This window comes from Photinus pyralis, unplaced genomic scaffold, assembly GCF_008802855.1.
Source record: "Photinus pyralis isolate 1611_PpyrPB1 unplaced genomic scaffold, Ppyr1.3 Ppyr1.4_LG7, whole genome shotgun sequence".
Lineage (NCBI taxonomy): Eukaryota > Metazoa > Arthropoda > Insecta > Coleoptera > Lampyridae > Photinus > Photinus pyralis.
Window position 1 is genome coordinate 30440097 of NW_022170738.1, and position 140211 is coordinate 30580307.

The 140211-nt window shown below is 36.8% G+C and overlaps 16 protein-coding genes, 1 long non-coding RNA gene and 1 other non-coding gene across 22 annotated transcripts; 13 read left to right on the top strand and 5 right to left on the bottom strand.

Annotated features, from left to right (window-relative positions):
- The first annotated feature begins 3847 nt into the window (after window positions 1–3847).
- LOC116175944 (endoplasmin) lies at window positions 3848–10796 on the top strand. Its single transcript, XM_031494326.1, has 5 exons — window positions 3848–4021; window positions 4074–4163; window positions 4747–5340; window positions 8963–9210; window positions 9263–10796. Exons 1-5 carry the CDS (start codon window positions 3976–3978, stop codon window positions 10634–10636), a joined length of 2352 nt encoding a protein of 783 aa, XP_031350186.1. The 5' UTR covers window positions 3848–3975; the 3' UTR covers window positions 10637–10796.
- On the bottom strand, window positions 4068–4714 carry LOC116175945. The gene is made up of 3 exons (XM_031494328.1): window positions 4533–4714; window positions 4349–4487; window positions 4068–4292 (listed from the first exon to the last, which is right to left on the bottom strand). Exons 1-3 carry the CDS (start codon window positions 4666–4668, stop codon window positions 4172–4174), a joined length of 396 nt encoding a protein of 131 aa, XP_031350188.1. The 5' UTR covers window positions 4669–4714; the 3' UTR covers window positions 4068–4171.
- A 4459-nt stretch (window positions 10797–15255) lies between the features above and the next one.
- LOC116177489 (ATP-binding cassette sub-family D member 3) lies at window positions 15256–23591 on the top strand. Its single transcript, XM_031496475.1, has 3 exons — window positions 15256–15568; window positions 15633–15869; window positions 21141–23591. Exons 1-3 carry the CDS (start codon window positions 15450–15452, stop codon window positions 22753–22755), a joined length of 1971 nt encoding a protein of 656 aa, XP_031352335.1. The 5' UTR covers window positions 15256–15449; the 3' UTR covers window positions 22756–23591.
- Window positions 23592–25818: 2227 nt separating this feature from the next.
- LOC116177488 (ATP-binding cassette sub-family D member 3-like) lies at window positions 25819–32446 on the top strand. Its single transcript, XM_031496474.1, has 4 exons — window positions 25819–26015; window positions 26079–26294; window positions 26346–26591; window positions 30742–32446. Exons 2-4 carry the CDS (start codon window positions 26179–26181, stop codon window positions 32354–32356), a joined length of 1977 nt encoding a protein of 658 aa, XP_031352334.1. The 5' UTR covers window positions 25819–26015; window positions 26079–26178; the 3' UTR covers window positions 32357–32446.
- A 3439-nt stretch (window positions 32447–35885) lies between these two features.
- On the bottom strand, window positions 35886–37445 carry LOC116175952. The gene is made up of 2 exons (XM_031494340.1): window positions 37169–37445; window positions 35886–36947 (listed from the first exon to the last, which is right to left on the bottom strand). Exon 2 carries the CDS (start codon window positions 36914–36916, stop codon window positions 36578–36580), a length of 339 nt encoding a protein of 112 aa, XP_031350200.1. The 5' UTR covers window positions 36917–36947; window positions 37169–37445; the 3' UTR covers window positions 35886–36577.
- Window positions 37446–37743: 298 nt separating this feature from the next.
- On the top strand, window positions 37744–39425 carry LOC116175951 (calreticulin). Its single transcript, XM_031494338.1, has 3 exons — window positions 37744–37957; window positions 38010–39115; window positions 39172–39425. The coding sequence occupies exons 1-3, from the start codon at window positions 37870–37872 to the stop codon at window positions 39193–39195; spliced, it is 1218 nt and encodes a 405-aa protein (XP_031350198.1). The 5' UTR covers window positions 37744–37869; the 3' UTR covers window positions 39196–39425.
- Window positions 39426–40266: 841 nt separating this feature from the next.
- Window positions 40267–40385, top strand: LOC116177539. The gene has a single exon (XR_004146693.1). It is a non-coding gene; the product is annotated as a 5S ribosomal RNA (ribosomal RNA).
- Window positions 40386–42702: 2317 nt separating this feature from the next.
- Window positions 42703–45134, top strand: LOC116177281 (calreticulin-like). Its single transcript, XM_031496214.1, has 3 exons — window positions 42703–43727; window positions 43782–44896; window positions 44949–45134. The coding sequence occupies exons 1-3, from the start codon at window positions 43640–43642 to the stop codon at window positions 44970–44972; spliced, it is 1227 nt and encodes a 408-aa protein (XP_031352074.1). The 5' UTR covers window positions 42703–43639; the 3' UTR covers window positions 44973–45134.
- An 847-nt stretch (window positions 45135–45981) lies between these two features.
- On the top strand, window positions 45982–57292 carry LOC116175425 (vesicle-fusing ATPase 1-like). The gene is made up of 15 exons (XM_031493543.1): window positions 45982–46137; window positions 46188–46276; window positions 46323–46547; window positions 46598–46743; window positions 46791–46929; window positions 46977–47119; window positions 50305–50504; window positions 50554–50719; window positions 50767–50936; window positions 54858–55046; window positions 55098–55230; window positions 55279–55436; window positions 55486–55670; window positions 55717–55875; window positions 55929–57292. Exons 1-15 carry the CDS (start codon window positions 46135–46137, stop codon window positions 56059–56061), a joined length of 2238 nt encoding a protein of 745 aa, XP_031349403.1. The 5' UTR covers window positions 45982–46134; the 3' UTR covers window positions 56062–57292.
- A 1418-nt stretch (window positions 57293–58710) lies between these two features.
- On the bottom strand, window positions 58711–67138 carry LOC116175426 (saccharopine dehydrogenase-like oxidoreductase). Of its 4 annotated transcripts, XM_031493544.1 has the most exons (8): window positions 66958–67138; window positions 66857–66922; window positions 62818–62998; window positions 62448–62765; window positions 62121–62304; window positions 59977–60223; window positions 59672–59925; window positions 58711–59618 (listed from the first exon to the last, which is right to left on the bottom strand). In XM_031493544.1, the coding sequence occupies exons 3-8, from the start codon at window positions 62990–62992 to the stop codon at window positions 59513–59515; spliced, it is 1284 nt and encodes a 427-aa protein (XP_031349404.1). In that variant the 5' UTR covers window positions 62993–62998; window positions 66857–66922; window positions 66958–67138; the 3' UTR covers window positions 58711–59512. The 4 variants fall into 4 exon arrangements, with proteins under 4 accessions (XP_031349404.1, XP_031349405.1, XP_031349406.1 ...); XM_031493545.1 differs by lacking the exon at window positions 66958–67138 and having other exon boundaries at window positions 66853–66922; XM_031493546.1 differs by lacking the exons at window positions 66857–66922; window positions 66958–67138 and adding an exon at window positions 65653–65795.
- Window positions 67139–72252: 5114 nt separating this feature from the next.
- Window positions 72253–76900, top strand: LOC116177509 (chromodomain-helicase-DNA-binding protein 4). Its single transcript, XM_031496496.1, has 5 exons — window positions 72253–73686; window positions 73842–74085; window positions 74134–74246; window positions 74294–74492; window positions 76244–76900. Exons 1-5 carry the CDS (start codon window positions 72955–72957, stop codon window positions 76684–76686), a joined length of 1731 nt encoding a protein of 576 aa, XP_031352356.1. The 5' UTR covers window positions 72253–72954; the 3' UTR covers window positions 76687–76900.
- A 908-nt stretch (window positions 76901–77808) lies between these two features.
- Window positions 77809–82284, top strand: LOC116177508 (phospholipase A-2-activating protein). Its single transcript, XM_031496495.1, has 12 exons — window positions 77809–78024; window positions 78076–78269; window positions 78315–78548; window positions 78599–78743; window positions 78789–78956; window positions 79123–79257; window positions 79905–80094; window positions 80144–80284; window positions 80459–80615; window positions 80657–80917; window positions 81606–81877; window positions 81930–82284. The coding sequence occupies exons 1-12, from the start codon at window positions 77891–77893 to the stop codon at window positions 82239–82241; spliced, it is 2343 nt and encodes a 780-aa protein (XP_031352355.1). The 5' UTR covers window positions 77809–77890; the 3' UTR covers window positions 82242–82284.
- LOC116177510 (NADH dehydrogenase [ubiquinone] 1 beta subcomplex subunit 7) lies at window positions 82220–82848 on the bottom strand. The gene is made up of 3 exons (XM_031496497.1): window positions 82646–82848; window positions 82430–82598; window positions 82220–82378 (listed from the first exon to the last, which is right to left on the bottom strand). Exons 1-3 carry the CDS (start codon window positions 82776–82778, stop codon window positions 82303–82305), a joined length of 378 nt encoding a protein of 125 aa, XP_031352357.1. The 5' UTR covers window positions 82779–82848; the 3' UTR covers window positions 82220–82302.
- A 108-nt stretch (window positions 82849–82956) lies between these two features.
- LOC116177507 (nuclear pore complex protein Nup160 homolog) lies at window positions 82957–95753 on the top strand. Its single transcript, XM_031496493.1, has 23 exons — window positions 82957–83367; window positions 83417–83519; window positions 83570–83777; window positions 83822–83939; window positions 85386–85572; window positions 85643–85994; window positions 86048–86308; window positions 86357–86505; window positions 86557–86774; window positions 86818–86984; window positions 87033–87229; window positions 89704–89883; window positions 89937–90155; window positions 90210–90328; window positions 90382–90551; window positions 92934–93029; window positions 93079–93382; window positions 93431–93624; window positions 93675–93813; window positions 94850–95032; window positions 95085–95251; window positions 95297–95536; window positions 95587–95753. The coding sequence occupies exons 1-23, from the start codon at window positions 83298–83300 to the stop codon at window positions 95710–95712; spliced, it is 4167 nt and encodes a 1388-aa protein (XP_031352353.1). The 5' UTR covers window positions 82957–83297; the 3' UTR covers window positions 95713–95753.
- Window positions 95754–101961: 6208 nt separating this feature from the next.
- On the top strand, window positions 101962–102805 carry LOC116177130. The gene is made up of 2 exons (XR_004146611.1): window positions 101962–102639; window positions 102691–102805. It is a non-coding gene; the product is annotated as an uncharacterized LOC116177130 (long non-coding RNA).
- An 11716-nt stretch (window positions 102806–114521) lies between these two features.
- On the top strand, window positions 114522–121211 carry LOC116176478 (leukocyte elastase inhibitor-like). Its single transcript, XM_031495069.1, has 2 exons — window positions 114522–114900; window positions 119637–121211. Exon 2 carries the CDS (start codon window positions 119645–119647, stop codon window positions 121037–121039), a length of 1395 nt encoding a protein of 464 aa, XP_031350929.1. The 5' UTR covers window positions 114522–114900; window positions 119637–119644; the 3' UTR covers window positions 121040–121211.
- A 4084-nt stretch (window positions 121212–125295) lies between these two features.
- LOC116176166 (protein sneaky) lies at window positions 125296–127407 on the top strand. The gene has a single exon (XM_031494644.1). It carries the CDS (start codon window positions 125296–125298, stop codon window positions 127405–127407), a length of 2112 nt encoding a protein of 703 aa, XP_031350504.1.
- A 15-nt stretch (window positions 127408–127422) lies between these two features.
- LOC116177465 lies at window positions 127423–137987 on the bottom strand. Of its 2 annotated transcripts, none has more exons than XM_031496450.1 (7): window positions 137854–137987; window positions 137656–137804; window positions 137401–137611; window positions 137156–137354; window positions 136834–137108; window positions 130996–133171; window positions 127423–127595 (listed from the first exon to the last, which is right to left on the bottom strand). In XM_031496450.1, exons 1-7 carry the CDS (start codon window positions 137862–137864, stop codon window positions 127443–127445), a joined length of 3174 nt encoding a protein of 1057 aa, XP_031352310.1. In that variant the 5' UTR covers window positions 137865–137987; the 3' UTR covers window positions 127423–127442. The 2 variants fall into 2 exon arrangements, with proteins under 2 accessions (XP_031352310.1, XP_031352312.1); XM_031496452.1 differs by having other exon boundaries at window positions 137656–137791; window positions 137854–137986.
- Between the last annotated feature and the right edge of the window lie 2224 nt (window positions 137988–140211).

The window sequence follows — 140211 nt, forward strand, 5'->3', positions numbered from 1 at the left end:
AAAACTGAATAATTTCTAAACAAAAGATAACACTGAATATAACAGCATTAGGACAACACATAATTCAGTACATTGATGTCTTCTTGGGATAATAGCCATGATTTAATCTTATTACAAAAAGCGGTAATATGGGAGGATTTTATATCACTGGGCAGTTGATTGAAATACTTAGGTCCTATATATTGAAGCGATTGTCTAAAAATGATTTATTTACTTTTGGCAGCCTGAAAATGCGCTGCTCTCTGCCTCTTGTTACGTATAGGAGGTCAGTGGTACCAATATTCCCGCTTCTTGCATAAAATATTCTCAAGACCTTATGTACATACAGATGTTGTATGAGCAGTATTCGTAACTGAGTGAACAATTGAAAAGAGCTTTCTCGTTTACTTCGATGAAGCATCACTCGTATGAGATAATTTTGAGTCGTTCTTAATTTTTCAATAAAAGTTTTGAAAGCTCCGCCCCAAGCCGTATTGTAGCCTTGAATCAATTAAAGCAAAATATATATGGCTCTCATCAGGTCGGCGGAACAGAAATTTCGTAAAAAGTAAAAAATTCTTACGGATGACTTCAACTTTTTGTGTAACGTATTTATGTGTTTTTCCCAGTTAATATATTTTCGTCTAGAATTACTCCTAGATATTTGAAATTATCGACTTTGTCGATTTTTTGGCAACTGCAGTTAAACTGTAGACAATTAAAAACGTGATACTTTAAATCAGAATCAAAAGCAAAACTATTCATTATACTAAAGTTAATGTATTTTGTTTTATTAACATTCACTTCCATTTTGTTTACGTGGCACCATGCACTTAATAATCTTAAATCTTCATTAGCTTCTGCTTGTATATCGTTGGATCTCTTTTGTGAATAAAAAAGCGCTATGTCATCTGCAAAAGCACTTACGCGCCCAGCGAACGGCAGTTTCAGTAAATCGTTAATGAATATTAAGAATAAGAGTGCCGACAACACAGATCCTTGAGGGACCCCAGATTTTACACAAAGAGGTGAACTATAGTAATGTTGGATCCTGACTTTTTGTAATCGATGGGTGAGAAAACTACGAAACCAGTTTAGAACTACTCCTCTAACTCCAATAGCTTCTAACTTTGATAGTAGAATGACATGATCCACTAGGTCAAATGCCTTTTTAAAATGCATGAACAGACCTGTTATTTTTTTACTAGCATTTAGGCCGTTATGAATCAATTCGGTAACAATGGACAAGGCATCTTCAGTGGACATTCCTGATCTGAACCCAAATTGCCACGGGCTTAAGAAATTAAGCAGTGTAGAGGTCTGCCAGGAATACTTAAACCAAGGTTTTCGTATCCTGCGTCGTTGTTGGCCTGACTTTGCACCCTGATAAGGTAACGATTCACCTCTTCAGCTATCTTACTCGGTTCTGTTATCACCTCTCCGTTTTACAGTTCAATTTTTTCGACATTTTTATTTACTGAGCTATTGATTATAGGGTATTAATGATTTTCCAATACTGGGAAGGATCTCCGTTACAACTATTTATTTTATTTGCTAGATGCTCGTTCTTTGCTGCGTCCAGCTCACTTCTCAAGTTTATACAGTAGTTTTTATAATATAAGTTGAAATTGCAGTCGTACGGACGCTTTTTGGCTATATTATAAAGCTTCCTCCTTTTTTTAAGTTTTTTTAACAGATTAAAATTCAACCAAGGGGTAACAGATTAGCTTTAGTTAATTTTTTGGGTAATATTGCTGTGCAATTTACAATCATTGGTTTCTGAATTTAGTAGATCTATAATTTTGCAAAACAGACGTTTATATTTTGTGTTGCATAGTATTCCGCCCCAATCAGTAATTTAGCAGATTCGTTTTTAGATTAGGCGTAAATTCACACTTAACTTTTACTTAAGTTGCTATTTTCTTATCCATTTCTTCTTAGAATTTTGAATGATAATTTAATTTTAACCAAAAACACAGTGGTCGGTAAGAACAATATCAAAATTGCAGTCCATTTATGTTAGTGTGCCTTACAAAAATATGGTCAACAGTGTTTTGGAGTTAACAGCGATTCTTGTAGGATTTTAATTAGCGACATTAAACTAATTTATTGCCTAAAGATTTTTATAGTTATGGACATAGTTCTTATAGATAATAGATCAAGATTTATATCTCCAATTATAACTATGGCATTGACAAGATTCGGTAATATATTGCCTAGTTTCAATTGACAAAATTACCTTCCGTATCTTTGTGAAGCCTGTTAAGAGAACAAACAAATTGAAATACATGTTCTGATATTTAATGTTTAGGAGTAACGCATCTGCCGTTTCCATTTTTATATTTCACTTGGGCTGATATCTACATTATGTAGCGGCGTAACATAACAACTCGTCCTCCAGCCCTATAAGTTATCATTACAACAACTAAAGATATTATATGGCCAGGTAATTTTATAGCAAATTTAGTTCATACGCTCATAACCTGCAATTTCCACAGAGTAACAATAATGTACGTGGATTCTATTCAATACTCTTGCAATTCGTCGGAGACAAAATTTTGAAAATTTCTCCTAAACTACGAATATTAGCATAAATTAAATTAAGAGAATTAATTTGTACCACTAAATTGATAAAACAACATTTAAGTTTGTTCATATTGGCTTAAAACGATAAGTAATCCATTACAATGTCATTAGTAATCCACCTACCCCGGTCTTAACTGTATGTATAATCTCCCAGAAGCCCCGGTGTATAAATCCAATTTTGTTATTTTCCTAGGGAGAGCCATTAAAATTTTCCTTTTCTGGTAGACATTTCTACACGGTTTCTAGGAGGGTATGGAATGCTCATTTGTGTTATGCTGTTTGACATTGCATATATAGCCCTGACTCCTTGATGCTACAGTTGCTTTCGGCAATATGTAATTAAATCTCACATTCTCCTGGGGGGCATTCCTCTTGTGCTGGGTGATATTCCAGACCCCCGGTGCTATGTTCTCTCCCAAATGAGTTTCAAAATCAGCTTTATTATGATTAATTTCTGCAGAAATATATAAAAATTTTGGTTTCTACTATCGTAGTACCTAGGGGTATGGAATATCCCCCAGCACAAGAGGAATTAATTATCTTCTCCAGGATGTCAGTTTCTTTCGTGAATACCTAATCAAATCTCACGATTTCCCACTAGACCCCCCGGCGCTACGCCGGAGGGCAGGGACCAAATTTCAAACGGTGCCTAACATCGTATAGGGTGGTGTCAGGATTTGTAAATGAACCAATCGCAGGGTTTTCTTTGCCAGGTCGGTGATCGAAGACGGGAAGTAGGTATCCAAAAGTTGCCGGGATCGTTTAATGACGGGGTCTGGCGGCTCTTTCGAATTTTCGATATATAAAAGTAAATCAATAAAAAAATACATGACGAATGTCTCACGCTTCCGTAGCTCTGACGTACCTCCAACTTTTTAGGATCCTAAGCTGTAATTTATAGATAATCCGCCCCTGTTGCCTGTTCTAGACAATAAACCTATGCTAAACAACACCCTTATAGATTTGCCAAGGAATGCCGGTAGGTAAGATAATTAAATTATTTGTATACCTGCCTCAACTTACATTAACATAGGTAAATATCGAGTGTGGCCATGAGACACACAACAAGCATTGTTATCAGTAGATAATTTAAGACCAAGGTCATAATAACGCTAATTATTCAAGAAAGTATACCATGGTACTCAGTGCATGGTACGAAATTGAATGTTTAAATTCCCCGGCAATTTTATGACAGTAGAACTACACGTGAGTTGGACCAATCAGAATTAGCCATTTGTATATGCTATGTGTTGGTGTTTTCTAATTGGTTACCGGCATTACATATTAGACATATTACGGAATTTACGCGTTTCACTTTTTCAATTCGTCCGAGTAAAACGTGTTAACATTTTCAGTATTTTCTATGAAATAATTGTAGAATTGTATGGTGTGCTTTAGGTGTAATTGAAAATGAAGCAGCTTGCGTTTATTGTGATAGCGTTATTTGTACTTATAGGTAAGTTTCTGGTTTTCGTCCTGTCAGTGCAGATTTCAATGAGATCTTTTAGGAAATGTACGTGCCGATGACCCCACGGTCGCCGGAACAGCTGAAAAAATTGATATTGATCTTGGAGCTAGTCGAGATGGTTCCCGAACAGGTCAGTTTCTATTCTCTTATTTTAGCGTAGTTCATTAAGTGCTCTTTTACTAATTGATGGGTGTTTTTTGTAAACTTGATTTGCTTGTGTAAGTTTCGATCGTACCCTCCGAAGTCGTACCAACCATATCTATACAACACTTATATATTTATGTCATGCACTCAACAAGATTAATAATACTCCACCTCTGATTTTCAGTTATGGGTACATTGTACTTCTGTTTCGGTCCATTACTCGTTAATATGTCTATGCATTTCCTCAAGTCACATTCCTTATACGCAAATGGATAAGTTTTCGAATAAAATTTTGAACTGACCACTGAAACTGTCAGCTAAATAAGTGAGATTTAGTCATTTTTATTAATCGCACCTCGATTTGGGTAATTGCCAGTTGAGAAACCGATCTTCTGCTTGACAGGAAAGTACAACTTAAAGGCTGGCAATTTCTTCGGCGGTGTGCTCACTTCAGTTTTCGATGAGCTCGGATTATTCGAACTCATTTTCATTTATTTACATCAAGTTTTATCAATATTTTTTATTATTTGGGTGCGTGTCAATATGAATTGATTTTATTTCCTTTATAGACGATGAGGTCGTGAAAAGAGAAGAGGAGGCCATTAAATTGGATGGCCTTAATGTCGCCCAGCTCCGGGAGCTACGAGAACGCGCCGAGAAATTCACATTCCAAGCTGAGGTTAATCGAATGATGAAACTTATCATAAATTCGCTTTATCGAAACAAAGAGATCTTCCTGAGAGAATTAATTTCGAACGCCTCCGACGCTTTGGATAAAATCCGTTTGCTCTCGCTAACCGATAAGAGTGCTCTAGATGCGACGGCGGAATTAAATATACGAATAAAGGCGGACAAAGAGGCGGGCATGCTGCATATTACGGATACCGGTATAGGAATGACTCGTCAGGATTTAGTGAATAATTTGGGAACGATTGCCAAGTCTGGTACGGCTGAGTTTCTTAATAAAATGCAGGATGCGAGTGCCGCTCAAGATTTAAACGACATGATCGGTCAGTTTGGGGTCGGTTTCTATTCTGCTTTCCTAGTTGCCGATAGAGTAATTGTGACAACAAAGCATAACGATGACAAGCAATACATTTGGGAATCTGATGCTTCAAGTTTCAGTATCGTCGAAGATCCTAGGGGAAACACCCTTCCTAGAGGTATGTATACTTCTTTAACTACGAATTCAACGGTTTTATCTGCTGTCTTTTTTTTATGGAACTAGATATAGGACCTATCACCACATTTTTATTAGCAGTTGCTGATTTATATTGTTTTATCATTGTGTAATTTTGGTTAATTGTTAGGAGAATGTACTTAGGGTTGTTGTGTAAGGCGAAATAGAAAAGAAATTTCATACGGCTCAAAAAAGTGATATACGGGGTGTCAATTTTAAAACTTGCAGTCGGCCATATTTTTCAAACTAAAGAAGATATTGAAAATCGCGCAATACCGTTTCGGAGGTATCGAGGGGAACCAGAATGGCGTTATGAGTGACAATCCCCCACCCAGAGACTTGCTATAACTAGACCGCGCGTAACATAGATTTTACTGTAAACGCCTGTTGTCAAGATAGGATAGGCAACCAACTGTTCATCGCGGGGCAGACGTACGTTCTGCAGCTTGCTTTAGCCATGTTTATTCTAAATTTTAGTAGCAAAAAAGGTAACATATTTACTGTTAACTGTTTTAATCGAATTTATTGGTATTTTTTTTTAACTAAATTGGTATATAACTGCCTTACTCTAGTCCGAATTTGATTTATATGTGTATTTTGGTGGTGAACACGTATGGGAAAATATACTCTTAAAACTAAAGATGTAAGTAGTAAGATATGATTATTTAGCGGATTTTGATTCAATATATGCCTATCCAAAAACCCAAATGGGCTGTAACTGTTATTTATTTTTCTTAGACTGCTGATAACCATTTTGTTTACAACGCGGTGTGGTGTGGATTGAATGAAAAACCTGAACACATTTTCAGCAATTTGGCAAATTTTTAATGCATCGCTTGATACGTGCAACAATCCTCCACGATTTTTTCTAGTTAAAAGCTTTGAATGACTCTCTGATGCGAATATCGCATCTGCACATATGGAACATTTAACAGACTTAGCTATTTTTCTTGTAACAAAACCTGAAATATACTTAGTACCAGTAAGTACTTAGTTACGTCTATACCTAATAGGCAAATAGGTACTGCCGTTATCTGGTAAAGGATGTCGAATAATAGTTCTACGTTATTTTAAGTGAATGGGAAAGTCGAAAACGCTCGGTATTGCATTATTGTTTAACACCTTCGTAGGTACCTTTCTAAAATCGGCTTCATTCCCCGCAAATGCACTATGGTGGGAGTAAATTTTTCTCTTCGAATGGCTCTGATCCATTGGCCCTTTAAACTTTTATCCGTTGGAAATCTGCATATTATTTAAAATTCTATCTACAGAGTACATGTTGATACGCACGAGTTAACCTAAGTTTATTGGTTTATTCTCAACAGAAATTTATCTGTTCACTAATTCGAGCTAATCACGAGAATAATTAAAGAACGGAACATCTAAAATAACAGCTTATTTCATTATATTGCACATCATCTCTGCGATTTTTGCCCCGCGGTGCATTGTGTGTTGCATACTGTGTCGACAACACCTTAGATACGTTAAGCGCAGTCTAGTTATAGCAAGTCTCTGCCCCACCCCACCCCTTATTCCCCCCCAGCCCCCCCTCTTCAAAAATCCTAAATGGTAACCCCATACTTGTGACACATCGTTGGAAAGCTACTGAAAAATCGTTTCCAGTGGTACCAATAAAGGCAGTATTCATTCAGACAATTTAACAAAAAGTTAATAATTAACCAAAAAAAAACTAAATGTTGACATTGAGGGATTTATGGCAAATTGGCGAAGAACTTCAACCTGAGCTGCTTCATTAAGCAATCTTGGTTGCTTTCTTTTTTTTATTGATAACAGATCCCGTTTCTTCGAATTTAGCGACCAAATCTTGAACATAGGCATGGCTTAATTTTTATTTTTTTTTTGTTCATTATTACATTTTTGTTAAATTGTCTTAATGAATATTGACTTTATTGGTACCACTGGAAAGCATTTTTGAGTAGCTTTCCAACGATGTGTCACAAGTATAGGGTTGCCATTTAGGATTTTTGAAGAGGGGGGGTGGGGAGTTGTCACTCATAACGCCATTATGGTTCCCCTCGATACCTCCGAAACGGTTTTGCGCGATTTTCAAAATCTTCTTTAGTTTGGAAAATATGGGCGACTGCAAGCTTTAAAATTGACGCCCTGTATATTGATAGTTTCTTTTTTAGACAATCTTATAGTGTAGGTTGGTAAAAATGCTTTTATTTGACGTTCGTGTTTTCAGCTTTGAACGCATTTTCATTTTGTTTGCATTCATAGAGTAACTTACCATAAAAATTTCAATCAAATTGCTCCACAAATAAGGAAATTGAGTATTGCGCAGGTGCGGTACAATTTTGAGCACGCCCCTTCACCACCTCGCCTTGCTCGGATTTGTAATAGTCCATAACTTGGCTTCGCCTGCCGCTATTCATTGTTCTGCATTTTTGAAAGAAATAATCTAAAATGATTAATGTTTTTCTTTGTCGGATGGTAACATCACTATGAGATCTGAAAGAAAGACAATTTCTCAGTTTCAATCTTTGAATTGGCAATTTTTGAATTTGTAAGGAATATTTTTGTTTTTTGGAAATTCACCGATACAAAGTGACTTTTTTTAAAACTTAGATTCAAATCGTCTCTGGGTGTGCGTTTGATGTGGCACGATTGATTATTCTAGTCAAACTGTCTCCAATTTCCGATCATTTAAAAATCATTTTTTGTTAATATCAATGTTTGAGGCCCCAAACTTTTGCACTCACTTACTTTCGTACTTTCACGTCGATTTTAGCAAAAAACAGAATTACTACATTTTTCATGAAAATTTTTGAAGAAATCGACGTTTTCATATTGATTCTGATTTAACGTACCTGCGACTGTACTGTCTGAATGGTAAGCATATATAACAAATGTAATCGTTTAATAACAAAAAGTTCAAAGAATTTCACCAGTAAATCCCCATTTGGCCCCCATTTCGATTAATTTTTTAATTTTCACTTTGGCATCGTATTGCGTAGACGCTTTTGAATTGTTTATAGTGAAATTATTAATTTTTTTATAAAGGTATGCAAAACTCTAAAACTAAACTTGACTCATCAATTTTTTATAAAGAGATTTTGTTATTTTTGCAATTTCCCTGGCTAAATGTATAAAATGGCATTGAAAAAGCGACGATTATTGATGGTTTTTTTTCCTTTCAAGCCATTTCGATTTTGTTTGTATTTTAATATAAATAGGAAAGTTGTGCGCATACGCAGTGATTTTTTACGCGTGCACTTTGTTTGATTTTATTAGAGGGACCTACCATAAAAATTTGGATTAAATTTTTCCATAAATAGAAAAGCTGCGTTTTGCGCAGGCGCAGGATTTTTTGCGCATAAAATCTAGTTTTAGAAAAAACTCGCCATCACTCACTGTATACCTTATAATACAATATACTATTTTTTAAGTGCAAATGTGAAATGTAGGTTTTGTGCATTTGCTGTGCGGTTTTTAGAGGACGGAGCTTCTGGTATTATGCGGGTTCTGCTAAAACCCTGATTTTATATTAAGAGACACAATTTAGACAAACGAATCTTTTAAATAATATAATTCGATAATGTTTAGTAATAGAAATCGATGTTTGATATTGAAATGTATTCCAGGTACGACTGTAAGCCTTGAATTAAAACCAGAGTCAAAGGACTTCTTGGAACATGACACAGTCAAAACCCTCATCAAGAAGTACTCTCAGTTTATTAATTTCCCCATATATTTATGGACCAGTCATACAACTAAGGTGGATGAACCAATTGAAGACGAAGAAAAAGCTGATGAACAGGTTGATGAAATCACAGAAGATGAAGCCGCTGTTGAGGATGAAAAGGAGGAGGAGAAGCCAAAAACCAAACAGGTATGTGCCTACAGCATTCCATGATAGCTATTATTTACTCAATTCATAATAGGTTGAGAAAACTGTGTGGGACTGGGAGCTTTTAAATGACAGTAAACCAATTTGGACAAGAAAACCCGCCGAAGTAGAAGAGAAGGAGTACAACGAATTTTATACATCTCTCACAAAGGACACCAAGGAACCACTCGCGAAAGTGCACTTTGTGGCCGAAGGCGAGGTCACTTTCAAATCCTTGCTTTACGTACCCTCTAGTCAGCCATCTGAAAGCTTTAATAAATACGGCACAAAGACCGACAATATTAAGTTATACGTAAGACGAGTATTTATCACAGACGAATTCAACGATATGATGCCATCATACTTGAGCTTTATCCAGGGGATCGTCGACTCTGACGACCTACCTCTTAATGTCTCGCGTGAAACTTTACAACAGCACAAGCTGATCAAGGTCATTAAAAAGAAGCTTATTCGCAAAGTATTGGATATGTTAAAGAAGGTTCCCGAAGAGGAGTATGAGAAGTTCTGGAAAGAATACTCGACCAACATTAAGTTAGGAATAATCGAAGATCCCAGCAACCGCACTCGCTTGGCCAAACTATTGAGATTCTTCTCGTCAAACGGCGAAGATATGACCTCGTTATCGAACTATATGAAACGCATGAAGCCGAAGCAAGAACGAATTTATTACATGTGCGGAACAAGCAAGGACGAAGTAAGAAATTCTCCATTTGTCGAAAGACTTCTACGTAAAGGCTACGAGGTGCTGTATTTAGTAGAAGCGGTTGACGAATATGCAATCACCGCCATTCCCGACTTTGAAGGAAAGAAGTTCCAAAATGTCGCCAAGGAGGGCTTCTCCCTGACTGATGCCGAAGGTACCAAAAAACAATACGAGCAGCTGAAGACATCCTTCGAGCCCCTCACGAAGTGGTTGGGAGACAACGCACTTAAAGATCAAATCGCCAGAGCTACCGTATCGGAAAGACTGAGTGACTCACCCTGCGCCTTAGTTGCGGGAATTTTCGGTTGGACCGGTAACATGGAGAGACTTGCGACGTCGAACGCCCACCAAAAGTCGGACGACGTGCAACGTGCGCATTATCTGAACCAGAAGAAGACGTTGGAAATTAATCCCAGGCATCCTGTAATGAAGGAGCTGTTGAGGCGCGTCAATGACGATCCCAACGATCCAACCGCAAAAGACATGGCCGTGATGTTATTCAGAACGGCCACCCTTAGATCGGGTTACATGCTTCGGGATACTGTCGATTTTGCCAAATCGATCGAAGGTATGATGCGTAAAACGCTGGGAGTGTCGCCTGATGAACAGATAGAAGAAGAAGAAGATTTACCTGAAGATGGTATTCCAGATGAGGAAGCAGAAGCGCAGGACGTAGATGCAGAAGAAGAACATGATGAATTGTGAGGAGGACAGTGATGACTTTAATAAGACTGGACTTTTTTTGTACAATGTAATTTAGTAAATTAAATAAAATAATTGTTAATTGTTCCCCTGGTGAATATTTACATGAATTATTTGCGCATGTGAAACTTCTCCGTAAATTATACGACAGATAATAAATTTAGTAGTGGTTTTATTAATGCATGCTTCATAGAATTGAATGGAATCAAACTGAATATGTGAAGTGGTCACATGTACCATTCGAGTATTAAAAACTGCACGATGAGTCGTGACATTTATTAGAAGTTCTCTTTCCCCTCTGTGGGTAAATTACATATATATATATTCTCTTATAGGTATATACATATGGTAAATTAGCACCCCAAACATTCACTTGTGAATACTCGCTGTAACGATGGGGATGGGAGTCTTTCAAAATTCGCTTGCAGGTCTTTAGGCCAGAAGAACATGTTACATTGGCGGCGACCTCAGTGGTCACGTAGGGGCAAACAGAGATAGCTATGAGTAAGTTCACTGCGGCCTTGGATCAGGAGTGCCCAACGACGATGGTAAACACTTTCTTCAAGAAAAAGCCGTGACACTTTGTGATGATTCAATGCAAAGGTCATCCCATCAACTAGATTACACCTGAACACCGCCTCTATATCATGGACGTCTGGCTTGACATCGGCCAGCAGCAACGACTTCGCAGAACGGCGGAGAAAATCAAATGGTGGTGGCATTGATATAATTAATGGTGGCGATTACCGGAACCACAGATATATGCAAAGAACATACCTATATAACGGGCGATCAAAAATGAGTTGCTGTCGAGTCGCCTTTGGATGTTCAATTTAAATACGAATTCCCATGTAAACAAAAATTCCAAAGGTGACTCGACAGCAACTGGTATTTGATCGCATTGTATATCCGTACCAAAACATAGTGACCCGTTCGTGAATGCACTGCAGCACGTAGACATAGGCCTTAGCAAACCGGCGTCTGGCACTTGGAACGACGTCATCAGTAAAACGTACAGTCAACCGTTTTATGCCTTTGTTGTATCCGGTAGAGCAGCATCAGCTAATTTTTTTTAAATTTCTATTTTGCCTTTCTTTTTGAGTGGGCGGGGTTTCAGCCAAGGCTGCTCTACCACCCCATACATTTACAAATATCCATGCCAGAACCAGGGACCCTTATTAGCACCACAATCCAGCTTCAACTGAACTGCGGCACCCGGGCCCTTTTTGTATTTCGCGTCAGAGACTGCGTAAAGACTCTAAAAAGCAAACATGGCGATAACGCTTTGATCAAAGTGGAAAGACGACATTTTTGGCCATTTTCTTGGTATATCGCCATCAAAAATGAAATCGAACGTTTGTATGTCGTATTCCCTTGCTCGTGCCTGCTCGTTATTCATGTGAAATGCACCAAAAGTTATCTGAAAAATATTAGGGCCGCTGCTGGTGTGTAGCTTTTTGCTTGGTTGAACTAGTAGCCCAATCTTCAAACTGTTTGAAATTATGGACTCTCGATCGATCTCGATCTCAGATAATTTTTTTTCCGGCCTCAAAAAAAGGCAGTACTTTTAAGTTATTCAAATATTTGAGAACAATTTAGAAATGTTTAGGGAAAGTTTTCATTGTCACAAAATCAAATATAAAAATCCGATACATCTGAATACCGAACTTGATAGTCTACGTAACTTAAAAACAATAGGGACCTTTCTTATTAACTTAAAACCATGTGTACCAATTTTCAAAGCGATCGCACGTTTCTAAACAAGTTATCATGCACCCGGACAAACGGATGGTCAAAAATGGATCTGTTCCAAAATCGCTAGGATTAATTTCAGAAAGGCGTACGTATCGTGTGCACTACGTACGTACGATCGCTTTGAAAACTGGTACACATATTCTTAAGGATATAACTGGTATAAGAAAGGTCCTGGTAGGTACCTCCTATATAATAATATAATAATAATAATACGCTTTTACTCCCCTTAAATTTGTATATAACAATAGAAATATAAAAAAAGCTGACCCCATACAAAGTATAACTTGATTTTTTAAGTAGTATTCAGCCTTTTATCTAGTATACTATTTTAAATTTTTAATGTATTTGAGTGACAAGTATTTGAATACTTTTTACTGTATTCGAATACTTTTCAAAGTATTCGAATACTTTTTATAGCATTCGAATACCTTTGATAGTATTAGAATACTTTTGAAAGTATTCGAATACATTCTAAAGTATTTGAATACTTATTTTTTTAAGTATTTGAATGCTTTTCAATGTATCTGACTATCTGTATCTAGTATTCGCTTGTGCTGGACGTAAAAGTATTTAGTATTCAAATATCTTTGATTTGTGTAAAGTATTTACTATTTTAGTATTCAAATACTTTTTGAAAGTATTCTGCCCAGCTCTGAGTAGTATAGTGGTACAGACGGACAAAGAGCGGACAATATAGCGTTCATTTTCCTTTTGGATTTTCCATAAGATTTTCTCAAGCAGAAAAGATTCTCAGAAACTTGCGAAAAAATTAGAGAGTTCGATTCGTGCATGATTTCGCAGTGCTTTAAATCATTTGAAGCAGAAAATTCTCAGGACCATTTTTGTGGCAAAAATGTGGAACGTAACAATCTTGTATCACGCGTGATCCCGAGAAATATGGCTGGGTTATGCGAAAGAAATTTTGGAAACTCATATACATTGTGTAGATGATATTTTGAAAGGGAATGGTTCCAGTTCCGAGAGCTGAGTAACTGATGATGTAAGTAGAATAGGTATGACTAGACTACTCTCCCAACAGTTCAGATTACGATTCTAATTCAGTGTTTGAGATAATAATAAATGTTATGGGCTAATGGATCTATATAATTACAGTCTGCTACGTGTGTTAATAAAATCTTTGTTAATTATAAATGTATAAGACTCGGAATTATTTCTTTCAGCGACGACACTTTCTCTTTTTGATTTTCTTGGCATATTTTCGCTAATTTTTCAAGAATATTTTGTTCTTGATTTTTCTATGTAACAGAAATTTTCCATCCGGAATTCATGTAAGGGATTTTCTCGATGATTTCCTAGTCTTGGAAATGAATCGGAAACACCGATGCAAAAACAGGAAATGAGTATCTCACGAGAAACTTGAAGCGCGCTTGATCTGTACCCGAGTTCGGCGCGCGCGCCATTATTCAAACGGTGGTGCCAAGAACTTCCGGAAACCTGAGAGTCGGCACCGTTGGTTTTTCGAATTCGTCTACTCCTCGTCGACAAATTTTATATAGCACTTTTTCGTCCGGCAGAAAAAGGTCGATTACTAAATTTTACAACCCCTTTTGTCGACGCGGTGCCAAGGGTTGCGAGAAACATATGCCACCCGGCACCATGACTTTTTATACATGTATTCATACGAATGCAAGCTTTTTTTGTGTTTTTTGACCGTCCGGGATGAACGGTAGATTTCGAGCAACAAAAAGACACACTTTATTAATTTGCAAATGCCCCCGGCAAGAGGTTTGCGCTGGCACCGCCATCAGTTGGTAAGAATTCCTTCAAAAGAAATTACAATCGTTCGGACGTACTAACTGATGGGCTCTTAGACTATTAGGGCAACCCGGATAACAATTGTTTGAAGTGACAGCGTCAGCATGGAGGCGTCGAAGGAGGAGTGTTGTGCGTTTCTTGACAGCTGAAGAGGCGAAGCCGATCGAGATGAATCGCAGAATGGTTGATGCTGTGTATGATGACACCATTTCCACGTTTTTGGAGCCATGAAGAAGCACTTGAATGTCCTCGGATGCGGAGATGCAGGACGGAGCCTTTACGCTCAAGGGAATTTTGGGAGCGAAACATTCTTGGCCTTGTACAGGAGAATTTACCGCGGGTCTGGTACTGATGGTTTCATTCAACCTTAGTGTTCGCGGGCTTTCAGGTACGTATGTAGCTTTCCTTCTCCAGTCTGTTATTTCTTCTCCTTTATATCTTTCCCCCCGCCTCACTTTAATGTTTGCTTGGCATTTTCTTTTTCTTCTTATGTTGTGTTGTGGTACTTTATTCCCTGTAATTTTTTTCTTCAATTTTTGATCATACATTGATTTTCTGTGTTTCCAGCACATTGCACTCTTTTGTACGTTTTATATCTTCCTTTATTCTCCTATTCTCCTTCTTCTCATACAAACTTTCTGTTAACTCTAATTCACCGCTCGCCTTTTTGGTACTTTTTTATGCTGATCTTGTTCTTCTGTTATAAATTCTGCAATTTCCTTCCTTTGAGCGGTCCTTATATACCATTGCAGCTCTCCATATCCGTTGTAAGCCCGTACCATTGCCATTATTTCGTCCAGTTTGTCCTCCTTGATTCCCTTCTCCTTATGGTCCGGGGATTGCTTTTGCCGAACATTACAGGTCCTACTTACCTAAGATTCCGGAGGATTACACCACAGATTTAAACACTCCCGAATTCTTGCAATTCTGATTTTCGGGAGCCGGACCTGTCTTTCCATTAATTCCATGAATTATTACTAAGTGCGGTAACAATCGGCAGGTCCAAACGAGGTTCAGTCCCTGTTCGCCAATAATTGGCCAGTAAGGTGTGTTGCCTACACACAAGTAGCACATTCGTACAACGTGCACAACACGCGATTGTCAGTTGTCAGTAGCTGTCAGTGAGTGAGCACGTCACAACCAACTAGATACAAGTTCAAGTTGCCTAATCGGTGCTTCTGTACTTTCTGTAATATTCGTACGTTTCCTCCTTCCTCGATCGGTTTGTTGCCGTGTCATTGTGTAATTGACCGTTCTTTTAAAATAATGCTCGCTTAAATAAACAATGGCACCTAATTTAAGTAAATATTTAACTAAACAAAATGCGTATGCCTCCGCAGGAATTGCGGCAGCATTGTGGTATCTTTCCTATCTACAAAAATCGAAAATAAAAAAGACTGGAAGGTAATTGAATTAATTGTAGTCAAGTATGTTTTAGCAATTAACGAGTCACAATTTTCATGTGCAGACATGCAAGAAAGAAAGTAGACGAAGAAATTAAGTATATGATCACAGAAAAGAAGGAACCGACGACGAAGGCTCATGTCGATCGACAGTTCTTTTGCCAATTGTCACAACTTTTAAAGATCGTCATTCCAGGATGGACGTCATGCGAGGCCGGTTTATTGTTTCTTGTTGCCGGCAGTCTCATATGCAGGTCTCTCTGCGATTTATGGATGATCAGTCATAGCACGAAGATTGAAAGGTATAGTTTTTGTTTTCAGCTTACTAGGAAGCTTGATTATGGCACTAGTAGTACCAACCCCCCTTGTACATTTATGGCCACTTGATAAAAAAACACAATTTTAGTCTTGTACACATACTCGACTGGTTGAAGGTTTACTTTTTTATTGCCGGATCAGTTTCCAAATATCATTGGCATTAAGAATACGTATTCAGACGGTGTAAACAATGGAACCTTGAATATTTATTGCTCTAATGAGATATAAAAATATTAATGGGATCGGTGGTCAAGCGTTGGGTCAAAGTAAATACTACATTATAGTGGTATGATTTCACATCTTGTCCCTTTGAGACAATTCCATTTATTCAAAATATTACCTAAAATAAATATAGTGCAAAAAATGCCACCCTCTAAAGCTGCAGCCTCTAGGCACGTGCCTAGTGTGCCTATATGTAAATCCGCCAATGTAAATAAAGATATTTTTTTCATCCATGTCAACTTAGTGTTGCCATACTTAGATCCAGATTTCTCCCAACAGGCCCATTTTTAGTGGATATTCTAGTCTATTGTAAGGGCTGTGATTGTTCGATTTTGTCTACAGGACCTATAAGCTACTTTTAAATGCACATAAAAGTATAGACTTTTCCTGTTTAAAAATTTTTCCTTTAGATAACAATCTGTCTATTGCAACTAGTGTATCAAATGTTTTGTATCTTTGTTTACAGCGCCCTCAAGCCACCCGTGCTCCTAAAAGAAATAAAAAAATTTCAATTGTTTTAAGGTTTTTTTAATTTTACTCACTAGTAAAAGGAAAACTGGTAAGGTTTCTACAAAGATTTCTCAGTTTCCTAACTGGTTTTTCAGGTTTCTGGTAAGATTCTCCATCTGAGCATTTTTCCTTATCGATTCTTTCAAAATATATATTTTTAAAAAATTTCTCAAGTTTTACAAAAAACACTCCCAGAAAATGTTTCTAGGGACATTCTTAAATGGGTCTCCACGACGATTTCTAGTAGAAGTCCCAAAAAGTGTACAAGAAAGGTTCCAAAAAGAAAAGGTTTCTAAAAGATTTTCAAGGATTTTTAGGCGTCAAGTAAAATTCTAGGATGTCCTAACGCAAATAGGATTGCAGCTTTTGTGTACTGATTACAATTCTGAAAAAAAATTTAGATTCAATTATAAGTTACAAAAAAAGTGCGAGCTAAAAAATTATGGCATAATAATATTCAAAACGACTGTTGCGGACATATGGATAGCCACAATAAAGAGAATTTATTTTTATTTTTTTTAACAATGAAAGATAATCTATAAACGAATAAAGAGTACCAAAGAAAATGAACTACCTATTAAATTAATTATTAAAATAATTAAGTCTTCTGAAAGTCGCTACCCATGTGTCACTAGTCGCCATCTTGACTTTCAGAATTCCCCATTTAACCTAATTTCCTCGCTAGTTTCCACCTTCAGTAATAAGAAAGTTACCAATACCCATGCCACCCCTTTTTTCTTTTTTTGAGGAATTACAGTTGATCTCATTTGTTTGTGTGCTTTTACTGTTTATGTATTTTGGAGGTTTGAGTGATGGTGATGATTATGTAGTATTATTCTTTATTGTGTCTACCATAAAGTTGAGATTTTGCTTCTAAGTGAAATGCAAACAAAGATTATCTACAACAACACTTGCATTAGTCAAATCTGCTATTACGATAACAGGAAGCTCAATAAACATAGATTAAATCACTTTCATTATGTAAACCAGTTAAGTGAAAGAAAAGAACAGTAAACTATTCGCATTGTTTACTGGCTCAAATTAATCTTGCACTGATTAATGAATGTCAAGAACTGGTATACAGAATTGTTGGAAATAAATGATCTCTATTGATTTTCATATGACTATGCACGTTATTAGAGTTACAGTTTAACGATACTAAATTACACTAATTAACGTCTGGTTACCTTGACTTATCTTCCCTGTATTATTTAGGTACAATAATCAAGCTATTGCATGGTAAACGTTAACGTTCTTAGTTTAGCCAGCTCGCGTTGGATTGTTTAATTTTTGACATTTCCATTTGGAATTTTGCAAATTGCCTCCACATCTGTGGTTCCTATCACCTTATTTACTTGTTTCAAACGGTGTAGAAATTTTCTTAGGTTTGCGATTAAGAATTCTCAGGATCCTTTGATTTTATAAGCGCTATTTAACGACTTTTTTGAATTAAAAATTTCAACCAATCACAGAATTTTTATTACAAGAACTTGAATTATATCATAGAGAATGCACACAAGAAATTGTACAAGAAAATGCATATTATTTTCTACCGAAAAAAACATCATGTACAGTGGGATACCTTCCTAACTTTGCTCTATAAAATTGTTTTGCTCCTGTTTTTATGACACCACGGTAAACTAAAATTCGGTATTTAATGCAATACAATATCATGGGCATACTATTTTTGGCTGTTAAGTGTTAATCGAGGTGTTAATACATTGTGGAATAATATAATAATATAAATTCCATTACATATTATTAAAGAGAACAGTTTTTTGGGATATAACAGCATAAAAGGTGTACGGTTTTAGAACATGTAATAAAAAATAGTGGTTATTATTTAAAAAAATATGCCCCCCTTGACCATGCACAAGTACGCCACTGACAACAAAACAAACCAATGAGTTTGTAATTTTGTATACTAAGGTATACTTTAAAGTAGTTATACTTTAAAGTATACCTTACCCACCTGTACAGCAGTGAAACGCCCACTGGAACTGTCGACTCATATTACAACAGGAACTATTTGCAGTGTCTAGGTAATGGCCATTAATTCCGTGTCTACTCTATGTACGTTCCCAATCAAAAGAGAATACTGTTGTTGTTTGGGGCGCAGATATTTTAAGGAATAGACCTCGGAATAGACTAGAACCAAGAGAGTCCCTCTCTGCATTTAGTATTATCTTATCAGGATGACGACCTCTTGTCATGATACCTTCACTTAGCATGATTTTGAAATGATGAAAGCTAATTGAGAGTGCAATTTCAATGTACTTTCTAATCACAGAATATTCTATTCTTGTTTGTTGATTCCATTTAAATAATTAATGAAATCCAATTGATTACGACAATAAAAATGTAATAAACTCGATCATTTATTGTATTTATTTTTATCAAATCTTGACCGCTATTGTGTGTAGGGTTCTGTAATGATTTTAATTATTATAAGCAATGTATGACCTTCGGATGAAAAATAACACAATTTATTGATAGTAAATGAATGATTAGTTATCATCACAGACAGATTCAGAACTGTGTTAACTTGCTTCAATAGGCCGCGTGACGCTGCGGTGATCATTACGGGTCATGTTTAGATTATGTTTCTATGTAGTATAAATCCAGGGTAGATATTTTTAGTTAGATTAGAGTGACTTTTGTATTGATAAGCTAAGCTCCGCTTAAATTTGTCGGTGCAAACGGGCATTAATCTTGCGAATGTTTCAAAATATGTTTGCGGATATGTAAATTGCGACATCTAAATTTTTTTTATATTTTATTTATTGTCCCTCTCTACATTCCTAACTTATGGGTTATTGGCGCCGAGATGGCGAGAGAGTTCAAGATTGAATGCATCAATCGCTTTCAATTCCACAATGAGCAGGTAGATACCCCACATTTCTGACCCCTCGAATATTATTCCAGACTGGAACGTTGCTGTGCAATCTTCTAGAAAAATGATATAGGTCGTGTACACTTTTAAAATCGCCTATTTCAAATTCTTATCTTTAGTCTCTTTTAGATTTTGCAACGTTATTCTATAATTAATTATGACCTTCTAAGCACATTTAACTACCAGTAAGCGTGTTCAGAAACCTGTTGAAAGATGTTTTTTTTCTTTTTCAGTCCAAATCTTTCTTACATATTTTAATAGAACTTGACATTCTGAATACAATGACACCTGTCCAACTATTGATCTTAAAATACGTAAATTTTAATCTAGTGGGCAATGGCTGTGGTAAAACGGCCAGATTTTAGTCGAGGAGGCTTGTAAAAATCGATTTGACTTTCGTTTGTTTTAAAAACTTTATTGACTTGATGGTGCCTTGATATCGTTCTAGAAAATTCGCTACCGTCTTCTAGCCGTAACGACTCTCATAGAGCCCAAGACGTCTTCAAAACTGGATTGTGTCTAGATACCTTGTACCTTACATTTTCCAGTTTTTCACTAAACGCAAATCAATAAAAACATGCCTCGTAGTTTATACTTATGATAGCTTGAATATGCAGGGTGTTAATTAATGTCATGCAGAGGGTCATAGTACTCGTCAAATAAGAAAAAAGTGCAACTATATGCATGGTGTAAACGGCGCTGTTTTCGTTATACAGGGTGCAATTTTTTTTTCTCGTATTTTGCGTGTTCTCTCTTATGTGATAATTGTTTCAAATTTGATATATCAATTGTTTTTTAGAATCTCTACAATAAAGTATCACAATAGTTAGTCGCAGTATACAGGGCGTTACATTTTTTTTGCTACCCTGTATAACGAAAACGGCGCCCTTTAGATCATGCATATATTTACATTTTTTATCTTATTCTGACGAGATCACCCCCTGAAATCTCTACATGACGTTAATTAACACCCTGTATAAACAATAAGCAGTCCTCATGACCATATTTTAAATTTTGGTTTTCCAATTGAAGTTTCTGTGTCCAAAATATATTTTTTAAACTTTCACATTTCATTTTCGAACCGCGAGTTATCTCTTTATTCGTTTTTCAATCTCAACATGTTGAAACTTTTGAACTACAAGCTGAAATTTAGAACTACTACGGTTCTAAAGTTATATATTTGCGCATCCTGATTCTACATTAAAATATATCACATTTCCAAATTATGTACTTTAAAAAAAATTAAATACAGGGTGTTGCGCTTGAAAAAGCGCTTGCGAGCGACGCTGCAAATTATATTTCATTGCATTTACTAGCAAATATGAATGATGGTCACCATGAAATTACTAACACTACGATTAATTCTAGTATTACATTTAATATAGCAATTTTAAGTGAGGTTCCTCATTAGAACTAGAGCCGCGACTTTACAGTAAAAGTTACTTTCAGGTATATATTTGGTGATTTGCAGGAGTAACAGCGACTTCCCTGTTTTAATAACTTAAGTAACATTAATAGTCATTGGGTAGTTCCCAAAAGTTATAGGTGCAAGTGAACTATATACATTTTATTTGAACTATTATTAACAACTTTTTCAGTCTCCGCTCTAAACTTTGGTTTTATTTTCCAGTTCAATCATTGCAATGGACAGGAATCTCTTCAAACGGCGATTACTACAATTTTTAACTGCAATGCCCATTATATCGATAGTAAATAACGTGTTAAAATATTCTATAGGAGATTTGAAAATACGATTACGAACGAACATGACCCGTCACCTATATGACGATTATCTTAAGAAGTTTACTTACTACCGAATGACAAATTTGGATAACAGAATAGCGAACGCCGATCAGCTACTAACGACCGACATCGATAAATTCTGCGAGTCTGCGGCCGAACTCTATTGTAACGTGGCGAAACCGTGTCTCGACATTGGGATCTACGTTTACAGATTAACCAAAAGTATCGGGTCTAGTACGCCTGCGATTATGTTGGGATACCTATTTGTGTCTGGCGTTTTACTGACATACTTACGAAGACCGACAGGTCGACTGACCGTGACCGAACAAAAATTGGAAGGCGAATTTCGGCACATCAACGCGAGGATTATAACGCATTCGGAGGAGATTGCGTTTTATCAAGGGAACATCAGGGAGAAGGCAACCCTTATCTCCAGTTTTAATAAGTTAGTCAATCACTTGCGGAAATTCCTAAGGTTTCGTGTTCTGATGGGAATTACTGATAATATTATCGCCAAGTACATCGCTACCGCAGTCGGGTTTTGGGCAGTTTCAAAACCGTTCATGGCCCGCGTCGACGGTATAGGTAACGCGACACATGGCGAAAGGTCACGTTTATACTATACATATGGACGCATGCTTCTAAAGCTGGCAGAGGCAATTGGCCGTTTGGTTTTAGCCGGCCGCGAGTTGACCAGGCTGGCTGGGTTCACGGCACGTGTCACCCAACTGCGACACGTTCTGTCTGAATTAAATGACGGTAAATACCAACGAACTATGCTAGCGGGTGCGGAAAATTTAAGCGTGAACGGTGGCAGATTAATATTCAGGGATAAAATAATTAAGTTTGATAAGGTTCCTGTTGTAACTCCCAACGGCGATGTGCTAATAAAGGAATTATCGGTCGAGATACATTCTGGGATGAATGTACTTGTATGTGGGCCAAATGGGGCTGGTAAAAGTTCCCTGTTTCGCATTTTGGGCGAACTGTGGCCCCTCTTCGGCGGCGAACTTGTAAAACCGCCTCGCGGGAAACTGTTTTATATACCTCAAAAACCGTACATGACTCTCGGTTGTTTACGTGATCAAATTACGTATCCTCATTCGGGAGCCGAGGCAATTCGGCGCGGCTCTACTGACGCGAACTTGGAGCAGCATTTGCGCAGGGTACAGTTGGAGTATCTGTTGGAGAGGGAGGGCGGATTGGACGCGGTCGCTGATTGGTTGGATGTTTTAAGTGGGGGTGAAAAGCAGAGAATTGCTATGGCAAGACTCTTCTATCATGCACCTCAATTCGCGATTTTAGACGAATGTACCAGCGCAGTTTCTGTAGATGTGGAGGGGAGCATGTATAGGTACTGCCGAGACGTTGGGATCACATTGCTGACAGTTTCTCACAGAAAGTCCCTCTGGCAACATCACGAATACGTCTTGTACCTTGATGGGCGTGGAGGGTATAGCTTTCAACCAATAGAAGATGGCGCTGAACAGTTCGGCTCATAAGTATTAAATCCTATATTTAAATACCTTGCCTTCCCTTTGGGTATCTTATTTTTGTACGAATGTAGTTATAAATTCAAAATTTGTAGCTTAATTGATACCAATGATTGTTAAATGTATTTAATATATAATATATTTCTTAATTTCTGAAACTGCCATTTCTAATCATAAAAGTGTATCGTATCACTATCAACGATTTCTGAGAAACAAAGTGCCCTTTTGATTTAGAAGATCAATTATTTTGAAACCAAAACGGCATAAATTATTATATAGGATACATAATCATTATTTGATTGTTACAATTTATCTGATTCATTTAGTTTTGATCGCCCATCAACATAGTATAAACATCAATGGGTACAGGGTAAGAGTAGGTAACTATTTCGCAACGCTCTTGTTCCATTCATCATTTTCCTTTGATTGGTAATGGATTGCTTACTATTTTAAGATCAATGTCAATTCGAATTTATTTCTGCGACCGCAAACACAATAAACTAAATTGCATTACAAAGCTACCTTCTTTTTTTTCTTAGTTATCATACCGCCAACTGGCAAAACCAGAAACTAAGACAAGTTTTTGTCCATTAAAGAAACTGTTTCGTGCAATTTGTAATGGAAAGGGATCTCGTATGACGTGAGTGATATTATTTTTTAGTATTGCTAAGGGCTCGTGCTTAAAATGTGTAACTGAAACGTTAGGGAATGTGTACATTATGTTAGAAATAAATTTGTGGCCAATGTGCTCGATTCAATATTAAATTGTTAATTTATTGGCGGATGTATAGTTGGTAAGGCACGTTTGGATTTGGGTATGTTAAATAAACATTTTTGGTCAGAAACTTTTTTAACCTTCCTTTAATTTTGTTTTCCGTATCCATTGTATGCAGAGTAGGTTGTGCTGAAAATGAACAGAATTGGACAGTCATTGTAAATTGTGAGGAGGAATAACATTTTTTTTACGTTCTTTGGATGTTAGTGGAATATGTGAGTATCTTTGCTATATGAATACAATCGGAAAAATAGCACATTGTCCAGGGTTTTAAGTGTAGGGAATAATACAGTTTTCAGTTGCATTTAATTTTAATATTTCCCACTTATATTTAGGTAATTATAGTTGAGAATTAATTATCCTTGTTCACCTTCAAAAAAATGAACTTCAATGAGCTGATTATACCAGTTTATTTTTTATGTACATTTTATCTTCACTATTTTCTTGTGTATATAGACTTGTAAAGCTGACCATATAACATATACGATAAAGTACAGAGGTGAGATAATAACGTACATGTTCTGCACTATAAAAACAGAACCTACTCAACATTGGGAGGAGGAGTAGTGTAAAACAAGTCGTGTAGTATACTTTAATGCGCTGTATATTTACATTTGTGTAATAAGTTGATGAATATATGCGCACACATGCCAACAGTTGTAAATTTGTGACATAAAACGCTCCAATTTGCAGTTTGAACTACGTATGCAGATGTTCATAAATAATCGAGAGGGTCAAGAGCTGTAGACTTTAGAATTGTCAAGTAATTTTAATTTATGCTTTGTGACAAAAAAATCTGCTAAGCCTATTAATAAAGGGTAAGCATTTTTTATAAGTTATTAGTGAAAATAACTTATTGACAATGCTTCACGGTCACTTAAATCCTATGTCTCTGACGCTCCTTCACCCCATCCACTACTACAACCGATTTACTCTTCACATACATAGTCTATGTATATCTCACATTGTCTTATTTATCCCTTCACGCCTTTTTGGGATTTTTCCACAACTCTGCAGTCTATTTTTTACCCCCCCCCCCCCCCAAAACCCTCAAAAAGCATGATTCACACTTTTCCTCATCTCATACTTTTACATCGCTCTCCACCTCCATTCAACTACTTCACATTTTTTTCACATCTCCTTTTGATATAAGTAGGTACCTTTTTTCCGTCTTATTAACGCCTGCTTCTTCACCTCTTTTTTTGGACTTCCTTACCATTCTTTTACATCTTCTGCATGATGCATCCTACCCCATCGTTATATCTGCGAGTAGGTACCCTTGGAACTACACACTGACCAGGGACGAAATATTTAGTCGGCGCTATAATTCCAAACATTTCATAGAACGGTTAATTGCTTATTCGAAAAGGATTCATCGTGCAAGTGATAGATCGAGAGTCACCCAGGACCGTATCTCTGATATAGGTACAACCGTCGCCCGTGTTGTGAGACGCAACAGTTTTAGCAGGGTCAGTGAAGCGAATTTTCTAGATCAATATCGATAACAGATTAATCACCGGCCATAGGAAATGAAAGCGGTTGCAACTGATTCTATGTAATATATGACATGCTGGTTTGAGATTTCTTTAGAAGGTTTATTATTTGCTATGTAAATTAAATGGTGTTTAGGCTCAGTCTTAACATCGATGTCTAAGTGATAAATAATAAAATTCACGCTCGTGTTTAAGTGCTTTAGTGGTGACAGCAAGTACCTAAGTTAGTGGTTCTCTATCTTTTAGATACTGCGATCCCCTGTTTAGGTATCTTGCCGACCTCTCTATGAATTATGTTTTTATTAAATACATAATAAAAACGACTACAATTGCTGTAATTTTAAAAATATTAGCTTAGGCAAATAGTAAATTCACTAAATTTTACGGTTATCGTTTTATAAAAATACTTAAGTACCTACTCCGATTTAGTCTCGTAGGATTTAGTTATGCTTCTTTTAGCTTTTAGTTATGGTTCTTTGTAAATAACTGTAGTAATAATTGTAATAATAATAATAATTGAAATAACCTTGAAACTTGTTTTTATTTTTTTTCTGTATTTCGCGCGACCCTTTTGGACACGTTGCAACCTCCAGAGGTAGTTTATCGTTTTATTATTATTTATTTTATATAAATCAATCGCATAGGTAATTAAATTTATATTGATGATTCTACTCTCCGATTGTGTTGTAACATCCTGTATATTACTTAATAATTTTTCTTTTTGTTTTGGTTTTATGTTCGTAGATCATACGGGGTAAATTAAATCGATTTTATTGAACTTAGTACAATAGAAAACTGTCCCTTTTTGTGGTACAATTATGCATTTAATTAGGATAATGATTCAAAAACTGCCTAAATTACAGAGGCTACTCCTATTGGCTATAGACCATTTGATTGAACCAATAAAAAAGCACTTTATGCAAAAACAATTTATTTATAATCAACAGGTTTTGAAAACATGGAAGTAGAATTAAGTTTTAATTTAACCTCTACTGGACTGGGTATGTGCTAAGTCACTGCTATCTTTGTAAGTACAAGTTTCATTACAGTCTCTCACTTTACAGATTCGCACGTTATCTTGGTTTCGTAAGTGAACATTGTTGAAACGTTGATAGCATTATCTCCTTATTCAAATGTAGCTGCCTTACTTAAGGAACACAAGTGATGGCTCCAAATTTAAGCAAGTACTTAACAAGAAATAATGCCCTGGCTGCCAGTAGCATAGCGATAACATTATGGTTAGTCTACAAACAAAATCATGCAACGAAAGCGAAAGCAAGGTCAGTATCAGCTTAACGTGCGGAACACTGTCATAAACATCGATCTCACAGCAACAAGTCGGTAGCGAAACGGGAGAAGGAAGAGATTCAGTATATGATCTCGGAGAAAGGTACACCGAGAAAAAAAAGAGCCCAAGTCGATGCACTTTTCTTCCACCACCTTTGGCAGCTATTAAAAATTGGAGTTCCAGGAGTATTTACAGTCGAAGTTGGTTACATGATATTAGTCGCGCTGAGTCTAGTCGGCAGAACGGGCTGTGATCTATGGATGATTCATAGTTTATCAAAAATTGAACAGTAAGTAAATTTCAATTATTGTCGATCACATATAAGCTACACCTATCATTTGCGTGTGTGTGTGTCTGTGATGTTTGGTGTAATGCCACGTTCACATGCTTGCCAAACCTATATACAAACCATCACAAATTCAAATGTGGAGATTGTGTGACTTGGTTTGTAGCAAGGTTTGTAGTTTGTAGCTGATCCGATCAAGTATCGGTTTTTTGTCACAAATAAAAAGGAATTTGCCATAAGCACTTGCGACACGTCCACACGTTTGAGTCAGTCTCGTCTGTGCACTGATGGCGAATAGACGTATATTACGTTCTTGTGTGAAAAATGAGTGACTGGTCAAGGGAAGACAAGCCCAGAACAAGAGAGGGATAATAAATAAATAAAGACATCTTAAACTTCCTAGAATGTTACCTTGTATTTGATATATGACTATACTCTATTCATTTTTAAGAAGGTAGCGGTAGAAATCATAGAGGGAGCTTTGACCTTCACTGTGATTGGCTAAAACAGGAGTCCATAATATTTTTCAAATATGGTACCCTTTTATATTATTCTTCAAACACAGCGCCATCTGCTACCTTCTTATAATGAATCCATATAATTATAATAACTATACCTATAATAAAGGTCAAAATACCTACAAAAAACCAAAACATTAAGTGAAATGCAACAAAAAAAACTATTTTCTATTTTTATTTCTTATTTGTACAGCATATTAAAAAAAAACAGAAAAAGTATAAGTAAGTACTGCTTACAAAAAATCAAAATGCAATGTATTTTCTTTCTCTCAACGCGGACTTTTGTTTATTATGATATTCTTGTCTTTCGATCTCTGTATTTGTAGCATTTTCTTTCTCAATTTCACTATTTTTCCTGTAACTGGTTCTTTATAGGAGTGTCAGTAATCGCAAATTCTTTTTTTTTTTTGTTTTGTGGTCTCTTATATTTTTGAAAACCCTGTATATTACTGTGTGCAAACGACAGTGACATGACAAACGGTCAGTAATCCAACCACAAAACACCTATGTCTTGCTAGCTGAATTTAATAAAGTCGCCAAAACAAACATGAAACTCCTAAAATCCAGGGCCGCAATTTGGGTTCAAACCTTAGACCATATAGTACATGGACTGCTAATTGTAACTAAAATATGGTCAAGGACATCGCCTGGGTATGTGAGTTTCAGGGTAAACGAGTCTGCCCGAAGTTGTCTGATGAGACACGATTTGAGACTGTCAACCTATAAATTAACAAACGTCAATTAATTAATCGCCTAGATATCCCAAAAAAAGCAAACTTATTCTTATTTGTGGACGTATAGCAAATAATGAAGAGCATTTAAAGCTTCCCTACTACGCGGTTACTATAAAGCTGCTCTTTAAGCGATCCTAGTGGTGTTTACACGACTTTAGTTTACCCTGAGATTCACATACCCACGACTACAGTGCCCTCTATACGTGACCATCCATTTTGTATTGAAAGCATAGGGCGAATAGCAGTCCATGTACTATATGGTCTAAGGTTCAAACTAATACAAAGTTTTGTATTGAAACAAAACACAAACTCATAATTACACAAACTGACTGTCTTGAGTACTTGCGAAAATCGAAAATTCGTGAGCATGGTTCCAACAAATGGGTCCCACTCCACTCAATGGCCCGAGCACGGCGGCGGCCGCGGCCCCGACTTCACACACACGACCCGGGCGAAATATATGTGGTTATATAAATACTGCCCCCCCCCCCCACTACGAGATGAGCTAAGATCAGAACCGTCTAATCACACTAAAGTTCTTTACCCTTTTAATAGTCACGGTCCCCTGGCAATGAAGCAGCTATAGCTAACCTTTAATACTCACCTTTACAGCTCAAGGTCGTATTTCGAATCAGCCCTGCCAGACGGGCAGTAATTTGTCATTTTCACACGGAACTCCACAACATATAAACGTTGCAATTAATTAAAAAAACATGACTTAAGAAAACCCCCCATAGTACATGACATGTTGGGTACGTTCCACTTAACGCCCGTAACGATCACGACCGCGAACGCAGTTTTGTCGTTCCACTAGCTTAGAGGCGTTGTGGGCGAAACCTTAAGTGGAACGCTTTTGAGTACGGTGTGACGTCACGCGTGAGTGAACAGTTTTCCAACATGGACGCCGTTGAGGAGATCGTAATGCGTAAAGGATACAAAGTGGGGTGGATTATGAATTCAAAAGTCACATTAAGTTAGTAAATATTTTTTTTCACTACTAGCGTCTGATGACATGATTATTAACCTTTTTTCCACTTGTAAAGTAGGCTTTCTCGGCATTTGTTCAAAGTGGTTAATAATGTGGACATTATTAACTAGTAGTCAATAATGAGAACTGTCACGCTGTCACTTTTAGAAAACACAACCCGAAATTTCGCTCAAGAAACGTTTAGGCAAGTTCTCTAAAATGAATAATTGCCACCATTCGCCATTTCCAGACAAATTACATACCTAAAATTATCACATTTTGAAAAAATATGAACGAAATTACTCTTTGAAAATATCTCAATGACAGAACAAAATACGGCCTGTTTGACTTGTTCTTCAACGTACTTGATTAACATGTTAAATTAAGAAACAAACAATTCTGTCCAACCGTTCACTTTCTTATCAATATAATATGTTAATTTAGAGGACTTCAAGTACTAGTAGTGAAAAAAAAAGTATATATACCACGGTAGAGAAGTCTATTATTGCCTTCGCACCTTACACCCCTCGGCGCAAGCGCCTCGAGATGTAATCTTGGTGCTCAGGCAATAATACTGTACTTCTCTACCTTGATATATAATGTACTATTTTATTTTCAGTACCAAATTGACACATACTTCTTTGCTTTACACAAGATATTGCTTCTTGTTAATAAAATATTGAAGACGACTTTTGAATTTCTATCATAAATGCTGCGGCCATACTTAATACGATGATAATGAACACTTCTCCCCAGAATTTCTTGTGGGAATGCTGCTTCGAAAACAATTTCTCTTCTTCATTCAAAACTAACGTGCATTCTCATTTTCATCAATCGTTGCATTACCATTTATACGAGTCTCATTCGCATTCCCTGGTAAAGCACTTTGCAGCAAACTAGTTGCAAATCTAAGATCTACAATAAAGAAAATTGTGTTAAAGCAGAATTTTGCTTAACAAATAACTTTAACATTCATGAATCAGCATATATACTTACCAGTTTGTGCATGTAGACCATCCATAGTAACCACAAGGTTACGTTCTGAAACACGTAATTATATTTTCTCCATAGCGAAAACGAAAAATTTGTAACGCATGCGTGTTCAAACAATCAGTTTCTGACAGTCAAATGTCTCTAGAAATGTCTCCTGTCAAGAATGTAAGGTTATAAAATTAGAACGTCCCCGCTGACCCAGGTACGATAGGCGAGCGCCGTGGGCTCGTTGCGGTCGCTAGTAATGACGTCATATCTGACGTCGCGATCGCGACCATAACGACTGTGGTCGTTATGTGGAACGGCTGCTGGGTGTCGTGGTCGTTGCGGACGTTAAGTGGAACGTACCCGTTATGGCATGTACAGTGACAGTCGCAGTAATGTCATGTACTTACTCTGGATTGTTTTTTAAGTCGTGTTTCTTTATTAATTGCAACGTGCAACGGCAGCCATTTTGTGGCAAACTTTCACATTATTTACTTATGGCATTACAGTGACAGTAACAGTAATAAGTAAATAATTTGAAAGTTTGCCACACAATGGCTGCCGCGTACCATGTGATTCAGCAACCAATCAAAAATGAGACTCCCCTTGTCGCTACTGTCTTGTATAGAGTCACTGTAGGCTGCCGCGTACCATGTGATTCAGCAACCAATCAAAAATGAGACTCCCCTTGTCGCTACTGTCTTGTATAGAGTCACTGTAGGTGACAATGCCATGGTGGACCGTCTTACAGGGTTACGTTTAACTTCTACAACTGTATTTTTCCAGTGGTAGATGTATTTAATGTAAAGTTTGTACCGAAATCAATTATATAGTGGCACTTTTTCATTAAATATGAGTGTAGCATCATTTTCTAGAAGAGAAAGCTTTTCGCATCCACAACTCACAACACATTTAATTTTTAACTTCACCAAAAAAATAATAACTTCTGCTTTTAGTGCCATCGTGTGCATGGATAAAAGTCGATTTATGACCACACTGGCCGAATATGCAGTTTATCTTCCAGTGATATCAGTGATTAACAACATGCTAAAGTTTACAGTTGGAGAACTGAAGATTCGACTGAGGGCAAATGTAACGCGTCGATTATACGACGATTATCTCAGAAAATTCACTTACTATCACATGTCTAATTTAGACAATCGAGTAGCTAACGCAGATCAGCTATTAACAACCGATATTGACAAATTTTGCGAGAGTGTAGCCGAGTTATACTGCAACACGTCAAAACCGATACTTGACATCCTCCTGTATATTTTTAAACTTAATACAAATATGGGATTCGGTACCATCGGACTGATGTGCGGGTATTTAATATTCGCCGGCGTTTTTTTGACTTATCTAAGAAAACCAGTCAGTTATTTTACGTCAAATGAGCAAAAATTAGAGGGCGAATTTAGGCACGTAAACGCACGAATTATCACATATTCGGAAGAAATCGCGTTTTATCATGGCAACGAAAAGGAGAAGTTAACCGTGCTCACCAGCTTCAACAAATTAATGGGGCACATTAGGAAATTTCTTCGGTTTCAAATTGTGATGGGATTTGTCGAGAACATAGTTGCAAAATACTTCGCAATCAGCGTTGGATTTCTTTCAATGTCCATACCATTCATGTCCGACCGTGAAGATCTACGTAGATTGCACGTTGCTGATAGATCGAAGTTTTATTACGAAAACGGTACAATGATCGTGCGACTCGGTCAGGCGATCGGACGTCTTATTCTGGCGGGACGCGAGTTGTCAAAATTGGCTGGTTATACCAGTCGCGTTACCGAACTGAGGAAAGTAATTAACGACTTGAATGAGGGCAAGTATCAGAGGGATATGGTGCCTGGTTCGGAATCGTTAAAACCGTACAGTGGGCACATCATCTTCCAAAATAACACAATTAAATTCGATCAAGTACCGGTGGTGACTCCAAACGGCGATATTCTCATAAAAGAGCTGTCTGTGGAGATAAAGTCTGGTATGAACGTGTTAGTGTGCGGTCCGAACGGCGCGGGTAAAAGTTCCGTGTTTCGGATTCTAGGAGAGCTTTGGCCCCTTTTCGGCGGCACATTGACGAAACCACCCAGAGGCAAACTATTTTACATCCCTCAAAAGCCCTACATGACGTTGGGTTCGTTGCGTGATCAAATTACGTATCCCCACTGTGGAAGTGAGGCACTTAGGCGTGGAGTGACTGACGAGCAGCTTGAAAATCACTTAAAAATGGTGCAGCTGGAGTACTTGGTCGACAGAGAAGGTGGACTCGATGCTGTTGCTGATTGGTTGGAAATCTTAAGTGGGGGAGAAAAGCAAAGAATCGCAATGGCCAGGCTATTCTATCATGCTCCAGAATTTGCCATTTTAGACGAATGTACGAGTGCAGTTTCCTTGGACGTCGAGGAGAGCATGTACAGTTATTGTAAAGAAGTTGGAATTACGCTACTTACAGTGTCACATAGAAAATCTCTTTGGCAACATCACGAGTATGCATTGTACTTGGACGGTCGTGGTGGTTATAGCTTTAAGCCCATTGAAGAGTATTCGGAGCAATTTGGTTCTTAGGGTGTTGTCTAGTCAGTGGAATTTGGTGAATGACATTTGTGAAAAAATTCATGTTCGCCTTTTAATATATTAAAGATAGATTTTCAATTGTTTGGAATTTCTTGATCCAGGGCAACACTTGATGACGATTTGCTTAAAACATGGATCATTATTTAATGCTATTTAGATTTTCAATGGAGGATACAAAAGCTTCACTCTAAATTAAGTGAACTCCAAGGAAGGTTTAGAGTTCGAGGGCGCGTGATCCACTTAATGAAATATGACGACAAGCCTACTACGTTCTGTTTCACAAATAATTATGTGAATATAGGTAGATGGAAGGATTAAACAAAGTACACAAATAAAACAAGAAGTGATAATGTAATATCGGCGCATCCACACATACGAGGTGTCAATTTTAAAACTTGCAGTCGGCCATGTTTTCCAAACTAAAGAAGATATTGAAAATCACGCAAAACCGTTTCGGGGTATCAAGGGGGAACCAGAATGACGTTATGAGTGACAACCCCTTAACCCCCCCCCCAGCCCCCCCTCTTCCAAAATCCTAAATGGCAACCCCATACTTGTGACACATCGTTGGAAAGCTACTGAAAAAGGCTTTCCAGTGGTACCAATAAAGCCAATATTCATTAAGACAATTTAACAAAAATTTAATAAGTAACAAAAAAAAACTAAATGTTGACATTGAGGGACTTATGGCAAATTGGCCAAGAACTTCAACCTGAGCTGCTTCATTAAGCAATCTTGGTTGCTTTGCCATGTTAAATTATATTTTGCAACTGTTTACCATTCGTCTTTATTGATTTAACCACAGATCTCATCAGGTTATGGGCCCAGTATTGCGCGTAATTAATTTTTGTTGGAACTTCGTTATGAACGATCGTAACAAAAGTGAGTCGTGTGCGTAGTTTTAGTAGGAGAACTTAGTTACTATCGTCTGGGTTATTTTTATATTTGTCATGGAAGTTTTGGGAGTTTTGATAGATACATTCCAATTGGGTTAATTGGAAATTCATTTGAATATAAATGGCCACAGACATAGTGGAAAGTAAGGCAACGCAATCTAGTGAACTGACTACACCCATTGGCGTATTGTATGGATGGTAAGAAGGAAGCCTACAAGAAACTTGAATTTATAGCTCAGAATATTATTGTCATGAGTTTGTCAACTCAGGTAAGCCGATTGATAAATATGTCTACGACTAGCAAGGAACTGTAGGACAAATTGCATTCAGTTTATAACCAGGGATCGCAGCAAAGGCAAGATCGCCTTTTCAATAATTTTTTTAGTATAAGAGGAAAGGAATCTGTGGATTCGATCGGAAAACGCTAAACTAATCTTAGGGAGAGGTTACGTGTTGTTGAGCAGCGGCTGAATTATATATAGAAGCTTCTCAAATAGTTCTGCTGAAGATGATGCCTATTTTGCCAGTCAAAATAAACCCAAGCAAGGGAATGGTAACGGTAAGGGCGGTGGGAGTGGCGATAAGTTGAAGACGTTTGTCCTAAAATATTACAAATAAATGTAGCGAGTTAGGCTATTATAAACGGGATTACAAGATTCTCCCATTGTTTGGATTGGAGATTACGGTGCAAAGCAGCACATTTTTTTAAATAATAAGGTAATTTTGTTTTGAATTAAATTTATCAAAGGAAAAGTGATCACAAATTCGAACCAAAATTAACGTAGAGTTCAAACAAAAATTCAATCAGGTAAAAATACTAAGGAAAACTGTCAAGACAAATATTAAGGGTGTGGATTATACGGAAATTCTAGGTCTTTTTTAATATACACGGTTTCCATTTTTTGAGTGCCACTATGGGGATCTCGCTTACTGTAAGAGATAGAAAGTTGGTTAAATGGGGGCAAAGTTGCGAATTTTCTTGCTGAATAACCATTTAAAAAGAAATTTGAAATATCATCAATAGTTCTGAAAATATCACAAAAAAACGAAACTTTATGATTTTCGTTTTTAATTTTTTCATGATAAACTAGTCGTGCTAGACATTTCTAATTAACACATTATTCGAACACTTTTCAATGGAGATTTCGAATGTGACATCTCGGTTTAAATAACTTTTAAGATGACAGAGAAACACGTGGCAACTTTAGTTTTTCTTATGGGCGCCATTTTTAATTTTGAGATTTTAAGATTACGTCTTTTTTTCTCTTTACGACGATATATCACACATGGTGGTTCAGTATCACATTTTTCCTAAAATTCAATTTTTAATTTTTTGGGAAGAGTGCTTTGGAAAAACAAAACGTTCTTTTATTGTGACAGTTTGATGCATATGTCCGGTTGCAGCGTTGGTATCAGGGAACTAGATGTATTTTCGTTTTCATATGAACAGAATTGAACATTCGCTTTGCAAGAAAATTATAATTCAAAATAGAACAAAATACATAAGAATACATAATATTTTAGCAATAAAACTAGCACAAACGTAAATGACACTGCTTGAAATAGGTCAACATTTTGTTCACAACAAAAGAACGTTTTGTTTTTGCATAGCACTCTTCGCATAAAATGAAAATTGTATTTTTAGAAAAAATGTGATACTGTGTGATATATCGTTGTAAAGAGAAAAAAAGACCTAATCTCAAAATGTTAAAATCCAAAACGGTGCCCATAAAAAAAACTAAAGTTGCCACGTGTTTCTCCGTTATCTTGAAAGTTATTAAAAACGGGATGCCATATTCGAAATCTCCATTAAAAAATGTCTGAATAATGTGTTAATTAGAAATGTCTAGTACAATTGGTTTACCATGAAAAAGTTAAAAATGAAAATCATAAATTTTCGATTTTTTGCCATATTTTCAAAACTATTGAAGATATTATAAATTTCTTTTTAAATTATTATTCAGCACTAAAATTCGCAACTTTGCCTTAATTTAACCAAGTGTCTATCTTAAGATAAGCGAGATCCCCATAGTGGCACTCGAAAAATGGACACCGTGTATGTAAAACCAACGCAAAACGTATAGTTTCAAAGAAAATTCCAATTATAATAAAAAAATCTCATTTGGAAATTTTTGCCTTCTTAAGTTTTGATATCAGTAGGCTTCCCCATTTGTGTCGAATTTAATTAAACTTTGATGAACATGTTTTCCACCCAATATTTAAAAGTTTATTTACAGGGCGTTTTCCATAAGGGTCCAAACTTAGGTTGGGTGGTAAAGGCGAACCTGTAACCTTTTGTAATACATTGGTATTGCAATAAACATTATTATTATTAAAGTTACAAAATTTAATATTTGTGTGTCATCATTTAACTTATTCATTAATGTTTTAATCTTCATTAATAATTTCCTATACCTATGGTTTCTTTCAAAAGATTTTTAAAACAAGCAGAATATTCTCCCACATTCTCGACAAACCTCCCTTAGGGTCATAATAGCATTCCTTGCAATCGTTGACTTGTCCTCTATTTTTATATGTTTACAGTTCTCTTATCATTTACATGCGGTCCTTTCGGTAAAGGGTCGAAACAGCCTCTTTACAACCATATAACCCATATATCTATATCAAAGGTTTCAAACATGTTAGGGCCTTCATTATAAACAAACGAAAATATCTTGTTTTTTGGTTTTTATAAGTTTACATGTAAGGTTTTTTATAAGTACTTAGTGAGTAAGACTTGAATCGGTGGAAGGATATATGTGATCCCTAATACGTTGTTCAATGTCAGTTCAAGAGCACAGTGTATCTGAAGGTATAGCGACCCTAGCAACTGGACAATGTAATTCTTGTGCTACTTGGGTAAAACCCAACATAAAACAATTCCACAAACTCTTTACAAAACTGTGGTAATGTTATATGTAAAACAGAAATTACAAAGATAATCTTTATTATGTTAAAAAACGACTTAAACTAATCTTTGAAAACAGAAGAAACAATTCTGAAAAATGAAACAGCAACAACTATATAAAATTCTTGCTTGATAACACTATTATAGGTTTATATATTATAAAATGAAACATAAGCACAACATAGAGCATGAAACCTACCAATAAGGAACTTAGAATATATACATCGCTTTATCACAAGATTGTAACAGGCAGGTAGGCAAGTAGGTATGAGATTTAATGGTAACGAATTTTTGATTGCCTTATATTTTTACATTGGTCACAAGAATATGGCAAAATTAGGAACAGAACGCGCTTACTGCTAATTAAAGCTAACGAAAACCCACTTCACCTGACACACGAGATCCAAATTAAGAATGTCCCCATCCCTTTGTTAGTCGCTTCCAGAAGCTGGGCTTGTCGATATTGGCAGGTGGTGGCTGATCGGCTTTTATCTGCTCCAGGAAACCCTGATCGGATTGATTATTGTCATTATCATTCGAGGAATCCCCTATTTCCCGAAGATCTCTCATCATTTTCCTTCGAATTGTCTTCTTCATACTGAGATGCCTCTCTAAAGTTTTGTACTTGTGCTTACTGCTATGATCTTGACACAAATTGTCGACTGACGGCCTGGGATTCTCCTTATCTTCTTTGCTTCCCCAAATATCGCGCACATCTTTAATTTTTCTATCTGTGACCGTTGACATTTTTCCCGCACTTAAACCGAACGCTCACGCTCTAAACAAGGTATTAAACTGTGATTTCGGTTTTTCATTGCAGTTGTATCAAATTTTAAGGATACTAACTAAAATAGTATTAGAAAGAAACCACAAAAGGTTGTCTTGAATCATTTTATGCCATTGCAAGCTCAAGGTAAACTGGTTGCCGATGATATATATTTTTTTCTAATTAGTATGTCGAAAGGTGGTTTTATAAATAAAGCTGGGTTTGATAATTACCTCTATGTAATATCGATGTGTTCTTGGGTTAATCTACATTATAATTAGTCTAAAAGTGAACTTGCCCGCTAACTTTGGTGCAACTGCACTTTTACTTTCATTTGAATGTAGGCGAACAAGTTTCCTTTGTATTCATTTTTTTTTACTTTCCTTCTATTGAAGCTCTACTACTAAGTTGGTTTTTGTTTACGTTTTTATTTTAAATTGAATCATAATTACTTATGAGGTAACAAGTAGAGCGATTTAATTAGGGAATGTTGTACCTGTTATCGTTAGCTTATCTGAAGGTAAAATTTAAACAAACCCGCCACGATAATCGCGCTTATAGGTTGGCCAATCAAAAACCTCCATCTGTACATTGCACGGTTTAATAGTCGCTATTAATTTGCGGAGTGACGTCGGGAAAGTGAGGTGAAGTGTAAGAGATGGGAGATGAAAGTATGTTCTGTTTAGTGCTTGTATAATTTATAAGCACCAATCAGATTCTTCCATCTGTCGTGGGTAAAATTAATAACGAACGATAGGTCGTAATTTTATCTTTGTCTAATGCGTATATATCATATGGGAAAGTACTGCCAGCGCTTTCTTCCGTGAACACGTCCTCTGTATATACATCAAGGTTCATGTCATTCGTTTGAGAAATATTCTGCGGTACTCGTGGCGTTTAAAAGTTTAAGTTCGTTTTATATTAAATTTTCAAAATGAGGTGGTGTGTTTTAATAAGCGCGATTATAAGTTTAATGTACGTTTGTTCCGCCGAAGTATACTTAGAAGAAAAATTCTTAGATGGTAAGTTGTCCCAACGTTTAACCGGCAGCGCGCTTAACGCAAGTGGTTTTAGATTCCTGGGAGAAAAATTGGGTGTACAGCGAACACCCCGACAAGGAATTCGGAAAGTTTGTGCTAACTGCCGGGAAATTCTACGGGGATGAAAAGGAAAGTAAAGGTTTACAAACGTCACAGGATGCAAGATTCTATGCAATTAGTAGAAAGTTTAAGCCACTCAACACCGAAGGTAAAAACTTAGTTGTTCAGTTTTCTGTGAAACACGAGCAGAATATCGACTGCGGAGGCGGTTACCTTAAAGTATTCGACTGCAAACTCGACCAAAAAGGTATGCACGGCGAGTCTCCTTACCTTGTCATGTTCGGTCCAGACATTTGCGGTCCCGGCACTAAAAAAGTCCACGTGATTCTCAATTACAAAGATAAAAATGTCCTCATTAACAAAGACATTCGGTGCAAGGACGACGTTTACACGCACGTCTACACACTAATCATCAAACCCGACAACACCTACGAAGTACAAATCGACGGAGAGAAAGCCGAAAGCGGCGAATTAGAAGCCGACTGGGATCTACTTGCGCCTAAGAAAATCAAAGACCCCGAGGCAAAGAAACCCGAAGATTGGGACGACAGAGCGACAATTCCCGATCCGGACGACACCAAACCGGAGGACTGGGACAAGCCCGAGCACATCGCCGATCCCGACGCGACCAAGCCCGACGATTGGGACGACGAAATGGACGGCGAATGGGAACCTCCACAGATCGATAACCCCGACTACAAGGGCGAGTGGGCGCCGAAACAGATCGATAACCCGAACTACAAGGGTAACTGGGTGCATCCCGAAATCGACAATCCCGAATACACACCCGATTCCAATCTATACCACCGAGGCGAGGTTTGTGCGGTAGGCTTGGACTTGTGGCAGGTGAAGTCTGGAACAATCTTCGACGACATCTTAATTACCGATGATGTTGATTATGCGAAATCCGCCATCGCCAACTTGAAGGAAATGCAGGACAAAGAGAAGGCGATGAAGGAGGAGCAAGATAAGGCCGAGCAGGAGGCGGCAGCTGTAGATGAAAAGAAGGATGATACTGAGGATGACGACGATGATGATGACGAGACAGAGTCTGAGGAACCCCACGTGCCACAAGTAGAGGTATGTTACTAACATTTAGTCAGTGGAATTTTCAACTAATCATTTTTCTGTTTCAGGAACCAGATCATGATGAATTATAGAGAGGTTGGGCGCGAGAGACAATTTTTTATATAATAGTGTGCAGTGTTTTGTTACTAGTGTACATCGTTTATTTGACTGATTATGTTAAGACTTGTGCGTACTAAGATCTGATAGAAAAATCTCAAAAGTATATTGATTGTTTTGTATCGAAAAAGGTTAATTAATAGGAACATTTTTACGTGCTGTACAAATAAATTATTGCAATAAACATGTCCCAAATTCAGTTGAATTGAATGGTGACTCATACGTTTATTTTTGGGATCCCCAAGAGAACGCGCCAAAAAAATCGCGCTGTTATAATAAATGCTACAGCTTCTCGCTGCAAAGGGCACATTTTCTTTATTGAAAGTTGTTTTTTAACTATCGGCATTGACGAAGTGCGCATTTTGAAGGTCAGTTTCTGCCTGACGCACGCGGCGTCACTAACCGCTATGGTTTCCCGCCTTGGTGACTAAAGAATTTGTTTACATTTATGTTGTCTATTGTTTGTTTAGATATTCTGTAATTCAATTCTTAAAATTGACGGTCCTATATATGCTCCACCACTTTTGATTGACAAATTTCACTTGATCTAGAGAATTTTCACTGCAATCGATCGTAATTGCGGTAGTATCGATTCTCTTCTACTGCATTCTTGAACCATGCGACTTTTTGTGTGCCCAAAGCCAGGGGCGGGCTGAATACTTACGGGCCAGGTGGAATTGCATAGGTTACGAGCCATTAAAGTATGTGTGTAATGAATTTGGGGGGGAGGGGGCACTGCACCACAACAACTTCATTTAAACACTTACATAAAAACAGAATTTTATCAATGATCAACCTAACTTCAACCCCAATGAGAGTGTTAATAATTTATTAATAATGCAAGAAACTTACATTAATGCTAATACAGTACATACTTATAAATTTCCACCTGATCTACAGGCCAGGTGGTAATCGCCCCCCCCCCCCCCCGGGCCAGTCCGCCCCTGCCCAAATCCACTAACTCCTGGCGCGTTTACATCCTTTTCATGTGCGTTTCTTTTAAGAAAAGATTCTATAATTGTTTCATATATAACACTGTATTTTTCGACAACGCCCACACCACGTTGAAAACACCGGTTCTCGTCTGATCACCGCAGTTAAACAACGTCGGGCGCGGTCAGTACTTGGATGGGTGACCGCTTGGGAACACCGCGTGCCGTTCTCCCTTTTTTAAATTTTTGCTGCCTATCGATTTTAGATTTTGTTTTAACGTCACAACGCAACATATTTAATAATTGTAATTTCTAATTAAAATTAATTTGGTTTTGTACAGTTTTCAATATATTTTGTTCGATTGTTTTTTTTTGGCATTCGGTAGCTTATAACTCTGGCACATCAACCAAGAAAACTTTTGACGATTAATGTGCGCATGCGCAGGCTGCACAATGGTAACTTTTTTATTGGTAGATATATTTTTTGAAATTTTAACCATAGTATTAGGTAGTAGCATTGAATAAAAACACTATAAGAAGCCTAACGCTTATGGAAGAAAGCGCGACAAATCTCACAAATCCCCTTGCACCCGTATTGTAAAATCGGGTGTGTGCAGGCACACTGCGCAATGCTAACGTTTTTTACGGAGACATTTTTTAAAATTTTAACCATAGATGCTTGTAGTACAGAAAACAGCTATATGGCCTATTGGAATGTACCTATTGTGATTTGTGATTTTTCACATGCAACACAATTTGGCGTACTTTTTACACAATTTCTTCAGTGCAAACTGACGTTCGCATTACCGATTGTGCTGCATTTTCTATGTTGCTTCGACCACGCTGGCCTCGATTTGCCAGTTGGGACTGAAGGAGATGAATTGTCCAATTTAGAAACTAATCGATTTTGATTTCCATTGGCGTCGATTGTTTGATATGAAAATATTTTATGACTGCTCGTACTTTTTTGTAAATTTAAACCACGCAACATACAAAAAATCTTGTAGGAAAAACTAATCGACATATTGTTAATGGGCGATGTTAAAAAGAAACAAATACTTGATGTCCATATTTAATGTTAGTAAATGATGATTATTTACCTTTCTCATGTACTAAATTTTTCATCACATCTTTGTATATACCGGGTGATGCCTAGCGCAATGATCAATGATTAAATTTAAATTTATACTTGTTTACAAATTAGTTAAATAACTGCAAGTGCAATAATGTTCAAAATGTCCGTCAAAACCATCAAGAAAACAACAATATATTCATCGTTTTGGCTGCAGTAGCGGAAAATCCGAATATAAGTTTAAGAACAATTCTTCCTCAAATCAATTTTTCTTCGATTATGTACTCTGGTTCCGGAAAATGATACACAAATAGTATCTGATGCAGATGCAGCATATTACATTTTCTAAAAAAACATTACCCCATAGATGCCTTTTATTGCGTCGGTTAGTTGAAACAGAATTAAATATGAAAATCGTTCGACGTCAAACAACGATAACTTAAATGCGATGCGCTTCTCGTTTGTTGAAAAATTCCAAAGCATCACTGATTTATAACAATGTAATTTTTTATTTTGTTGATTTCTACGGTTTTGAAAAATGGAAAATTAAATTATAACTATAATAGTATGAACAGATGCGGTATTTTTTTCTTTAAAAAAAACGTATTTAGACTTGCTCTAAAATAATTAGGGGAGCTAGTAATTGACTATAAAGAAATTACCCTTGAAATCCCTATGCTGCGTTGCGCTAAGCACCACCCTGCATATACCTGCCTTGTATTTTTCATGTACTTTTTTCATGTACTTATGATCGATATGCCATCATTTTTAGCGCATTTTTGCAAATTTATTTGTAAAAAGTAGCTTTTAATCTCACTTTGGCTGGCTGGCTGGCTGGCTGCAAATGTGGGCGCGTAGAAGAACTCTTGTAGAAAGGCACCGGGTGTACGTGTATCTACAAGGCCGTGAAATTTGTCAACCTTAGGGACATGGCTACATGATGTGGGGTTGGCGACATCTGGGCGTCATCCTCGAGCGTAGTATACTAACGTGAAGGTTTTTCAGTTTTTTCCTATCTTCTACTACAGTTTTGGTCCGATTCTTTTCAAATTGGTGTCGTCGGAAAGATGTTGTAAACGCGCACAGCTCCTGCGTGGCGGAATTTTGTTTTTTGTCCTAGGGGTGAAATTAACGACCTTTTGCGAGGCGCGCGCGCGCGTCTTCGAGAAGTAGTCAACTTCGGGCGCCTTTTACCTTCCGTTGCGAACTCACGCGGTTCAACGTTTCGTAAATCTCGAATCGCTGTCTCTCGTGTCGCCAATAGAAGCGAATTGCGGGTGAACGGGACGTCGGAAGTGGCTACCGTCAAAGGGAATGTGGTAGCCCCCGACACGATTTTAACTTTAAAAGCGAATTGCGGGTGCACGCGGAAAGTGGGAAACGGTTAGTGAATGTAGTAGCCTTCGACAAGATCTGTTATTGATGGTTGAGTCGAAAGTGGCTAATAGAATACTGATCTGCCACACAAAAATGCGCTGAAGTCCCTTCGATCTCACACGAGGACTTTGATAATTTTTTCAAACCAAGTCCATTCTGGTGAGCCTCCTTCTCCTTAGTGGCAAACATTTTGAAATGACGTGTGGGACACGTGATACTTTTTAGGGCATGATTGTTCCCAAGTTCATTTGAAATGGTCAATGGTGCAGAGAAAAGGACAAGGATTGCATTGTAGGTGAGAAATGGCAGAGTATACAAAACATCATATACCTAACGGATATGTTTGTGCTCCTCTCATTGAGTGACAAATTTGTAACAGAAATTACAAATGTTTTACACTATTGACCAAAACATATTTTAGGTAAGTGGATAAATTTCGACCGTTATAATACACAGGGAGTAATATGTATCTACTTTGCCGAAACCGGAAAGACACAAATGGGAAAGTTTAAAATTTTGTTTTTCTCTTGTGACCTATAATCACATATTATACCTGGCACAAGCAATCTATTTTAAGTTTCCTGTTAGCATTTAAAAATGTTGGTTATCGTTTAATCGTAATTTAAAGTAAACATTCTGAATGTGAACAAACAAGTAGGTAGATAAGTGCCTACTTACAGCGATCCAATAAAAAATCACTTCGTAGGTATTTGTTTTAAAATACTTACATTTATATGAATTATTCCCGCCACTATATGCTAAGCCAATCAAAAATTGCCATATGTACACCGAATGTCCTAAGAATACTGATTATGCGATCTGATGTAGGTACCTGCTTAAAAGTTGCATAAATAACAATTGAGGTAAAGTGTTTTGTAGATATATGCGAGCCAATGAAATTGTTCCATTTGGCAGGGGTAGAAGTAATGCCAAACATCAAGTGGTGGCGTTATCCTGGTTTTACATGTGTATAGGACATATAAATACTGAGAGAACGTCTCTGTGCTGTATTGTCCCGATAGTGCCTAGTGTGTAAAAATGAGGCGGTATTTTCTAATAAGCGCGGTCTTATGTTTATTACACGTTTGTTCGGCTAAAGTGTATTTTGAAGAGAAATTTTTGGATGGTAAGATTGTAAAGAGCTTGGAATAACTGAGTTTTAACGCAAATTATAATTTAGATTCATGGGAAAAAAATTGGATATACAGCGAACATCCAGACAAGGAGTTTGGCAAATTTATACTGTCAGCAGGGAAAGTGTATGTAGATGAAAAGCTAAATAAGGGTTTGAAAACATCAGAGGATGCAAAATTCTATGCACTTAGTAGAAAGTTTAAAGCATTCAAGGTAGAAGGTAAAGACTTAGTTATTCAATTATCCGTAAAGCATGAACAAAATATCGATTGCGGTGGAGGATACTTGAAGGTATTTGACTGCAATCTTAATCAAAAGGACATGCATGGTGAATCTCCATACCTTCTCATGTTTGGTCCAGACATTTGCGGAGGCAGTAAGAAGGTGCACGCAATTATAAATTATGACAACAAAAATAATTTAATTAAAAAAGAAATCGAATGTAAAAGTGATGTTCTCACACACTTCTACACGTGGGTTATTAAACCTGATAACACATATGAAGTACTAATCGATGGAGAGAAGGTGGAAAGCGGGGAACTGGAAGAGGATTGGGAACTCATCCCTCCAAAGAAAATTAAAGATCCCGCTGTGTCGAAACCCGAAGATTGGGTCGACGAGGCCCAGATACCCGATCCCAATGACACAAAACCGGAAGACTGGGATCAACCAGCGGACATCGTCGACATGAAGGCAACGAAACCGGACGATTGGGATGACGAAATGGACGGCGAATGGGAACGTCCGATAATCGCTAACCCGGATTACAAAGGCGAATGGTCTCCTAAGCAAATTGACAACCCTGACTACAAAGGTGAGTGGGTGCATCCCGAAATCGACAATCCGGAATACGCACCCAACCCCAATCTGTATAAAAGAGGGGAAATCTGTGCCGTCGGTTTGGACTTGTGGCAGGTGAAGTCGGGAACGATTTTCGATGACATTTTAATAACTGACGATCTGGAATACGCGAAAGCGGCAATGTCGCTTTTGAAGGAATTAAATGAGAAAGAGACGGAGGTGAAAGAAGCGGAAGAGAAGGCCGCAGCGGAAAAGGCGGAGGCAGAGAAAGAGGCCGCGGAGAAAGAGGCTGCGGAGACAGAAGCGGCAGAGAAAGGCGAGGGAGGCGACGCAGAAGCATCCCCTGCACCCGCAGAACAGGTACTGTTACTTGGTGATCGTGTGGATTGTTAAATAATTTTTGCTATTTTAGGAACCCGAACGCGATGAATTATAGACGCCAGTGAAAAGTTTCAAGTGGGGCTGATGTGTTTTTTCGTACTTTACGTTGTTGTTGACTGATATGTTTAGGACCTAGGTATTGGTACGAAAGTGTATTAGTATTTCATACTGAAAAGTTAGTCTTAAGGTCATTTTTTAAAATACATTCTACAAATTATCTGTTCCTTTATTTTTTTACCTAGAGAGAATTTCGTATCTTAAACCTTGACATAGTTTGTACAAACGTTTCGTCATACCTTTGCCTCTTCATAACGCTGAGGAGTGACAAAAAAATTACATCATGTATATGTACATTTTTTTGGTTTTTAAGTGATATTTGTATGTGGGCGGTTTTCTGTCAAATGTGAATTACAACGAAAGGCTTCGAGCTCCACATCTGAATGGAATACCTACTCCATACAGGACCAACTTTTACAATTGGTGTGTAAATAATCACAACATATATCTATTTTTATCTTTCCCTGATCCTTATTTAAACTCTCCAACCTTTGAATGTGTCCCAAAAAGTTATCTTACATTTTATTAAAAAAGTATTCTGCATGACTTGCAGATCCATAATGAAGCACATTTAAAATAACAAAAGGAATGTCATGACTGTACAAGTCTGTGAACGGTAAAGAGACTATAATACACCAGTGGTTGTTTATCATGTCCACGCCTTCATAGAAAAGGAATAATTGCATGATGCGTTGATTTGTAAAAAAGTGAGAAACAGAAAACTTAAGACGTGATGATGATATGGACCTTAAGTGCATTACAAAGCCATACAAATCTGATTTATCGGAGTTTTTGTTGTCACAAAATAGAATTTGACTTATAGTACACTTTATACGTTTTCTAATTGTCTAAAGAGGAAAGCTTGGAAGTGTGGATACCCATTACTTTTGATTATGGCAAAGGCATTGTTTGAACAATGGCAAAGGCCATTACAGTCTTTCGCAAACACCCTGTAACGTGTAAATCGAATTGCAATGTTGCCGATGTGAAAAGACACTGACAGTTGTAGGATGCGCAAGATTTAAAAAGTAAGGTTAAGTTTCTAATTTATGTATACTTTGTACTGAAGGCTGCAATTGTATTGATTTTCGCATAGTTCAAGGATTTCTGCATTGCAGTTGTATGTGTGTGTAAATTCCACGTGTAATAAATCAACAGAAATGGTTGATTCAACAGCTGAGTTGACATAACATTAATACTGTTGCATTTTCAGTCATTCAAAGCGACCAAATGTCCCACAGATGAATTGTCATTAACGAATTGTGCTATTATAAATGCCAACGACTTTCCTCCTGACGTAAAGTAAGGCTTATTGTAATTGGGGCGATACTACTCGCAAGTTTCGCAGGTACATTGATGTGAACACGGGAGGAGGTCAGCACTTTGTGTTCTCCGTGAAATCTCATCCTAGTATACCGAGCAAGAATGTCGGTTTCAGTTTGCCACAAAGAAAATGGGCTGTCTTATCTCTTAACCAAGACATTGATGTTAAACCACACTACTTCAGCCCTTCCGGCAGTACAGATTGCCTTTGCACCATTATACTCGAAGCAGACTTTATGCAGAAAAAAACGTATGTAGAGAAATAAATTGGTTGATCTTGCATGCGCTTATCATTTTTAGCACTACACAAGAGCAGTATGACACCGATGAGATGGCTCGCGAATTTTTGTACACATTCGCCGCTCAAGCTTTCACTGTTGGCCAGCAATTCGCATTTGCATTTAAAGACAAACGGTTACTACTCTTGGTCGTTAAAGATTTAGAAGGTGATTCTGTGCCCCTTTCAATTCAAAATGTTGACTTTGACTTTTAGCTGTCGATCTAAATGCTTTGAAACAAGGCAGAGATGCGAAACCTCGCAAAACCAAGATGGGACGTCTCCTCCCCGATACTGTCGTTCAGTTTGAGAAAGCCGAGAGCTCTTCCTTGAATTTAGTCGGAAAATCTAAAGGGTGGGTTATTTTCTGTTGGCAATAAGTCCTGATCTTTCATTCTTTAGAAAGCAACCTCGCCAGTCAATCATCAATCCTGATTGGGATTTTCAGAAAATGGGAATCGGTGGCTTGGATAAAGAGTTCAATGCGATATTTAGACGAGCATTCGCCTCCAGAGTCTTTCCACCGGAAATTGTCGAACAATTAGGTACCATGCGAAACTAGTGTAAAGAATAGAACAGTGGGAGAACCTCTACATACGTTTGGCAAAGCAAAGTATGGTGATACATATAAATTTAGTCAATTTTACGTTTCTTTTCAAAAACTTCAAAATACAATGTGTTCGATATAAGGGGGACACCTCAATATCTCTTTTATTTGAAGAGATACGAAAAATTTGTCAAATATAATTTGATATGTGACATTACAATCTGCCCGATCGCATATTGAAACTTTCAGTTTAATCGGAAATCGATGGAACTTTTATTTTTCAAATGCAATGCCTATGGTTTTTTAAGATGTTTGAAAAGTGCAATTAATTTGCTGTACCCTTAGACAAAGTGCACATTAACTGTACTGACTGAGGAAAATGCATAAAATTCATTCCTTGCAAGAGTTAATGCTGTTGGACGTTTTCCAAACGAAATTAATGATCAATAGCAATTTTGACATCTGTTGGTGTGGTGGGTGGAAGATTGTGGGTTTATTAACTCCCATATTTAAAATTAATTGTCAAGGCATATTAAGGGACCCTTACGGCTACAAACCAAAAATATTTTCAACAAAATTACAATTTTTATTCAGGGTGATTTATATCAAAGTTGCATTTTTTAAAATGGAACCCCCTGCATATTATTTCGATTCCTTGGTCAATTTTAGTGTGACTATGTAGTACACATGATATTTAAAATGAGTCGTTTAGCATCAATTCGTCATTTTTTCAAAAAGTAGATGTCCAGTAAAAATTGAATATCCCAGTTATCATTAAACTGAGAAGGCCGTGACTCCGCAGTATTACTAATCATGAAATGTACTAACATACGCCAAATGGCTAAAAACTTCTAACTATATAAGCATGTCGGTATGTATCGCTTGCCTATTTTTTGTAATTCGACAATTTCTAATAATTCACTGTTTTTCGATTTTGCTTCTCAGTAATCAATAGGCCATTAAAAAGTATAAACAGCAATTCAAATAATAAAATATTTACCCCCAACAAAAAAAAACAAAAACTCTTGTTTTTCATAGCCCATTTTGAAAGATAAAATAATGAATTTCACATTTAAACCAATGTGTAAACTTAAATAAATCAATTTGAATAGTAAGCCATGTTGGAAAATATTAAAACAAAATAAAATGAAATAACATCTGTCAGTTTAGTTAATTGGCATTTACAATTCTGTTATTGATTGTTGATTAGTTAAGTTAATTTGTTAGAAAAATGCAATTTGAATAACATATTTTAAATTGTGCTCTTTACTATGAATTTTTAAATACTCATTTTTTACTTTTACAAAATGTTCTGGTGCACATCGTGGTTTCAGCCGATGGTGCCCTACATCATTTTGCTATAAACATTAAGGAATGGCTGAATCAATTTTTGAGTTTTTGTTTTTTTTATTTGAAGTAAATTTGTTATAATTTCAATTGTTTATAATTTTTTAACGGCCTACTAATTACTGAGAGGCTTTGAAAATAGAGCTAGGCTCTAAAGCAACAAAATTTAAAAATTCGGAATGCGTTTAGGAACAAGGTGGTCATTCATTTTAGTTGTTACCTCATTTTTTCAAAGGGTTGACAATGTATGTAGGTATAGTTATTATCTTGTCCGTCCGTCTGTTCAACCTCCTACAGCTGTTTACCCTTAAGTTTTGCACAATGGTCAAATTGTATACAGTTAGGTTTATTACATGCTAACTAGATACATAGGTTCTTATGGACCTATCACCGTCGTTTTGTTCGCAAACGCCGTTTATTAATGTTTTACCATATAGAATTTTTTTTGCTTGATTTGTGACGTTAGAAAAAAAATAAGTTTAATGGTGCCACTGGCTCTACTCAGTTCCTGGGGGTGGCGGGGTCGTGGATACAAATATTTACAATTTCATTTAAATTTATTACATAATTTTTGGGCGCCAATCTGTCTTTAACTCACATGCCAACCGACAGATAAATCGACACGTATTATTGATTATAAAGTTAACCTAACACTTAATTGATTTATATCACAAAGTTACGATTGATGGTGGTTAGAATTATGCTGTACTAATGGTGAATAAAATGAGGTGAATGATGGTTAATTGGGTGATAACTCAGGTACAAACAATTATGAACAGGGCGTTCTTTCTTATCTGTTTGTCGGTTTTCCGGAAAGGAATTGTGTACAGCCGAGCTGGCGGAGCAGGCTCTTGATTAAATTTGGAGGTCGCTGAATGCTGACAAAGATGCTGATTAGTTCAATATCGAAAGGACTCGGTATTCACTCTCCGTGCTTCGGATTTACTTCAAATCTATCTACATTCTATCTTCTATGCACATTGGGGTAAAGAAAACCCTAAAAATTACGCAGTATAGGAATGGACACGAACGCCCTTCTTTTACTTACTATAGATGGAAAACGGCTCGCGTTAACTTGGTCCGTTGTTAAATTTTTGGACGGCCAATTACAACAATTATTATTTCTTCTAATGCAATTCTCGGGCCCCAGTCGATTGGCAATTTCTCTTAAACGCCTTTCTTTAATCTCCGCTACAAACACACTCTCTCACACTTTTCTCTTCTCCCTTTCCTTTTTGCTTAACGCAACCGCCTGTTTCCCAATCTACTTTCTCCCTCCAATTTTCCGCGCGCACGCCGATTTTAGACGTTACAGATTGTTGTGAGAATGTTGTGTCGTTGGAAAAATCTACAAAGCGAAAAGAGATTTGATTGGGCTCAGAAATGCACCAATATATATCGATACTCTCTTTTTTGGTCAATCACATCATATAGGTTGGTAAAAATGCTTAGCATTTTAAGACTTCGCTAGCGTAAGGTTATTTGGCACAAATTTTCTGAAAATGGGTGTATTTTACGTTTATATCCTCATTTTGGGGAAAAATCTATATTAGGTGCAATACGTTTTTGTGTACTTTCACCTTGTTTGCTTTTATTAGAGGAACCTACCATAAAAATTAGTTGGCCTACCATTTCAATCGTTTAACAGAAGGGAATGAAACTTCAGGAGCAAAATTAAGAAAAAAAAATTGATAGAATGTGTTACAATCCCCTCCCCTTTCTTGTCAAATCCTGAACCACGAAATCTGATATATCTTATTTTCTCCGTAAGTTCGTCTCCCTATTCTATTCTTTACGCAATGCTAGAGTGTAGGTAATAGGTGTTGTTTTTTTAAGGTTGTAAGCATGTTAAGGGTATATTACTGTATGGACCGCCAGGAACAGGTAAAACATTAATGGCGCGTCAAATAGGGAAAATGTTAAATGCGCGTGAGCCGAAGATTGTTAACGGCCCACAAATCTTGGACAAATATGTTGGCGAATCTGAAGCGAATATAAGACGGTTATTCGCTGATGCCGAGGAGGAAGAAAAACGGGTAGGTTTTTCAGATTGAAACTAGGATTTGAGTAACAACGTTTTATTAGGCGGGCCCCAATAGTGGTTTACATATTATTATCTTTGATGAAATTGATGCGATCTGTAAACAAAGAGGGTCAGTAGCTGGTAATACTGGCGTGCATGATACGGTCGTCAATCAGTTGCTAGCCAAAATTGATGGAGTTGAACAACTTAATAATATTTTAGTAATCGGTGAGTTTTTACTAGAACTTGTCGATGTACTGTAAATTTTCTCGCAGGCATGACAAATCGAAAAGATATGATTGATGAGGCGTTAATAAGACCTGGTCGATTGGAAGTACAAATGGAAATTAGCTTACCCAGTGAAGATGGTAGATTTCAGATCCTAAATATTCATACTGCACGAATGAAGCAGTTTAAAAAGATTGATCCTGATGTTGACAATAGGGTAGGTATCACTTAGAGAAGCGTTTATAACATGGCATTGGAACAGAGTCAAATGTGTCATAGTAGTATTGGAAATTTCGAATAAAGTTTTAGTATATAAACGTAATCACAGGAAAATCCTGGAAATTATTTTTAGTTTCAAATTATTACTGGTAGGGGGTGAAACGAATGTAATGAGTGATACCATAAAACACAAAACAAATTGGGAAAAATGTTATTTGGCTTTATTTTATAAACTAAAAGAAAGAGTAGGGGTAGATGTGACCATCCACAGACTATTGCTTTATACAGACTGCAACTTCGACAAATAATAGTCTTTATTGGTTCTTAAGAATGTGTAACGGTTTTTAAGAACTTTTAAAGAGGCTTGAGCTAATTCCAAGGTTACTGGCGTGACCTTGGACTAAGCCAGGTTGGGCATGGGGTCATTGACCTCTGATGATCTTGAAAATGGAATATTACATAGCAAATAATTGTAGATCGTTGTACTTTGTCGCTTAGAGGAGATGCTAGTCTATTCATAAGGGGAGCACGACCAGTTAGCACTTAGGCACACCAAAGGACCATTGTGCTTCCCCCGTTCTTTCGCAACTATCTCAATAAAGTATAGGACCCTGTTTAGCCTAACTTGCTTCACCCTCCCTAGTTCCAGATAACTGTCTATAATCAAGGCATCACAGTGACAGAGCACATGCTCAGTAGTTTCATCTGCCTTGCCACAGAATCTGCACATGGGTCTTCTACAAGTCCAATGTCGCACGGGTGATAGTTGACTATCCAGTGCTCCGTAAGAACATTGGTGATCTTCTTAATCTGGTGTCTATTCAGTTTTAGAAGCTTAGAAGGCCCAGTTTTACCAAGGGGCGCTGTTGATAAGGCCCTGGACTGTCAAGAGTGCAGTTGCTTGTGGCTACTGAGCCTAGAATTGACTGGTTACCCAGTCCTTAATCCTGTCCCTGAAAACAGAGGGAGCAATTCCTAAGGTAGGCTCCATGGGATCTAGAGTTTCCTCCCAGATTCGCCCGTGCCTAAGGCTGTTGCCTTGATCTGTCCACTAGTCCCAGAAGTTTCCCATGATCAAAGTTGGCTTGGTTTTCATGACTCTCAGACAGTCTGTCTGTCTGTGCCTTTCCTAGCTGCTTCTTGTAGGTTGCCCTGCGCATGGCAGACCACCATACAAGTGTATCATACAGTATTATTGGCCTTATCCCTACAGTGTAAAGCCAATATACCAGTCGAGGGTTCAGGTCGCATGTATAACCAAAAGCCCTTCTATACATTCCATAGATAGGCAGTGGTTTTTTCATAAATCTCTAAAGGTTTTCAAGTTAGTGGAAGCCGAGGTCGACGGTCTTCCAGAGGGTTTGAAAGCATATAATGGGATTTGATCTTGAATAGCTGCACTGTTAAAAGGTTTTATGTAGCTTTAAAAGAGTTTAAGTTTAAAGGTTTTTCAACCATTTTTTAAGACCTTTAAGCTACTACAGGGGACTTTGAAAATTTTTAGGCCTATCAAAGTTTCAATGGTTTATGAGAATTTTGCAGAACCTTTAAGTGAGCAATTCAGAACTCTTGTTGAATGACCTTGAGAATGTAATTTGAAACCACAACAATGAAGTCATTGGCCTTGGATCACTTCCAACATTAATTTCACGCCACAAAAAAAGGGTGCATTTACCTTGGATGAAAATGTAATTTGATACCACAAACAGATGGGTTTATTGGCTTTGGATGACCTCAAAAATGTAATTCGACATCACAGAAATGCAGTCATTGACCTTGGACGCCCTTGAATGAACACAAACATGGTGCTAATGACCTTGGCTGAAATCCCAACAAATTAAAAACTATAAATACGGCTTGCTCTTTGAGCTTAACCACAACCTACTTTCGAAGGTCACCGCGCACGTGGCACACGAATTTCACCTTGAGCTAATTTCCAAAGTTACTGGCGTGACCTTGGACTGGGCCAGGTTGGGCATGGGGTCATTGACCTCTGATGATCTGGTAAATGGAATATTCAGGGTTCGCAAATGGTCTCCTTTTTTCAATGCTGGTCTCCAAAAGTCTCTATTTTTCGTATTCGGTCTCTATAAAGTCTCTAAATTTTGCATGTTAAAAAAGTATAATTCATAATTGATAAACCGCAGAAATTTGACTGTACATTTTTAGCGCATTTTGTAAGAATTTAAAAAAAGAAAGGAATTAATTTCTACCAACCACAGCCCTCCTCCTTGACCTATTCCCTTATACCTCAAGAACGGATTGTCTTAAGAGAAATATATCCATTGGTGATGTAAAAAAAAAAGCTATTTGGGTAAAAAAATGCGCTTTATCCGCACAAGAATTGTGCACAATTTATACTTGTTTAGATATATTGCCGTTTATGTATCTCATCTATTACAAAATAAATATCTTTTGCTTAATTTTGTATGGAAATTGGTTCTCGAAGGTCTCTAAATGGTCTCTATTTTTAAATATGTTAATAGAGACCAAGTCTCTATTTTTTGGCTAAAATCAGTTGCGGACTCTGAATATTACATTGCAAATAATTGTAAATCGTTGTACTTTGAGAACCCTAGCAAATGAAACTGAACTTGACCATTGACCTTGAAAATGAATTTTTGAACATGATCCATCGTTCCTCCAAATGGAGTTGAGTGATATCAAATATTAAGAAAATCGGATCTCAAAGCCTTCCTCATTATTATCGAGTTTATTATTGTACTATTAAAAGTTTTAATAGCACAACAATAAATGTATGGGAAAGACTTTGAGATCTGATTTTCTTAATCCTTGAAAATGAAATAAGAATGACAAGAATCAGGTCACTGAACTTTTTGAAATAGTTGACATTACAAAAAGGGGTTATTGATCTCCAATGACCTTGAAAGCAGAGCCCCTTGAACTTCACCTTGACCTACAAGCTTATACACTTTGTCCTTTGGGCTTTACCGCAATCTACTTTCCAAGGTCACCGTCCACGCGGCACGCGACTCACTTCAACTTACTTTTTAAGGTCACCACCCACGTGACACGCGACTTTCACCCTGACCTCATTTCCAAGGTCACCACCACGTGGCACTGCAATTTGACTTACGTTCCAAAGTCACCACCAGGTGGGGAGTGACCTTGAATTGGTCTAGGGTCGGCCTTATATGCCTACTGTCCCAAATACTTACATACATGCATGGTAATGCAGTTAGTTTCATACTTATTATGTGTTATTTTGGGAAGTTTGGAGAGATAGCTCCCAAACGAAGTATTTTGAGCCACTTTGTTTATTTGAAACAATTTTTATTTTGTTTATACATATAAGTCTTTCAAGGACCAAACAGCAGCAAGTCTTAATTCTGGAAATAAATTGTTTTCGTTGATATTTGATCTCTGCTATAATTGAAAATGATGCTGCAAACAAAACTTCTGTATAACTGCATTCTTTTGCTTGAATTGATTATATTATTGTAATTACATAGGTACGTAAAATCGATCTAAATAAATTATGTTTATACATAAGGTTTCACAATGTATACAATTTTAAAAATCTAGTAACAGAAATTAAGTTTTTTGACGTGCTGAAACAACTCCCATGTATGAAAGCCAATAAATTATTAGTATTATGGGCGGTGTTTCTTGTCAGAACTCAGGTCTAGCCTGGTTAACTAATTGCACGGATTAAAATCAAGTAACGATTAGTGTTTGTCTGTACGTTATTATTATTATTATTATTACTAAATGTAAGAGGATGGATTGGGGAGGAAACAGCCTCATGGGAATTTCTCTGGTATCTCGCATACCTAGTTGATAGATGGTCAGGAGAACCACTAATTGAAGTTTGTGCCACTTTTGTATTTGTATGAAACATATGTGTTTGTAATAGCATGGTAAGGGGAATTTACAAGACTACAAATTACTTTTTTAGGAACTTTCCACTTTAACTAAAAATTTTTCGGGCGCCGAACTCGAGGGCTTGGTGCGAGCAGCACAGTCGACTGCCATGAATCGTCTAATAAAGGCAGCTTCGAAAGTCGAAGTAGATCCGGAAGCTATGGAGAAACTGCTAGTGTGCAGAGGTGATTTTCTTCACGCCCTGGACAATGATATTAAACCGGTGAGTTGCGCTTATTCTGTTTAACGAAACAAGGAATACGCGTTTTTTTAGGCATTTGGAAGTGCCTTGGAAATTTTAGATCAATTCTTATTGCGGGGCATATTTAATTGGGGCCCTCCTGTTACGTCACTTCTTGAAGACGGACGGTTGTTTATACAGCAAGCACGTTCCTCAGAAAGTTCAGGTAGGTATCCGCCATTTTGTAAATTTTCTACAAGCAGTCTTATTGCAGGTTTAGTATCAGTACTACTCGAAGGTCCTCCAAATTCGGGAAAGACGGCTCTCGCCGCTCAGTTAGCCAAAGATTCCGATTTTCCGTTCATTAAAGTATGCTCACCCGAAGAAATGGTCGGATTTACGGAGACTGCCAAATGTTTACACATTCGAAAGGTATAACCTTTAAATTTCCGTTAACGAGTGATCTGTATGGGCGTTTCAGGTCTTCGACGACGCGTATCGCTCTACGCTTAGCTGCATTTTAGTGGACAATATCGAGAGATTACTCGATTATGGACCTATCGGTCCTAGATACTCAAACCTAACGTTACAAGCCTTACTTGTGCTACTCAAGAAACAGCCGCCGCCGGGTAAAAAACTTCTAGTTTTGTGTACGAGTAGTCGAAGGTAAGGCTATTTCCTCACTGCCTATGCTATACAATCATTCTCTTAGGCAAGTTTTAGAAGATATGGAAATGCTTTCGGCGTTCACAGCAGTTTTACATGTACCGAACTTATCGAAATCTGAACATTTGCTAGCGATGCTTGAAGAGTCTGAAGTTTTTTCTAAGCAGGAAATGCATCAGTTAGCACGGCAGGTTCAAGGGAAACGGTATGTCTCATTGTATTCTCTCTCGTTTGCCTTATATTTGTCGTGTCTTCCAGAGTGTTTATTGGTATTAGGAAATTATTGGCGTTAATCGACATGGCTAGGCAAACCGAAGAAGGACATCGTGTTATTAAACTTGTCACCAAGTTAGAAGAAGATGGCGCGTTGGATTTAGGAGATGCTTGTTAAAATATTTATTATTGCGATTTAGGTATATCATAGCAATATTCATAAGGGGAGTCAATATAAACTTGTGTAGCACAACTAGTAAATGAATCATGGCTATTTATTAATATTGAGTGCAAATTTCTGCAAGTATTCTAAACGATTCTGTAAGTGTGCTCAGTGTATCTACCCTATCTGTACTTTTCATTATGTGGAGTATTTTTTCAAATAGCATTTTTGCTTCCATGGGGTTACATAGACCCTTTTTTATGTAAACTTGTTTCTGTTAAAATCGCTAGAAGGATTTTTTTGTATTTGGTCAGTTTCTTTGAATGGTTTTTGTAATCCCTAAGTTCTCTTCAATTTCTTCGCAAGTAAACCAAGAATATAAAATGTTTCGTCGAGGAACTGAGCCTCTAAAAGTCCTAAAGTATGCTTCTCTTCTGTAAGTTTTTTTACTCTTTGAAAATGAGAAGAAATTTAGTTCCATCTTCATAATGCGTTACAGTTGCACAAAAAGAATGAAAAAAGACACTCAAATTTTGGAACTTTTGAGGGCCAACCTCTCAAGTGAAATATTTTCGGCCCTTGGTTTATGTGGAAAAAATTGTGGTCTTCTGTAGTACTTCTTTTTTTTTAATACTTGATCGAGCTCAATTGTATTTGCACCAGTGAGTTTTTCATTTGATCCCAGCGTGTGATAGTGAGTGTGTTTAAAATTAGAAAAAGCTAATTGTTGTCACTAGTTAAGTTGTCTACTAGACAGTCATGGCTTGAGAAACCACATCGAAAAGAAAATAGTGCAATTCTAGTGTAAAACATTCCTCTGAGCATACCTCTTGCTAAACTTGTTAGTGTGATTAGAATGAAGAAACCACAAAAATAGATTAGAGTGGATCTTTACCCATTTGCAGTCTGGCTTTGTAGATTCCACGGTTTAAGTATACATTCTTTATCGTTTATGACAAGACTTGATTCGTGTGACTTACACTTCCTACTATTTGACAGTATTGCTCTACATTTCTTAGCACCATTCAACATGGAAGATCATATTCGATTTCATATTATTACTCATTGTATATATAAATAGAAATTGTTATAATTTGTGTATATTTTTAATATTGTTTGTTATAATATTTAAATGGTATATTGTATTTTGTGATTTTATAAATGTTTAGATATTCCGTTGTGTTCCTATTTTACCTAGAAAATTAGTGACCATGTTGTTGAATTATAAAATAAATATTTAAATTCATCATTTGCGCATGTATCGGAGATGCCAATGTAGGTGACTTATTAATATGAAATTATGCCTTGCATTCCTTGCACAACAATTATGTTTAAATTTAACTACTGAAACTCATAGACTCCTCATTTGGTAGTTTAAGTTAAATCATTGACTTGTGCGTCCTATTTATATTTTGTTTATTTTTTTAGTATTTGTCATAATGTCAATCTAATTCAGTTTTAGTTAAATGACTGTTAACAAATTTTTTCTCATTTGTTGTAGGCTAACCATTATTGAACGGAACGCTTCTCTGTACAGTTTTGAACCGCATGTCAAAAAAGTTTATAATTTAATTGGACTCTCGCAAACAGGTATGCATATTATCAGAAAATAATTTTGACCATATTTAATCAACCTCAGATCTTCCCTAAGTTAATGAGGAAATATTTGTATAATAATCAATTAATAAGAAACTGAGGGTGGTGCTACATACAGTGTGTCCTCCAATTGTTTGGTCATTTCTTGTAAACCGAAATTTTTGGTAGACGTAGGCAGCTCAAAAAACACCCTACAGTAACAAATCCAATAAGTCAAGATACTAAGGCAAAACGCAAACTGATATGCCACCACGCGAAAGGGGCCATCACAGACAGAGCAGGGTACCGCCCGCCAGCGTTCTGCTCGAAAAAGTGCTCCAAGTGGCCGCTTGGTGCTCGATACTCGGGCGTTTACTTAAAGTGCTCGGCGCTCGGGCGTTTTTTCTGCCCACGAGCGGTTTTTCCTCTCGCTAATGAGCGTTGTTTTTCGCTCACAAGGTCTTTTTTTCGCTCGCTCGCGGTTTCTTTCGTTCCTGAGCGTTTTTTTCGCTCGTGAGCGATTTTAACCGCCCTCAAACGATGAAGGATTAAGCGCCGTTCGCGAGCGTTTTTTCCGTTCCCGAGCGGTTTTTTTTCGCTCCCGAGCACTCACGATAAACCGCTCAAGACTTTTAGGAGTGCTCGGAAATCGCAAGCGGTTTAGCTCTGCAAAACAACTCGATACTCGTGAGCATTTTTGAGAAAATTAGATCGCTAGAGCGGTTTTTTAGAACGCTCGACCCAGCTCTGATCACAGAACCATCTCGCCGTTTTGTAGAGGGTTATTATTTTGGGGGGGTTCTGTTAAGAAGCTAAAGTCGAGCAAAGTAGAGACCCCTTTAATTAATACACGCGAACAAAAATATAGGTAAAAGCGAGGTCTGCAATGCAATACTTACAGGCCGGAGTGCTCGAAAAAATCACGTGACACGTGACCTTAGGAGTCAGTTTGGGATACAAATAGAGCGACTTCAGGAATACGCGAAAGGGCACAGGAAATTATAATTTTTTAAATAATTATTACTAATCGATTTTAAAATAGTGTTTGTAAGATTTAAATAACCATTAAGCTTACAAAATGTACTGTACTCTTGATTACCACATACTGAATTCTATTTGACCAACAACAAGATTGTTTACATGACGAAAGGCAGTAGTTTGCCACCAAACTTTAACTCAGAAACGCGCGTCTTCTAAACACACCTCTGCCTCGAACTTGATGAAAGGCCTCTTAACGAATTGCACCTCGGCCTCGAAACTGGCAAAAGGCCCCTTTTCCACGTTAAACAAATCGAATTTTTTCATCCAATTACCTGACCATGGCAACGCGACAAACCAATGAACGTTTCGCTACAGGACTCTTTCTTCAGTCGCACGTAGGCAAATTTTACGCGGAATTATCTAAATTACAACAAACAATTTTTTTCCGATTAAAATGCATCCTTATCTCTATACAATTACATACACCTTTTATAAAAATAAACGAAATACCCAATAAATTAAATCTGTACTGACACATATTAACAAATCAAAATTGATAACAAAAATGAGATAAACATTTCCCTATCCTTAATAATTCTAGTAAACAAACTATTTACAACGAAACAAATACCTTGGATACAAGCTACACGTAATAATAGTTTTGTGTTTATACGTAAAAAACCCTACCATATTAATTAAATGAATTTTTCACATAGGTCTCTCATTACAAGTAGGTACATACATTACAATAAGCGAACAGACAAATATCTACACTATAATATATATAAATAATAGAATTTTTTCCCATTCAGTTGGACCATAAATAATGATTTGAGCATTCCTTGGTTGGAGAAAAGGCACGTAACGTATTTAGGTACTACAAGTTTAAGTCTCTCCACGTATTATCGTATTACAAATCATTCTCAGATAATATATTCAATGGAACTCCATTTTTCTGTAACGCTTCCACCATTGACGTATCGAAGAAAGCAGCTGCAGGCGTGTATACACCTCCCCTAATAAGCAAAGCTTTTAAACGCACTCAAATGATTCATATTCATACACCTACTTCTTGGGCAACTTGGAGGGTTCAGTTAATATGATAATTGCCGAGAGTACTACAGCTAAGCACGTAAACCCATAGGCAGGATTAACAATATCAATTTTGCCTAGAATACTTTTATTGGGTGGTTGATTAAATTGGCTATCTTTCTTATTACTCCAACCTTTTCCATAAAAATACATGCAGATTTTTGTGTTTTCAACTACTTCTTCGTTGGGAGATTCATGATCAAAATGTCCCCCTGAGAACACTTTTGGATACTGTAACAGACAAGTTAGTGTAAAAGTTATCTATGTTGATGCAATAAATACTTTCAGCAGTAATTTTCTACCACAACTAAACTGACTGAAAATAATCGTTATCATTCCCATAAACAGCAGTTTCAGAATACTTTTCCACGAATCCAAGAGATAGTAGTGGCGGACCTGGATAGGTCTCTTTTCGACGTTTTCGTAGAAGTAGCGCTGAGAGCGGTTGATTATGTCAATGTCTGGCGATGGAAATGGTAAAATCTTTTTATTTGGAATACCAATGCTTGTGATTCTGCTGAACGGTAACCTTAAATCAATACACATTTAAGAAAAATGCAATATGATTTGCTAAAATGTTACACAAAAAGGACTACGGTTATAAAACTTTTAAATTCATTTTATTAATAGTTCAAGATATTCTTTTTTTGTGAGGTTTCTCCATTCGTCCAGACACATCTGCGTTCATTGAATAAGTTACTTATTCAATGGTTATATTGAACTACTTTGAGGGGGATGATTCTAGAAACCTATATAGTTTGCCGTTTGTCTCATTTGTTACTTCGAAAGTCATGAAATATTTCTTGCGAGAATATTTTGTCAACTACAACGTTAAGAACTTTTTATACAACGACCGATTCGTTTAAAATTAGCGTTTAATTGTACCCAGGAATTTAGTACAAGATTATGGTTTACGATTTTGTTTAACCTATGGGAAAATGACCACGGCCCCAAGCTACATCCACCACGACTATAGTAAGCAGGTTGTGGTGGTAAAGCGAGCGGGTACACTCCGCGAATCCAGTCAAAAGTTTGGGCAGGTAACCATCAACCAAAACCTCCACGACGCCTGCGGCTGAAAGACCTCCAAAAATATGACAGACTGGAGGAGCTCACTTCAAATCCTGGCAGCAGTAGTTTCTCAAAGAAGGTTGGGAAAGTGAGCCTCAAAGGCGAGGTGGCTGTCCAGGAAGGTAAAGGGATTAAGAAAGACAATATGTCTTCACAACAGGCGACCTACAGCACAGTAAGACACGTTCGGGCGTGCTGTGCAAAAGGTAGTGCTGGCAGGAACCGGGTGCCTATAGATGGGAGCTCCAACGAATGTCTAGTTTATGCGATAAGTTGGTTTACTGCAAAGGAAATGGTGTTCTCAGAATGGTAATACTAATAAAACCTCCATAACCTACCTACCATTAACACAGTTTATTTCCAGGTTACAGTGGAGGCCATCAACTATATCCTACAAAGGCGGTCAAACGGCTGTAACAGCATAAGGGAAGTTAGAGCTCTAATCGACAACTGCAATAAGCGAAACGTTGACCCCATATTGGGCTGTGATCAACACTACAGGCATATTTTATCTATGCTAGAGGCAAGTCCACATGATTTACATAATTTCTCTCATCTTAAAATAGTAAATAGGGGTAGGGAGCCGACGTTTATCAATAAAATAAGTAAGACGTTTTAGACCTAAACTCACTCCACTCCACTTGTTTTCAATATAATTGTTTATGGGAACTTTCTGGATAGGTTCATTCAAATGAGAAAATTTGCCTCGAATTATTCTCTATCCGATTTAATAATCCCTGTTCAAATCGGTAGAAAAATGTAAAAAACACCGTTAAAACAACTTTCCAGTAACTTGAAAACCTTTGATGCTGGGTATAGGGAAATGCAGTAGGTACCAAACGACGTAGATTTTAATGTATATTTCGAAAATTCGAGAAAATACAGGGTATTCTATTTAAAACAAGAAAGTTGCCATCCACATCCTGTAAAACCGGAAGTAAAACGATAATAATAATACTTTCTTTCGAATCGGGAAAAACTATGTTGGTCTGAATACTTTTAAGTAACGGTTTGCGAGAAACAGCCTGTATATACTATACATCTATCTACTCATTCCAAATACAATCCGATTAGTAGACTCGTCTGTCATTTTGCAGCCCACTGACAGCTCGACTGACAATCGAAATTTGTGCACAGTCAAAACTGTTTAATGTGTAAAATCTCACCTTATAAATACCTGTATGCATTAATAAGCGTTAAACAAATGAATAGTTTTTCTTTAAATGATAAGACAATGCATGCAGAACATGCTTCGTTTTGCAAGCGTGAATTTTCAATGGGCTCCAAAATGGCGGACGAGCTTATGGACGAGTCAGCTGTGTATGTAAATATACCTACTGTATAAACCTACGTACCTTGAACATATCTTTGGCCGCATTTTTACGGAATTCCAATCTCGTTTTATTTTGTTCCAAAAAAAAGTTTTTAATTTACTAGATGCCACCACTGCACTTTTCCAGCTACCAATATTGAATTGCGAACCTTGCGAATACACCCCTTGGTAGGTGTCTGTGAAGATTTCCACCGAATTCAGGGTTCCTAAGAAAGAACCATGCTCAAAAAAACGCAAGAAAATTAAGGAAAATTTAAGAAAGTTCAGAAAGGTCGACAGAGATTCAGAATATTTTAAGATTCCAGAAAAATGAGAATTCTCAAAAGATTTGAAAAATAATAAATGTCACCTGGAAATTTATTTTCTAACAAACACACTGGAATTTCGGTAGCCATGTAACCATATCCGCAATAATTAACAATATAGATCCCTTGTCTCTGCGCTGCTTCGTGATATTTCTTCTCCATAGCTTCTTGAAAATAAGGTTCCGCAGTTACATCAACATAATGAGTACCAGTCTCGATGCAACTTCTAACCACAACTTCCCCATGCACCTGATATGGGCCACAGCAATTTATAATCATCCTGGCTTTCTTCGTCATTTCCATTATAGACTTTTCGTTCGTACTATCTGCGATTATAATCGGGATACCGCTAAGATCCGCACCTTTAACGTAAGAAACACTAACGTTATCTCATTTACGGTGACATGTCCATACCTATCCGCGTTGAAGCTTCGTGCAGAATATTCTGTAATTTTTCTAGCGATCTTCCACCAATTCCCCATGTCAGAGATCTTTCCGGATTTTGTGCCAATTTGTGGAGGTAAGGTAAAGTGGATTTTCCTGTAAATCCTGTTGCACCAAACACCACGATATCTAACCGAGAATCCATTTTTCACTACAATTGAAAGGATATACCGTTTAGTTCCCAATCGTGCTTAACTTGTGACCATAGAATGCATACAGATGAAAAGAAATATCAATGGAAAGAGGGTTTTAAACGTTTTCCATCCTTAAATAATCTAAATTTACATTTTAAAATTCATAACGGACATAAACCTTATGTACCAATGCAGGTACAGTCGGCGGTAATCGCGTCAGCCATATGCGCACTCAGTACTAAAAAACCGTAAATTTGTGGACTGTGCTTTAGTAGAGTATTTCGGTTTATGGTTTTGTCTGTCCTATTGGAAATCTCTAATGCAAAATGAGGAATAAAAATTAGTCACATATTTAAAAAAAAAGTACGATTGGGCCCCTCACTCGGGTGCGACGACTTGATCACTATATGCTTTATTTAAGAAGTAGGCAATTTAATATTTTTATATAGAAAGCGTTTTAGATAAGAAATCGGGAAATCTTTTTTATTCAATTTTAAGGATGTACGGGAGTCTTAGTACCGAAAGCTGTACTGGAAATAACTTTTGTTAATATCAGTTTGAACATAGATTTTTTAATCTACGGTTTGAACAAATTAGAAACTTATCTTTTTAAATCGATCTTAAAATTTACGTACGCAATTTCGTTTCCACAACCTTTAGTCTTTAGAACTCAATTTTTAAATGAAAAAAAATGGTACCTACATATACTTTAAGCTTAAGCGTAAACAGGATGTAACACATAAATATGTAAACATCTGCATTGTATTGCGTAGAACAAAATTAAAGAACAAACACAAACAATGAAACTTTACGGTCGTGTTTTTCTTACTAAACATTTAGAATCTTTGTTTTTAATATTTGTTCTTGACTCCTCTACCATCCAATTTTTAGTGCATTTTTTAAGAATTAAAAAAAATGTGCTATTGTTTGCGTTTTTTAACATATTTATCTGTTACTGCACTATACATATTGGAACAAAAAAATTCTCACTAAAAATCTAGGCCAAACCAAAATAGCATAGGATTATAGGAAGATTTACTCCACTCCAAGCTCCACTGTAACAACTGCTAGAATTGCAAATTATTTCGATCCGTTTTTGAGTGCATCTCATCTTTTGCATATTCATTTTGGAACAAATTTCGTTTTGTCCTCTCCACTGTCCAATTTTTTTCTACACCATGGATGTTGACCACCTTTCTAGCAGACGGGCCAAATATGAAAAGTAAGATTTCCCCCCGGTCACTTTTTTTGTTAATTGTTCTATGTGACTAGACATTTTGAATTTATTTAATAAATTTACAAACAGAAGAGGTGGATTTATTTGAAGTATTTAGTTACATACCTGCCTTTTGATGAAAAATTTTACATGATACAAAATCGACGATTCAAAAGTGGGATCTGTTTTCGTTTTTCAATAAAAAACGGAACTGTACAATGGACACTTTAATTATAATTAGTTCCTTCAATTTCCAATTCTCACATACCTACACGCACTACTGCTTTCAATAGAAAATGAAGTCGTAAGCAACGCATGGCATCGTTTATTTCAAAGACTGACTAGAATAAGTAATTATAATTACTTATTCAATGATATTCTTTTTTTTAAACATTTTACATTAGTACCAACATTAAGCGATAGATGGGAAATGGTGTCGTTTCTTAGAAATGTTAATTTAATGCCAATAGTTACAGAACTCGCCTAAAGACATCAGAACCTACCACTTCCACTTTCCTACCGACACTTTCTAGAAAATGTATCACAAAGCTTACGGCTGTTTCCCAGCTTCGCGGGTCTAAAGATGCGGCAAGGCGGGACAATGTGTTGGCCACCCATATTCTACTCACTTATCTACATTCATAATAATACTTATAATAGCACTGTTTAAACACTTTAGCAATATCACTAATTCCAGTATCATTCCCATTAATACTAATTCCGAAGGATTGTATATGTTACCAGCAAACGGCAGCCTACATTATTATTTTTAGATTGGTCAAATAATGCAAAATGGTCACGGTTTTGATATAGTATGTTGTCACTTCTCAAATACATACAGTGGCATTCATTAAGAAGTAGACATAGGGATTTATGTGTAGGTATTGTTTTTCCCTATGTCTTATGTCTACTTTTAAAAGACAAAATCTCTTCTGAAGGGCGCCTAATTTTATGCATCCGAAATATCTTTTTAAAACAAATGAACGTCTGGCTGTCATATTAATTAGTTTGAATAATGTTGCTTTGGCTTAATAGAAAATAAATCTCTTACGCTCCTTAAATTTTTACCGGCACTAAACCACTTGACAATATCAACTTTTTTTCTTCTGTTGTTTACATCGCACACGAACGAAAATAAATATATGGAAGCCCAAGCAACAATATTCAAAATTCATTAATATGACAGCCAGATTTTTGTTTGTTTTAAAGAAGTTATTTTGGTTGCATACAATTAGGCGCTCTTCAGCAGGGATTTTCTCATATAAAACTAGGCATAGGGAAAAAAATAATGCACATAAATCCCTATGTGTACTTCTTGATAAATAGCACTGTATATGTGGACGACTGATATGATAACCGGTTTGGTCGACCGATCATATCAGCACTGATCATCATTGTGAAACGAGTCGATAAGATTATCAATGATTACAAATATTAAAGTGGGAAACATCTTACCTTGTGATCAAAGGTGGCTGACGTTTATACTTTTAATAATTGATTTACTTGATTTATTTGTCGAAATTTTTGTTAAATTTTCAATTGCTTAATTATTTTAATATCTTCAAAGATTTCGTTGAGATACCATGTTGAGGTGGGAATTTTGGCAATTTATTTACAAAATCAGAAATTGCATACCCAACCATTCATATAGAACCGTAAGATTGTTAAAAAAATTTAAATAAGAAAGCCTAATTTTGAGATTTTTGAGTAAGTATATGTATATTCTCTAACTATTCTTCAACATTTTCGAAGCCGAGGTAACCACTCCTGAAACAAACGCAGAACTATGGGCCGGTATGACTTCACTTGTTGTGGGTTGGTTTTACCCAAGATTGGTAGAGAGAGTAGGTTGCCTCGTAACTTTAGGGAGAGAATCCGCAAGTCCCATTTGATTGGTGTTTAAATTTTCGTTGACTTTGACAGTTATATTGTTGCTATGTGCAATAGTAGTTCCAACAAATCGTAAGCAAATGGACCGCAGATTCAGTTTTTCGCTTTTCCAAAAGGTAAGTACTGTATTACAAAAAGAATGGGTTATAAAGTGCATTGGAAAGGGGAACCTGAACCCTGTATGCAATAGAGTGCAGTCTGCATTTCCCGGCCGAAGAGTATGAAGATGAAATGTAAACTATTTTGAATAGTCTGTTTAATATTTCACTAGCACGTTTCTTTCTATGCAATGCAGGAACTTTTCAGCACATCCATGTAAAGTACCATTTCGATCCATTTTGCATGTTTTGAACTTGCTCTGTTGTTGTTGCGATAATAATTAATTTTTATGATGGACAAAATGGGATTCTGGGTGACGGCATTCGCGTATTTTAATATTGAACGTTTATTGGATGAAAGTTAAGAGGCAACCTACTTTCTTTACTTAACTTTGGGTTTTACCTTTATTTCATAATCGATAAATACTACGACTTATCGTTTCCAATGTGTGAATGGACGCGTAAAAAATTGGCGCGTTAATGTGTTGCTCTTTTTCGCCAAATCATTGATTATACACACTGTATATTGATGACCAAATGGTAAGACAGTCCATGTGGGTATCATATTATCTTTGTTAAATGAATAACAATAAACTATTTTATTTTAATCCGTGCGTGTAAAAAAAATACAAAGATTGCTCATATATCTAAATAGAGATACACGGACTTACGTGTTTTAGGGACAACTTATTTATTACACACACTGCAACTTCAACTGTCTACTTGTTACTGAGTGCCATACATAAGACAAAAACTTATGTATGCTGAGTGCATGCAAATTGCAATGCAACAAAGAACAAACGTCCCCTACAAAACTTTTCCATATCTACGCATGTTCAGTTGGCCGGCCGGCCATGGACTTCAGTCCGGATACGATATTTGCCGGCCGGCCATGGACTTCAGTCCGGATACGATATTTGCCGGCCGGCTGTATTAAATTCAATACACACGCACGGCACAGTCTATGATGGACAGTTGCTTGATTTAAACAAGACAGGCAATGGCCGGCCGGCGAACTGAACGTGAATACCTACCTTTACTGTAGAATGCACAATTAAGGTGGCGTTTACAAAAAGTGCAAAAGTTGCCTTGCGATTTCCTCAATAACTTTGTTTCGAGGTAAAAAAATAAACTTCTGTTCAGAGACTGTAGTAACAAGTCTCTGCTTCTGTTAACTACCGATGGTAGCTAAAGGTTTAAGCTTGTGAAGTGAATGAAGTTAAATTTGATAACAAATTATTATCAGTGTGTGATAAAAATGAAAGATACTTATGTCGTATATCTGTGCTTATGTATTTTATATGGGAGATTTTTAACAACTGAATTCCTAAATAACGACTGCGAAAGCGAAAGTACAGGAATTAGCTAAATAATTTTTGTTTCACGCAAATGTCTGAACATTACCTATATATTTGAATGAATGCTATTTCAATCAAAAATTTGTACCCAGAAGGCACTTATTGTGGAAACAAATTTCCAATTTTTCAATGTATAAATCTGTATTGAATGGTTGCATGCCGTGATAAAATATTTATCTGTGCTATATTAGTGAACACGTTTCATAAAATTTGTTTGGAATGTAAACCCAAGGCCGTTGTTGTTGTTTAAAGCCGGGTACTCTTTGGTGAGCCGAACTGTAAAGGCGCATACAGACCTGCAACAGAAAATCGTAACGTAACTGGAATTTATTTAATTACTTTATAGAAACTCCTTAGAACGTCGTTCTGCAAATGTTTGGGTAACTAGATCTGTTTAGATAAGGTTTGGATGTATTATCACTCATAACAAAAGAAATTTCGCACCTTCAAAAGTTTGTACGTTCTTGGTTTTTCTGGGCGCCTTTGAAGATTATTTTGATTTATACCTATTAATAGTTAATCTCTAATAAAAGAGGTTTTGATAATTGAATAAAGTTGCCGGTGTCTTTGACTAGGGATATGTTGGTGGAAGCCGAATATTTAGCAATGCCAAATCTTGGAATTATAACAGGCATCTATAGGTTTTTTCGTCCAAGACAGGTTGGGGTGCTTTTTGTCAAGGAAAATGCGACACTGACTAGATCTGATTAGTAGGTTATTATTATCCTTCACTATACGTCGTCTAGTATAAGAACAGTCGCAGATAGCCGCCCACTGCAAAACTTTTATGTGAAAAAGATAAAGAGGAAAGTTATGAGGAGAAAGGGAAAGTTAAAGAGGGAGGGATGTAAGTAAGTACATAGATTATGAGTTGACATATGAAGGCACAAAGAGAAATTAGAGAAGTTGCGGAAAGGGAAAGGGCAAGAAAGTAAGATGGGGATATACGAAACTAAGTGAAGAATACAGATGAAGTACGGAAAAACCAATTTGTGAAGAGAGATAATATAAAGGGCCGAGCAAAAGGAGAGTATTAAAAAAAACGTGGAAACAAAAACAGAATGGGAGAGAAGAGGAAAAAAAAGAAATGATGAGACAAAGAGTGAACGGAAGGGAGAAATGATGGAGAAAGAAAGAAGAGGAGAAAGAGTTCAGAGAACAGAAAAAAGGTAGGTACATAAAGAAAATGTAAAGAAAAAAAGATGGAGAAACAGAAAGAATACGATAAGAACAAATCAGAGAAGTAAAAACACAGGATTCTTGGAAGGTGTTAAACAGAGGAAAACAGAAAAATAGGTACCAAAGTGGGAGAGAACTACAATTAGAGAAATGGAGACAACATCATTTTGTCAAGTTACTACACAAAGGAAGAAAGAAGAGGCCATGGAAGAGAGGAACATTGGAGGAGATGATCTAACAAGAGAGGACGTCGAGCAGCAATTCAGAAGGCTGACGAAAGGAAAAGCGGCAGGGAGAGACGAGATAGATAATGAGGCTTGGATTTTCACCACTGATACGATCAAGGAAAGGGCGAGAATGAGAAATCTAGTAAACAAGGGATGGATAGGAGGGGGGTTATTATTCATAATTTATTAAACTTGTTTACACAAATGCAATCTAAATTAGTTGAAATTAATATGAGGATATATGACAATGTTCATTTTTTCGTAGACTTACAAAAGCAGCGTTTGACAGAATTTGGAAAATTGACGAGGACCGAATCAAAGAATTCTATGGGACAAGGATAAGAGGGCAAGAATATAGAAGGAAGGACTAAGACGTAGGGATTGTCCACTTAGCCCACCCTTATTTAATCTCTATACTTAAGAAACGTGGAAAAAGGATTAAGACAGGGTGAAGGCGGAGGGATAGTAGGTAGGAAAAAGAAAAATATTTTCCCTGGGCATACGTGGACGACGCAGTGGCAACAGAAGTAGAACAGTGGAAGAGGTAAAAGAAATTAAATATTTAGGGTAGGAACCAAATCAAAGAAACAATATGGGGCAAATGGCCAGATAAGAAAATTAAGAAAAAAGCGGATGGTGCGGCGATGAGACAGGAATGAGGAATTGGAGAAAAGGGGTTCAAGAACGGTTTTAGAACAAGAAACTACCTATTCGATGCAATGATGAAATGTGAGTGCTCCTTATTGTACATACGGCACCAAAGGGTACGTTATATACTCTTAGACGGAACGGAGATATATGGGTGTGGAAGGAATGGGAGGAACTGGAAGAAGTACAAAGAAGATATTATAAATGGGTATTAGGGTTAAACGAAAGATCACCAAATTGTATATTAAAGGAAAATGGAAACGGGTATGAACGCAAAAGGATTGTGGGAAGTACAAAGAGGAAATGGATACGGGCGTGCTGAGGTCGAAAGGAGAGGAGGGAGTAGTACAAAAGATGGAAAATAAGCTGGCAAAATGGGATGTGGATGCACAAACACAAAAGAAGATAGAGAGCGCGGAAGTAGTAGTTATAAAGAGCTAATAAAAGGAAGTGGCTGTCAAAATATTTGTGGGAAGGAAGAAAAAATATTAAAACAATAGAGAGATTTAGATGCGGAAATGAAGAGAGGGGGAAAGAGAAATAGAGACAAGAAAATGTAGAATATGCGGAGAGGAAGAAGAGAACATAGAACACATGTTAAGGAACTGCTGGTGATGGTTTAGGGGTGAGAAGGAAACAAGTGGATGACGTGGATTTTAAAGAAAAGAGCGAGGAAAAGAAAGAAAAAAATGAATTTTAGTTTAATATTTTTAATAGGTTTGTATTGCTAAGCTGGCGTCTAATAAAGATTTATTGGTTAATATCATTGAATATTATTCAATGTTAATATAATAAAGTATTATAACCATGGGCGACTCCGCGAGGTTGCCACTGTTGCTATCTACATTAGCAAAAAAAGGTTTCGGACATCCCGGGAACATGAACTTACGAGAAGGTACTGTTTTTCCTACAAGGAATGTTTTGTTACCTATAACGAAACTATTCCTGTTAAAATTCGTAATTTGTTGTGTTTAACTCTACGCCACTGGACTAATAAAAATACCTACATATTTTTAGTATTCTAAATAAACAATCACTAAGTAATTACTTGTACTTTTAGAACTGAATAACATCGTAAATTTTATATAATTGCAATAAACTTACGCAAAGCTCTAATAAGGAACTAGAGTGAGCAGGCGTTTTGGCTGCCTAGTGCGTTGCTTCAGGGGAATAACACCCGAAGCCCAACATATAAATAAATCACTTTCTTCCCTTTATGTTATGTGCCAATTTTGAGGATTTTCGAGTTATCTTGCGAATGGCAGGACGTACACCGTATTGACATCTTTTGATTAAACATCCCTTTCGGGTCGGCTGATCAGGTGTAGGCGCGTAGGTAGATTTCTTTAACCGCATTAACATATAAAAGTGTCCACCATTTTGTTCCAATATGGCGGAATTAATTAGCGGATTCACGAACTTTACCGAGATAAGTTTGGTGGAAAAAGAGAAATCTACCTAAAACGGAGATTCTAATTCTAACTACCACCTGGCGCCCATAAAGCTATAGAGTAAGTAGAGTAGTTTTTGACCCAGTATGTGTCCTTCGATCTAACTTAAAATAAGATTACAATAGCAAGACAGAACAAATAAAAAAGTTGGACGATTTTTATGTAATCACTAACGAGACGGATGGCTAGATCCGACTGCAATAACGAAGCTATATAAAACGAATAAACTAGAGCGCGGTTTAACCGATTTTTTATTTCGGTAGTTAGATTTAAAACTCGTACAGATAGACGGACAGACGGATTTCACGCAAAAGTTATTTCAGATATTTCAAAAATTATTATAGAGGTTAATATGGCCTATATGGGAATGTTGGGGCTCGAGTTACGGAATTATCCGGTTTGTTTGCTTTTGTTTTTCGAGTGATTGGTAACAGATGATCTGATGATGGTGTTTACAGGGGTTCTATTATAGAAAATAGCTGGCCCTATACACAGAATGATCCGCTGGTTTGAACTGCAACAGTAGATAAATATGCCAGTTTGATGCGTCACTGACAGAGAATTCTGCCCTGGTTAAATCTAGCGTAAACAAATACAATCAAATAAGTAGTTACGTTTGAACCGCGCCATTCCAAACCGACGGATGAGCATCTCTGTGTATGGATAGCTTTGCAGTTGAGATTCAGACCATCTCAAAGAGCGTATTCTCAGCTAGGTCCGCGTCCCTGGGATTAGTCGAAAGTGTCGAACATTGAGCCCTAGGCTAAGGTAATATGTAGGTATGTCACTTTAGTTACCAATTCGGCCGTTGACTACGTCTGAGTCTGATTGGTATTATCATTGAATAACTAAATCATTACTTATTCAACGGTATTATCCTTCACACCTTCACTACTAAAGGGTTGGTGCCGTACCGAAAGATTCCATATTCCAGTCAGGCGCAACTCTTGGTAGCTGCTGTTCTTGATCGCAACGCAAGCAAAAACCAATTCCGCATCCTCGAAACATAAACTTACGAGTACTGTACTTGCAACAACAGCCAATTATGCAATACACAAAATGTTTTCGTATATTGCAGGTATTCCCGCTCAAATTCATAATTAGTTGCGCTCAACCCTACGCCACTGGACAAATGAAAGGTTTACAAGCGCATCGTCAAATCCGTCGTCGGTTTCGCCTTTAACGCTATTTGCAACAAAACACGAAAGGGTTTCGTTGGAGAAAATTTCTTGACTATTCAATTACCGGGCGAAATAATGAACAAAATTATTAATTAAAAGGGTACGCGTATGGAGCGCGCGTGCGTTGTATTTGGTTTTCGGAATCCACAGCCACCCTGTCGCAAAACGGACAAAACCGCTCGTTCTGGCGTGCTATGTGCAGGTTGTCGTGCGCCCATTCCCATTTTTTCGATTTTTCCTGAAAATTAACGCGACGGACGCCGGGGGAAAAGTGAAAATCGCGTACCCTGCACGCTCCTTTGCGTATTTCCGTTAAAAACCCGGCGTTCGGAGTACAAAAACGTGCAGTTTCCAGTGTTATTCAAGATATGTAAGTTTGTCATGTTGTGCGGCTCTCGCGTCTCGCCTTAGTTTATATGTATCAGAGCTTTAATTTTAATGTGCGCCTGATTAAATGAATTTAGTTAATTTTATTTTGCGTTCCGCCGCGTGTGAGAGTACCTTCTTATCGTTGTAATTTAAAGTGCGTTTCGTCTTTCCAAAGATTAAGGCTGAAGATTTATCGCTCTTCAAACTCATAGGCGTAGTTTTAGCGCACGTACTTACGCCTTTTTTTTTATTAGCGACACTTTCCCCTTTAATTAAATAATTCGGCCGATTTGTTACTAAAATCGCAAGGTTAAATATGTCGCTGTAGACAGGTGTGTACTAATTAAGTAGTAATAATGAGCGTGTGCGATATAAAACACAAAGACCGTATCTTGGAGGCGATTGACCAGTTGCGTAGTCGCAAAGCAAGACCGGATAGTCACAGGATATGTAATTATTTGATGCGAAGGTTTGGCATTAATGCCATTGACGCGAAATTAGATTTGCAAAAGTGCGTAGATAAGGATATAGTATTGCGGGTGGAATATAAGGGGAGTACTAGCTATAGAAACGCGGCGAAGAAATTTTCGCATCTGCGAAGGGACAGAGAAAATCTACCTGACACGAATAAGCCCAATAGAAAATTCGTCGCTCTTCTCACAAATGCGATTGCGGAATTAATTGTACACGAACCCGATTACTTAGAAGTAGGCGTACCTGGACCGGAATTGATAAGAAATATTCTTTCTAAGGACAACGTGCGCTACACGAAGAAGTACATCAGCATTTTACTGGAGAAGGAAGTGGAGAGCGGCGGTCTCGTTAAAATGGAAAACGGAAATTACTTAGTCGGTCCAAGCCCAACTAAGACGGAATTTTCCAGGGAAAGCGTTACGGAAAGTTACGTAATAACGAAGCCGCCGAGGGATGAACAGGGTACGCAGATGGTCTACAAGAAGAAAGAGGCGTCGAGAAAGGTCGACAAGTTCAGATTAAAAAAAACAAAAATGGAGAATGGTACTTCCATGGATCCTAAAAGTTACAAACCTAGCGAATTTGGGATCTTACGCGTAGGCAGCCGTAGAAAGGTGTGTTTGTGTCCTTTTTTATTTACACATTACGTAATCGTAACGTTAACAAAATCTCACTTAAGATTTTTTAGTTTAACCTTAAGGTCCTTTAATTTAAATGGTTAAGTAATTTCAATACATAACGTATTAATAACCTCCCCCCTAATTTGCAGCGGGCTAAAAAAGTCTTCGACCCATCTGACAATAACATTCCAAAGAAACGTGGACGACCTGTCGGTTCGCTTAATAAAACGACCCTCGAAAAACAACTGGTGAAACTTCCGGATGGAGATTCAAGACCGGAATCGCGTTCGTCGCTCAACGGACGCGAGCAAGGGGGTGTGTGTTCCGTCTGTCACAACAACAAGAAAAATTCTAACGAACGTCTCGTTTCTTGCCGAGAATGTAGTAATAAAGGTAATCCGTGTCTCTTACGCTAATTGATCCTAACCTAAAATATTTTAGCTCACGTTAATTGCCTTAATGGGGACGATATGATGTTAAAAATGTACCCGGATAATACGTGGCAGTGTCCGCATTGTAAAACTTGCTGTGTTTGTTTCGAAACATCGGATGCAGTACGTTACTGGTTTCTGCAAGGTGAAAATTCTAAATTTGTTTTTAGGGCGATTTAGTGGTTTGTTCGGTTTGCGCCGATGCGTACCATCGTGGATGTCACGAGCCGCAAAATATCGACATCACCCAATCGGGCAATAAGTGGCTGTGCATTAACTGTCAAATGCCAGCGCAATTACAAGTGGCCGAAATTCATCCGAATGTGACCAGTTCTGATGTATTTACACATCGTGGTAGCGAGCCTGATTGTAAGTTCTTGTATTTAACATCATCATATTTAAACGATTACAGTAGTGCCACAGTTCATGAACTTGGCTCGTGCAACAATTTTTGAGTATAAACATGTTCATAAGAGTGATTGGGTTTGATTTGATTGGGAAAAGTCGAGGTTGGGATTTTGCAGGGTGTTCCATATTTTAGGACCACTATTGGGATCTGAGAACCTGTCCGAGGTACGCACTACGTGGTCTGTTAAATGGAGTCAAAGTTGCAGCCAAATCAAAGGCAGCTTAAAAAGTGTAGACATTCCGAATAGTTTCTTTCGGACATAACTGGAAAGAGCAAAATTCACTAATTTTTGTGTGATCATTTAAAGAGATTTTTGAAAACAAACGAGACCCTTTCTTGTTGCATCTGTTTCTCCCCTACAAGTTGTCATTATTGGGTCTCAAAACTACTCTAAAATTGATAATAAAGCAAAATTTGCCCAAAAAATATGTTGGTAATGGTACAAATGTATTCAATATGTAGTACTAAAATTTGTCAAACAACCAACAGTACAAAAAAAAGGTAGCTATGAAACAAAAGAATTCATTGGTGCTAAATATAGCTTAATTTACTTTTTACCGAATGGTGTGCTGTGAATAGACTTATAAATATACTAGCAGAACTTCATACTGCCTTTGGGAAATCTCGTTTTCTTGGATGGAACATACGCTAGGTTTGGGCGGCTGCGCCGCCTCACCTCCCACGCCGGACGAACTATACAGGGTGGTGCATCTAAGACTCCTCCGATCATAATTCCTTTACCATAAAAGAAAAGAAAAAAGTCTTTAGAGCAAAATTGTACGCAATTACCGCCGGCATGTTCCTAAAATATTTTTGAATACCAGGGGCAGGTCTAGTGGCCTATCAAACATGCATCTTTTTAAATGGAACGCTCCATATTTTATTACTGATTTGTAGAGTACTTCAAACATACTTCTTTTTTTATATAAAATGTTACACCCCTAACTTTTACGATTTCGGTGTTAAGAGAAACTAAATCGCCCAGGCGGCTAATTTTTGAATTGAGGCACAGGTTAAGACCTCTTACGCAATCACATAATTTTTTTTAGGTACTTGATCGAAAAAATAAAATTTTTGAATGACCTTCACCAAACGTCATATCTTTTAAACATTTCAAATGACACCCCCCTAAACAAATTATACCTCTGGTTAGTGAAAACTATAAATGTTCCACTGATATAAACAAAACCACACATTTCATAAGAAATTTCAGAGAAAGACCAAGTCGAAACGCTAATTTGTAAAAAAAATTGTTCTTTTCCGAATCCAAGTTGCCATGTGAAACAAAAGATGTTCAATTTTCACAATTAACAGTACATAGTCGGTAGTTATGATTGTTTTTTAATCAGCATATTTTCAAAAATAGTGAGCTAACTTTGAAAAAAACAACTGCGCATTTTAAAAAAATGCGCAATTTAAATGTGGCGTCTCGTATTGGTTTCCATGATCATCGCATTTGAAAGGCTTTGTTTTATGGCGACATCCTAAAAGTACCATAAACTTTTTTTATTTAGCTCAAGTGAGAATGCAAATTTCAAGGCTAATTTAGGTCTTGGAGCTAAACCATCAGAATGACAAAGGAGGAGCAATTGTTTTGTTAAGGGACCTAAGTGAAGCTAATTATTATTTTTTAATTCGTGTGTAGTTGGTAGATGGCACTACTGTAACCTTTAAATTACAATGACATTATTTTGAAAAATCTCATTTTCAGTGCAAGATAAAGACCCAAGCTCATCTGACTCGTCGATATCCGAGGACTCGAATCGAAACTCTCCCAGCCCTTCTCCTACACCCCCAACCTTAAGTCCACAACCGAGCGCAATGTCGATGGCCCACTCACCACCGGACATCAAAGGCAATTTGTCCGATTCCCAAAGCTACAAAGATCTGGACGTCGACGAGCTAATCGATCCGTCGATACCAGATGCTAAAGACTGGACGGCCGAGGAGGTTTACAATTATTTCTCTCAGTATTTTCCAGATGAGGCAATAGTATTTAAAGAACAGGAGATTGACGGTAGCTCGTTGTTGCTAATGAAAAGGATGGATGTGATCTCGAGTCTGAAGCTAAAATTGGGGACTGCTTTAAAAATCTATCGTCACGTCGTTAAATTACAATTTAGAAGAGACGATCCGAAATTATACTGGTTATAAAAATTGTTGAGACTGTATCTACTTTTATATTATTTATTGTATTTTTTATTGGACAATTTAGTTTGTTCCGTGATAGTAGTTCTAAGTTTTTAGTAATTTTTTACACTCTTTAATTGATTTTGATGATTATCGAGTTAATAATTGTGTTCATTTATTAATCGCATTGTTGCAATTATATTTTTGTTTATTTTCTTTAAAAAAAACATTACTTCCATTACTGGATTTTGTTTCTTACATTTTCCCCACAATAGTATTCCTGTGATCATGCAAAAACATTTATTTGTGTCTTAAATATTTTTTGGAGATACAATTAAAATCTGTAAATTGATTTTTGCAGATAATTATATTATGGTTGTATGAATTACATTTCAAAATTTCTGATGTTTATTTTTGAATTAAATAATCAAAGGACAATATATTGTTTGTTCAAAATTCAACTTTCCTACCCTGGTTGGTAAACGCACAATGTAAATCATTTATTAATCCTACACATTGTATTTTTACCCCTGCACGTTCGCAAGGGAGGTATTGCATTTGAGTAAAACATTAACTCATCACTTTTTTTGACAGAAATCCACGTTTTGAAGGACCAGGAATCCAAATCAAACAAAATCTTAATGTCTGACTAGTCTAATTTTCGGCTAAATGGCTGAACCGATTGGAACCAAATTTGGTACACAAAAGGAAAAGCTTTTGGCCAGAATTGCGCAACTCATTTCTGGCCAAACAACTGATTCGATTGAAACCATATTGGTACACATATACTTAGAAATAAAAGGAAGGTTTTTTGAGCAGAATGGTGCGGCTGATATCTGCACTAACTACAGCAAATTTTTATGGTGCAATGGTTTTCTCCAATATTTGAACATATTTGAAACTGTCTGCCCATTCATTATAATTTCTTCTCGATTTTCTGCATTGTAATAAAGGCGGAAATTTTAAAAACTAACATCAATTGCAAGATTATTTTCTTAAAAAGTTGAATTATGTAAATGCATAGAATTATAAGTGTTGGTAATTCTATGTGTAAATGATAATGCTAAGAACTTTTAAATTTGAAACACTCTGTATATGAATCACACTTCACATATAGTAGATCATTTACCTTTAGTCTATTAGAACTACAGTGGATCGGCAAGTCTTTTCAACTACTCATGACAAGTTAAAATTTTTTTCAATTTTTCTTTGAATAGCACATTTCAGAATGTCTAAGCCCTTTAAATTAAGTGTTGTACTACATGGCCATTCGCTGGATGTTCGTTCTGTTGCGGTCACCTCAAAGAATGCCATTATAAGTGGATCTCGAGATCGAACTGCGAAATTGTGGTTACCCAATGAGTATGTGATTTTCCTCACAAAACAGAATGAATAAACTATTTCCAATTTTAGAATTAATACAGGATATAATGCAGTAACGACCTACAAAGATCAGAAGAACTTTGTCGCTAGCGTTTTATACTTGGAACCTACCAATGAATTTCCCAGTGGACTAGTAGTAACTGGAGGAAATGACCACTTAATTTTAATATATCAAATGCACGAACCGTTCACGTCATTTACTTTGAAGGAACACTCAAATACAGGTTGGTACATATCTGGTAGCAAGATACTTTATCTAGCAATTACAGTGTGTGCGCTAACAAAGGGTTTAGAGCCGAATACATTTTTAAGCAGCTCTTGGGATTGCACGGCAAAGTTGTGGAGTCTCACGTTGTTACCAAACTCGGTTCGTACCTTTACCGGCCATACTGCAGCTATATGGTCAGTTATCCAGTTAAAAAATGGCAATGTAGTTACGGGCTGTGCCGATAAAACCATTGGCGTTTTTTCCAAAGACGGCTTTAGGATTAATACCATTCAGGGTTTGATTAATTATTAAAGGTAAAAACCACTTTCCTATCGGCAATTTAAGGTCACACCGATTGCGTTAGAAGTCTGGTCGAACTACCCGATGCCAACTGTTTTCTAAGTGCCTCTAACGATGCGACTATAAAAGTTTGGGATTATAACGGCTCCAATTTGGATACATATTACGGTCACACAAATTACATTTACTGGTAGGGCTAATCAAGGTCGAATAGTTATTTTATGGTCATTTTTAGTGTTGCGCGTAATGAATGTGGAGGTAAAAACTGTTTTGTATCGTCTGATGAAGATAGAACTGTAAGGTATTGGAAGGATGGGGTTAATACTGAAACGTTTAAATTGCCGGCTCAGTCTGTGTGGACAGTGGCATGCCTTCCAAATGGTGATATTGTTACGGGGTCCAGGTAAGCTGTTCAATCCTTTTCAGCAGTGTAAGAACATCCCTCCTAATTGACCTTCTTAGTTAGGAGGTTTAATGTTAAGAACTTCTGTTAAATGACTGTAAATCATTTTCAGTTAACTGTCTGTAAATCATTTTCAGTTAACTGTATTGTTTATTTTTTGTTACAGTGATAGTCTTGTAAGAGTTTTTACTCAAGATGAAAACAGGGTAGCGAGTGAAGATGCATTGAGGGTTTTCAATGAAGAGGTGGCTGCTTTAACCCAACAAAGCACTCAAGAAATTGGAGGATATAAAGTATCAGAGTGAGTATTTTGGAATGGTGTAACATATTGAATGTCATGAATTTTTTTAACAAGCTATTAAATAAGCTTGCAGCAATGGATTTAAAAAAAAAGTAGCAATTAATTCGGGAATAGGGCACTTAATTAGCACCTAATTACCTATGCAATATGTTTGATTATGTTCTGCTGACCTTGCTCTGCTAGGTTCATGGACATGAAAAGAAGGACACATCGTAAAACACCTACATCTTTTATCAGCGATAAAAACGCGTGCGTTAATTAAATTTCGCTTGATAAGACTCGTTATTGCAAAACAACCAGATAAAACCTTTTATAAGTACGCAAACTTGACTTAAAGCATCTTATCTAAATTGAATAAATTGAAAGAAAATAATACACAATTACAAACAATTCTAAAAGGAAAAATAACACTGAGCCACAAATTCAAATAAAATAAACCAACTTTGTGTTTATTTGTAAACAATCCCCTAGATTGACATAATGTGTCATTAGCTTGATTAATTGGTCTAGTTAAGTTTGGAAGTTGCAGGAGCTCTATTTTAAGACATGATCCACACTCAAGATGCTTATGCGAGTTCATGTAGGCGTGGTTAAATTTTTTCGAGTGAAATTTGATGTATTGGTTATTACCACAAATATATTTATAGCTTACCTGGCAAGGAAGCTTTGTATGAGCCCGGAAAGAAAGCCGGTGAAATGAAAATGGTCCGCGAACCTCAGGGCGTGGTAGCTTACACTTGGGTCGATGAAGGAGAGAATAGCCATTGGGAGAAAGTGGGCGACGTATTGGGCGGAGTTAATCCTAATGCCGGCGACAAAACTACTTACGAAGGAAAGGTGAGCATACCACCTAATATTGTTACATTTCTATTCCGACTCCTTGCAGTCGTATGATTTCGTTTTCACTGTGGACGTAGAGGATGGAAAACCACCACTCAAATTGCCTTACAACAAGGGAGATGATCCTTACGTGGCTGCTCATAATTTCCTAGAAAAAAATATATTACCCGCCGCTTATTTAGACCAGGTATATTTATTGATGCACAATTTATGATACAACTTTGCTGTGTTGCAAGTGAATTGTGCATAATCTACATTCATTGCAAGGGATGTCTGGTAGGGGTTGTCGAAAAACGAATTACTCTATTGGACATCCTTTTGTTGGGTAAGGGTACCTTGTAAAAATGATTGTGTTTCTCAGGTTGTCAATTTTATACTTAAAAACAGCGCGGATCCAAACCAGAACCAGCATGTTGATCCTAATTACGTCGATCCTTTTACGGGGGCTTCCCGATATACGCCTTCAGGATCCGGATCGTCAGCCGGAAATTCGGGAATGAACCTAGATCCGTTTACAGGTACTTACGTACGACACATAAAATTCTGACACATTTTTTAGGCGCAAGCAGTTACTCGACGTTGCTCGGAAGCCATCCTAAGAGAGAATGCGGGACGGTTCAGTACTTGCCACAGAAAGAGTATCGTACTTTCGATGCCGGTGATATTTCAGTTGTTATGAGAAAACTGGGAGAGTTTAACTCGAAAGCCGGTGACGCGGCGGTTAGTGGCGAAGCGCTTGAACGAATCGCCCATGTCTGTGATTCAGGGGCAGCGGGGCAGAATGTCGATGTCTTAATCAATTTATTAAAATGGAATGATGGTATGTACACAGGGATGGAAAGGTCGCATGAAATGAGCTTTTTAACCTTCATATAAGTGCTTGTGGCGCCATCTTTTATTTTGCGTGACCGTTTTTAGGTTTTTGGTCTGGGTTTCCATATTTTTTAACTTTCAGCTTATAACATTCTAGTTTCTCCACTGCTTTTATTGGTGGGCACATTTAAAACTATATATTTTCATGTAATCATGTGATTTTTTTGCTTTATATTTTAAAGTAGGAAATGAAATGTGGTATACGTTTTCATCATTTAAGTTCTCAAAAATTGGAGCTTCGTAAATAGGGGTAAATTTTTTTCTCCTCAAGAACAACCTTAAAGCCCTTAAAAGTGCCCAATTTAATACACCCTGTAGATAGGAGTCCGCCCGTTTTTCTAGATACGTTTGGATTTGTGAGCAAAAGCTTCTTCTTGTAATAAAGGTTGGTTTTTCATTCAACTAACAGAAAGAAAAATAAAATGTCAGAAATAGAAAAACAAGTTTCAAAGCATATTTGACCACAAACCTTGGGGCTTTTTGAATGGCCAAAAACAAATGTGAAAAGTTTGGTATAGTTACTAACATACACAAAATAGAGAATCAAACTAACAAAATTGAAGCAAAAATTCATGTGATCCTTCTAGACCCTTGCAAATTGAAAATATTTTAATTACCAAAATATCGAATTTCAGATATTGTTTTTCCGGCACTGGACGTCTTACGAATGGCAATTAAATCTCCAGAGAATTGTATCTCGATCTTTACTAAAGATGATGGTTTTATTATGAGTAAATTGAAGTTCTACACTAGTTCAGAATGCAAATCTCCCAATTCTATGTTAGTTGCATTTCGTGTGCTTTGCAATATGTTTCTACATCCAATTAGTGAGGGATTAATCTTTAAAAATCGTCTAGAATTATTGGAAAACATTACAGGACTAAGTCAAGTTAATAAAAATATTGAGGCGAGTGTACTAGTGTAATTTTCCCCTTGGTGTGCTTATAATTTTATTGCAGATTGCTGTAACAACATTTCTGCTGAATTTATCAGTATTATCTACCAAAGAACGGGATGAATTTGGCATGGTACTATTAGCAAATGTTCTACCTGACGTGATCCTTTCCCTAAACGATTGCGAAGCACAATTTAGGGGACTGATAGCCGTCGGCACGTTGATTCTGCATATGGACACCAAAAAAATTATTACAGATAAGATTAAGGAAAACGGAAATTTTACTGTCAAGTTGAAAGATTGGTCCACAAATGGCGGTACGGATGCCGAAACTAAACGAAAAAACTGCACCAATCAAGTTTTGTTACATTTCTAATTCTGTAATTTGCATTTTCATTAAATATTTACAGTTCTACAAACGCATGATTTTTTGACAACTACATTACGTTGGTTCTATGTGTTTTCACTAGTAACCGTCTCTCACGCTCGTACTCCTTCATTCTCAGAACAAAACTGAAAGGACAAAGAAAGTTATATGAGCCTTCGCATACCGTAAAACATTACTCATCATATTGGCAGTTTAAATAGTCGTGTTTCTCGTGCCCGCACCGTACCACAAAAGGAAACTTGTCTCGATAACACGTTCGGTATTGAATCAGTTTATGAGCGCAATAGTCGCGATCTTTTAATGGCAACTTTGCGGAGCGCATTTCTTCCTCGGTGGCAATCATTACTGAAAAAAGATTGCAAAATCCTAACCCAAATATTACATAACCTTACCTCTTTCTTTTCTTTTACCCTGAAACCCGTCAGCGGGATCGAACGTGGGTTTTACGGATGGTCCGGGAGTTACTTCCGGATGAAAATATCTGTTAAATCCATTTTCTGGAAGATTACTAAAAGCAGTTCCCATATTTTGGAAAAAATTATATCCTTATTTATTTTTCGACTGTCAAACTTTTTCTGACAGTCTACGTCCCAGCGTTGCCAATTGTTAACATTGATTATATATTTCTATTACATACAGGGCGAGTTTTTTTTCACTAGGGAGATCTCGTAAACCGTAAGCAATTTTATTTTAATTTTTTGATATATTTCAGAATAAATGAACGCTTTCACATGTTCGAAAATGATATTTTTCGGTTTTTTTTAATCACAACTTCGCCATTTGTGGAGCTACAAACAACTTTGAAAGGGAAAATTAATCATCATAAAATTCTGCATAACTTTGCCGATCTAGGCGACTTCACTTCCTATCCCTCAAGTAGCAAACCTTCCACAATGCTTGCAATGTTGTCAAATGTTTTAATCATAGGCCGAGGAAATTAGACAACCCAGCAAAGCAGTCCGCCAGTGATGCTATTTGTTTGAATTCGTTTATTCTGGTTTAAATTTTGAATGTATTTTCAAAAAGGAGATTGAAAAATCCGAAATGAGTTACCGGGAGGTAATTCCTGATCAGAGCACCCTTGATGGTGGTAGAGAAATAACTTTAAACACAGGTAATTTGCAAAGAAAACCCATTCCGTTTATTTTAAGGTTATCTTTTAGGAGGCACCCAAAGCACACTGCAAGATATTAAAGTTTCAGAAAAGGCAAACGGGTACTGCTATAGACCATTCGCGAAACACACCAGAAACAGATTTATCTATTGGTAACGTACTGCACATACTGGTCCGTGTCGCTTTAAAAAGGGCATTTTAGGAGAATCAATCGCGATGTCTTGGAGTTAACCGAGCAAAGTCTGGATGTAAACCTAACCGGAAACAAAATCAAGTACAGGTTTATAGACACACCGATACTCGACGGAATTACAATTTACGAAACTCCGGAGAACGTTATAATATTGGTGCCTACGGTTTGCAGCGTGCACAGATTGATTTTTCTGCATCCTGATTTATTGCAGGGACATGTACGTTTCTGTTTCAATTCTGTCTCGTTTACGTTTGTTTTTAGGCCGAAAGCTCAGGGTTTCATCCAGATTTAACAATACCGTCTATTTTTGCCGAAACCCCTTCGTCACGTAGCCAAGATTCTGGACTGTTTAATGTCTTCACAAATCCGAATGCATCGAGTAAGTGTTTTAATAAGTGGCCAAATTATTAATAACCGCTGACACCCTTATCAATAGAAAGAGCTGTATTTTTAGCTTTTAGGCCATTTTGGTACACTCCTGTCTGTTTGACAAACTGCCTACTGTGAAATACAGGGTGTGTCCCATTTTTTAATCAGTCTAGTGTGCTAGGGTAACTAAATTTAGTTGCCATCATTTCTGGAGCGAATTCTAAGGAAGCAGTGAGCTGCCTGATTTTCTAGGTTGTTTCTATGCTTTTGTTTTATAATGGGTGGAGATTTAGCTAATTGCTATATCTACTATACAAATGATCAACAACCTTTGCTTGGAATTACATTTGCGCAACAGCTGCTAGATTTAAGGTTGAATATTATTTGAAAGATTGTTCGTGTTTGCTAGTTCCAAAATTTTATGTCCTTGGTATAATGGAATTTGTGTTTTTCTAAGAGCTTATGTACTGCTATGTGCAATGGTCAACGGTTACTAAACCACTTGCATACACACCTGTCCAGTTAGCCTTATCCGGTTCCAAAATTCTAATAAAGAATTAATTAACACATTTTTAATTCACACGTAATTTTGGTGACAACATAGAAAAATTTGACATGAACACTTATGTAGGTTATCATTTGGGCTCGATTAAACAAAAAACTAACCATTTATAGATGTAACAAATTTAGTTGACATCAATCAATAAAATAATTTGAAACAAATATAGGCACTCAGGCCAGATGACCAATACCGCGCAACAAACGATCGATAGAAACATTTGGGTACAGAAATCTTAAATACCTTAAATGTTAATAAAAAATAAATAAACGAATAGTAAACCTGCATTTTGTCACGTGCTCGATTTTTGAACAGAACGAAACGAAACTTTTAGGTCTTAAGAAATCGTGGCAATTGCACGCGCATTCCGCAATACGTTTCTTATTATGGCCAGACATACTTCCATTCACGTTCGCTATGCAGCGGTACATGTGTAAATTTTCCTGAATTTTATTGAATAAAATACAAAATCGAGAAGACGAATTTTTTTTTATTCTAATGCGACCGTCCGTTACATTTGGCGTGTAAAAGGTACGTTTCCTATGAAGCGTCTGACGCGGTGTGTCTTTTACGCATGCAACTGGAGACGACCGCCGCATGCAGGTTGACGCAGGTTAGAACATGCTTCCATTGCTTTCTAGTGAGGCGGTGCATTGCGTCAGCCGCTTCATAGGAAACGTACCTTTAGTTTCGTCATGGAGAAATTCTTTAAGAGTGGACAACCTTACGTTAGCTCAGCTGATGTAGCAGCTAAGTCTTCCTTATGGGTGGAACGGTGTCCTAAAACAAAATTAAAAAACTGCACGTCCTACTAGCTCCATAGATCCTGTGGTGTAAATTTAACTTATCGCGACGTTACAAAATTTGAATTTGATACTAAAAGAAGATTTATTTTAGATTCAGAACTACCACAAGTAGCTACATCATTGTTAACTGCTACTAAAGAAGCGATATTTTCATTCAGTTATCCGTCTGGAGAAACATTGTTGGTTACACAAAGTGCAAACGGTAGTTGTGTTACAATTGAGCTCAAACACGAAAGCTTTGTCCCGCGTTTTATATTTGGCATAGCAGAAAAGTTATGGTAAGTTACATTAGTTTTTGTATTCGGCGCGAAGGACCAATAGTATTTTGTAATATATCAACTTTTTCAGGTCTAAAACACATGCCGATAATGTAGTCGTGAGTATGTTGCTGCACACGTTTGGTAACGATACATATGCTTTGACATTATGCAAAGATGGAAATCTACGAGTTTGGTGTTGTGTAAAGGGCACTTGCATAGCCGTTCACAATATTGTGTCCGAGAGTTACGCCGGGGAAAATAGTTTCGTTAACGGAACCCACAATCACGTCCTTAGAAAAACCGAGGGCCAATCTAGATTCGAACTAACCCTAGTCGTCTTTATGAATTTATCCGCGGAACGCGAGTTTCGCGTTTTTTCGGTATATATAAATTCGGGCCAATTCAAAATCGCGAAAAGAAATACTTTGTATTCTCCTGGTGTAAGTGGAAGCGTCATTTGTCGAAGGTGGCCGATGAGAAATTCTTATTACAGCAAAATTTGGTGGATTTCAATTTATCTTCGAATCAAATATGGTCTATGTGGAGAAGCGAAGATGGGGAAATTTCGGTGTATTGCGCCCCGTTAGTGACCAACAGTAGTAAAGGAACTTATTGGATTCCGGCCATGTTGGAACCGGTGCCAGATGCAAACTTTGTACCCGATATGGATTCCTTCGATCCTCGCCAAGCGTATTTGAATCACATATTTTATCCTTCTCGTTTTCCGCTGCACATAATAAGTAAAGCGCTAAGTGTAAGTTGCCTGGTTCTATTCATTTTCGAAATAAATTTGTTGTTACAGATTTATAAACCTACACCAATTTTGAGCGATGTAAACTTGTCGACGAGTATTCTGAAACAGCGCGTTTGTTTGGCAGTTGAGGGCGAAATAGTGAATGAATTAAAAGAAGGTGAAGTGAATGATGAAGATTATTTGGAATGCGCGTACAGGTCTTCCTTTTTCTTTGCACTGTATCTTTTGGTTCACTTATTATTTTGTAGATGTTGGGCCAAGTTTTATTCATGCTGCGTGCAGTACCACTACGTTGCAGGTCTTCAACCGCTTGGTTTGCTGTTGTTACCCTCTGCATCGGGAGTTGTGCTGTTGAAGAAATCAATGTATTCGTTCCTAAGACCGCACGATGCCTTAGAGCACATGATGTTGTGTTCGGATTATGCGACAGTTGACGATTTTGTCAACCACCCGTTATTGTCGAGAGGTACAAAGATTCGGTCACTTCACAAATTTATTCATGTTTGTAGATAGAGACGTAACTGAGGATGTTTTGAAATTGATGTCGGTCGTTGTGTATATGGAAACTCAACTTAGCGACTCTTTCGCTTATACTTTTGAAAGAGAACTATCACAATTGCGATCACCGGATGTTATTGTGTCGGAATTAATCACAGAAATTATGACCGAACTTGAAGTATTCTTGTCGTTTTGGTATTCCATCCGTAACAACTCGTTTTTTTAGCCTTTATTGCAAAAGCTGAACGATTGCAAGGACATTTACCAGGCAATGCATAAACTCTTAGAACTGCTACGGATAGAGACTCCAGATGATTTGGATAACGAAGTTGGAGAAGGTCTTCAGACGCTAAATTATCTTTTTAGTTCTCATTTAGGCGTGTCGTTAGTTACTAAGTGCATACACCAACAAGCTGTTGTTAGGTAGGTATTTAGTAGGTTTTATTTCAGTTTGTCGTATAGACGGTAAGTATTTTATTAACACTTACATCTTACGCCTCTATACAACCTGTGACATTTGTTTTGTGAAAATGGTACAGTGAGTTCGAATTGTGTGATATGTATTTGGAAAACGGGGGAGGTAATACCATTGAATTTATAACTATCAGAAGCGCGGATCCCATATAACAGTTTGTGACCATGTGCGAACTTTCAGCCGCTAGGGGCAGTTCGATCGTTTGAAAGTCCGTGGGCGATCGAAAGTGGAGCGTTACATTGAAACTGTAATTGTTGTCCCTAGAGTCCCAGACATTAGATGGCAGAATTACAAACCATTCATTTTGACCATTCGAATATTTTCCTTTTTAATGGTTAGATGTCAGGCACTTGGGATGTTTTTTTTGTGTTATCATTGGATAAACAGAATGGTTTTATAAATAGGATTGGAATGTTCTAAAAATAGATCCCTTAAGAAGCGTTGCGTAAATTTGCAATGTAAATAATAATACATTTTGACGAACGAAGCGTGCAGCCCTTGTCCTTGAAGGAATGCAGTTTCATTTCGACCAAATATTGACGTTTAGTTAACCAATTTTTCCCATAATTAACGGAAACATCCTTTACAAAATTTTGTACTTTTAATTTGTGGAAATGGAGTTTTCGTTAATGCAAATTTAAATGAACCTCAGAACAGTAGTGGAATTATACAACTCTTAGGTACCTACATCATTTCCACATTCACATTTGGTAACTAAATTTCGCGAATCAGCTTTTTTATAACCTTGCAGCATTGTGCACAAATAAATGCAATAAATAAATCGGTCCCAGTTTACGTGAATTCGTATACCTACTAGAGCTGGGCGATAAATGAAATTGTTATCGATTTATCAATAAGTCTGTTCAGGCCGATAATTATCGATTAATCGTTAATCGGTAACTATCGATAAAAATCGATAACTTTAAACAATTATCGATAAATTTCGATAATAATCGCCAATTATCGATAATAATCGATAAATCGTAACGATAATTTTCGATCATAATCGATAATTATCGATAACGTTTGATAATAATCGATAACTTTTTATAATTATCGATAACTCTGATCTGTGATATTTATCAATTAATAGATAAGTAGCGGAAAATATCAAGAGAAAACTATCGATACTTTCTCATAAATCTTATCGATATAATATTTTCAATCGATATAATTACATCATCCATGCTTACACTCGCTAACATTTTGGTTTTTTTGGTATTGGTATTGCGAGAGATAATTTAAATAAAACAGGATCTTTTGATGCTGAAGTTTTCTGAAATCAAAGGTGGTCAAGTGGACAAAAATTAGTACAGAAGTAGGTTGTGAATTGTGATATCATGGCAATTCCACAATGCTCTTACTTGACCGCTTTTGTTTGAAGTGAACTGGTATACCTAAACATTGAAAATTTTATGTCGTTAAAAATTCTCTCGATAATTATCTATCTTCTTAGTTTAGTTGTGAGATTAATCGATAGATTATCGGTAATTATAGATTTATCGACCAATCCTTTAAAATTTTCGATAAATTATCCATTAGTCGACCATTTTTTAAAAATTTATCTATTAATCGATAATTATCCATAAGTTATTGATTAATCGATAATAATCGATAAGTTATTGATGAATCGATTAACCATTGAGAACAAATTTCAAACGTCAGAATTTTAAAGAAAAGAGAGAATTCTGTATGCAATAATTACAAATCGAGATAGTGGATTCATTACAGATTCTTGTATAATAATTAACAAAGGTAAAAAACTGACATTATTATTTATCTTTCTCGATGGTAGAGACATCTACGTCGTGCAATTTAAACTATTGAAAACAGTCACATATTCTGCCATTTAACCCGCGCTTCTGATAGTTATAAATTCAATGGTAATACTTTTAAAACGTTGCTTTGTTTTATAAAAAAAAATGCTTGATGAAAATCTCAGGAAGTATTCATAATATTGCTGTGGCCCCGCGTTGGGCGCCAAATAAATAATGCTATGTGCAATGGTGTGCGGTCAACTACACCACCCACAAAACACGTTTCCAGCTACATATCTCGAAATAAAATAATCTTCACATTAAGAATTTTGTAATTTCTCCTCGTACAGATCGGGTAGGTATCTGCTACAAAGAAAAATCCCAATATTGAATTAATTATTTGGGACACTCGGTAGCCTCGATCAATTTCTGAACATTCCATTACCACCTGGCACAAATTTTTAACACGAGAAAAATCTGACATGAAAACTCGATCTTGGTCGCACAATCGGTTCGAATAAACACACAATTAAACAATTAAAATAAGAAAATTTGGAAAAAATATTTAAATGTAACAATGTAACGTCAATTAACAAATATACTAAGTCATTTTTTAATTTTACGTTTAATTCTGAAATTACGTTAAATTTAAAGAGTTTTTGCAGGTTTACGATATGCAGAAATCTGCTAGTGATCCAAAAAATGCTACTACTGTGCGGTAAATACGATGGTAATGCTCTCGAAGCTATCCGCACAGTGTGCTTGCCCGAAATAGTAATATTAACACGAGTCAGTTACGTGATGCTGTACTTAACCGAGTTAATATCGTTACCTGTGTTACGATCGTAAGTATGAAATCTGCAGTCATGTCGGATTTGTTTAATAAAGTTGTAAACAGGGAATCGACGGCGGTGCTGTTATCGTCTCTCAAACTGAATCCGGTATTCAATTTGAAAATTCATAATCACCAGACGGTAACGCTCCTGAATCTATTTATCACGTCGACTGGAGGTTTCGAAGCACACAAGATGCTTGCAAAGTTAGGGCTTGATGAGGAGATTACGATCGATTGGAACATTTCGCTGTTGCTGTACACTCATCTTGTTAATCAGTTACTGTATCCTTACGATAGTATCTAAACGTTTCTAATATTAACCTTAATTTGGTAAAGTTGGCCACTTAGCGGAGATGCTGCTTTTCCAGAGTGGCTTTTAACAAGCGGCCAACACATCTGGCTCCAACAGTACTGGCGATTGTTAAAGGAATGGTGCGAATGCAATAACTGCACAAGTTGGGGTTTATTAACTTTTATCGACACGTTTTTGTTGAAACTGTGTTTGTAGGAACATTTTTGTTGGCCGTATCGTTTCTTAGTACAGGCGAACATCATAAAGCGGAATGTCTTTTTGTTAACGCCGCGAATGGAATCTTTAAGGACAAGTTTCTTATGGACCGAATTCTTACTATTCCAGGATCGGAAGATAAGAAAGCTGATGTTAATTATTACTTGAAGGTAAGTTGGCTGGTGACGCTGTCAAACAGGGCAAAAGAGTTTGAGGTCTGCTGGATGCCTTTTGATTTGCTACCTACTTTTTTTTGTTTTTTAATTTTCTGAAGGTAGGTTCCAGTACTAACAACAACGCTATCAATAATATCAAAGATGTCATTTTTGAGTTGCTTCTCCAAGATACTAATATTATTGCCTGAAGGAATTTTTTTTCAGCAGCCATCTTGTGCCCAGCGTCCATTTGTTGTCGCAATTTTGATTTCATCTACATATTTGGTTCTGTTGTATTTTGCTTTTGGTTGATATTTGACTTCCAGTTACTGTCAAGGTTAACTCAAGTACTAACCTGATTAGTACGTCGGGTACATGGCTAGAATGGGGAAAATACTGCCCTTTTTGATTGGAATATGCCACTTTCTGTGGTAATAGTTAATACCAAAAGGCAACTTTTGAGATAGGGAACCACTCAAAAATCCGTGCAGGAAACCAAAATGGCGCCATTAGCCGCAATATATTTTTTTGTATCTCTGCTCCTAATAGTCCGATTTTAATTTTCTTTTTTGTATTGAAAGCTCTTGTAACGAGGAAACTTTTTTGCTATATAACATTTATCTCTAAAACTTAAGGATTTAGCACAATTTTAAAACAGTACTTTTTTTACGAATTTGAATCACAGGTAAGCTCTTAATTGTGCAATATCCCGGTCTTTTCGACAGAAAAGGCCATCGTTTAGAAATTCAATCGATTCAACCCCAAAACTCCTTGTATCTACCCTGCAAGTTCGGAAAATTTCAATCCATCCGCCAAGTTTTTTTTTTGAAAAAATGCGCAATATTTGTTTCATCAGGCACGAGATCAAGCATTATGAAAATTGAAAGGAAAAGCCTCGTCAATTTTTTTCTCTGAAAAACAGAAAATACACTGCTTTTCAAGTAATTAAAGAAACACTCAGTATATCAACTTTAACTCTTACTCTCGCTCTTATTTATCCTATTTTATTTAACTAGTTGGTTTAAGCTACGACGAATGTGAAATTTGGAGTGCTTTTTTATCAGATCATGGGTTTTTTCGAGGGTTTTCTCTCGGGTTTTCTTTAAGAATATTAACGGAATATTATGATTTCCAAGTTTTAGATACCTATTCATATAAGTTGAATCATTTTTATTATACAGGGAATCCACCTTCTGTAAGCGGACGATAGAGCCTCAATGGTTGAGATTAATGGTAATGGTTTGTTGGTACGAGAAGCCTGAGGGGGAGCCTAAAAAGTATTTTTAGGTATATAGGGTGTTCTCGAGGGCAGCCTATACATTTTGATATTTTTTATAGGTATCCCCGGGTATCCCTTAACAAAAGAATTATTTTTGTAGGTCGTATTGGCTTTTTTTCGTAATGCTAACCGCGAGGCTAACCGTTTTCCGGATATGCTTTTTATACAGGGTGAAAATTTTATCTTCAAAACATTTTTTAAGGAAGCTTTTTATGACATCCATAATTATAAAAAGTTTGCTACCAATCCACGTACATTCAATTTGGGGTCAGTAGCATACTTCTGCACGGTCAAAGGGGGCATACTGTTTTTAAATAGCAACCACTATTTTCTTGGCGTAGTGGATTATTTGTCGATACAAATTGATACAATAAAACTCGTTTTTCAAATAATTGAATCTTAATATTTCTTCAGACCTTAAGAGTCAGAATATTGTGCTGAATAATACAAATCCTTACATATTAACATTTGACGTGGACAAGTTACACATAAAAATAGGGTTGAGCTTACTTGAGATTCAAATTCGTAAAGAAAACATTTTTTTAAAATTGTGCTAAATTCTTAAGTTTTAGAGATATATGTTATATAGCAAAAAAGTTTCCTCGTCACAAGAGCTTTCAATAAAAAAAAGAAAATTAAAATCGGACTATTAGGAGCAGAGATACAACAAAATATATTACGGCTAATGGCGCCATTTTGATGGCCACCATTTTGTTTTCTTGCACGGATTTTCTCAAAAGTTGCCTTTTGGTATTAACTATTACCACAGAAAGTGGCATATTCCAATCAAAAAGTGCAGTTTTTTTGGCGTACCCAACGTACTAGATGGGTGGCTAGATGCAGTTGAATATTAAATTTTCCACACAATAAGTATACTAACATAAAGCGCTTCTTTACCGCCACCATTAAATTGGCGATGCATTTATCTGCCATTAGACTTATTTAATCATACTCATTGGTAATATTTAGGTGTGAATTGCTCTAGATATTACGATGGAAACATATTGTCAATTAGCTATTTATTATTATCAAAATCACTCATACGCCTCGTGTAAATAATAAATATTACTTAGAGGTACCTAATATGATTTTCCTATTTTATGTCGATACTTTTTTAGGTTATTCAACTATTCAATTTATATGGCGCAAGAGACTGTGCGATTAATATCGCTAACATCGCGCTCAGTATTGCCGATCACTCAGATCCGCATGTTGTAAGATTATAATCAAGTATCCACGAGAATCAATAACCGATTTGTTTAGGCAACGTTGTACTCGATCAAATTTAAACACCACCTGGCTTTAAAGCACTATGACGAAGCGTACAATTCGATTAACATCAATCCGGATGAAGAACGAAAGAAAGACAACATAAGAGATTTAATAAAAACATTGTTCGACCGCAGAGAGTTGGATCGATTGCTAGTATATTCGGATGTCGGTTTGGATTTGCACTTTTATAAGATCATCATAGGACACGCCCGTTCTGCAGATCCTATGGACAATTTATATTACGATTTTCTGTACGCCTTCTTCATTACACGGGGCACACCTCAAATGCGCATGGGTAAATATCGCATTCCGCGTGATGCAGTATTTATTTGGAACATTACAGCCGCGACGGTTATGTACGAGCAAGCGTTCCGCCTGCAACAATACAATACTGTCGAAGCTCTCGAGAAGCAAGTTAAGTCGTACCTTGCCTGTATTAACGTGCTACATTTAACGCCGCAGAATGTTTCGCCAGTGTTACGACCGACTGATCCAGATGCGCCGCTGGAGCGCATACAATTACCAGCTTCTTTTGATGTAATGTTTAAAATACGTGTGCATTTAACCAGTTTTAACTTCCGTTGTAGGATGATACTGAGGTTATCTCACTTAAACCCAATTTGGACGTGGTTTACATATCGGACGTAAAGAAAGAGTTGGAGCTGGCCAGTGCACGTTTGAGACTGTTACGATATAATCCAGACAGTCTAGCCAACAATTTAACGAGTAAAGCTATATAATTTAGAAGTCCCTCAAAATAGTAGTTCAACGATTAGTAGCACACTGTAAACACAAATATTTCGTAATTTGTGCTATCGGCGGTTCTCAAAAATTGAACACACGTCACCAAAATTTACCTTTAGTGTAGCACGTAGCACTCCAGATTATAAAACGGTAGCATGCTACTACCATACATGTTTTAACATTTTCTTTTTTTTGTTGCCGCCAGAAATATTTCGTTGGGAGGTCAATCTAGAGCTACATTGTTAAATAATTTAACGATCAAACGAAACCTGAGTGAAGTTCAATTGTAATTTTATGAACCTTTACGAACCTCTGCCGCTGGTTCACTAAGAAGGTTTGAACACTCGTTTCTTATCTTAACGCGCTTTATTTTCTTGAATATTAGTTCGTTCTGTTTCATTATGATACAGGGTACACGTATAAAATTGTATACTGGGAATTTTGTAAATTTAACAAAATCTTTAAAGCCTAAAGCGACCACCTGTTACATCTGAAAGCGTAAGAACGTATGAACGTCGAAATTTACATATATAAGTACATGAAATGTGTCTAGAATGTTACGAAACCACCAATTTGAATTCTGACATTAGTATATACTGTTAAATTTTTAAAATATTTCCTTTAAAGATATAGATAGCTGTGATACCAAGTTTTAAGACCCAAAATACTTTTCGTTCCAAAGGTATTGTGCGCACAGACGGACGGACGGATAACGACATCATTTCAAAAAACACCTACCAGGCAAATAACAACAATTATGAAACGTTTATTGTACTACGGTTTGATTACTGTTTGCTACTTTAAATGGAAGGTGGCATTGTGTCTCTTTTTTTTGAAAACCACCGATGGTTTAAAAAAATGTTAGTGACAAACATCAAAATGGTTGCATGTGCAACGATTTTATGACATGTCTGATGAAAGTGTACAAATACTCAACATTAGTGATTTCTGTGTTACGGTCGGAATGCCACTTTAAGGGACACGCTGATGTGCTGTTTTCTTTATTAACCAATTTTAGCCCCTACGGAAGTGGTGAGTTTCTTATGCGCCGCCGGCATCTTTAAGTACGCCTTGTTGTTATGCAAAACCTTTGGTTTAAAATACGATGTCGTTTTCGACGCCCTCACGAAGCAATGCATTTATTTATCACGTACCGAAAATCCAAAAGCGTGGAATTGGCTCATTGAGAATGACTTGCACGGTATTTTGTGCCGGTCGTGGAAGGGAGTATAAGTAAAATGACATTGTTGCAGATTTAAATATAGTAGGAAGTTTTCCGTCTACCGTCGCTTGGAATTTACTACAAATGTATTTGGAAGAGTACGAGGAAGAGAATTCGTCTGCACTTCATAAAGTGATATGCAATCGCATAATTCAATTGAATTCGTTTATACCACAATGGATTTTGAGCTCTTATAAGGTAACTTTCTGTATACGCATTTCAAAATTATTGTAATCCTTTCAGATTCGAAATGCATCTGAATTGTTCAGGCTATATTTTAATAATGGATTAGTGGATGATGCCGTGACAATCGCATCCGAGTATCTTTTGGCAGCTCTTGGACACGGCAAGGAGTATTACGGTTTTAGTCATGCACTGTCGCCGGTTTCACCACAGTTTAACCTGCCGCTGTTCTTGATACAGAAACTTCTTAAGGAATTGGCCCTGCAAAATGAAGAAAATCCAGCGAAGCCATTCGAAAAAGTAAATGTGGACGCTTGTATTTTTTCATTACTTATGCTGTTTTGTTTCAGGAATATGAGAATCTTAGCGGCCTGTTGAAAGATTATTTGAATACGGCACAGAGAGTGTCTAGAGAAATGGTACAAATAAAACTGAAACGTGCAGAGCTACCGTCATGTGTTACAGTTGCATTATAAATAATTGTCATTATTTTTAAATTAAATATTTTTTACCTTTTGACAGTTTATGGGTACACTGCCACTTAAGTCTAAGATCCCACATAATTTCATCCTGTTTACCGAATGAAATACATTTTTGAGCAATTTTAATATGTAAAGAAACACGGGTTGCCTAAAAAATTAAGCCAAGACTATCCCTAATTAAAATTAACGTAATTAATATTTTTGTCTGCTTCTACCACTTGGAGAGACCGCTTTAGCACTCTTACATGGATGCACTCTGCGTTCTTTTCTCAGCAGCTGGGGTACATTTTACATTTACCGAAAGCTTCTCTTCTATCACCTGTAAACAGCACGTTTGCTCACTGACTGTCCAGCAAACGATCTCTTGGATCAACACTTCTTCAAATTGAAACGACAAAAACTTTAAAACATCGGCCGACCGCCGGAGATTAACGCAACAATCTGTTCCGTATGCTACAGCAAATAACCCAACAATCGCCTCGTTCATTGGGCGCTTTTAATAACTCAACACCTCCATCGCGCTCCTTGCCTTCGGTAATGCAACTCCTTATCTCAAATCTGCACATCTGTGCCTTATTTATTTCAATTTAGTTTCACTTTGATAACGCCCTCTTATCAGCATCTGTTAATTGAGTTTTTCAAAACCGCTACTAAATTCTTGAGCAACTTTTCCAACATAAGTAGAGCTATGACTAAAATTAAATAAAACTCAACAATTATGTGCCTTTTTGTAGTACCTACATTCCACCAGATTTCCTATAGTTACTTCATTAAAAAAAAATTAAATACAGGGTGTCGCTCATCCTTCCCATATACTCTTTGCTTTAAATTAATTCACGTTATTTTTGTATTATTGTCGGCATTATTTCAACCTAAAGGGCACACATCCCTGATGGTTTACATAGCAATATGTAGGTAGGTAATTCAAAAGTGCTTGGAACATCAAAAAATTTATTTAAACAGAAAATGTCTACATTAATGTCTTAAATAAAATTGTTATAGTGATCAATGTTTGTTGCTAATTATGTAAACATGCCAAGAAACGGAACTTTCCTATGAGAATCGAATCCTACTTTCATTAACCGAGCTTAGAATTAAGTAAATGGCGATCATTGTTAAGCACGCTGCCACTGTTCCAGCTACCATACTTGGACTGTGCCTGAAGAGGACTAAGAGGAAGACGGTCGCAATTAACATTATCGTCGCCAAAATGGGCACAATCGTCATGTGTTCCCAATATGGAGTGTGCACATCGAGTGTGTCTGAAAACAAATAACTATAATTTAGTTACCTAGTTAGGGGTGTATTTAGATAATGTTAAACAGTTTTCGTCACAGAGTTCTCTATTGTCGTCATATCTTAAACAAATTTCTAAAACGGATTTTGGATTAATTACTTTTTTCAAAGATTCCAGATAGATATAGGTACCTATCAAATTTCGCGGAGATTAGAAATCTCTTTTTCGAACTCATGTTTAGGGTAGTTTAGGCAAAGAGTGGGTACTCTTTGGTTTAGGTATAGGGGTGCGCCATCTTGCAGTAGGAAATTTGAAAGGAGTTTATATAAGGTTGAAAAAAGAAAAACCTTGGTTATTAATTAAAGAAATTAAATTAAAATGAAAGAAACGCAAATTTTGGAATGTATTAATTACGTACCGTATCCCAAACGAAAGAATTGCAACATGTGATTGGTTCTCCTCCGTCCATATCTGTACTCTTATTTTCGGCTAAACGGAACCGATTGGAACCAAATTTGGTACACATCTTAGACACAACAGGGCAGAATCGCGCATGTGCACTGTGCAAGAGCGCGGGCGGTATTTATGCGGGCGATCGCAAATTTTTTCATTTTCAGTTGGAATCCAAAACAATTCGTACTTTTTCGATTAGATTTTTCAATCAAAAGTTATAGACTAATAGAAACCAATTTCGAAAGAAAATTCAAAGAGCTGTAACTTTTGAAATAGTAGCCCAATCTTGGAACTGTTTGAAATTATGGATTCTACAGGCTACATTCTATAACAAACTTTTTTTCAGGGGCGATCTGAGACAATTTTTTTGCGAGCCTCAAAAAAAGGCAGTGTATAACCTTCCTTTTTTACCAAAAATCGACTACACCAAAATTTCTCGGGAAAACACTTTTTCTTATTAAGTTTGGTGCGTAGAATCCAAAACAATTCGTACTTTTTCGATCAGACTTCTCAATCAAAAGTTATAGACTAGAAACCGATTTCGAAAAAAAATTCAAAGGGCTGTAACTTTTGAACTAGTAGCCCAATCTTGGAACTGTTTGAAATTATGGATTCTACAGGCCACATTCTATAAGAACATTTTTTCCGGGTCGATCTGAGACAATTTTTTTGCGGGCCTCAAAAAAAGGCAGTGTATAACCTTCCTTTTCTACCAAAAATCGACTTCACCAAAATTTCTCGGGAAAACACTTTTTCTTATTAATTTTGGTGCGTAGAATCCAAAACAATTCGCACTTTTTCGATCAGACTTCTCAATCAAAAGTTATAGACTAGAAACCGATTTCGAAAGAAAATTCAAAGGGCTGTAACTTTTGAACTAGTAGCCCAATTTTGGAACTGTTTGAAATTATGGATTCTACAGGCCACATTCTATAAGAAAATGTATTTTCCGGGTCGATCGGAGACAATTTTTTTGCGGACCCCAAAAATAAGGCAGTGTATAACCTTCCTTTTTTACCAAAAATCGACTACACCAAAATTTCTCGGGAAAACACTTTTTCTATTAATTTTGGTGCGTAGAATCCAAAACAATTAATTCTTTTTCGATCAGACTTCTCAATAAAAAGTTATAGACTAGAAACCAATGTACTGGACTGTAACTTTGGAACGAGTAGCCCAATCTTGGAACTGTTTGAAATTATGGATTCTACAGGCCACATTCTATCAGAAAATTTTTTTTCCGGGTCGATCTGAGACAATTTTTTTTTGGGCCTCAAAAGAAGGCAGTGTATAACCCTCCTTTTTTACCAAAAATCGACTACACCAAAATTTCTCGCGAAAACACTTTTGCTTATTAATTTTGGTGCGTAGAATGCAAAACAATTCGTACTTTTTCGATTAGACCTCTCAATAAAAAGTTATGGAAGTTAGGGAAAGTTTCCATTGTCACAAAATCAAATATAAAAATCCGATACATCTGAATACCGAACTCGATAGTCTACGTAACTTAAAAACAATAAGGACCTTTCTTATATCCTTAAAACCATGTGTACCAATTTTCAAAGCGAACGCACGTTTCTAAACAAGTTATCATGCACACGGACAAACGGATGGTCATCAAAAATGGATCTGTTCCAAAATCGCTAGGATTAATTTCAGAAAGGCGTACGTATCATGTGCACGACGTACGATCGCTTTGAAAACTGGTACACGTATTCTTATAGAAATAAGAAAGGTCCTGGTAGGTACCTCCTGTATAATAATATAATAATAATACGCTTTTACTCCCCTTAAATTTGTATATAACAATAGAAATAAAAAAGCTAACCCCATACAAAGTATAACTTGATTTTTTAAATAGTATTAAGCCTTTTATCTAGTATACTATTTTAAATTTTTAATGTATTTGTGTGACAAGTATTTGAATACTTTTTACTGTATTCGAATACCTTTGAAAGTATTCGAATACTTTTGAAAGTATTCGAATACATTCTAAAGTATTTGAATACATATTTTTTAAGTATTTGAATACTTATTTTATTAAGTATTTGAATACTTTTCAATGTATCTGTATCTAGTATTCGCTTGTGCTGGACGTAAAAGTATTTAGTATTGTGTAAAGTATTTACTATTTAGTATTCAAATACTTTTTGAAAGTATTCTGTCCAGCTCTGGTTTTTGTTTTATTTTACAACATTCGATAAAGTGGGGAAGACTCGTACCTATCACACTTTGGTTGATTTTTCCAAAAGTACTCACTGAGACAGAAGGAATATCTATTCCTATAACACTGTTGTAAAAGGTATTTTTAAAAACAGGGATGCTCAACCCCTTTTCCCCATTTAGATTTTAGGAGTTGCTTCTACCTCCGCTAATGGGTTGATCCAATTTAATCCGGAACCGACCGATCAAATGTTTCTCTTAAATATGAAATTGACGCACGCAGATTGTATTTTGAAAGCGAATTTGGCTCTACGCTCTACGCTCTACGAGTACTTTCCAACTTGTTTATATATGTTTTGTTGCGGCTGATATATTCATTGTGGTAAATTGATACATTATTAGCATTGCATAATTATAAGTGTATGTTATAATGTATAATGTTACAATGCTTCAAAAATTTATAATTCCTATTACAACGTTTTCACTGATTCAAAGTTTTCTTTTCTTAAATCTTTTAAAAAAGCAATGTACACCTTACTTATGGATAGACAGCGGAGTACTTGAAACTGTTGAGTCACTTAAAGTTTGGCACAAACCCAAATTATGCAATTCTGCCATTTGTGGTCGAGTATTAAAAGCTCGATGGAATGGGGTTAAGTGGTAGAACAGACAGTGTGGTACCCTCTTGGGTGCCCACCAGTCTGAACTTTCGCCCCTTTGAGCTAACATGCTTTTTTTATTCATTAGAATATGTAGGTAGTTAATATCATGTTTAGCTCAATAAATGCCTATTATTATTATTATTATTATGTATTTTGGTTGTGCATAAAAAATTAGTGTTCCAAAATTTGGCGAATCAGGTATACTAGGGAGGGGTGCGGTTGCAACCCCCACGTGCGCGTTTTGAAAACAGATTCTTCTAAATCAAAGCCTACCGAAAATTTTCAGTGTAGCTGTAGAATCCATTTTGCACTAAAAAATTAAGTTTAACGCTATTCCGGGGCACCTGATTTAAGTAAATGCTGAAATCTTCAGGTCTGTTTTGTTTGGCTTACAAAAGAAAATTTATTTTGCGAGGGAGTATATTTTCCATAAAATTTTAAGGTGATTTCTAGACGAGATAACTCCGCTCCGTTGATGGGTTTAAAACTTTAGGTATTATATGCGAACATATTGAAAATGGAGAGCCGAAATAGAGCACATTAAAGGAACAATTAGTCTTCGAACAATTAATTAGGCTTTGTTCTCAATGACTTGGTCGTTTCCATATGCTTTTCCTTTTCGTAATCTAAATAGGTAGGTATCTATCAATAATGCTTCATACTTAAAAATGCATTCCTCGAGAATTTGTTGGTCAATTCGAAATTGCATCTTTGCTATATTTTTAATGATTTCACTTTACTTTTTTTGAAAATATGGACGTAATGAGACAGCATTTAACAAACACCTTCGCATTGCTATAATGAAATCTGGATGGGTTTTCTTGAATCTTTAGAGACCAATTTCAACAGCGATTTGCTTTGAATACACGGAGAAGGGTAAGGGGACTTTAACGACATTATTATTTATAACATTTGATTGCCCTTTGCATAAAACACACAATAAATAATGCGCTTACATAATTCAAAAAATGATGTTTCATAAGATTTCCTTATGGATACTATAAGGCAAAATGTGGAAAACGCATTCGTTGTTGTTAAATAGACATTTCGAAATTGCAGTCGTCGGTATCTACCCTTTGACAAGAGAATTTTAGCACGTCACAAAAGCTTTTTAAAGGAAAATTACCTACTCCGTCTTGTCTGTTATTTACGGATGCCAGTTATGGGGAAATTTTCCTGTTGTCCATTTTTATTTACCTACTTGCGCAAGATTCTTACCGGTGTCAACGAAAAAGTTTCTGACTGCGGGGTCACTCGCATTCCATAAACGTCTATATAAACTGTAATACTGGTTATTGGAGTCATTTAATTTCGAAATGTCTTCGTTTCCATCCATGGTTTTTAAATCAGTCATACTGCACCACTAGGAACCAAGCAATAACACCACTTGGCGAATGATTTAGAAAACCTTTTAACAGTTTCGGTAGTACTGCGTCAACTACGGCGTACAAACAGTAATAAGAAACTTATCACTCATTATCGCTTACATGAACTTGATAAATAGTTAATCCGGACTAATGATTATTAATTATATTTAAGTTACGTGATTGCAAAAAGGTTTCACTGCTCCAGTTATTAAGATTGTGTCTCAACTGGAACACTATAAAACCATGTACTTATTGCGATGACCTATGACCGCTCGTCCAGATTTTGTTACTTTTTAATTTATATGGCGTAGATATTGTTATTTTCGTATGCTTGTCTTGTTTACACCCTGCAAACATTCTTCTTTAAATAGAGAATCTGTGTAGGTAATAACTGGTAAACGATTAAATAAGTATCCCTGATAAGATCGGTTGACCTTAAAGTTTCTCAATAATTAATGGCTGTGATCTATAAATATTTGTCGATATCAAAGAAGACGATAGAATTCGTTGCATTCTCTCGATACATAGAGGCAATCCAAACCAAAAAGAGTCTACTTGGTTTAATCTTCGGAAGTGGTTTTTAGGGCATGGGCTCAAGATAGTGCAAGAGACATACCTAGCTATGGTTGGAGTTTTCATTCATTATCATAGGTAGACATACCCACCCTGCAGGTGAAGGTTATGCTGAAATAAAATGTCATAGGCTGGTAGCTGCAGTGTAGCAAATCAATAATTACTTTCGGTGTCTTTATTCTATCATTTTAGTGGGGGCTGTAGGTACATGAAAAAAAACGTTTTTCACAATGTCATCCGGGACCATTCTGGGTGATTTTGGGTCTGGACCACAAAAAGGGTCGAGTACTGCAATCCACCAGGGCCAGTCAGAATGCTGTCAGCGTTACCACAAATCCTCAAAAAGTTTAGAAAGGTATCATGAGGTCATTCAAAATAAAGATTTTAGTGAATCGAATAATTAAACATGAAGGTTACACGTGTCGGTGTTTTACTATGCGTTAATTATTTAACAAAAATACTTCTTGTAAGTAACACTATGCAATTTTTCACGGTAAATCTTTTTGTTATATTTCAGACCGAATAGGGCCAACTTCACAGACATGTATTTGATTTAATTATTTTAAGTAATTATCGTATTTATATGCATTACTGCATTATTAAACTTAACTGGGAATAAGTCTATTAACTGAGGTTTTGCTTTTGATATCACGTTCCCTTAGCATTCCACCAAAGCACTATCTTTGGCAGGTCAAAGATCTAGGTTTGCACTCGAGATGTTAATGAGAGTTCATAAATAAATACACGTAAGTACCACAATATTATCTACGATTATTTTGACACTTTTTTTCCCATCGGCACTCGTACACAATAATTTTAACTATGCAATATACGTAGGTACAACGGCAGATTTCATGTACAGCGAAATCGATTCGATCAGTTTCTTATTTCCGTATTTCACCCCGAAAGCATATTTGCGTTATCGCCGCGATTATTTATTATTATTATTATTATTTATGGCATGTAATGCAAATATGGAGTTTCCTCGAGTAGGTACACTAACACGTCATTGGTTCTAATTAATTAATTTCCGCATTACAACGGTGTCTTAATAAAAGGGGCGAAACTACTCTTTCTTGAATAGAGTTTTGAAATGCTAAAACTGCACTGAAATAAAATTAATTTCGTTTGCCGTCGGCTATCTTAGTACTAAATTTTTATTTTTTTGGTGGGTTTTCTTACTGTGTAGATTTCTCCCTTTGCTTCTCTGAAACTTACTAAATTTTCCAACTCTTCTCCACCTTGTAGCAAAAGAACAACACAAAATAGCAATTAAATGTATATTGCAAGTAATTTACAATTCATTCAGTAGAGGTAGGTACCTACAATACATTTTTACGGGGATTAGAACATTTAAACGTATAATCTAACTTCAAATGGGCATCTCATTTTTGAAATATAAATAACCCAAATTCTCAAATCTGAAGCAATACATATACAGTGATATTCATGTAGAAGTAGACATAGGGATTTCCTATAGGAATTTCCTATGTCTACTTTTAAATGATAAAAAGTCTCCTGAAAGACGCCTAATTTTATGCAACTAAAGTAACTACCTACAACAAACGAGGATCTGCCTGTCATATTAATTAATTTGAATATTATCGCTTTGACTTCCCTATTCTAATTTCGTTTCGTGTGCGATGTATTCAACTATAGAAAAAGTTGCTATTTCCAATTGGTATAGTGCCGATAACGGTTAAAGGAGCTTAACTGTGAAGCTAAAGCAACAATATTCAAATTAATAAATTAATATGACAGCCACATCTTTATTTTGTTCTAGAAGTTATTTTGGTTGCATAAAATTAGGCGTTTTTTAGGAGACTGATCGTGTAAAAGTAGACATAGGAAATTCCTATAGGAAATCACTGTCTACTTCTACATGAATATCACTGTATATCTAAATACACACATAAACACTTTTTTTTAAATTAAATTTTCATAAAACAAAATTAACCCTCAAAGCTGGACAGTACACACAGAACCGAGTATGTAACGTTGCCTATTGTCAGTTGCCAAATTTATTAATACCTCCTATTAATTTGTGTTCGATGGCAGAAACATAAACTTAGGCCAAATGTAATGCACATTTTACCAATTTACACATTATTATATACAGGGTGAGTTTTTTTTCATTTTAGCATTGGGATTTCGGAAACCGTAAAACATAGAGATTTGGAGTTGTCGTTTTAAGAGCTTATTCAAGATATGCTTTTGTTTTTTGAAAAAAATCCACAGTTTACTAAATATGGGCGAAAAACAGATTTAATGATTTTTCTTTTAAATGTTGTAGAGTCGTTAGTATTAGAAATACAGAAATATTCAAAGAACAAAAAGTGAGGATTTTTTTCCACTTAATAAGATACATTTACTTCTTTTATAATTTTCGAGTTATAACGCAAACTTACATTTTTTAAATGGCAACCATAGTTGGCTGTGACATTTTTAAGAAGTGCATTTTTTTCTGTTTACAGTGATATAACGTTCGTTGTACTTACTTCGACAAATAAACATGGTACAGAACTGTTTGTTGAGAGTAGTAAAAGTAAATGCAGAGTTTGCCATGGGAAACATTTTTGTCCTCTGTATTAGCATTGTTTAATATTTAAACAATGGTATTAGCCAGTCAATGCCAGTTAAAGATGAATTTGTTACGATTCGGTATTTTGTGCTAAATGGTCAGTTGTGCTCTCTTCGATTTACCATTTTACCTCTACGCCGTTTGAAATTTAAGGATTTTTGCAGCAAAGAAGATATAGCTGTTCCCCCTCACTAGTGCTGCTACTTACCTATAAGCTTCAGTGTTCATTTGCATCAAAGTGTAAATTTGTATGCTAATAAGCCACGTTTATGGCGATTCGCATTTTGTATTGTTTGTAGGTGTGTAAGTTTATAAAGCGATTAATTAGCTAGGTATTTCCATCGTATAAATATTAAAATGCGTATCAGTGTCTCCACTTAACATATTTAATTCCATCTTCGTCCATATTACGCAGTCACCTGCCTGTAGGTATAATTACTTGTTGTACACAATGTACTTTAGGTATATTGCGTATGTAAGAATAGAAGTGACTAAATGTCGAAGAAACACGTTCGAAATTACGGATCCCTTTGTTTCTCACATACAAAATTCCTTCTTTCTTTATTTACTTCGTTAGTAAGTTGTGTCAATAAAAATTAGAATTGACATCCCTATATTCTCTCACCTGAGGCAAAGTAAAATTCTAAAAAATATAAATAACAAAACTTTAGGTAAAGAAAACATTTCCCTATACCTATACACATCGTCTTACATTCGCGTAGGTATGTTTCAAATAACGGAAATGAAATGAAATAACTTATGTGGCAAATAATCACTGAAACATATAAAGCGCATTTTTTTGAACTGAAAGAGTTTTTGTTTTGACATCACCAATGGATATATTTCTTGCAGACGTCTCAATCGCCTTTTGTGAGTACCCTCTTCCGACAATCCGTTCTTGAGGTATAAGGGAATGAGACCTTTCATTAGAATACCATGAAGAGACCCCCCCCCTCTCCCCATTTCCTACAGTTTAACCAGTAAAAACATGCGGAATGCAAAAGAGACCAATACGTTGTCGTATGTCAAAGCTATGCACGTTTTACATTGAAAAAGTGCACCTTAGGAAATAACTCGTGGGGGGGTCCCCCTTTGAGACAGCGAAATTTGATGGCCGTCTGGCACACCTTCAAGGTATAGGCTACCTACTGCAAACAATTCCAGGACTCTAGGGCCATTCCCCTAGTAGTTCAAAACGGTAGAAGTGGGTCCGGACGGACGGACAGAATGCAAACAATAGCACATTTTTGTAATTCTTAAAAAATGCGCTAAAACATAAAAAAACGGCATAATTCATTATTTTCTGTTACTTTTCATTTCTTTCCATTGAATAAGCATAAGCACTGCTTAAGAGGTATTCAATGTCTTCACTTACTTTCAATCCCTGACAGAGAAAAGTGACTATTACATTATTGTCCCTCAAGTAACAACGTTGCACTTGCTTAGTTAAGTTGCTTAACATTCATGATATCCAATGTGTGCAATAATAGACAGGGCCACCGTCCGCCGATATGGGGGCAAGTATTACCCAGCATCCGACGACATGGCGAGGCACAATAAAACTGCGGATCCGCTGGCCTACTAGCCAAGGTCATTTCAAGTAAAAGTTGTCCTTGCTCATGCAAAAAGCATTTCGTGTAACAATTGAGTTAGAAGTGGTTTCCCTCTATTTCGACCCCGCTTGTTGCCATGTCCGATAATGGACCGGAAGGGAGATATTCAAGAGGGCACCCAATATGACGGTTTTTGGACCACACTGGCGTATTCAGTATTCTCCGCCTTAAAATGCACCACTGTTACAGTTCAAGGGTCTGGACCCGCGTTTTTGGGACCAAGGAACAAGATGGAAGTGAAAAATCGCGATTTCTCATATTTGGGTCAAAATGGTGCTAAAAATTCCGATTTGTCTACCTTTTTACAATTTTAAGAGTCTGGTATGCGGACATAGGTTTTTGGGGTCAAAAGGGACACAATGGAATGGAAAAGAATAAGACCGTCGAAATGTCATTTCTCATATTTCTGCCGAAATGGCGCCAAATATTTGAATTGTTTTAACTTTTTCCAGAACGTACCTACATTCAAGTCTCACGACCCTTAAGGCGCCTTAATCTTTTGACGCACGATTGAAAAAATCACTATAAGAAAAATCCGAAAAATTTGGGGCCATCTGAAAATTACTATTACAATTAATGTTGGGTGATTTTGAAAAAAAGGACAATTTTTTTAAATACGAGTACAGGGTGGTTCAAATTCGTGGCTCACCATTAGGATCTTTGTAACTTTGAGAGATACAGTGTAGGACAAAGTAGCTCCTTTTGGTGACTAAAACATGCATCTGAAAAACTCCAAAAATAACTGTGATATTACCAAAAACGAAATATAAAATTTTCATTTTATCGGTGAAATCTGAGTTATACTCAAAGATTTTTCAAACATTTGATTTCAAATGCGTTCTTTTAGTCACAAAAGGGGCCAACTTTGCTCCCATTATCTCGCACCGTTACAAAAATCACAATGACAAGCGACAAATTTGAACCACTCTGTACCTACACAGTAAGTGTACGCAGCAAATTTTACGAAATATTTAGTATAGATGGAAGTTTTGTTCAAGTTTTCAAAAACTAGATGCATTTGAACACGTTGTTAAATGGTGGAGTTTCTAATACTGTTGAAGGACGTTTTTCACTCAGCTTCTGTGATGACTGATGACCTATCACCTATCATCTACAACCACCTTATCCAAAAGCAATCTTCTAATAACCGTAGCAAATTAAAAAATCCCTAAATTTGTGCGATTTTCTTCCGATTCATAAAAACTACGTCCGGAATTTCATTGATATCTACCTTGACCTATAAACTTATAGTGGGGAATTTCCTGAAAAATAGATTCTATATCCGTAATTGAGTACCAAGTAACTAACAAAGATTACCGATTAGCATAATTGATTATAATACGTGACTCGAAACTTTTTTACTACACGAAAACTTGGTTTTCCGAGATATGATAGCTAATTGATGATACATACATATTTGAAATAAGTAACATGCTTCAATAACCGCATCATTAATTATAAAAGTTCGTGAACTCTATTATATTTTTTTGATATAGCTATCTACTCCTACCTACCTTCGGTTAAGGATGAAAAGACTGCGCGCCACGAATCTTTTTTTATAGAAACAATAATGTTTGTGTAGTATACAGTAGAAAACCTTTAGTTAAATGGAATAAACTTCATAATTTGTATTTAGAGGATGCGGTTTGTTATTTTTCGTTAATACACGGATCTCCACAGGAGTTACCAAATCTTTCTGTGAATTTACAGATTACCCTCGACATTTTCACGTTCTTCTGAAAATTTATAGATCTCTGTGCCTGGAAATGTATTGTTGTGTAAACAGAACGTTGTATTTGTATGCCTTCTATATTCAGTTCATTTCAGTTCAGCTAGACGTCGGTCGATGATGGTTGTATTACATCCACTATCCAGCAGGGGGAAAGTTTCGATAGATTTGTTTATTCCAATGAGCGTGATGGGTACTACACCATACATTCCTTTCCGTCAGTTTTGATTCCGATGAACCAACGTTTTCTCTACAGATGTATTATTTGAGATGGAAGAGACATTACATAGCAAACGATGGTGTGGCTTTTTACATCCTTAAAAACCACATTCTCGGCTTCTTCTTACATCTACTTGACTTATGTTTGAGTCTGAGGCAGCAAAAGCACGTTTTCTTCTCCTTCACATACTTCCATCGATCATCGATACTGATTGCAGCAAACTTTTTACATTCCCAGACACGGTATTCGGCAGGCAATGTTGCAGTATTCGCATTTGGTTGATCTTTGCAGACTATTTTCCATATTGACACCTGACCAGATACCGCAACGGCTTCGAAGGACCAATGAAATATTTCACATGATGCACACAATCGTTTTTGTTTGTTTGTTTATTTGTTTGTCCAGACACCATTTATTTCACTATTATAACAATTCTAGTATTTTTTGAAACATCAAACTGAGAAACAATTATTCCTTGGCACCGGCGCCAAGAAGGCCTTTAAATTCCCAAAGATATCTATAATTTCCCAGAAACATTTAGTATAATTTGTATTAATAATAAATAGCTTGCATTTCTTTCTTTCTGGGTTAATAATATTCTTGAGGAGTAAGTAGAAAAAGGGGGTTTTTGTTTTTGGGGGTGTATTACAAATACATCAATTTTCAACTAACGCAAAATGACAATTTTTGTGGTTTACCTAATTGTTTTGAATGTTGGATCATTAAATTTTGTTAGTAAATCCCAGATTTGGATTCGGCAACTCAAAAAGAAAAGCATGCAAGAAATCAATATGATTTAACATTTTTAGCAAAGGACTCATTTCGAATATGTACACCGTACACGTTATACCTACGTGGTATTATAGTCAGAAAGTTTTGCATAGCAGTCTTCTCTTTCAAAGTGGTCTTACAATAGCAAGAAAGATGCTGAAGAGGCCTTCACGCTTGTTTGGTATACTATAGGTTATATAAATTCATTATGAAAGCGTAATTTCCGCATTAAATTAAAAAGACCATAAAACAGTGTATGAAAACAGTTTGTGATTTTTTTAATATAAATTATCGGTGTGACACATTCATTAAAATGCATTACACACACGTTACGCATGTTAAGATATCCATAATGCGCCTTGGCCAAATGCACGTAGCTTGATAAAAATCCCAGTCATGGGTTATCAAGTTTCAAATCACAATCACATGGTGCAGATTGAAAGAGTATTTCCTGCTAATCGTATGTACGTCAGTAAAAAGTACAAGACGCTTACTGTGAATGCCCATTTGATTGGAAAATCTGAAGCTATTGCAAACAATGTATGGATCCAATGGTGTGCGCTTACCGGAGTATACCTACCTAACTTTAATTAAACATTTAAAAGTTTTGTTATTAGGGGTACTTCTTTAGTTGCACACCCACAACTTTGCTTTTCCAACATTTTCCGCAGAATTGACTTCATGTGATAGGCTCTGTAAAATCTGTCCATTTCATAGACCAAAACAGTTATTATCTGAAGAATTAAATAACATAAAAAAAGTTTTATGGGGAATGGTTTGTGTTTCGAATTTCCTTTAATGATTGACCCCATTGTGTGATAATCAATACCAAGATGGACCTCAACAATTATACATAAAAATAATATTATTTATAACTGTTGGCTACAGTACACGAGGTGTCTAGTATTAAAAACAAGGAAATTTATTTTGGAGTGAAATCATATTCATTTACTCGCTCAGAATATGGGAGTATTATGAGACACTAGTCTTTAGTGTTTACCTGAGCTAAGAGGTTTTGGAGTTGAATATTGTAGAATGCATAAACATTTTATTGAAGTTATCCGTTGGGTTTAAATACCTCACTAATCAATGTCATCAATGGATCGTGAATGTTTCTCTTAATTTGGCTCTTCAATGGCACTCTATGATGAAGCATGATTTAGCAATTCTTTCTTTGTGTAAATCACAGCAGTATCTCATTTATTCAACAATATTGTACTATTCCTGTGCTTTTTATTTTTCAATAACTAATGTTTTTCTTATAACTTAATAATAATAATGGCCTTTATTCACATTCCGTTAAAAAAAAACGCAACTAAAATAATATATAAACATGTACCAAGAAAAGAAGAATCGAATTTATGAACCGCAGTGAATGGGCGAAGTTCAGATTAAAATATCTGCTTTTACACTTTACCCACAACACATATATGTATACATTTATTTATGATGGCGAATGAGAATTCTAAGTTATAAAATTTAAAGAGAAAAAAAAATTCACTTCTGTAGCGTACAAGTATCCAAAAAAAAAATAAAAATAATAATAATAAAAAATAGAACAATACAAGTAATCAAATTTTAATTAATTATCACATACATTGACTCTCAAATAACTACTTTTTTGTTTTTATTTTGAATCCCAACAAAGATACATTTTTGAAAGAGTCCGGTAGAGCGTTGTAGTGTTTAGCTATGTAGTAGGAGAAGCATTTTTCAAATGAGCTATATTTATGTAAAGGAGTAGTTAGAAGTCCTTTATTCCGAATGTTAATATTATGCACGTCCGTACGGTATCTCACTTTATTATATAAGTACTGAGGCGATTGTATTAATAACACTCGATGTAAACACAAAAAGTGTAGCAACCGACGGTTAGCCATATTAAGCCAATTCAGCTCTTTAAGTTTGAGGGAAACGTGGTCATACTTTCTCAAGCCAAAAATATACCGTATACATGCGTTTTGTACACGTTGAATTCTATTCCTGTCTGCGACATCCAAACAAGGTCCATACACTCAGTCAGCATAATTAAAATGTGATAACACTAGTGCATTTACTAGTCGGACTCTAGTGTCAAAATTAAAACTATACCGATATCTGTATAAAACTTTGAGTTTGCTAAATGCTCGTTGAATACATATAGCTATGTGCTTTTTAAAACGCAATTCATTATCCATAACCAACCCTAAATTTTAATTAAACTTGTAAGGGTGTGGCCCCTTTAGAATTTCAAAAGTATTTTTTTGAATTTGTATTTTATTAAACATAAGAAAATATACACATATACCGCTTCCTAGCGAAAATGAACACAACTATGTCAAGCGAATGGGGGAAAAAGGGTGGTTGCCACGTTCTCTTCGAACCTAAGACTTTTTTCTACTAAACCTTGCACTCACACACACACACACACACAGAAGTGGTGCAAAAAGTCAACTTTATTCAACTGATATAAACAAGTTGTAAATCAGTATATGCATGATTAAAGCGCATTTTTGGTAATACAGGTCAGCACTTGATTAGCGAAGTTTAAAATTATCGATCTCAAGAGTAATTTTTGCTGCGTTAAATAACTAATTTTATTTAATTTCAATTGAGGGTACGTCTTTATTTTGTAAAACAAATAACAAAGTAAATAATTAAGTTTTTATACTGGTAGCGCTATCTAACGGTAAAATTATAGCACCTCCGGAAACCACATCGAAATTATTTTCTTCAATTACGATCTCACAAGTAATCTAACTCAAAATAGACTAGAGCCTGCACATCTACACTATAGCAAAAAGCTTTTAGTGAAAATTTGAAGTCCCTAGCTATTGTAGTTGCTAAGATCCCACTCGGACAGCCGGCCAGCCAGCCATAAGGAATATAATAGCGTATTTTTTTTCAAAAACGCGTTAAAAATAATGTTACCCACTTTCTTGCAAAATTACGCCGACGACTAGCTTAGTAAAACCTTTTTCCTTAGCTACAAAATGAAAATCATTACACTTCTGGTTCACTTGATCTAAATCTAAATTTCAAATTCTATCTTCATTTACAGGCTCTTTTTAATAATAGCATATATTCTACGTCAAATTTAAGTACTGAGCTTGTACCAAATAATTAAAGTGGACACTTTCTTTGAGCTAAACTTAAAGCTTCCTTGATCAAATAATACAGATATGCCTTTTACTAGCAATGTACTAGCATTCACAGTCTTAATAATCATTTGAAACAAGCTGGATGAATGTCGTTATTAATACTAAATTTAATGGAAAGCTTTACCTTCCTCTATCTGGGGCCACAGATGAAAAACTTTATACAATGAAATCCATTTTTGATTTTTAAAATATTATAAAGTAAATAACCAAATCTTTACGAGGTTTCACTTACTGTTTAACTGATAAAAATCCGAATTTCCAATACCCCTTAACGCTAATTTCGCACGAAATAAGAGTATTTTGCGGTAATTCACAGGTGCACGAATTAACTGCGCTGACAGCTTCCCGTTAATCGCCCTTTGGAAAACATGATAATAATACGTATATTGTAAAGTAACGGCTAATTTACATATTGATGTACCATTGTCCAGCTGCTATAATGGTCCCCATTTTGAACGCATTGCGAATAATCTGAGTTCTTCAATTTCCGAAAGTGTGCTAAACATTTTCACGGTAGGTACTGTGTATGATCGCGACTTGAGTAGTTAGAATAGGGATGTTGTAAGAAAGACCAAATGGTGCAGTTCAAAGGAAGTGAAACGTTACGTTAATTTCATATGCAAACTAAAACCCCTATTTTTAGGGGAAGTTTCCGAAAGAAAGACATTTCCCTTATGCGATGGTTTTTTAGAGAAATTTATGGAAAGAACAAAAATTCCCCTTATGTGATGCCTTTGTCCGTCTGTCCGTCTGTTCCTCGTCTAACTCGATAACGAAAAGAAGCAGCGATGCCAACTCTTTAGTTTGCCAATCGATTTTTTACGGGTTCAAGGATCAATGCTATTGAATATGTGCCAGATTAAAAGTCTGCTTTCCCAATACGAGCTGAGTCGCAAAAAATTCCCCTGCTTACTGAAAATCGTATACGATTCTTCGTATCTTGTTTAATTCAATAGCTATTTGCGTAATCACAAAAAGTGCTAAAAGGAAAAAACACGCCGTAAGTCAACAGAAATGTGCTAAAAATACTAGAAAGTGTAAATATGGTAATTTTTTTGTGTAAGCGCCCCCAAGCGCGTCGCCGAATAGACTAGGTATGCTGGTTTGTTTGCACATTAATATTGGCTCGCATCTTCCGAACCGGTCTTCTACAAAAACATCCAACACGGTATGCAATAAAGTAAATGAAGGATGAATTTTAAATGAGAAAAAGGTAATATTAAATGTTTGGAGTTTGGTACATGTATTTCCGGTTACCATGTGGTTTCTTTATTTGCAAACCTCCACTCAGGATTATTAAGCGATGCAAGCTTTATAGAGGAGTCGATGGTCCGTCTGTTCGTCCGTCCGTCCGTGAACACGATACACGCTTGGACTGATCATTTTACTACCCGAAAGACGACTGCGTACAGAATATACTTATGGATGCGGTGGTGTAGAAGGTAAGGTTATAAAGAGAAATAGAGGAGAAAACGAGGAAACAAATGGGACTGAGGAAAGGGAGAGGAACGATTGATTGTATACATGTGCTACACAGACTGGTTGAAAAAGAATTGGAAATAAATAAATAAATTGGATATAAAGGCAGCTTTTGACAAAGTAGAAAGGGAAAAAATATGGGAAATGATCGATGAGGGTGGGAAAATAGAGCAAAATCAAGGAGCTATTTGGAGAAAGAAGAAGTCTCAAGTGTTCTGGACAGTAAAAGGACTGAGACGGGGATGTTGAACCTTATTTAATTTTTACATAACAGATATGGAGCAAATGAAGACATTGATGAAAAGATGGGCAAGGTACTGGGACAAGAATGGAATGGATTTAAATGTCGAAAAATCGAAGATGATAAGATTGGGAGGAGGGGAGAAAGGAAAAGGGCGGTAGAATGGTAGTGGACGAAGGAAAGGGTGGAGAAGGTAAGACAATTTAAATATTTGTGGTCCCTACCAAATGCAACAAAATACTGGGACAAACGCACAAATATGGGAATTAAGAAGGAATGCAAAGAAGGTATTACAAATTCTGGGACTAATGGGAAGGACACCAGATTAAGTACCTAACGGGCGATCAAAAATAAGTTGCTGTCGAAAAAAACAAAAAGTTCCACGTTGGTGTTCAGATGCAAAAGAATCAAACATTTTTAAGTTTGACTAGCTAGACCACACACTGCGCGTACTTTCTATGAATAAAACATGTATGCAAATATTAAGGTGACAAATTCCACGTGAACAACAAAGCGTTCAATAAATAATTCCACCAAACTTTCCGCATTTTTTGCCGTCTTGAGCCGATGGCGACCAAAAACGGGGCGTTTTTCCAGCACGGCTAAAAACGCGGATATAAAACGAAATAATAAGAAAATGAATGATCGCAATTAGGTAATTGAATCGGAATCTCGTTTAGTTTCCAATGCGCTTCGGGCGGTGCGATTCACAAAACAAAGATTTTGGATTTTCCGAAATATAATAATTTGTATATATTTGTACAGTGAAGTAGGTTATGTTGAGTGGTATGAGTAAGGTCATAAGTGGTCAGTTCTGTGCAGTAACACTTGTTCCGTGAACGTGCTGTTGTTTATTACAATTTGTTATTAACGTTAGGTATTCAGTTATAATTGCGGAAAGTGTTTGGTGTTTCGTTGCAGTTGCCTCCTTATTAAATTTTTGATAAAAACAAGTAAGTTATTCGATAATTACTTTTTAATGTCACGGATAGTAGTCATTCTGGTTTACATTTATCACATTCTGATAATGGTGATTACTTCATACTCGATTTGCGCCTTAATTTCAATTTTGCCAATTGGAGTTGAAGTTCATTGCCAAAGGAGTTTAGAATCAAGAGTGCAATAATTATTGCTTATTAATTCACGATTGTATTGATTAATAATATCCACGTGCTTAATTTCCTTTAATTATAAACAAATACAAGTAGGTCGAAAATGGCGCGCAAACGATTAACGTCAACCCTTGAACTCATTTTTGGTAATCTAATGCTGGAAAATTAAATTGAGTAATGCGTGTAGACCAAATCTGTACCTATAAGCGGTTTATTGGCTGAGAAACCACATTTACAGTCGCAAGTCATGACCACATTTTCCAAAAACTAGGGAAATGTTTTCCTGTCAATTTTGATTAGGGATTCCCGCGCTCTTTTGAGTCATACTCCAATATAATACGTTTCGGTACCATTAGATTTAGTCAAAAGATACCTTTTAGCATTTCTGAATGTCACTTTCGCAAAGTTGGAATTTGGCCTGTATTTAGATTATAGTACACAAAAAGTAACTAATATCTAAGTGTATTATAGCTCTAGCTCAATTAAACTTAACCTAATGAAGACGGAAACATGTTGTATACACAATAAATATCAAGTTTTATTTTCAATTACATAATATCTTCGTGACAACTAATTAATGTAATCGAGAAACCCATGTCCTCCCATATTTTAAATTATAATACTCACTGTAAAAATCCTTGCATTTTATTTATTACGTTTCGAACACTATAACTTAGGATAGCTATCTTCGCATTTTTAAAGTGCACCCTTACCTCAATCCTAAATTCGTTTGCTCCTTGCAAGTTTTAAATGTGCAACCCTTTAGCACACACAAAAATACAAGAAAAAAGTAATCGCTGTAATCGTATTGCATTTCCCATGAACTCCGATCCCAACTTTTATTTATACATACTGTGCTCAAAAATTTCCTTGCATTTGGAATATTTATTACGTATTCGATCACTATAATTAGGATAGCTATCTTTTTTCTATTTGCAAAGTTGTGCAACCCTATACCTAATCCTAAATCGTTTGCTTATTGCAAGTTTGAATGTGCAACCCTTTAGCACACACAAAAATATAGGCTCAATTTGAGCGCTCTTTTCGCTTTGCATGTAAAACGTATGAATGTTAAAGTACTTTTATTAATACAGGGTGCAATCATTAACTATATTATACTACAATAACATCGGTAAATATCGATCAAAATGTGAATGACAAAATGTTTATCTTATGTTAACATTTATACAGATTATGCTACATATATATCTCGGTAAATATCGAATGTATACAAAATTTTTCTATTTGAAAGTTGTTTAACATTTTATTTCCCATAATAAGGCAGCAGTCAGTTGGTTTTATTCAGAAAACAAATGAATAACGAAAATAAATGGCAGTGCACCTTTTCATTAGGCTCATTTTTTTTCTCTTTTCGATAATGTAACATGTTAGTATCCTAATACAAGAAAATTTTTCAAAAAAACTTATTATAATCACATCAATAACATTAATCTAGATATCCTGCATCAAAATAAAACAAATGAATGTGTATGTTTGTTACCATTTTATTGCTAATTTCATTTGATCTTCAAGGTTTAATAAGAAATGTACACGTTCATTTGTTTTATTTTGATGTAGGATATATAGATTAACGTTATTGATGTGATTATAATGATTTTTTTGAAAAACTAACATGTTACATCATCGAAAAGAGAAAAAAAATATGTACATATACTATATTCCATACATAATGGACACCCTGTATACAATCTAACTTAACTAACACTGCATGTAAGTACATACTACACATTCAGCATGCATATTATCATTGTACAATACGTTTAAACAATATACAAAATTAAGGTTGGGTATATTATATACATACGTCTTATGTATCATGTTAATGTCTAAATGAATGTTCGAATAGTATCATTATTGTAGTGAATAATGGATCAGTACTGTTTGTAAACATTACGACAGAATTTTAGAGTGCAATACATATGTTTTTCGGCTGAAGCTAAGGTATTTTGAACAGTTTTTAGCCCGGTACGCTTTTTCTGCTTTGTTGAAAAATTAATAAAGACCGCAATGAAATTCTGATGTGTTGCCCTCCGAAATTAGTATGGGGAATGGAACTAGAATTGTATTTAGTGGTAGAAGTCAATAGAATTATAGCACAGGAATTACTAGAAATAGTGATATTGCAACAGGAGATGAAAAATGTTCTATTATGTGGATCAAAAAAGTCCACTAGACGAAATTTGAAAAAACTCTGCAAAACTTTCTCGAAAACTTCGCTCTTTATGAGTTGTAAAAGTGAACTTGTCGTGAAAGTAGCCTAAGAGTGGACGGACATGCCTTAATCTAAAGGCTTGGAATATTTCGGTGAAATATGTCTGCCAAGAAGCACCAAAAATTAGATTTTTCTGCGATAGAGGATGAAATAATCTTCCCTTATACGCAAAGAAATTGAAAAGTTACAAGGGCATCAAGCCACTTGTTAATAACGCAGATACACATCATCATCATCAACCTATATGGATTCTGGATTACGATAGAAGGGTGGACTACTCCCTGACTAGAGTCGTCCGACCCGTCAAAGACACTCACCTTCTCACATGGCTACATTGCCTAGTGGTTGGGTGATATGGAGGTTCAGCTGTTATTTTAAGTAAAATTCAGTGCCTGTTCCTTCCATTGTTTTAGATACATCCATGCAGATGATTATGTCTGGTTGGGATAACTATGATTCAGCCACTGCGCAATCCCGCCTTTCATGACTTATGTCACGCCGTGGTGGCGTAAATGTTAAGTTCAGAAAACATCTCAAAGTTCTTTATCTGTTCGACGCATAGGAGGTTGAGACTCGGGTGAAGACTAGCGACACACACTCTTTATGGATGGTGTAGGTGACTTTTGCCCATTTTGCCGTCATCGATCGCCAGATAGTTCAAATTTAATGGAGATCGGAATTTTCTTTTCGCGCCGTCTTAGTGCAGAAATTTAAGTTTTAATAAAATTGGAAAGAAGTCCGTAAAACCTAGATAAATCCATACGTTTCCATTGCTCTATTCCTTGTCCGCAGGGAATAAAATTAAATGAGACCATAGTTCCCAACAGAAACGTTTTGAACTTGTAGTTCATTTGGAAATTTTTGGTTTGTTCTTTTCTAAGTAATAAATAAGTTTGACCACCATATGGATAAACCTAAAACAATAATCATTTGGAATTTTTAATAAAAAGGCCCTGAAAGTATAATTAAGCAGAAGGATTGTAAAATACCAGTACACAACTCGAAATTTCCAGAAACAATTTTGGGGATTACCACAAAATTATGAATATTAAGAATCACTGAAATTACAATAAATTATTGATGGTTGTACCCCAAAATTACTAAGTGGCAAACCCCTCGATGAGTACTTGAATGGAAGAATCTTTTGCCTGAATTTCTTTCAACGACGATATCTAAACGAAATTGTTTGGTCTTTTCGTGTAAACTTAAAACAATACGATTCAACCTGGATTCGACAAAGGGGTTGAAATTGCTTCGTACAGTATACTGCATAGATTGCCAGATTGAACTCTAGAAAATGGAATTCGGTGAGTTCTGGAGACGTGATGCGCAACAGAAGTAATTGTGATTAGAGGGAAACAGGAAACTTACGAACGAGGTTTACAGGGTGCTTTTCAAGGATTGTAGATCATATTAAATGTTGCAATTGATTTATCGAGGAACAATGCCATCTCGTGGAACAATTCCCTTTAACTGGTACTGGGATATGCTTCATGTAAAAGCGATAAAAGCATGATAGACACAACAGTCCGACTAAACCTCTTCGTAAACGTAATACTGAACTGACTTCTTCTACAAAAACTGGCAAGGTGAACAAATCTAATCACCAAAACAATAAGCGACTACGTAAAAAACAACGATTAACGTCTATCACCAAACAAGCCACGATTAACGTCCGTCCCTTCTATTTAAAACAAATTCTCTTTCTGTTCCACTTCCAACTGCATCTTCGAATAAATTAAATACCGGCGAAAAAACATCTGCGATAACTTCTGCGTATCTTGAAAATAATTATCCGCCGAAGCGCTAACGTTCTTATCGCAAGGACTGGAGATAACATTTTTACGAAAGAATAAACATAACTTTTTATCACATAATTTCTTTACAATTAACTAATTCAACTAATATGATCGAATCTTGTGTCCAATCTCGAATTACAATCAACTTCTAGCGTTAAAAATAATTGAAAGTCACGTACAAGAGGACCCATCGTTATTTTAGGTGCTGAAGTCAAACAAAACGTCCGCTTGCTGAAGTTTATATAACAATACGTTCCTGCAATCTTTAAAAAACCTCCTCAGGTAAACTTCGCCTCCTGAAGAGTAGTTCGCATTGTTATTTCGTCACTGATTTACATTATTCTTGATTGACTTTTCTACTAAATTTGATTCAAAAACTTTCCCTCTGGGTAGTTTCAAAATAAATTTTGAATTTACTGAAGTCCTGAAAATTACAAACGAATAAAAAAATAATTGTGCGTTATATATTAGAGAAAATTTGACTTTTTTGTTTAAAACAAAATCGAAAATTAGATTTCTGGATTTATAAACCTCTTTTGTTTCAGGTAACAAAATGCGCTTTGCCACGGCGATCTTTTGCTTATTACTTGTGAGAGCCACTCCTCAAAAAACGTTGCCAAATGTACAGCAACGTTTCGGTGTCGCGATCGAAGCAATCTTTGGGGTTGGAATACGCTTGCAAGTGCTGTTGGATGATCCAAGTACAGAATCCCAAAGAAATTTCTTAGTTTCGCCTTTGAGTGCGACTTTACTACTATCTCAACTGATGCTAGGCGCCGATCAGGATTTTAGGATCGAATTGCACAATCTCTTATCTTTACCCAACAATACCGACCACAACCAGGCGATGATTAAGTATTATGGACACCATGGAAACAAGACCTTTAAGCTCCCTTACGCGAAATTACATTCACAAATGGGAAATCTTATTAGAGAGCTTAACAAGAGGGACCATACAAAGTCGTTCGTGCTGAACTGCAGCAGCGGACTCTTTTATAACTCACAGTTTAAGTTACTGGATAATTTTAAGCACAACCTCCACATTTACGAAACGGCACTTCAGCCTTTGAACTTTTCAACCGATCCCACCACGTCTAGAAGGGTTATAAACGACTGGGCAGCCGAACAAACTAGGGGAGTCATTAAGTCAATATTACCAGCTACTTTGCCTCGAACTACGGCAGCCATTTTTAGCAATGCCATATATTTCAAAGCAGACTGGGAAACGCCGTTCAGTTACGAATTAAACACCATAGCTCCATTCCATACAGGTCCACAGCAAACCGTCAACGTCGAATACATGCAGGGCATTTTCGATAACCTGCTCTACGTCGAAAGCTCAGAATTGCGCTGCAGAATTGTTAGGTTACCGTACAAAAATGACGAAGTGGCAATGTATTTCATCCTGCCAACCCCTGACGACGGCAAGGAATACAATATCCGCAAGTTCACGGCCGACTTAAATCCCAAGGACGTAATTCAGCTTTTGGCACAAATGAAAAAGTCTAAAGTTGCACTTCAAGTTCCCAAATTTAAGATAGTGAACAATTTAAGCGTATTAGATCCCTTGCAGAGGTATCGCGTGTTCGAAAGGTTATACAGAAATGTGTTGAAGACGAAGGCTCAAGGTGGTGATCCGGTCGATATAATTCAAAACAGAATTGATCTATACAACGCTCTAAGGACGACCGAAAAGGTCGACATAGCACTAAACGAGGCGGCCGAACAACCAGTTAAAATTTCGAACATTTTCCAACAGGTGAGCCTCTCGGTGGACGAAAAGGGCACGGAGGCTGCGGCGATAAGTGCAAGTGTTATTGACTATATTGGCGGTACAAAGTCATTTAGGCTGGAGAGGCCTTTTTCGTTCCTCATAGAGCACGAACCCACATCGGTCGCGTTATTTTGGGGCACCCTTGCCGATCCCACGCAAATTATGCAGCTTTAACTTATTTGGTAGTTCCTTAAAAATAGATTTAGCACTAATTGGTACTGTAATTTATTTATAGTTTATAATTGGTTCGCATTGTTTGTACTTCTTAATGAAAAATGCAATTATTCATTCATTAAGGCGGCGAATGTGAACTTTTACGATGAATAGAACAACTAATTCAAGAAAACTGGCCTTTTTTTCAACAATGGTAAAAATTACCATTTACCTTTCAAAAAACACTATGGTATTAGTGTCACGTGGATACGAGAATGATGGTGTTTTGGTATTAAGTTGGACCCCCAACGGAAAATTTTGATTTTCTTGTAAACGATAGGCGCACAAAATTATCACAACCTTAGCACTATATTTTGGCGATGTAACAAAGTGGGGTGCCGATTTAGGGGTTCTCATTTAACCCAGTACCACTTATTGGTATTACTATTCAAATAAGTAATACAAACCTCTGTCATATCTCGCCATTATTTTGATGTTTTTTCTTCCCCGTCTTAGGCATTTCGACACCTACTCCCTTATAAGTTCCTTGTTTCCTTCAAGGTTTCCTCATGAGTTCTCGATTTTCTCTCTTTGTTGTTGTACTTGTATATTCCTTTTCGAAGTTCATCTTCCATCCGTTCCCTTATTTCTCTCCTTCCTTCTATCTTTGCCCATCCTTATCAATTTCTGTCATAATTTTTTTTCGTTCTTCCCCTCAATTTCTTTTTGCGTTCATCATTGTTCACAAACATTCCTTCATCAATTCATTTTTTCTCTCCTTCCTTCGAATCTTACCATCATGCGTCCCAACGCTATCCTTATACTGGTATTCTCCTTTTTTGTTTACTCTTCCAACCCCATATCTTCCCTTCATTCATCAAAATCCCTCCCACCATTCCACCAAAAAGATGTTTTTCATTCTAAACTCGTATTTTAATTTCTTCGTTCCTATTGCCCACGCCTTTTTCATTGCCACCTCCACCTGTTTTCTTAGTTCGCTTATTAGAGCATTTTCTTCATTATTTCGCTGCATCTGGGACCGTAAGTATTAAATTTCTCCGACTTCTTCTACTCTTTCCTCGCTCCATTTCAGTCTGTAATTGAGCCCAAGCCTGTTAAGGGCCCAGAACAAGAGAGGGATATTAAATAAATAAATGTTATCTTTCTTTTTCCCCCCCCCCCCCCACCTTTTCTAAATAGAATCATATTCTTACCCTAATTCTTGTCTCTCCATATATTTTGGCGATTCTATCCAACTCATTGTCTATTTTCCCGTAGTCCATCATTTTCCATACCTTTTCCCTTTCTACTCTGTCAAACTTTTCTTTAAATCCATGAAAAACGCTATCACTTTTCCGCCCTATTTTGTATTTCTTTTGCACCAGTCTGCGTAGTACATATTTACAGTCGATTATTCCCCTCCCTTTTCTGAATCATATTTGCGTTTTTTATAACATGCTCCTCTTCTATTTCTCTTTCTAACCTTTCATACTATACCATCGCATGTACCTATTTTGTACGCCGTTGCCATGATCGTGATTCCCGTATAATGTTCCATACAGACTGTAAAGACTATGACTGAGTTTGTGAATCGGCACTATCACCTCTTCCTCTTCCCACAGCCCACCTCTTTTCCATATCTTGTTTATTAATTTCTTCGGCTTCTTATTTCTTTACATTATCTGTAGCAAAAATCTCTTGATATCTCGTCTTTTACGACCTCCTCTTTTCCTACTGCCTCTAAAACCTTCTCCTGCTTTCCTTGTAGTATCTTAATAAAGTGCTGCTCTATTGGTATGTCTTTCGCACTTGTTGAGTTTTTTCGCTTTTCCTCTGTACCATCTTCCACAACTCCATCGCTGATTTTATTTTCCTTATTTGCGCTTCATATTCTCCCTGTTTCTCTATCTTTTGTTCCTTAGAATTTTTTTGCACTTTTTCTGTTCTCTCTCCTTTTCTTTCTTCATCATTATTCTGTATCTGATTCTCTGTTCTGTACACGTTCTGTCCCACCACTCCTTTCTATTGCATTCCCCTTCAATTACCTGTTGCCACGTTATTGCTTTTTTAATACTCTGTTCATATACTCTTCCACTACTCCTTTGTACTTTCTCTTCATTCTTCTTATTCTTCTAGTCACCTTCTATAAGTCCCCACAGTGTCCCTTGTTCATAACTGTATCTCCCTTCGTCCGTTTATCTTTCCATGATCTTTTTAGTTTCCCTATTAAATTTCCATCGGTTGGTCTATCCTTGTTCCTATCACTATTTTATTTCTACCAGTGTTTGCATGTAATAAATTACCGACATCCCTCTTTCTCCCGTATATGTGTATTGCCCGCCCCTATCTCCCTTCATATTTTCATTTTGCAAATCAACTGAGGAATACTGTTTCAAACTAATATAGATAACAACCGACTAGCACAGACGGACGGACAGAAAGTTCAAGTGACAAAAATTTAGTCAGTTAGTCCCATTGTCTACCTATTACTGAAAACAGAATTGAAAAATTCGAAACCGTTCGTGAGTTATCATGTACACAGACGCACGGACGGACGGCATTTTATATCGTCGTTTTTTACTGACTATTGCAGGAAAACGTTTCTAGAGTCCTCTGAACTTGACAAAGACTTTACGAATCGCTATAAAGCGTTCTCATTCTCCGAAAGCATTGAAATCTTCGAAAAGGTACAGGGAGCATTTAAGCTTAAGAACCTATGGCCTTCCGAAACCCTTTAAATCCTCTAAAATTTCATGAGACATTTTTCTTTCTGAAACTTTTTTTTATCTTCCCCTCAACATTTTTGCGATTTTGTATATAAAGGGTGTTTAAAAAAAGTCCGATATTTTTGTTGAGAGTATTGTGAAATGCACAAGATAGTGCAGCGAAGCGTACTAGGCCTCATGATAGTAGCTGTAAAAAAAAACTGTGTTGGTTGTTATAGAAATTGTTGTTGACTTGTAATCTTTTGACAATAGAAAAATATTAGAATTGGAACTGAATTTCCTTATTAACTTTGAATTAAAGAAGCTTCGATATTCTACCAATTCTACTGCATTTTTGTTTGGAATCTGCTAATTACAACAATTTTATCCATATAGTACTCATGAAAAGAAGCCAAAAAGTCTTTATAAACATAGGTCCGTAAACTAAGTGTTTCAGAGATAGAGGTTGATTTTGTGTCTTAATTTAAATATTGTTTTTTTCCTGCATTTCACTAAGTGGCTGAATTTTCTGTGTGCAAATGGAAGGAGGACACATAAAGCATGTTAAGCAACGTTGTTAACTTTTGACCTGGGGGAACGCTGAAACCACTTTGCACAATATACATTTTAGCACCTTATGAATTCGTAGACTCAAACGTAAAACATTTCAGTTTATTGTACCTGTTTCAAATCGTTTGATACTTTCTGAAACGGGAGCCGACTAGGAAGCACTTAGGCACACCAGAGGCCTATTTTGCCTATCCTCTTTCCTTTGTAACCCTGCTTAGCCTAAGTTGCTTCACCCGACCCTGTTACAGGTAACTGTCGCCAAAGAGCCGATGTCTTTTCTGATCAAAGCGTCACAGTGACAGACCACATGCTTAGTAGTTTCATCTACCTGCACTTGGGCTCCCCTACAAGCTCAATCTTGTGCAGGTGATAGTTCACCATCCAATGCCCAGTGAGGACTTCGATGATCTTCGTAATCTGGCGTCTATTCAATTTTAGAAGCTTAGAAAAACCCCAGATTTGCCATGATAAGGAGGCCCTGGACTGTCTGAGTCCAGTTGGTTGTTGCCACTGAGTCTGGAATTGACTCGTCATCTAGTCTTTAATAAATCATAAATAAAATGTCATTCACATTCCGGAATTACCACCTTTAGAAAAGCTGATTATTGCAACCCAGGAAGTTCTATGAAGAAGATTCATCATTGCCTCTTGTGTTTCAGCATAAGCTCTTTCAAGATTTTTGAGGTAATTGTACCTACCCTTGCAATTGTTGTAGGTAATCACTTTGCTTCACTGTAAATCAAGTCTTCAAAGGTAATACCTGGTAGGTATCAGCGTGTGAAGGGTTGAAGCTATTCTCAACGAGTCTTATTAATTGTAATGTAGCTGTCCCCTTTTCTACAATTGTCCGGTCATTTAATTCATATGCAAGCTGTCACTTCTGACAACGCAGGAAAAGCTGATACGAATTAGTACCAACGTATTTAGTACTCTTTGGTTGTAGTAATTTTATCAGTTAACCAGTAGACAGACGTCAAAGTAACTAATGCGTTTAATATAAGCATGAAAAGTAAAACGTGTCGGAAAATAGCAAGGTTTTTCGGAAGTGAGAGGAATAAGTATGTTGCCCCAAAGAGAGTGCTTGGCTTTATATGTGGAGTAATTCTAGGATTGGCGTTCTACGAGTTAATACTTGTAGATCTGAATTTTACGGAAAATGCTGCGTTTACAGTAGGAGGCATTATAACTATGATGATTTCAATTGGACTTGCATTCTCCTCCCAAATTCGGTGTATAACCATGCTATCGTTTCCAACTTTCGGCGGGCGAGCGGGTCGAGGTGTCCTGAAGGCTGTGGTCGTGGCGTACATATTATCTGGACCGATTCAAAATCTAAGCAACAACGGGCAGGAGGTGGTAAGGGTGTTTGCGTGCACGACTGCGTTAACATTCAATTTGACTAAGACAAAGTATGAGTTACTGTTCAAGCCGTTTACACAAGCACTGTTTGGGCTCAAAACGGATGTTACCGAGGTGAAAGATACTGTGAGAACTATTCGGGATGTGTCCGCACCGATCGTAGGAGAGGTCGAAGGTGAAGCAGAAATGAAGAAGTTGAAAGAGGAGAATGACTACATTGACTTGGTCAATCAAAACTCATTACGATCGAAAGAAATTGACGATAAGTACCGATCAAAAGGAGAACAAACTGAAGCGGAGCGCTTTGAGAAGATGTACTTAAAGAAAATCGAAATGCGGTGCGAAGACCAATTTACTCGAGCCGCTGAGAAGTGTAGAAACATGTTTCAGAGGGGTTACGATACATGCTACGATACTGTTACTTGGCTTGCTGCCTGGTTGTTGTGTTGGCCTATGAAGTTAACGTTCGTATGCAACATCGTGCAGGTTTTGGGCGGTAAGAGCCGCTGCGATCCATCAAAAGATTTGGATTCTGGCTTTGGTGAAGGCTACACGTACTTGAAAAAATCGAGCGATTCACTGACTCAAAATTTTAAAGACGTAAAAGTCCAATACAAAATTACGCGAATTAAGGAGTTGATTGACGTGAGACAAGCGACCGATACCGCAAAAGCCGTCTTGCATGCGGTGAACGCAAAAAAAGCGTTGTTAGACGAACTCCTGACGCTCCTGAAGCGAATTCTGGCTTTCGTTTTTTTGCGAATTATCGTAAAAGCGCAAAAATACCACGACAGGTACTTACGGGAGATAGAATACGACAACATCTACATAACTAGGTATTTCCGCCATATCGATGCTAGAAGACACACGCAGGAGAAGATCACGCTGTTGCCACTGAAAAAGGTCGAAAGGAGTAAGCTGGTCGATCCGTGGGACTGGAAACCGTTAAAAATGGAACGAGAAGAGCTACTGGGCCAAACCTTAAAGCTACTGTTAGAAATGATAACTGCAACAACCTTCATTCTTCTCGATCGCTTATTTTACGAAGCCCTAGACTTGGTACGCCGACACGCTAAAATCGACTACACGCAAACCGGTCACCACGATCTCATGTTGCAAGTGAAAGGCACGGGTATAATAGCCTCCATGTTGAGATCTGTTCTAAAAGGTTTCAATGTAAAGAAGCGGATCAAAACGGTTCGAAGCAACGAGGCCTGTCTGCCTCAACCGACCGTGTTACCAAATTACTACATTTTCAAGATTTACGGTACCTACTTCTGCGTATGGGTCTTGGTGCTGCTCCAGGCCTATATTCACAGGTTACGACCGGCAATCTGTGCGATTTTCTACAGGAAAAGAGAAAAACGACGCATACTGTACTTATACAACGAGACTCTCAGGAGACGAATCAGTTTCTTTAGGTACATGAAGAACAAGGTGAAGAAATTGGTGAGGGAGCGTCGTCTTCAAGATGATCTGAACATCTTTACTGTGTTGCGTGTACGTTTTCCAAAAGCTTGCAAGTGCCTGCGTTTTTTTGCGGCAGCAAGGCGAAAGTGTTTAATATGTGGGGAACCGGAACCGCGCAAGAAATCAAATCTTCCCGGTGATTTTGAGAAGTGCGCGACACCCACGTGCCATTTCGTGCATTGCGCCGAATGTTGGTACGATGTGGGCAGGCAGTGTCTCGCCTGCGCAGAATCCGGTTCCGAAGAAAGCGATTTTCAAAGTTCCGATGAGGGTGACTCAGACTAAAAAAAACGTAAAAAATAAATTGAGATAGTTTATTGTTAATCTGGTAATTTTTGCGAATCAAACAGTACTTCTCCTTTCCTTACGCACGTGTCGTTCTCTTGAAGATTCTTTTCGATGTCAGCAATTTCTTGCGGGGTGTTTAGATCCTGTTTGGATTTATATCTGGATTTTGGCAGATTCAGATTGGGCTAAAATCACAAATGGTGGTTAGCTTTCTAAGTGGTAATGGATACACTTGTTATTCCCCGGTCCACCAGATCGGTACAGTCCCCACCACCACCCGTTTCCGTAAATTAAAGTAATCCAAGATCAGTGCCATACGGCGCACGTGAGCGACGAAGTAAAGTTTATTGCATGATGCGCATTTTTAATTTCCAACATCGTACTCATGAATCATGACGTTGCATTTCCGTGCGGGCGGCTTAAGAGCTGTGTCCTATCGCAGACTTTAGTGACGGCAAATTAATTTCTTTTACAACCCCATAAATTACAAAATAGAAGAGGTATCTTCGAGGGTATCTTAGTACGAAGTAAAATACCCTCTCCGCACACGTGTTCCAAGCCGTGCATAAATTGATTGACTTTAAACTCAGCGGTATTTAGTTAATTTTTCAACAACGGCGAACCTTGACCTAAGGAGACCTGAGGCCCTATAAGATTCGCGGTTCGTATTTTCTAAAAGGCAATAAGGAGCGATCCGAAGTTATTTTTTCAAGAAGACGACACTGGCGGACGTGAAAGAAATAAAAGAAATTATCAATCTCCAATAAAAGTGTCAAACATAACGCTGTCTGAGGGAAGTTAATGACGAATATCGAGCAAGACTCAGAGCGTGCCGATATTAGTTAATATTTTTTGACTACGATTTGCTTAAGGGGAATTTTGGGGAGATGTATGTGGGCTTTGGTTATGGGCAGTTGTTATTTTATGTTTCGAATGCTCATTATTACTGTAGGTGTTTCGACTATTACTCAAGTCATCCATACAGTAATTACATGATTGATGTAGATTATTTGACAAATTAACGTCATTGTGCAGATGCAATACCAGTCCGGCATGTGTATTGTCATTATAACAAATTAAAACTACCTTTTTGTACTTTTATTTCATACTTAGGTACTCATAAAGTGAAAATGCGTTGTATTTTTGTACGTAAATAACTTTGCTCGTAATTCTTGATCTACAGTAATCGCTTTCAACCTTGGGTACTTGCCTTCAATCGTGTGGAATGGCCCCCTTTGTTGAATACAACCCTATAACACTTCCTATAGGCGGGCTTCGCTTTCACCTTACAGACAACATATATTTTGACATATTAATTAATATTTGTTTGGTTATTGTTGAATCAAGATCAACTAAAAACAACTCGGCGTGATGTGTGGGACCACCCAATATCCAGCTTATGTGAATGTATTCTAATGTTTGTGTGTTTATGTTATGTGTGTCAAATACTAATCTTTAGGAATTCCAGGCTATGATTTGACATTTTATGTACTTGATAATTATTTTCGTAATTATTTTAATATGAATTCAAGGCATTACAAACAATTAACTTTGCTATACAGTTCAATATTAATTTGTTGGTTGGTTTTTTTCTTGGTCAGTTCCTTTTTTCCCAGCCTATTTTTTTCTCGGTAAACAACCATTTTTGGAATTTAATTGGGGGGTAAACATAAAAATTAAAACAACGGAACTTTGCTTTTTTGGTTATTCGGATAGCACATTGTATCTAAGCCTTGTAGTGTGCTTTTGGCACCGGAACAAAATGATCACTAAATGCAAAATTAATGCCGCCAGCGTATTTTCCCAAATTCAATCCAGCAGTTGGCAAAATGGTCGAGAACAACAGAATAACCATTATATTCAAATTTACGCTCGCTATTTTTGAGCAAAACTCCCTGTCCATGAATCTAGCAGAGCAAGATCAGCAGAACACAATCAGAAACATTATGCTATGCGTTTGTTGCAAGGGCAGTATACAATACAGTAACATTGACTTAGGAGTAGACATAGGAATTTGTGTGTATTGTTTTTCCTCATGTCTACTTTTAAATGACAACATTTTTTCTGAAGAACGCCTATTTTATGCAACCCAAATAACTTCTTAAAACAAAGGAAAATCTGTCTGTCATATTAATTAATTTCAATATTATTGCGTTGGCTTCTGCATTTTTATTTTCGTTCGTGTGCGATGTATTCAAATGAAAAAAAAAGTGATTGAATCATTTAATATCTCTTCATCATTGCCTAACAGCACACCACTCTTTACTGTCGCTTTTATAAGTACCTACCTACCAACTAACCTACCTAAAAAGAAAGGATATTCACAGAAATATATGGATTCTTTTAGTAAGGTGCGTTACACTTTTGCTGAAATCGTGAAATTTTAAAAGAAGCATAAAACCGCTCGTCTTAAGCATTTGGAATGCACTAAAGCAATGAACACTACCTCAAAAAACCAAGAAAATGAAAAGTGAACTAACTATAATTAGGTCCTAATTAGGTGCTAATTAAGTGCCCTATCCCCGTATTAAATGCTCCTTTTTTTTTAAATTATTACATGTTCTGTTCCAGGTGCATATGAACTCATCAGAGCACTACCTCAAAAAAACCAAGAACATGAAAAGTGAACTAACTAACTAACTAATTAGTTCACTTTTCATTTTCTTGGGTTTTTAAGGTAGTGTTCTGTTCATATGAACCTGGCAGAACATGTAAAAATAAAAAAAAGGAGCATTTAATTCGGGAATAGGGCACTTAATTAGCACCTAATTATGCAATATGTTTGATTGTGTTCTGCTGACCTTGCTCTGCTAGGTTCAAGGACATCAAAACTCCCTAGATATACACAAAGTACGCCATGTTTGATACAAAAATGCGCGGAAATTTGAAATCAGAAACTCGAAAATTATGCTATGCGTTTGTTGCAAGGGCAGTATACAATACAGTAACATTGACTTAGGAGTAGACATAGGAATTTGTGTGTATTGTTTTTCCTCATGTCTACTTTTAAATGACAACATTTTTTCTGAAGAACGCCTATTTTATGCAACCCAAATAACTTCTTAAAACAAAGGAAAATCTGTCTGTCATATTAATTAATTTCAATATTATTGCGTTGGCTTCTGCATTTTTATTTTCGTTCGTGTGCGATGTATTCAAATGAAAAAAAAAGTGATTGAATCATTTAATATCTCTTCATCATTGCCTAACAGCACACCACTCTTTACTGTCGCTTTTATAAGTACCTACCTACCAACTAACCTACCTAAAAAGAAAGGATATTCACAGAAATATATGGATTCTTTTAGTAAGGTGCGTTACACTTTTGCTGAAATCGTGAAATTTTAAAAGAAGCATAAAACCGCTCGTCTTAAGCATTTGGAATGCACTAAAGCAATGCAATGCAATTGTAAAATCCAGAATAACAGAGCAGAATGCGTGCGCATGAGTTATTTTGGTTGCATAAAATTAGGCGTCCTTCAGAAGCGATTTAGCCATTTAAAAGTACACATAGGGAAAACAATACACGCAAATCCCTAGGTCTAGGCCCTGTGGGATCGGGGATTAACTAGTGTAGAATCTTACCGAAATATTGTCACTCTCGTCATCCGCATCAGGTGATTCGTTGCCAGGTTCCCCGAGGACCTTCTGGTTTGTTAGGCTACCCGAAGAACTGCATAATTTCCCCGTTATGGCCTGTTGAATATTATGCGTTGCTGGTTTTTGTTGAAGTGCGATGCAACTTGTCGGGAGTTGTTCTTTACCGGACGAGGTGGAAGGTTGATGATCCGGAACCGTAGAAGAGATTTCCTGTTCCGAGGACGAATTGCATTCGGTCTGTGTTGTCCAATCGCTTGTAATCAGATCTATATTTTGAATGAACACTTCTTCATCAGTTTCTTTACACATAATTGTGTGATCTGTAGGCAAATCTTTGGAGTTTTCAAACTCGGCGGTCATAGAGTTTAGAGAAACAGAAGCTTGGAATTTTTCTTCTTCTGGTGGTGCACGCGCAAGTGTTTCATGGCATTGAACATCTTCTGCAAGAAAACATTCAATTTTAGCTTGTTCGCCCGATGAATCATTCGCAATTTGTTTTGAATGGGTTGAAGGCGTGGAGGATATGGTGATGCACGTATTACACGCTACTTCTCCAAAGCAATATGAAGTTTTAGGTACCTTCGAATCTGTGAAGGTAGAATGAGGAAAGTATGTGAGGCGTAAAGGTGATGCCTTAGTTTCGTCTTCTAAATATGCTCTGTCTTTAATTCGCGAATTAGCAATTTCTGCTGATTTATCAATTATTTCATCTAGCACATCACCAATCATAACCGACGCATCTTCTTTAACAGTCGTGCTATATTTTCCCATTTCGTCTATCATAACAGCGCACAATTTCTCATAGTCAGGCTTAGTTTTAACGTAGTCCAATACAACAGGTGGATCACATTCTTCCTTTGCACCACGCAACAGTGCACTTTCCTTGATGTCCCCAGATTCTTTAAGTAACTCTTTAATGATATTTTGAATACCGTTTTCAGCCTTTTCGTAGGTTTGGAGTCTTTCTTTTGACAGTAGTTGGTCATCAGTTGATTTCTCGATGTCTTTAGAAATTGAACTGGTTGCCAAAATATCTCCCATTTTAGTTAGGCATACCTTAAACTCCCCCATCTTGGTATCGCAATCACTTCGACTACTGTCGCCACCTAAATGAACCTCTACTTGCTGCTTGGGCGACGTCGCATCGTCAAAATACCTCCTAACGTTTTCTCGGTGCGTCTCATAAAAACGGTCATTGTCCTCGTAATAACTTTGATACTTTTGTTCAGAATCACGAAATGGATCGTTAGCAATGTGCACTTCTACATTACTAACCACCTCGCATCTCGCGAATTCGCCGAGAGGGTTCACGTTTGCGATCTTGCTCGTTAAGCACAACTCTTCATTCAATAAACTTTCCGGCTTACCTTCAAAATTGCTAGTGGCCGACGGAAACGGAGGGTACTCTTTGGGTACTTTGGAAATCGATATTTTAGATGTCCGCGTCATCGGGGACCAACTTCTTTGCTGTATGGTGCTATCCAAAGACTTTACTGAGAAACCTTGTGAGTGGCGGCGATCCTGCAGTGATACTGATTCATCCGAAACTATTGATGGCAAAGTTGAACTGTCGCCTATATTTGTTGTTGTCGAGCTCGAGGGCCACGCCGTTATATCTGACGACAGATTACTGTCTTTTGGTTGACAAAGTATATTTTGCTGGCGATTTAAGTCTCCCAGTGCGTAGCTCAAACTTGACCAGCTTCCGGAATCTTTTCCACTTGGCACTGACAGCCTCATGTTGCACAAACTGTCCTGTACTTCCACTTCTTTGTCCTGCATAAGGCAAGAAGAAGAATATTGCGTTGATACCTCTGCCGTGATAACTATCTTGCAACATGGAACTGATGGTCCTTCATCGTTGCCAGAGTACTGCGTAGACATATGGTTGACTATGCATTTTTGGCATTGAGACGCAGAAGCTCCGGTTTCATCGCGACAATTACGATAGGAAAACATATCGCAATGGCCAAATGCCGCCGCGGACTTCGTATCTTCGTACGTCAGCAAATACTGTGTTGGTACACTGCCCCATGGTGGAACATAATAATTGTCGAAGTTTTTATCATCCCACGGTGAATTAATTTGCGTTGACATATTGCATAAGCTCAGCTGGTCACAGTCTGGCGTCGATGTAAGGATTACTCCACTTCCACGCATCCTAAAATGGGAATTAAGTGTCAATAAAACAGCTGAATACTTGTCCCAAGTACAGTGACTGTATAAAAAGACAGTGTTGCCATATGCTCCATGTCCGCCATGTTTGTCATTGTGCTGATTAATTTAAGCGAATTGGTAGATTTTGCTATGGCTACAATATTACTCCTACCATGGTTTTCAGGTTAATTTCTGCCAATCCGGTGTATTTGGTTAAAACATGGCGGATCCCCCACTACCAATAAAAAATAACACCGCTGTATAGTCAGACTATCTTTATACAATACTTATACACTGTGTCCAAGATAAGGATGGGGATTTCGGAAGATAAGAAGAGGGTTAAATTAGGGAAAAGTTGGGAAATTAAAATGTGAAAAACCAGAAAATTCCGATTATTTCCGAAGATGTGCCAGAAAAAACGAAATTTTGCGATTTTGTTTTTATGTAATTTACAGATACAAAAAATAAAAAAAAAACATTTTCTTATTTGGGCTCTACAAATTGAGATATTACAACGCTTCGTTTCGGAGAAATCATCATCAACCTTATTTTTTATATGGTCCGTAAGAAAAGTACATACTGCAGCATTTTTTATTACGAATGCAACGATGTACGGCACACAACAAAAACAAAAGTTAGAAACTGTTAGTTTCAACAGGATGGTGCACCCCCGCACAACGCCCTAATCGTACGAGAATAGCTATCGGTCATTATGGAACATATGAAATACACTTTTTAACTGGGTTTGCTTTTTGCGCTAAATAGTTGTCAAAGGAAGAAAGTGGTGCATAAAGGAGGCCTGAAGGGGACACGTAGAGGGGCGTGAAGGAGGAGGAATGAGGAGTAAAAGGAAAAGGCGAAAAATGCGGGGAGAAAAAATCATTTGAGAAAGGCATGAACGAGCCGTTAAGTAGGTGTATGAAAAAAACGTGAAAAATACGCGAAGGGTACATGATAAAAACGTGTGACGGGGACATATCTGAAAGAAGAATAGGAGTATGTGAAGAAATTTAAGAGAGGGTGAGGTGAAAAAAGTTATCAAGCAATTCACGTAAACCAGACGTAAAGAAATAGGAAGGAGTCGTCAAGGAGGCATTACACATTCGTGAAAGGTTGTACCAAGGAAGGAAGTTTGAGAAAGCCTGAAGTATGTGGGAAGAGTAGTGAGGAAGTCGCGTAGAAAGAGTGAAGGAGGCGGGAAAGAAGAGTGAAGCAAGTGGACTGTGGCTGTGTAAAGGAGGCGCAAAGGGAGAACAGTGACGTAGCATGACCAAATTGCGCCTTAGGCAAGCTTTAAATTGAGCTCGTTGGTAATTTGGGTTTTCAGTAGGGGAATTGTTTGTGTACCGCTCGAACTAATTATATCAGTTCGCATTCGGAAACACGACTTTTAATCCGGCTCATATTCAATAGCATAGATCCTTGAACTCTAAGTTAGACGAGGCATGACGTATTCGTGAAGGGAGGAAGTCTGAAGTGTGAAGATGATGAAGGCATCAAGGCAGGATGAAAGAGCCATTAAGAAGTAGTTTTAAATGAGGTGTCAAGGATGTATGAAGGATAGCGAAAGAAATCCGTGAACGAGGAAGAACGGAGAGTCCCGAAGGAAGCATGAAGTGAACGAGAATCAGAAGCGTAGAAGGCAGGGTGAACGATACGTGAAGGGTGCACGAGAGGTGTCAATAAATTGTAAGCAAGGTGGGATGAAAACGTGCGAAGAAAATGGGGAGGGTGGCAAGTAGGAGGAAGACGTAAATATGGCATGAAACATTTGTGATGGAGAAGTGAAAGATTTGTTAAGGAGAAGTCTCGCAGAATACGCTCCAAATAGACAAAATCTTCTCAATTAAGCGTCATGTTCATCTATGGATCTTCATGTTAATGAAGAGGTCATCAAGCACAATGGTTAAGGTGGAATTACAAGCTACATTGCAAGTGACTCTTGAGTCCACTAGGCAGTCATAAGATGGAAGTAGAATCGAGCAGCTTCAACAACCGAAGGATGGGCACCTTTCAGTCGAAGAGTCGACCATAAGAAAGACGAAGAACAAACTAATTATAAAAGGAAGTAGAGGAAAGCTATAAATTTGAAACTGCAGTAAATTTCTTCTAACTTTACAAAATCGAAATGTGTTGCCTTAACGTTTACTATCTCTATCTCCTAGTCTAAAGATCGCCAGACTGGGTCTGATAATAAATTTCACTTCGAGTCACATTTCTGCTCTTCCTTTTTTGTTGGTACTGTACGAAAATACAGGCTTGGATAGCTCCTTGTACCGGGTGATTCATTAGAAGTGTAGAAAGTAGAAAGAAAACGTATGAAATTATTAAAGTGGTCTGCGATTAACGAATGAATAATTATGCACCAATTATATGCATTTTTGCGCTGTTGATGTGACGCCTATACAAAACAAGAAAACTATAGATTGATCAAACAAATTCTCTCCTTACCACCTCCTCTTACATTCTGACTCCACTTACGATTACGTTTTGTTGTATAAATATAATCGGGCAATGAACTTCTTTATTTATCTCGACTGCATTCAACCTGGATTTTTACTTTCGTCATCATAATTATTAGAGCACTTAAAAGGACCAAACGAATTCAACAATAAACAGTGAAACTGGTTAATTTTTCGCTTTCGAATTACAGTTTTCATTAACTGAAACTGAAAACGAAAAAAATCCGTATTTACAAAAAAGTTAATGTTAGTATCAAAAAACCGAGCAGTCGCCTCGGAATCTAAAATCTTTTTCTTACGAAGCATATAAAAGTGCCCTAAGTGCTTTTGTTTTTTTCCAAATAATCAATAATAATGCCGTAAAAAATTAAAACGAAAGTATTTCTCTTTTTTTCGGATATCTCTGGAAAAGAGGATCTAAAATGTACAACTTTGCCTCTTATAGTTTCCAAGATAGCAATGCTAACGCATCGAATTTGTAACACCCAGTATAAAGATTTTCAAAAAAACATTTTTGGGAAAATAATAGGCAATTCTTAAGGAAACACTTTTACAAATTTCGTATAGAAAAAATATAACTCGACATAGCCTAGGCTAAACTCAGGAAATGAGACTAGGACCCATGAGGAGAGTGATAAAAGAAGGATAGAGGCGGTAGAAATGTGGTGTTATTGAAGAACGTTGAAGATCCACTGTGTGGACAGAGTGAGTAATGAAGAGGTGCTCAAGAGGGTTGGAGAGGAGAGGGCCTGGATTGGACATATTCTAAGATATTTGCTAAAGAGATTACTCGATTACTGGGGAAGGTACAAATGCTAGGGGCAGACACAGGTTGGGATATGGGAAAGTCCTAAGCAGTGGTTTAGTGTTGTATTTTTAGATGATCTAGAAATTTGCAACTAATTTTTTTTAAATTACTTAATTCCCCTAATTTTCAAGTGGTGAGGGGGGGGGGGGTTAATCTAAGCTCAACGTCGCAGTAAAACATCTAGTCAACCACGTCAAAACCTTCTCCCTTTAACCACGCATGCGCATCCTTGACGATACGATCCGAAGTCCGAAAAATTAGTCAAGACATAGAGGAAATACAATTCCTCTATGGTCAAGATTAGCAGAAGGAGCAAAATATATAGGTTTTGAAGAGGTGTAAACCAAAAACCATAATGGTTTCTTTAGAATACGAAACAGGTTAAATTACACTCACCGGCAGTTATTTAAGTCATTGCCAGAATCTTCACTTTGAATATCGGCGTTCACTGCAGACTGTGATTCACCATCATTGGCAGCTTGATCGTGTGAAGTGTGGTCAATCAGTTCATCCATTTCTTTCCTTATCGCCATAGCTAAGGTGTCTTCGTATTTGTCAGACTCACTACTTGCGCCATTCAAATTTCTGGGGACTTCGACATTATGGAGACGAGTGAAAATCACAGACACTTGCACCTCGTAAATACCACTGTCTGGTCCTTTCTTTGCATACTGAAAAAGAAGGGATACAAACTGAAAACTCACAATCAAAGGCATACGGGCACGTCGTCTGACGCCTTCAGTATGGTTTCGTGTTCTAATCTTTGCGAGTTTACCGCCTCTTTGGAATCGACGAGATACAGTGGCATACTCATGATGTTCAGAACGTTGCCTTTGTTTGTCACTTTTAAGGAGCCAGTGAACACGGTCTGCGAATCAGTTTCTGAAGTACATACCAACGGTTTCGGTTCCTGATATCTGCAAAACCCATAGGTGAGATTACCTGCAGAATCGCAAAGGGCACCTTCCTGGGCTTGAACAACTTAGAAGATTAAGCTCGAGTGTAATCGTCACGTTTTCATCTATCCAATCGGGTAGTCCGACTAGCATTGCCAGTTTTTCCACTTTGGCGTACGCCGAAACCTGTTCGGCAAACCTAGCTCGGTAGCCGTTCTTAGATTGTGCGATTGGTGTCAATTGTTGAGGCAGTATGACACTGTTAGTCTTGCTTTGTGCTGTAAGAGATATTAGTAGAGTAGTAATCCAAGACGGGTAATACCTTTCGGCTTAGGTTTCTTTTTTGCGAAGACCTTTGAGAATTTTCCCCAAATTGTGCCTGATCGCGACGTTTTTCTTGCCAAGTGGGAATTTGATGCAGTATCTAAGTGTTCAGTTGGAGTAGAAGTTTTGGAATTCTGGGGGTTTTCACTGGAATGTGCATTGGGTTACATAGAGCAGCACATACAGCTTCATTTACCGATTCTCCATTGTACTAGAATTTTAAGTTGGGAAATGTTGGTCGCGAGTTTAATTACGAAATGATTAGCTATCAATTTATGTTAACGTGTAATTTATATTGACACATTTTGTGCTTGGTGTCATTTTTCAAAAACAATTGAGGTATACTTAGATTTTCCGCAACTATGATAGATTTGTTTTGCTCGTTGGCCATCTAGAGTTAATTTGAGAACGCTTTTGAGTCCAGTATTGCAAATGAATTTTAGCTGAATCAAATGCACTTTATATCAGAAGTATTTATTAGGAATTCATTAGATTCTCTGCTAAATTATTCCGCAAACATTTCCGTATGGGATGGTCGAAAGAGGTTAATTTTGAGTACAAAAAAATGCTATCATTCTGTGAGAAAATGACCACCTTTCTGTTTAATTTTAAACATTTTAATTCGTGTTAAATCGTTTGCACTTAACGAAATTGACATTTCCTTCATTTAAATGCAGATTTATTCTTGGCCTTCTTAAGTTAATGTAGGATACCGTTCTAATTGTCCTTCTAATGAACTACGAATTATTAAAATTACCTAAAAATGGTTAAGCTCGGATTAAATGCACGATTCAATACATCGCTTCCTTCCATTGTAGTAAATTAGCCCTTGCACCTGCCCTTTAGCTTAACAACTTATTAATAATTCATTTTTCGGTTATCCTTAACATATCTTTGACGTCTGTAGGTAATCATTTTCTGGACACTCCCTACTCTAACGTGACATACATTGATTTCGTAAATTTAATTGTTAAAAATTACAATAGCATTTATTAACAAGTAAATGGGTAAAATAATCCATAAGGAAGAATTGTCATAAGTAAGCAAGTGGCGTTTCTACATTAAATGGAAATAAGGATACGCCGAGTCTCTTGAACCGGATTTTGCTAGTGCTGATCTTGAAACTAATTCCATAACCTCAATAGCCAACTGTTTCCATTGAAAAGGATTCCGGTTGGTAATATCTTGACATTTCTTCTTCTTCCTCTCGGCCCCAATTGAACCAACATAGCCACCTTCTTTAGAGAACATAAGCAGTTGGGCCTGTTGAACTAAGGCAAGTTGCGTCGCAAACGAGAATCTACTCTCCTCTAGGAAGTTAGCGTGGGTAGTGCAAGCTAAGGGGCTCCAAATAGAGATGGGTTTCATAGGATGCGATAGCGATGACGTCCTGCACTTTTCTTGTAATGCAGTCCATGATGGGTCGATTCGCCAACATAAGCAACGAAACGCACCATCCTTGTCCTGTAAACTTTAGCATTTATTTGAGATTAGCTGGCATACCTAAAGTGCCATCTCTCGGTGGATTCTTTTGCGCCAGTCTAAACATGGATTAATTTTTACTTCCTTTTCCGGCACGATTCTCTTTTGACAAGCACGTTGAAGTAACACGTTGGAGCGGAGGCACAAATTATTTAATAGTGTTGACCTTTTTCGTTGAGCTTAGTGCTTGTTATTTAGAAGCGAGATGAGGCATTTTGTCTCTTCTTTTTGGAGGATATATATTGGGATTTTAACCGCCATTTGCTAATCCTTTTTCTTCTCGGACGTTTCTGGAATCTGCGCCGTTCACGAACTTTGATTTGAGTTAATCGTCGCTGTATACTAGAGATTTACGAAAAAATCTTATTGTGTAGAGGTTTGTTCATTCCTTGTGATTCAACGAGAATTTACATGTAGGGTTTTCTATTTTGTTGGTTTCTCCTGTTTTCGTCTGTTGTACGCTAAATTCTTAAGTACGAGGATAATTCCAGGTCAAGATAATGACCACGCCTAAAAACAAGATTGTCACCGGTTTCACATCACACCATTTGGGCGATCGACAACTGCTATCAGCCGGAATGCGCACTCGAGGGCAAGGTTAACCGCTTCCCCAGGAATAACCTAACCCACACCAGCTGGGACGGATCAGAAATCAATGGGTCAATAACCAACTATAATAGAATTCATGCGAATCGTTATAAGTTATCACCTCTCAAAGGATTTAGCTAAAATTTAATTGTGAATCTCATTAGTGGTTCACAGTTTTGCCTCTTTAAAGATAGATAACTGTAATTAATTATCTCTGGGTTCTGAATTCTGGACTACGATAGGGTCTCGCGTACCTGGCCTGACTAGAGTCGTCCAACCCTTCAATGTCATTCAAGCCATCCCTCACGTGAGATGAACCTTAGGATGGTGGAATAGTAAGCGGCTCTAATCGTAGCCATATCCGGCCTGGATACCCATAACATACATGGTCTCAGTTGGACAAGAGGAGGAGAAAGTATGCGGTGTGCCGTCTCGTCATCAATGTAATTCTCTATAAGATGCAAGATCCAACATCATGTTCCAC

Excerpts from the sequence above, each read along its gene's own strand:
- LOC116175944 (XM_031494326.1), top strand. The coding sequence starts at position 3,976 with ATGAAGCAGCTTGCGTTTATTGTGATAGCGTTATTTGTACTTATAG. Across the intron at positions 4,022-4,073 it reads AGCGTTATTTGTACTTATAG|GAAATGTACGTGCCGATGAC; the intron begins GTAAGTTTCTGG and ends GAGATCTTTTAG. Across the intron at positions 4,164-4,746 it reads TCGAGATGGTTCCCGAACAG|ACGATGAGGTCGTGAAAAGA; the intron begins GTCAGTTTCTAT and ends TTTCCTTTATAG.
- LOC116175945 (XM_031494328.1), bottom strand. The coding sequence starts at position 4,668 with ATGAAAATGAGTTCGAATAATCCGAGCTCATCGAAAACTGAAGTGAGC. Across the intron at positions 4,488-4,532 it reads TGGCAATTACCCAAATCGAG|TTTCAGTGGTCAGTTCAAAA; the intron begins GTGCGATTAATA and ends TTTAGCTGACAG. Across the intron at positions 4,293-4,348 it reads CCCATAACTGAAAATCAGAG|ATATGGTTGGTACGACTTCG; the intron begins GTGGAGTATTAT and ends AGTGTTGTATAG.
- LOC116177489 (XM_031496475.1), top strand. The coding sequence starts at position 15,450 with ATGGCACCTAATTTAAGTAAATATTTAACTAAACAAAATGCGTATGCC. Across the intron at positions 15,569-15,632 it reads AAAATAAAAAAGACTGGAAG|ACATGCAAGAAAGAAAGTAG; the intron begins GTAATTGAATTA and ends TTTCATGTGCAG. Across the intron at positions 15,870-21,140 it reads CATAGCACGAAGATTGAAAG|TTCAATCATTGCAATGGACA; the intron begins GTATAGTTTTTG and ends TTTATTTTCCAG.
- LOC116177488 (XM_031496474.1), top strand. The coding sequence starts at position 26,179 with ATGGCTCCAAATTTAAGCAAGTACTTAACAAGAAATAATGCCCTGGCT. Across the intron at positions 26,295-26,345 it reads GCAACGAAAGCGAAAGCAAG|CAACAAGTCGGTAGCGAAAC; the intron begins GTCAGTATCAGC and ends TCGATCTCACAG. Across the intron at positions 26,592-30,741 it reads AGTTTATCAAAAATTGAACA|TGCCATCGTGTGCATGGATA; the intron begins GTAAGTAAATTT and ends TTCTGCTTTTAG.
- LOC116175952 (XM_031494340.1), bottom strand. The coding sequence starts at position 36,916 with ATGTCAACGGTCACAGATAGAAAAATTAAAGATGTGCGCGATATTTGG.
- LOC116175951 (XM_031494338.1), top strand. The coding sequence starts at position 37,870 with ATGAGGTGGTGTGTTTTAATAAGCGCGATTATAAGTTTAATGTACGTT. Across the intron at positions 37,958-38,009 it reads AGAAGAAAAATTCTTAGATG|ATTCCTGGGAGAAAAATTGG; the intron begins GTAAGTTGTCCC and ends AAGTGGTTTTAG. Across the intron at positions 39,116-39,171 it reads CCCACGTGCCACAAGTAGAG|GAACCAGATCATGATGAATT; the intron begins GTATGTTACTAA and ends TTTCTGTTTCAG.
- LOC116177281 (XM_031496214.1), top strand. The coding sequence starts at position 43,640 with ATGAGGCGGTATTTTCTAATAAGCGCGGTCTTATGTTTATTACACGTT. Across the intron at positions 43,728-43,781 it reads TGAAGAGAAATTTTTGGATG|ATTCATGGGAAAAAAATTGG; the intron begins GTAAGATTGTAA and ends ATTATAATTTAG. Across the intron at positions 44,897-44,948 it reads CCCCTGCACCCGCAGAACAG|GAACCCGAACGCGATGAATT; the intron begins GTACTGTTACTT and ends TTGCTATTTTAG.
- LOC116175425 (XM_031493543.1), top strand. Across the intron at positions 55,231-55,278 it reads ACGTTCCTCAGAAAGTTCAG|GTTTAGTATCAGTACTACTC; the intron begins GTAGGTATCCGC and ends GTCTTATTGCAG. Across the intron at positions 55,671-55,716 it reads TTGTGTACGAGTAGTCGAAG|GCAAGTTTTAGAAGATATGG; the intron begins GTAAGGCTATTT and ends TCATTCTCTTAG.
- LOC116175426 (XM_031493544.1), bottom strand. The coding sequence starts at position 62,992 with ATGGATTCTCGGTTAGATATCGTGGTGTTTGGTGCAACAGGATTTACA. Across the intron at positions 62,766-62,817 it reads CGAAGCTTCAACGCGGATAG|GTGCGGATCTTAGCGGTATC; the intron begins GTATGGACATGT and ends CTTACGTTAAAG. Across the intron at positions 62,305-62,447 it reads GTTAGAAAATAAATTTCCAG|GAACCCTGAATTCGGTGGAA; the intron begins GTGACATTTATT and ends GTTCTTTCTTAG.
- LOC116177509 (XM_031496496.1), top strand. The coding sequence starts at position 72,955 with ATGAGCGTGTGCGATATAAAACACAAAGACCGTATCTTGGAGGCGATT. Across the intron at positions 73,687-73,841 it reads GCGTAGGCAGCCGTAGAAAG|CGGGCTAAAAAAGTCTTCGA; the intron begins GTGTGTTTGTGT and ends CCTAATTTGCAG. Across the intron at positions 74,247-74,293 it reads GTTTCGAAACATCGGATGCA|GGCGATTTAGTGGTTTGTTC; the intron begins GTACGTTACTGG and ends ATTTGTTTTTAG.
- LOC116177508 (XM_031496495.1), top strand. The coding sequence starts at position 77,891 with ATGTCTAAGCCCTTTAAATTAAGTGTTGTACTACATGGCCATTCGCTG. Across the intron at positions 78,025-78,075 it reads AAATTGTGGTTACCCAATGA|AATTAATACAGGATATAATG; the intron begins GTATGTGATTTT and ends TTCCAATTTTAG. Across the intron at positions 81,878-81,929 it reads AAGTTAATAAAAATATTGAG|ATTGCTGTAACAACATTTCT; the intron begins GCGAGTGTACTA and ends ATTTTATTGCAG.
- LOC116177510 (XM_031496497.1), bottom strand. The coding sequence starts at position 82,778 with ATGGGAACTGCTTTTAGTAATCTTCCAGAAAATGGATTTAACAGATAT. Across the intron at positions 82,599-82,645 it reads GGGTAAAAGAAAAGAAAGAG|TAATGATTGCCACCGAGGAA; the intron begins GTAAGGTTATGT and ends ATCTTTTTTCAG. Across the intron at positions 82,379-82,429 it reads TTAAACTGCCAATATGATGA|TTTTGTTCTGAGAATGAAGG; the intron begins GTAATGTTTTAC and ends TTGTCCTTTCAG.
- LOC116177507 (XM_031496493.1), top strand. The coding sequence starts at position 83,298 with ATGAGTTACCGGGAGGTAATTCCTGATCAGAGCACCCTTGATGGTGGT. Across the intron at positions 85,573-85,642 it reads GGCATAGCAGAAAAGTTATG|GTCTAAAACACATGCCGATA; the intron begins GTAAGTTACATT and ends CAACTTTTTCAG. Across the intron at positions 90,156-90,209 it reads CATCTTGTTAATCAGTTACT|TTGGCCACTTAGCGGAGATG; the intron begins GTATCCTTACGA and ends AATTTGGTAAAG.
- LOC116176478 (XM_031495069.1), top strand. The coding sequence starts at position 119,645 with ATGCGCTTTGCCACGGCGATCTTTTGCTTATTACTTGTGAGAGCCACT.
- LOC116176166 (XM_031494644.1), top strand. The coding sequence starts at position 125,296 with ATGAAAAGTAAAACGTGTCGGAAAATAGCAAGGTTTTTCGGAAGTGAG.
- LOC116177465 (XM_031496450.1), bottom strand. Across the intron at positions 137,355-137,400 it reads AGTTGTTCAAGCCCAGGAAG|ATATCAGGAACCGAAACCGT; the intron begins GTGCCCTTTGCG and ends TGGGTTTTGCAG. Across the intron at positions 137,109-137,155 it reads AGGCGTCAGACGACGTGCCC|TATGCAAAGAAAGGACCAGA; the intron begins GTATGCCTTTGA and ends CTTCTTTTTCAG.